The 144,179-nt window shown below is 44.1% G+C and overlaps 3 protein-coding genes, 1 long non-coding RNA gene and 1 pseudogene across 10 annotated transcripts in view; 2 read left to right on the top strand and 3 right to left on the bottom strand.

The window, feature by feature from the left end:
• The window catches only part of LOC106827032 (glutathione S-transferase A1), a 16,482-nt gene extending 11,388 nt beyond the window's left edge, over positions 1–5,094 (bottom strand). Inside the window, exon 1 of the mRNA XM_014834659.3 lies at positions 4,924–5,094. The gene's annotated coding sequence lies outside the window, so the exon portion shown is untranslated. The remainder of the gene's footprint in view (positions 1–4,923) is intronic.
• A 37,358-nt stretch (positions 5,095–42,452) lies between these two features.
• LOC123287744 (glutathione S-transferase A1-like) lies at positions 42,453–59,904 on the top strand. Of its 2 annotated transcripts, none has more exons than XM_070516824.1 (4): positions 42,453–42,547; positions 56,332–56,473; positions 58,724–58,855; positions 59,678–59,904. In XM_070516824.1, exons 1-4 carry the CDS (start codon positions 42,462–42,464, stop codon positions 59,798–59,800), a joined length of 483 nt encoding a protein of 160 aa, XP_070372925.1. In that variant the 5' UTR covers positions 42,453–42,461; the 3' UTR covers positions 59,801–59,904. The 2 variants fall into 2 exon arrangements, with proteins under 2 accessions (XP_070372925.1, XP_044631017.2); XM_044775082.2 differs by lacking the exon at positions 42,453–42,547 and adding an exon at positions 54,283–54,414.
• Positions 59,905–76,985: 17,081 nt separating this feature from the next.
• Positions 76,986–79,875, top strand: LOC139046050 (uncharacterized). 2 transcript variants are annotated; one of them, XR_011505610.1, is made up of 4 exons: positions 76,986–77,114; positions 77,744–77,942; positions 78,300–78,365; positions 78,815–79,875. It is a non-coding gene; the product is annotated as an uncharacterized lncRNA (long non-coding RNA). The 2 variants fall into 2 exon arrangements; XR_011505609.1 differs by having other exon boundaries at positions 78,300–79,874.
• A 2,157-nt stretch (positions 79,876–82,032) lies between these two features.
• LOC123288362 (glutathione S-transferase A1-like) lies at positions 82,033–97,977 on the bottom strand. Of its 5 annotated transcripts, none has more exons than XM_070514757.1 (8): positions 97,880–97,965; positions 93,614–93,864; positions 92,035–92,147; positions 88,761–88,812; positions 87,637–87,769; positions 85,584–85,725; positions 83,227–83,358; positions 82,033–82,407 (listed from the first exon to the last, which is right to left on the bottom strand). In XM_070514757.1, the coding sequence occupies exons 2-8, from the start codon at positions 93,750–93,752 to the stop codon at positions 82,285–82,287; spliced, it is 834 nt and encodes a 277-aa protein (XP_070370858.1). In that variant the 5' UTR covers positions 93,753–93,864; positions 97,880–97,965; the 3' UTR covers positions 82,033–82,284. The 5 variants fall into 5 exon arrangements, with proteins under 5 accessions (XP_070370858.1, XP_070370860.1, XP_070370859.1 ...); XM_070514759.1 differs by having other exon boundaries at positions 93,728–93,864; XM_070514758.1 differs by having other exon boundaries at positions 93,285–93,864; positions 97,880–97,922.
• Positions 97,978–139,490: 41,513 nt separating this feature from the next.
• Positions 139,491–144,179, bottom strand: part of LOC106824241 (glutathione S-transferase A2-like) — an 11,801-nt pseudogene continuing 7,112 nt past the window's right edge.

Genomic DNA, 144,179 nt, shown 5'->3' with positions numbered 1-144,179 from the left:
CCTTCCTGTTTTTGCTGAGGAAGACTGGCCCTGAGCTAACATCCACGCCCACCTTCCTCTACTTTATATATGGGACGCCTACCACAGCATGACTTGCCAGGAGGTGCCATGTCCACACCCGGGATGACAACCAGCTAACCCTGGGCCCGCGAAGCGGAACATGCGAACTCAACAGCTGCGCCACCGGGCTGGCCCCTGATTCCTTCCTTTTTATGCAATTCTACATTCTACCTCTACTTATAATCTCGGAAAAAGGATGTTACTGCATCAACCTTACGGTACATGGAGTGGAACTAACATTTGTTCACTGTCTGTCATACAATGGACGCTCACAAATTTATCTTCATTTAATCCTACAGAAATCAGCTGAGTGGACTCTGTTATTACTCTCATTTTACAGCTGGAGAGACAGAGGTTTCTAGAGTAACTTTCCCAATGTAGGTGGTGGAACTGGGATTCAAACCCACTTCTATGTGAAACCAAAGACTAGGACAGATTTTCCGTATTAGTGTTTTTCAAAATATGCATGCAAATCCTTCAGTAGATTGTGAAATCCACTAATTTTTAAAACGCGATAGGAGACAATGGAAACTATCCGAGTGCACCACATGCAGACGAGGTGAGGATCATTTCAGGAGTGTTAGCTCCAGTCATAAGTGTGTTGCACGCGTGGATGTGTGCACACTCATTTGGTCATTGTGATGGTATGAGAGACACTGGTTGTGTCCAGTCAGCAAACTCTGAAAGCCCTTGTTCCATCCCAGGCTGCGTGGGTAGTCGACACAGCAGGGGACCAGAGACTGACGCCCAGCAGCACCAACAGCAGACATGGCTGGTTCTCTCGTGGGTGTGAGCGGAAGCACACAGGACTCATTACAAGCAGGAGTCCCAAAGCCAGGACTTAGGGAGGAACAGTTGCATTTTCTCTCCAAATCCTAGGCTCTGTTTAGAAAACATTAGCATTCTTCTTGCAAAATTGTACTGTTCTGGAGTTTGGGACAAAAATATGCTTCTCTTTACCAGTGGATATTTCTCTGAGAAAGTGCGTGTGACTTGAACCTTAGATATCAAAATGTTTTCAGTATCCACATCTTTAATGAGGTCTCAATAGTCTAACCCTTAGGAAGTAAAAACTCGTTTGGAAACATACTTAATCAACTCATCTGTCTCGTAATTGGACATAGTGGAGTTTGTACTTTCCTATCATGGGAAGTGGAGGTGCTATGAGGAGCAGAATGAGCAGGAGACTAAAGCTGGCACTATGGTGGGAGGTGTGTTTGCTGTGGCCTGAGGTTCAGTGAGCCAAGTGGTTCACACCTCACACTCAGTTCCCTTCCCTGTGACTGAGGATCAAGTTATGAAGGAAAAGGAACACTTACCTTAGATAATATTTTATACTTCTCTTCCTTCAGGCAACTTTCCTCACCCCCCACTAGGAGGTTCCCAAAGGCCTGGTCAAGACTGAGGCAAAGCTCATCATATCCTAAAGCTTTGCTGGTCAACAGGAAATGAGGACTAGAGAGAGTCGATGAATTGCCAAAGGTCACACACATATGTTCCTGATTGACACTCGATGTCCAGCAAGTGTGTCTGCCCTCGACAACCACCCAGGAAATAGCTTCTAATGTCCCATATTAAAGATGAGGAAACTGGAGTTCACAGACACACAGCAGCTTCCCTGGGCTCAAACATTCGTCCTGGGATGTCAGGCCAAGTGATTTCAGGTTTCACTCCCCCGGGTGAGCCTGAGGCTCTCTCTAGGCGTCTCTCTGAGACTCCTGTTTGGTTTTCCCATTCGGAATCCATCACCAACTGAGGGTTGAGGGGAGGGAGAGAGGGAAACACGGAATTCGTGAGTTCCTCTCTGTCAGCTGCCTGATAAGAAGAAACATTGATAAAAGTGTGCCTTGCTTTACTTTGACTTCCTAAAACTCTACTGTGAGTAAGCTGAGGACTAGAATAACTACATTAACCTTAATAGGGGGGAGGGCTTATGTTCCTCAAATGCATGTGTGCATGATAATTCCAGGGGTAAACTAAAGGAGCCATGCTGGGGTGGTCCTGATTACAGCGCTTCTTAGCAGAGAGAAGGGAGACTGGAGCCAAAGCCCAGCTCCTTTCCTCACAAGGAACAGAGACCCTGGCAGGTTGTTTCATCTCTGCACCGCAATTTTCTCCTCATAAAATAGAGTTCTCTCAACTTTTGAGGGCTGTGGAGAAAGTTAAATGAGATAATGTACAGAAAAATTCATCATAGGGATCAGCAAATGCAACTTCCCTCCTGCTCCCAGGTCCTGGGAGATGAGTGAGTTGAACATACTAGGGAGTACATGTGTCATCCTTCTCTATCTATGTGTCAGTCTGTCTTCTTCTCTCTCTGTCGGTGTATCTATCTATCTCTTGATCCATAGAGCTCCAGTAGGAATAAGATTACTCATACTATATGTATGTGTATATATACATTTCTCCAGAGATCTTTCGAATGTCATTTAAAGGCTCTTTGTATTTAGCTCATGTGGAAAGATTAGTGACCTTCACTGATTACTTAACCTGGATTGCAGGAAGTTTTTGGCGAAGATTCAGGGCTCTGGCACGTCATGAAACATGGCCTTGCATAGCCCCAGAAGCGGCAGATATCTGGTTCTCCCCTGGACCCTGCACCCCACGTGCCTCTCTCCCCAGGGCCGCCCCGCTGCCTCTTGCTCCCTGATCCAGGCACTCTGGACTCTGTCCTGTGCCCAGGTCCCCTGCGCATGGGTTCCAGCCATTGGAATGGGGGACCCACTGCTTGTCTCTCCAGCTGTTCTCAGCACTCAGGCGGCTCTCCCTGTCTACACTTGATGAAATGATCATGTCTCTCCACGTCCTCTTGCTTACCTGGAAACGCACACATTCCACTGATCCTTCTCTGACACTTGTTCCTGGTTTACATGTGGATGTATTTCATTATTTAAAAAATTTCGTTCAAACTTCTTCAACCAACACTCTCTGAGCAGTTTCATGTGCTAAGAAACGAGGGCTGGTCGGGGACAATATTGAGCCTGATCTGGTCCCTGACCTAAAGGCGTTTAAGTCTAGTCAGTAAAGCAGGTTTGTGGCACAAAGGGCCCAGCAGGGACTTCACTTTGGGTGGTCCCAACTCAAGAATCACGAGTCTCACAGCCAAGCAAGTCAGAGCAAGGTGAGGAGGCTGCCAGGGGAGACAGCTGAGGGGCTGCTGCGTCTGCGCAGGGTGTTCCCTCCTCCCGGGCAACATCCAGTCCCAGCTCCCTCCTCTCTCCCCACAGGGCTGCCTTCCTCCCCTGCACAGGAGGCCCCGCCTCCCCCTGTCACACCTGCTCTCCAGAGCATCTGGCCTGGTGCTTTTCCTCATTGTCATTGCAGTACCTTCTCCCATAGGTCCTAGAGCTTTCCCCGTGGGTTCTGTTGTGTTCGAACTGCTCCAGGACTTTCACATCATCTCCCTGAAACTTCTGTCTCTCCTGTGTGAGAACTTTCTTTTTTCCGCCAATATTAATACTTAGAGCATGGTTGACTCTTACAGTCTGATGTGAATGACTTCTCCATTCAGGTGCTTTTGAAGAAGTCAGTCTGTGCCCTGTGATTATAGTTTTCCCATTGAGACTTCCTGAGCTGGGGAATTTGCGAGGTCATGTCATCCAGGGACTCTTAACTGGGGGTGATGTTGTCCCTCCCACCCCAGAGGATACTTAGCAACCTCTGGAAACATTTTTGGTTGTCAAAGCTGGGAGGGAGGGTTGCTACATCCATTGGATCGAGAGCAGAGATGCCTGTGATGTGGAGTGGGGCGATGCCTCGATGTGCACCTGAGAGCTTCTTATTCACCCTCAGTCCTTCTGCATTTTACCCAGCCCGTTTGTCACCCACCATGTCATCCTAACAGACACACTGTTGGATATTGAGTTGGAACTACCTCGTGGTGGATTGCTGTTGGCTCATATCTGTGTCATCTTCCCAGAATAAGGTTTTCGGAAAATACATTTCTGAACAATAGACTAATTCTTCTCTGTCCATGTGTACCTCTCATTTGACTTGGTGGCTGCCACGAGCACTAGGTTGGAACCTGACCCTCACACTGTGTTTTTCTACAAGCAACTGAACTGAAAAGCAAAAGGCAAGTTGTAAAACTTGTAAACAAACTATCTTTGTAGATATCTTAAAGGTGTGAAGTTTACAATTTGAGGAAATATATTTGTTAACACTATTCTCAAGTATATTCCTTAAACTAATTAAATGTACATTGGTATGATAAATATCTTTTAACAAAAAAAAATACGGCGATGGACAGTACAGCTCCCACAAGTTTCCCAGTGCAAAATGTCAACAGTGCCGAGATTGAGACACCCTGCTCCATCTATTTGCAGGGTTTGCCATGAGTTGGTTGAACCCCAGAGAGAGGCTGAGACTTGCCAGCAAGCCAATCCCAGCAGAGACTTAGTTAGAATCTAGTTCTGCTGACCGTCAGAACAACTTATTCCTTTTACAAAAAAATTCAAATACTGAATTGTCACAGCCTCCTTAGCGCTACACTATCACAGTTCACAACTGCTGTGTGTCGACTCATTCTGTAGAGAAAGTAACTTCAGCATAAACACCCACACTCTCTCTTGCATGGGCCATATTCTCAGATTGCCTAAAACGGTATCATTCTTTTCTCTCCTCCTATCACTATTTTTCTCATATCTAAATTCTGAAGCCCGATTTTCTACATTCTTCATTTTCACATTTCTATAAAGATGATCCAACTGCAATTGAATAAACAAACTTGAACTGACCCCTAAGCATGATGTGAGTCTAAAACAGATTTCTCTTGTGCTAAGGACGCATTTTAAAGTATTTTTGTGGTGACCTACATGTGAGGATGTGAGGCAGGGTATGAAGATCCATAAAATCAGCACTTACCTTCTTAAAGTCTGTCTCCTGCTTGGCTCAGCAACTAAATGCCAGCCCCTCATGAGTTGCCAGGCTGCTTTTATAATGGAATAACTCCTCCCTCTGAGACGGGTGTAGTGGAGGAAAAGCCACTCCTACAGAGTTCAGGAGCTAAGAGTTTGTGCTAGATTAGAAGAAAACTGCCAAGTCATCCTCTTATCACAAAACAATTGGTTAATGAGTTTCTTTTCAAGGTTGGGAAATTGAACAATAAAACAAAAAGTTTCAGCACATTTGGACTCTCTCTGCCTGTCAGTGGGACATGGCTTTTTGATGAAACTTACTGTGAGGTTTTCATGAATTGGATGCAAGGACGGAGGCAGATGAGAAACTCTGCTGTGAGCAGAGCAGGAGCTGATGTCAGGAAGGTGCAAGCGGAGTTCTGGAATATTTTTATATCGGGTCACAGACAAAACAGAGCACACCTGATGAAATGTGAATTTCAGACAAATAGTAAATAATTTTTTACTAGAAGTATGTCCTAAATATTGTATGGTGCCCATCCAATGTACCCATCCCCCTGCTTCAGCTAATGACAATTCGAATATAGATGTCAGATTCTGTGTTTGAATTACAGATAAAGGAATGTGTACAAAGTCATCGTTCTTGGCCCGAGGGCCTGGGTTGGGAGTGATTTCCAGCTTAGCCACCCCCAGGGCCAATGAGTAAGACTCTCCCCGAAACTGTGGGCTTTGGCACACTGAGTTCTCCTGGCCTGAGTGTGAGGGTCCCCACAGTGGCGGGTGGGGCAGGGAGCAGACACACCCAGGGCTCCTGCCTGAGGCTTCACTTCCCTCTAGTCTGTTCTCTGCTCACAGCCAGAGTGTTTCCTAAAGTGCAGATCTGAGTTTCACCCGCTTCTTGAACTCCTTCAGTGACTGCCATCTCCTGTAGGGCGGCCTCTTCACATCCTCCTCCCCCGGCCCTCCAGCCCCATCACACTCCTGGGCGAGGCGAGGCCTCCTGCCTTCCTGCCTGGGCACGTGTGCCAGCACTGCCTGGTCAGCTCCTTCTCCACTGGACACCCTCAGCTCCTGCCCTCAAGCTTCCCAGTGGGAGATGGGCTCTCCTCCAGGCCCCCACTGAGCCCCATGAACCTCTCAGAAACCTAAAGGCCACTGCCTCCCCCACTGCCCTGTGAGCTTCTGGTGTTGGGCAGGGCCCTGTGGGGTCCCCAGGGCTCCCTCACCTATGGTGAGAGCTCCACGCATAGCTCCATGCCCACCTTGGTGACCTAAGGGTGCAACTCTGGGCTTTGGGAGTTCCTCCCAATTCCCCCACACTCCCCCCTGCTTGACATCTGTGCCCATTCCCCCACGTCTTCCAAATATGTTTATTCCTGTCACCAAATGCAGTGTGTGGGCCTCCCTTGGGCCTGATCCTATCAAACCCACTGTACGGAAACCTTCATGAGATGTGGGGGAATTAGAACGCTGAACACTCAATGAAATGAAGGAATTATGAACCTTGAGTGTGACAGGAGAATACTTGGATTATGTTTAGGAGGAGTCCTTCCCAGATAACTTACTATGTTTCCCAAGGTCAAGGTGTCAGTGTGCTGTGCTTCCTCCAAAGGCTCTGGGGGAGGCGCCTTCCTGCCTCTCCCAGCTCTGGGGGCTGTCTGCGCTCCTTGATTCCTTGGCTCGTGGCCACATTACTTCAACCTCTGACTCCATCTTCTCCTCACCTCACCCTCTGTGTCTGCGTCTTCTCTTCTCTTGTAAGGATACGGGTCATTGGATTTGGGGCCCACCAGGAGATTCCAGATGATGTCATCTCAATTTTCTTAGCTCAATTACATCTGAAAAAGACCTTTTTTCCAAATACGGTCACACTCACAGGGTCCAGAAATGTGGACATGGACTTATCTTTTTAGGAGGCCAGTTTACCACTCACTACAGGGTAAGGATGAAAAAGATTGTTGGCCATTGCTGAAGCAGGGGATGGACATGTTGAGGTTTGTAGCACTATTCTCTCTAGTTTTGTGTGTACTAGAAATTTTGCATTCAATAATTTTTAAGAACTATATTACTTATTGTGCTCCTAATATGTGCACGGGCTGTGCCAGACTTTAGGGTCTTGACTGATAAAAAGATGAAGGCCCTACTCCCAGGAGCTCAGTGTCAATGGGGAAACTGATATTAAATGTGTAGTGTCAAAATAAGGGAAGAGAAGACAAAATAGAGGAAAGACAATCGCAGCTAAGTAGAGGTTTGTAATTAGAGCAAACAACATGTGCAAAGGCCCTGAGGCTAGGAAGGCTGATCTGAGTGTGGCAGAGACAAAAGTATACACATAGTGTTGCCAGATTTAGCAGATAAATTGAGGATTCCCAGTGAAATATGAATTTCAGATAAACAATAAATAATTTTTTAGTATAGCTATGTTCCATAAAAAGTTTAGGACATGCTTATACTAAAAATTATTTATTATTAGTGTGATATTCACGCTTAATTGGATGTCCTGTATTTTGTCTGTGACCCAATATGAAACAATTCTGGAGATCCGCTTGCCCCTTGCTGACGTCAGTTCCAGCTCTGCTCATGGCAGAGGTTTCTCATCTGCCTCCGTCCTTGTATCCAATTCATGAAAACCTCACGGTGAGTTTCTTGAAAAGGTCACAGCCCACTGACTGGCAGAGAGAGTCCAAATGTGCTGAAATCTTGTGCTTAATCATTTCCTTGCCAACCTTGAAAAGGAACGTATTAGCCAATTGTTTTGTGATAAAAGACAACTTGTCAGTTTTCTTCTAATCAAGCATGGAACCCTTGGCCCCTGAACTCTGTAGCAGCGGCCTTTCAAAGGTTCACACCTACAGGGTGGGGCTCCTGCAGCAGCTCTTGCAATTCCCTCAGGGCCAAGAAGGTCTAGAACTCTCTGATCATTTGTCACAGGACCATCCCCCATGCCCTGTGGATCCCTGTCTTTGCTTTCTCCTGCTTTTCTGCTCCACGACTGAGCTGTTTCATCTCAGGATCCCACAGCCCTCAGAGCAAGGACACCTAACACAGGTGAGAGAAAGGAGAGCAAACAGGCCTTGAAATCTCTTCTCTGATGGGTTGACAAGTGATGTCCTAGCAGTATTATAGATTCAGATGACAAGGTGGTGTTGAGTTAGTTGGAAGGCCAGATGAGCCTGTGGGGAGGGAGAGAAAGAACAAGGGCCAGCAGCAGTGTCTGCGGAAGACAGGCCCCCTGCACACACTATCCAATGGTGGGATTTGAAGAGCGTATGAAACACCCTCCATAGAAATTTCCCTAAGTACTGGCCTTAATGTCAGGAACTTGATAGATGTATTTTGGGAACTTCCCCACTGAAGATGCAAACAGCTGGTGGCCCTGTAGCAGCCTCTCCCAACTTCTTCTTCAAATATCCATGAAGAGAAATGAATGAAAAAACATAGGGACCTACCATATATCTGGATGGGAGATAGAAAGAAAAATGAAAGAATAGGTTAAAAAGTAAAGGGTAGATGGAGAAGAAAAACGATTACAAGGAAGCGAAAACAAAATGCTATTTCCTTGGAAATCTTCCCAGGGAATAATTTTTTGTTTCCTTTTATATCCTCAGTCGTTTCAACAGTTTTTCATAACAACAGTGTGATCGAGGAAATATTTCATTCTACCTTTTGTTTTCTTCTTTCAAAAGATGGGAGTTTGATGTTCCCGCAGGTGCCAATGGTGGAAATTGATGGGATGGAGCTGGTGCAGTGCAGAGCCATTCTCAACTACATCGCCGCCAAACACAACCTCTCTGGGAGAGACACCAAGGAGAGAGCCCTGTGCGGTATTTTTCCTGCTCTTTCATCAACAATTAATAGGAACAATTTAGGTCCTTCCTTGAGGGACCAAGACCATGTCGGGGGATCACGATCACCACCAGTGTGGCCTCGGTGGTGTCGACTGAGGTGCAGTCCAGCAGAGACCTCGGAGGATGAGGGACAGGAAACCTGCAGTGGACTCAAGCCAGTGAGATTATAGAAGAGGATGCGGCCCCTGGAGAGGGCACAGTGACAGAGGTCTGCAAACCCTGATGAATTCTTAGAAGGCAGGAGGATGGTGGAGTCATGACTCCAGGTGCTCAAGCCTTTAGGAGCTGCACACCAGCCCACAGCTGGAGACAGAGGACAAAGTGTCTGAGGCTCTGGACGATAAGGCTGGGAAAGGGAAGGACCCAAATGAGCTGATTCTTATCTTCCAGAATTTACTAGACTGGGGACTAGGAAACTTAGCCAGTTATACGGAGTGGCCATTTGACAAGGGTTAGCAGATGTGGAACTCAAGATGCTGCAGTTAGTGCTGGCCCGGTGGCTCAGTGGTTAAGTGCGAAAGTTTTGCTTCAGCGTCCCGGGGTTCGCTGGTTTGAATCCTGGGTGCAGACGTGGCACAAGTTGGCAAGCCATGCTGTGGTAGGTGTCCCACATATAAAATAGAGGAAGATGGGCACGGATGTTAGCTCAGTGCCAGTCTTCCTCACCAAAAAAAAGGAGGATTGGCAGATGTTAGCTCACGGCTAGTCTTCCACAAAAATAAAAAAAAAAAAAGATGCTAGGGTTACATCGAGCATTTTGATATAGGAAAGAAACAGCAGATTTATTCAATCCAAACACATCTGGGGCATCTCCTCCCTGTTGTGGTGGGACCACATGATTAAAATTAAAAAGTGCTATTGATATTGACCCTGATATCAGTTTCCCCACATTTAACCCAGCATACATGGGGTTAAAAGCAAAACACCCATTCCCTGCTTACTCTCTGGCTTCCTGGCTCCAGAATCCACTATCCCCCATGGAGACAGACACCGTCAAGGAAAAGCACCTGGACTATCTCCTCCCGCAAAGAGATACGGGCTGGTGGAAAAGCTGCTGACCAGCAACGTCAGGGGCTCCCTCCTCTCTGCAAGTAGTCTCAAGGCCAAAGACAGGCTGGTGGGAAAGCTCCGACCAGCAAGGCCATATGCTCCCCCTCCCCTACCTAAAGGCCCAAATAAAAACCCTTCCTTTTAGCTTTTCGAAGTTTGGGATTTCAGCGTTAGCTGCCCTCTCTCCTTGCTCAGCTCTGTGCAAAAATAAAATTCCTACTTTCTTCCACTACACCCAATGTGAGAGATTGGCTTGCTGTAGAACGGGTGAGGTGAGCGAACTCACTTCAGGTTCAGTAACACTATGGACCTGTTGGCACTTATGCAAAAAGTTAACCCTAGAGTTACCCTATGACTCAGCAATTCCACTGCTAGGCAGATACTCAAGAGAATCAAAAGTCCATCCACGCTATCACTTGAACAAATGTTCGTATCAGTGTTGGTTATAATCTTCAAAAAGTGGAAACAGTACAAATGTCCATCAGGTCAGGAACGGATGAACAAAGCGTGGTCTAACCATACAATGGAACATTATTTTTCCATGAAAGGAAATGAAGTCCTGATGCAGGCTACAACACAGAGGAACCTTGACAACATTATGTCACATAAAAGAAACCAGTCCAAACAGCACGTATTGCTTGATTTCATTTGCATGAAACATCCAGGAACTTCACGTCAATAGAGACAGAAAGTAGTTGAGTGGTTGCCTGGGGCTGGAGGGAGGGAAGAGCGTGGAATGCCTGTGAAAACACACAGCACCTCATTTGGAAGGGATGAAAATATCCTGGAATTAGAGTGTGGTGAGGGTTGGAATTCTGTGATTTTATTAAAAATCACAAAAACGTAGACTTGACAAGGTTGACATGATGGTAGGTGTATATGTGTCGCTAAAGTTTTATTTTTAAAAACATCATATAGGAAGCTCTGTTTGGAACATTAAAAAAATCACTTGGATTGTGCACTGGTTGAAACTGTATAAAGAATTGCACCATCAGGGGATATTTTAGGTGGAGTCTCAAGAAATGCAACCATGGCAAGTGTTGGGCAACAGCACACGGAGAGGGCTGTGAACCATGTTCTATGGGAATCATTAGAGGAACTGCTAACACTGGGCATTAAGTGGCCTGGGTGGTGTAACAGGATGAGCGGGAGAGGGACAGGACTCAGATGGCTGGGCCAGGGACTCTCTGTGGAGGTGACTTGGGTGGCAGATCTTTGGCCACGGGAACCACACTGTTTTCCATAGCGGCTGCACCAGTTTGCAGTCCCTCCAGCAGTGTATGAAGGTTCCCTTTTCTCCACACCCTCTCCAACATTGGTTGGTTTTTGTCTTGGTGATTATAGCCATGCTAACAGGGGTAAGGTGATATCTCATTGTAGTTTTCATTTGCATTTCCCTAATAAGGATGTAAAACATCCTTTCATGTGCCTGCTGACCATTTGTATATCTTCTTTGGAAAAATGTCTGTTCAGATCCTCTGCCCATTTTGTGATCGGGTTGTTTGTTTTTTTGTCATTGAGTTATATGAGTTGTTGATGTATTTTGGAGATTAACTCCTTGTCGGATATATTATTTGCAAATATTTTCTCCAGGTTGGTGGGTTGTCTCCTCATTTTGTTCCTGCTGTCCTTTGCCTTGCAGAAGCTCTTTAGTCTGATGTCGTACCATTAGTTTATTTTTTCTTTTCTTTCCCTTGACTGAGTAGACATAGCATTCAAAAAGATGCTGCGAAGACTGATGTCAGAGTGTACTGCGTGTATTTTCTTCTAGGAGTTTTATGGTTTCACGTCTTATCTTCAAGTCTTTAATCCATTAGTTCATTTTTGTGTATGGTGTAAGATAATGGTCTACTTTCATTCGTTGCATGTGGTTGTCCAATTTTCCCAACACCATTTATTGAAGAGACTGTCCTGTCTCCATTGGACATCCTTGGCTCCTTTGTCGAAGACTGGTTGTGCGTAGATGTGTGGTTTTATTTCTGGGCTTTCAATTCTGTTCCATTGATCTGAGTGTCTGTTTTTGCACCAGTAGCACTGTTTTGATTACTATAGCTTTGTAGGATATTTTGAAGTGTGGGATTGTGGTGCCTCTAGTTTTGTTCACTTTTTTTTAAAGATTTTATTTTTCCTTTTCCTCCCAAAAGCCCCCTGGTACATAGTTGTACATTTTTAGTTGTGGGTCCTTTTAGTTGTGGCAAGTGAGATGCCATCACAGCACGGCTTGATGAGCAGTGCCATGTCCATGCCCCGGATCCAAACTGTCAAAACCCTGGGCCACTGAAGCAGAGCATGCAAACTTAAGGACTCGGCCACGGGGCTGGCCCACAGATTTTTCTTTTTTCTCAGGATTGCTTTAGGTATTTGGGGTCCTTTGTTGTTCCATATGAATTTTAGGATTCTTTCTTCTGTTTTCTTGAAGAATTTCATTGGATTGCACTGACTCTGTAGATCGCTTTTAGTAATATGGACATTTAAAAAATCTTTATTCTTTTAATCCATGTGCATGGAATATCTTTCCATTTCCTTATGCCATCCTTGGTTTGTTTCCATAATGTCTTATAGTTTTCATTGCATAGGTCTTTCATCTCCTTGGTTAAATTTATTCCTAGATAGGTTATTCTTTTTGTTGCAATCGTAAATAGGATTGTATTCTTGAGACACCATGCACAGCTCCACGCCCACCTCAGTGACCTAAGGGGTCGAGTCTGGGCTTTGGGAATTCCTCAGAATTCCCCCACAGTCCCCCCGCCTGACATCCGTGTTCATTCACCCATGTCTTCAAAATATATTTCTTTTTATCACTCAAATACAATGTGTGCGACTTGCTTGGATCCTGATGCATAAAAACAAAAGAAGGAAATACTTCTACATGTAAATCAGAAAAACGGTGTCAGAGAAGGATGAGCAGAATGTGTGCATTCCCAGGCAAGCAAGAGGACGCTAGAGAGACATGATCGTTTCATCAAGTGTAGACAGGGAGACCTGCCCGAGTGCTGAGAACAGCTGGAGAGACAAGCAGTGGGTCCCCCATTCCAATGGCTGGAACCCATGCATAGGGGGCCTGGGCACAGGACAGAGTCCAGGTCAGGGAGCGAATGGCAGCGGGGCAGGCCTGGGGAGAAGGGTATGTGGGGTTCAGTGTTCTGGGGCAGAAACTGTGATTTGCCACATTTGGGGCTACGCAAGGCTGTGTTTAATGGTGTGCCAGAACCCCAAACATTTGCCAAAATCTTCCTGCAATGTAGGTTAAGCAATCAGTGAAGATCACTAATCTTTCCAAACGAGCTAAATAAAAAGAGCCTTTTTGTGACATTTGAGAAAAGTCTGGAGAGATATACTATATGTAATCTTATTACTACTGGACTTTAAGGGTCAAGAGATAGATAGACAGACAGATAGATAGGCAGATAGATAGATAGATAGATAGACAGACAGACTGACACACAGACAGATAGAGAAAGCAGACACATGTGCTCCCTGGTGTGTTCAGACTCACTCATCTCCCAGGACCCGGGAGCAAGAGGGAAGTTGCATTTGCTGATGCCTATGATGAATTTTTCTGTACATTATCTCATTTAACTCTCTCTACAGCCTTCACAAGCAGAGATAACTCTATTTTATGAAGAGAAAATTGCAGTGCAGAGATGAAACAACCTGCCGGGGTCTCTGTTCCTTGTGAGGAAAGGAGCTGGGCTTTGGCTCCAGTCTCCCTTCTCTCTGCGAAAAAACGCTGTAATCAGGACCCCTGCCCCCCCACCCACCCAGCATCGCTCCTTTAGTTTACCCCTGGAATTATCATGCACATATGCATTTGTGGAATATAAGCCTGCTTCCCTATTAAGGTAAAGTGTAGTGATGCTAGTCTTCAATTTACTCACAGTAGAGTTTTAGGATGTCAAAGTAAAGCAAGGCACAACTTTTATCAATGTTTATTCTTGTCAAGCCCCTAAAAGCAGCTGACAGAGAAGAACTCATGAATTGGATGTTTCCCTCTCTCCCTCCCCTTCAACTGTTGGTTGGCTGGTGGATTCCTAATGGGAAACACCAAACAGGAGTCTCAGAGAGAAGCCTGGAGAGAGCCTAAGTCTCACCCGGGGAAGTCAAACCTGAAATCACGTGACCTGACATCTGAGGATGAATGTTTGAGCCCAGGGAAGCTGCTGTGTGTCTGTGAACTCCAGTTTCCTCATCTTTAAAATAGGACATTAGAAGCTATTTCCTGGGTTGTTGTTGAGGGTAGACACACTTGCTGGACACTGAGTGTCAATCAGGAACACACGTGTGTTAATTGGGCACATCATGGAATCTCTCCAGTCCTCATTTTCTGTTGACCAGCTAGGCTTTAGGATATGCTGACCTTTGCCCCAGTCTTGACCAGGCCTTTGGAAACCTCCTAGTGGGAGGTGAGGAAAGTTGCCTTAAGGAAGAGAATTATGATAAAATATTATGTAAGATAAGATTCCTTTCCCTTTGTAACTTGATCCTCAGTCAAAGGGGAAGGGAGCTGAGTGTGAGGTGTGAGTCACTTGCTTCTGTGAACTCTAGGCCACAGCAAACACACCTCCCACCATAGTGCCAGCTTTAGTCTCCTGCTCATTCTGCTCCTTACAGCACCTCCATTTTCCGTGATAGGAAAGTAGAAACTCCACTATCTCCAATTACAAGAAAGACGAGTTGATCAAGTATGTTTCCAAAGGATTTTTTAGTTCCTAAAGGTTAGGCTATTGAGTCCGCCATTAATGATGTTGATGTTGAAAACATTTTGATATCTAAAATTCAAGTCACATGCACTTTTTCAGTGATACATCTGATGTGGGCTCAGTGAGTTGAGGAATCAAAAGAAAGATTTCTTGGCCTTTCAAGCTCTGGTAGTAGTGATCCTTTATTCAGAGAACAGCATGCGGAGAGGACCCATGGGCAGTGAAGAGCTGCAATGAGTTGAGGGGAGGGCTAAATTTATAAGGCATGGGTATGTGAGTTATTTCTTTATAGGACAAAGGAAACAGCATGTAAAAAAGTCATTAAAATGGGATCAGAGCAGGTGGGGTCTGGTTATCAGGTGGCCCTATAACTTTGGACACGAGTCAGGTCGAATCAGGTGAGGACGTCCTGTGCTTCCCAGAGGATGCTGTAGATTGTCTTGTAGGCCAGGGCGCCTTGGGCTTCTCTCCCTGGGCCAGCCTGGATCCACAGCACATCCACTGGGTAAAGAGAAGTATTTTTTTGTCCCAAACCCCACAACAATACAATTTTGCAAGAAGAATCTTAGTGTTTTCTAAACAGAGCCTGGGATTTGGAGAGAAAATGCAAGTGTTCCTCCCTAAGTCCTGGCTTTGGGACTCCTGCTTGTCATGAGTGCTGTGTGCTTCCGCTCACACCCACGAGAGAACCAGCCATTTCTGCTGTTGGAGCCACTGGGTGTCAGTCTCTGGTCCCCTGCTATGTGGAGTACCCACGCAGCCTGGGATGGAACAAGGGCTTTCAGAGTTTGCTGACTGGACACAACTAGTGTCTCTCTTACCATCACAATGACCAAATGAGTGTGCACACATCCACGCGTGCAACACACTTATGACTGAAGCTAACACTCCTGAAATGATCCTCACCTTGTCTCCGTATAGTGCACTTGGATACTGTCTACTGTCTTCAGTTTCGTTTTAAAAGTTGGTGGATTTCACAATCCACTGAAGGATTTTCATGCATATTTTGAAAAAACTAATAAAGAAAACGAGTCGTAGACTTTGGTTTCACATAGAAGTGGATTTGAATCTCAGGTCCACCACCTACATCGGGCAAGTTACTCTAGACACACTCTCCCCAGCTGTAAAATGCAAGTAATAGCAGCGTCCACCTCAGCTGATTTTTGTAGGATTCAATGAAGATAAATTTGTGAACATGCCCCTTGTATAACAGACAGTGAACAAATGTTAGTTCCACTCCATGTACTGTAAAGTTAATGCAGTAACATCCCTTTTTCGAGATTATAAGTAGAGGTAGAATGTAGAATTCCATAAAAAGGAAGGAATCAGCATTCTGTGCCTGTGGAAAGAATTAGGATCTTTGGAGCTACAGCTAAGCGAGTCTGAGCCCTAACTCCAGCTCTGGAACACATGTAGCCTTAACTCTGCTCCCTCTGCCTCCTCGCTGTCAGGGTAGTCCTCTGGTTCAAGGCCCTCACAGGCTCCCAGGGCCTGTGTCTGTGTGGGTTGCAGCCCTGCCCTCCCTTTCGTCCTGGGTAGATTTCCATGCTCCTCAGTACCTGGAGTGTGACTGTGGATGTGTCATTTAACCTCTGAGACACGGTCTCATGAATTGAAAAATGGAGATGATGACAAATATTTCATGGGGTTGTTAGGAGATTAAAGATATAATGCAGCCAAAGGGGTCAGCAGTCAGGATGATCAGGAGGAGATTTTCAATAAATATTTGTTCTCTAATCCTTGCCCCTCCCTGGACACCCACTCACGCATCCTTACCACAGACTCTCACCTGTTAGGCTGCCAAGACACCAGACTTCATCCAGTGGAGACTGCAGAGTGGTTTGGTGCAATTTCCTTTGCCTGGCTCCTGAGGGTGAGAATTTGGTCCAAGGAACATTCCAGGGACTCTCCCAACTCTGCCATGAAGGAGGCACATCTTCTTTCAGCGTTTTTGGTGCTAGTCGGCCATGTATCGTGAAGCGCAGTTTTGCTTCTGTGGTTTTCTTGATTCGTGCACCCATCATTTGTTCATTCATTCATCAACTCATTCAGGTGTAGAGAACCCAGGAGACTGCATCATGGCAGGGACCCAAGCTGCACTACTTCAACCCATGAGGCTGGACGGAGCCGATCCGGTGTCTCCTGGCTGCCACTGGACTAGAGGTCACTTCTGCGTTGGGCCCTCTTAAGTTCAATCTAAAATTGACTATCAAAGTCCTTCCTCCCATGAGCTAGGAGACTATTCTCTCTAAATGACCTGCGTAGGCTTTGGGCTCACATCGTCTCCTGTGTGTTTATGTTTTATTCTGATCTAATTTAAAGGAACAATATATACAAATTGAGATTTAAAAAGCAATTCTAAAGGAATGAACCAAATTCTCTCACTCACCATCTGCCTTCTCCTCTCTCTCCAGCTCAACATGGATGGATCTCAAAAAGATGATATTGAGTGTGGGAGGGAAATAGAGAATGACATACAAAAGGAACCATTTATATAAATGATTTCAAATGGCACACAAGTCGATGGTCGGTGAGCACACACATGAATCTGACAATATAAAGGCTGGACCGACTGGACAGAGCTTACTTAAGTGAAGGTGGGGCTGACGGTCCCACTGAATTGTAGCTTTATCTGTGAATGTCTTATTTTATATGAATATCCTACCTGTGGTTCTTTTAAAGACTAAGGGCAAATATGATGAAATAATAATAATTTCTCATTCCAGGTAGTGGAATCATGTTTATAATAGATTCTTTGCACTTTTTTCCACAGATTTCAAAATTTTAATTTAAAATTTTAAGTTATTCAGAACAAAGAGATTTTAGAAAAAAGTGATGAATTTTCCTAAATATTTTCTGCTTCATTAATTAATTTTAATTTAAATGGCTGTTTTTCTGGCAAGAGTTTCATAGGTTTCTTCACATTCTAGTATAGAGCATGTTATCTTCCCCCACAATTTCTTCAAACCTCTGCATCACCAGATTACGTAAAATGGAACATGTCACAAAATATTTAAAAAATAACTCACCTCTGAGCTGCATTCATAGGTGTCCAGGTGAAGAGAAGTGGAGCCTCTGTCCAGGCCAGGAGGGAGGCAGGGCATCCTGATGAGTCCCAGGTCCCCAGGGCTCCTTGCCATTGTCATGTTAAACCACAGTGCAGCTGCCCAGGTTTGAGGAAATCTCCCTGCTCTTTCATCTTTGGGTCTAAGAGAGCGTTTAGCAGTGACTAAAAAAGATTGAGTGTGTGGGTTACAGAGCAGGCTAACCGCTTTAAATTCACCATTAATGTGTATACAGATACAACTATTGATTTTTGAAAGGTCTTTATAAACCTCTATAACTAAAGGTTCAAGTGTGTTGAGAACAGAGTTTTAAAAAATTATTAAAGTGTAGGATAGTTGTATTTTTGGTAGTGAATGGTATGTTCGTACGTCAGTACCTATGAGACTGTTCTATACATTTAAAGGAAATTACCTGTTTCTTAATATTCTTGAGACAAATGTAATTAAGCAAATGCAATACTGGCTTAGAAGAATGAAATGAAAAAAGCTGTGTGATGAAATGAGTCCCTCCCACACTTCCTTCCTTCTTCCTTTCTTCGTTAATCATTATTTGCATCACTTGGATGAGCTCAGTATCAACAACCAGTGTCCACGGTATTTGGGCACTTATTTAAAAGAACTGACTAATTTACTCACAGCACAACATTTAATGAACAGGTGGTCAAAACTGCTGTTTGTTTGGGAATCATATAAAGAGTTTTCTCCAACTGTTCGCTAAGTAAGTGCTTGACGACTTTGAGACAGAAATAACATGAATGAATCCAGCATCTTGCATCTACTCCTGCTGCGGCCAAGAGCTACCCGGTCATTTCCATTCGGCCTCTTTCATTGAAGGAGTGAAGCCTGGGCTTCTCCACCATGCTTAGGATTCCTGACAGTCAACAGAGAGACTGATTACAACTCTTCTGCACAGAGAGAGAGAGAGAGAGGCAGGGAGAGAGAGAGAGAGGCAGGGAGAGAGAGAGAGAGGGAGGAAGAGAGAGAGAGAGCGTCCAAGCTTACAGACCAGCGCAAGGTTGATCATAAAGCTGTGGACTCTCAACTCCTGCCCAAATGAAAGTGATTTCTCGGTTCCAAGGCTGCGTGCCTTCTGTGTTCTTTCTCACAAATGGAGTTTATCCTCACAAATTGGTGTTCTACAAATTTAAATAAATAACTGATACATTTAAAAAATAGATAGAAAGGGGGTGAGAGTGAGGAAGCCAGACAGGTGAAAGGAATTTGAGAGTAAAACTCTGACCAGCTTTTCCTCCCGTGGCAGGTGGCAAGTTTTCATCATTCGAATCTTTTTCCTTCTGATCTGTGCAGATCCTGCGCCCTCCTCCTGCCAGGACAAGCCTAGACTGGAAGAAGCGGTGGGATTAGGGGAGGCTGAAACTTTTCACTTTTCAAATTAATCTTCATGGTTTAATCCAACATCCTGTGCCACCCAGAGACATAATTCAAGAGGATTTTCGATGACTCATTGGGATTTAAGGCAAAAGTGCAGAGTTAGGCAGAGTGGGTCCTTTCTCAGTTTCTTTCTCCTCTGAAAATGAAAATATTACTTTTAGAAACATACCCTATAATCATGTTGAAGAATTTAAAATAGTATAGAAACAAAAACCCATCTCCACCCCACCAATGGAGCTTCTGAGGTATGAGGTGTAGACTTGGTGGGTGACAGGCTTGGACAATCAGAGGCTGCTTGAGGGCTCTGCAGACAGGGCCCCTGGAAGCGAGGGGGGCTGTGGGGAGGGGTGGGGTGGCTTTAGGAGCAGAAGGAGAGAGCATCTTCAGGGTATGAGTGGAAGCTCATCTATTTTGCAGCATATCACCTGGCTCCCTTTCTGAGCGGGCATCTCATCATTATGTTGCATCATATCACCTGGCACTTCTCCACGCTGAGAGCTCAGCAAAATCAATGAAGAAAAAAGGATAGACTGAGAATATCACTATTGTGGACTCCAGAACAAAAACAAATTAGGCCAATGGTTTTCCAACCCTACATGGTGCCTATTGGAATCTGGTGAGGGGATTACAACATTTGCAGGGCACAATTGCATGTGTGCACACTCATGCAAACGCACACACACACTACTTGGGGCTCACGCAGAGATTCTGAGGTAATTGATTTGGAATAGGACTCTGGCATCAATGTGTTTTAAAATCTCTCCAGGTGATTCTAATGTGCAGCCAGCTTTGAGAACCACTGATCTGGACGATGAGGAGATCAATAGCTGCTAATGCTACTAACAGGGATCTATAATGGAAGGTCAGGCTGACACCCTAAATATCTAACATCATTCACAGGGGGGTAGCCCGACGTGAGGGTCCTCCTGTAGTAATGCAATAGAAAGTATGCCTATGAAGAATTCGTGCCAAAATATTTGCCCTGGAATCCAATCAAGCCTCTAGGTACCAACTTATGGGAAATACAGGGAGCAGGATCACTTCCGAGATGCAATTAGCAAAATCTGGAGTGTGGAATTTGACAGACTTGTTATTCCCAGACCAGCAATGTACAGATGCCCTGGGAAGTTGTCAGAAATGTGGCATCTTGGGCTTCACCCCAGCCCTCCCAGATCAGAATCTGTATTTTAAGGTCCCCAGGAAGAACTGTTTTCAGCTCAAGTGACTAAGACCTTTTGGAGAACTCTCTACTCTCATGTTTCCATAACCAGAAGGTTTAAAAATTGCAGGAAAATTGAAGAGGCAGGAGGAACCTACAGGTAAGAGAGATCGAGAGATCCTTTAAACAAATGAGATGTGTAGACCTTTTTTGAATTCTGATTCTAACATAGCAGTTACTGTAAAACTAGTGATACAATTGGGAGAATGTGAACCATGACTGAACACTTGATAGAAGGGAATGCCTGTTAACTTTTTGGTATGATGATAACTTTTAGAGACTCATGTCAAAGTGTTCATGGATGAAAAGATATGGTGTTGGGATTTGCTTCAGATGAACCCAGCGCTGAGGGGCAGAGGGTGGGGGTACAGCCCCAAGTGAGTGATCTTTGGTTGCTAATGGCTGCAGCTGGGTAACAGGTATATGGGGGTCATTACACTCCTCTTCTATTTTCATAAATGTATGAAATTTTCCATCATAAATCATTTTTAACAACTCAGCCAAAACTGATGTTATTCCTAATGGATTAAAGCTTTAAAGGCCCTGGGGAGTCTTCTGAATCATGAGATTTGGAATCTGTTGCATTCTAGCTTCAGGGATGAACATGTGGGATGAATGCTCAGCCCCGATGAGCCTCCTGAATTCCCAGTGAGTGGTCCCAAGCCCTGTGGACACTGTCTGGGTAGTGAGGCTGCCTGAACTGAGACTATAAACCTTCATGCTTCTGTGGACCTTACAGATGCAGTGCAATGAAGAAATTAAGCATTTTCGTCTAGGTTGGACCTTGCACAAATCACCTCTCTGAGCACCAGTTTCTTCATCTCTAAAATGTGGATGGTAACACCAAAGCTCATGGGTGTTGGAGAGTTCAAAACAAGAGAGAACAGGTAATGTGTTTAGCCCTCAGTGTGTGATGAGTGATGGTAAGTGGTCCATACCTGTGGGTGGAGGGAAGGGAAACAGACCCTGGAAGAGGGAGGAAACTAAAAAGAACAGGAAGCCTCTTTGTAGCAGTGAGATAGCTGGAGAGGCAGTGGTGGGGCAGGTAGGAGATTGGGAGGAAGTTCGCAGGAAAGACATGAGAGTTGTCTGGGCTCTCCTGGGATCCAAGGAACAGGCAAGGGAGAGGCTGCCAGGCCCAGAGTAGCAAGGAAGACATGGCTGAAGATGGCTCTGACGGAGGGTCTAGACACCATCTGAGGTCGGGGCCCATCTCTGTTGGGCGGGGCCAGGCGGAGCAGCCAAGCCATCTGATGGAGCACAGAACTGGGACCTGCTCTTCCCTGTTCAGAAGGAGTGCGTGGAGTTGTGCACAGCTATGCAGGACCAGAGTGTGAGCTTTTGAGAAGCCTCTCAGTGGGAGGGGCAAATCCATGGGAAATCTGTGAGATGAGGGTTGAGCCAGAGAAATACTGTAGGGCTAGAGTTGTTGCCAACCAATTGTCCCCCCATGCTGGATGGCCTGGAGAATACTGATTACATTTGAGAGGCCTGTCCCCCGACCTAGAGTGGAAGTCCTCAATGACCACGGTCTGTGGGGATTCCTAGAAGTGCCTGGCTCTCAGGAGGATCTCTGTGGTGGGATGGTGGGTCAGTGGTTGCATGGATACTTGGATGAATAGGTCAACAATCTAGTTAATAACCAGGACCGTTTGGATAATAGAGTTCGCTAAACATCCTGAGTCAAGGCTCTTCATAGGAGAAAAGAAGACATTAATAGAAGGTGCCATAGGAATGTGTCATTCACTCTTCGAACAGCTATGTGTTGTCTGCTACTACATACCAGGCACCATGCTACACACTAGAGGCACCATCGTGAGCAACACCGGACTGATCCCTGCTCTCATGAAGGTGATAGTCTAGTGGCCTGCTCAGTAACAGTCTGAGGTCACATAAGTGTATCATAAAAACAGGGACCAGGGGCTGGAACCCCACGGAACTCCACCTCTCCCTGTCTCTTCTCTGCTCCTCTCAGTTCATTCCCTTTCACACAGTGGCAAACGTGACCCTTGGCAGCTCCTGAGTTTTCCATATTAGAGCTACAGCAACTCAGAGAGAACTGCTTAAATCTCTTGACCCAAAATCCAGAAACACAGGACAAGGAGCTGATCAGCTCAGCTGGGGTCTGGAGCCTGCTGCTTAGGGACCCATCACCTGTGAGAAGGGGAAGTTTGGGATTATGGTGGAACTTGAAATTCCTGTGGGAGCCACGAGGACAGAGAGGGAAGGGACATCGTTGCAAGTCGTTTACTTCTCAGGGAGGTGTGGGCATGGGGGCCCTGCACAGAGACTGAGAGAAAGACAGATGGGGTGGATGGAGCTGGCACCCAGGGTCAGCTGAGGAAGAGGGCTATGAGGCATGAAGCCTTGTGGCTGCGGGAGGGCTGTGGTCAGGCAGGGACACTTGCTTCCAGGCAAGTGTGTTATGAAGGTCAACAGACACACAGGGTTTGAATCCCAGCCTTGGCCTTTATTTGCGAAGAAGTTACTTACCCTTTGAACTTCACTTTCTCCATATGAGAAACAGGAGTTATCTTACCCCATAGCGTTAATGTGAACAGTGATGTTCTCAAAGGGCTTAGCAAGTGACAGGCAGAGAGCGAGCATCCAGTAACAGGCAGTTATTGTTATGATTTAGGACAAATGCTTCCCTCCACAGGGATATTGATGTGCCAAAGTGATTACCTCTCCTTATGATTCTGCTAGCCCAGCTGATTGTGTTTTGTGAGCATTATAGAGGATAGATCAGCCTTGATGATGTTCTCAGTAAAGACCCCAAGCCAGAGTGAGGGCATGTGGCAGGGTGGGGCACTGAGGAAGACGTTTTACATTTTTGCCCAGTGAATGTCTTTGAGGTCGAGAGCCTTTTCTGGTAATTAATCTAAGCCTAGAATGATAATAAATGTTACCCAGTTCTTTTCTCCTAACAGCTATGATTTATTGAGCATTTCTTGTATAGATGACACTTTGACAAGTAGACACCTTGGGGCACCTGCTGTGCTCACAGAGAGGCCCCTTCTCCAAGAACTGCCCCACCTCCCCCACCTCCTGCCAACCAGGGTTGTGCCTCAGAACCCCACCCCCAGCCATGAGTGAACTGGTGAAGCCCACAGAGTCACCTGACTCAGATGAAACCCCGTCAGTCTCCATCCTTGGAATCTGCTATTGAGACTGAGGCAGCTCTGTGTGACTAGAGTGAAAATACACCCTCAGGGAGTGTGGACAGACATATTTTGTCACAGAGAGTGAGGAACAGAGGAGTCTAATTTGTAAACAGATCAGAACAAAGCCAGTGGAGATGGAGGGAAGTGCAGATTGAAAGACAGTGCCGAGGAATGTTCTTTCAGTATCTTGTTGGGTTGCATTGGGGAAACCCAGTGAATCAACTCTTCCCCTGATCTGGAAAGTGTGTTGATCGTCATGGTATCTGTCAGCGCCTACACATGAGAAACGAGCAGATCCCAGTCACTCATCAATCGAATCGCTGTGCTACCTTCTGCATGGTCGCCCTCCATGTCTAAGTACCTGCTCCCTAAATAGTTTTCTACAAAAGTGGGTGTGCACACCATCAGGCGGATTCCTCTGCCACCTCCCCACCTGTTATAGCCCCAGCATCTCCAAGCCCTGAGGCCACCTAACATATGAAAATTATAGTGTTTTTCAAATCATTCCTTCAATTACTGTTTCCCTCTTTCAAGAATTGGTATTCATGCCTCTTTATAAGAGACACAAAAACACCTCACTCCTTTATAACTTGTCATATGTTTGGGGTGCGATCTTGTTTGAGATACATAAAATTCGATACACGCTACCTCCATCCTATTCTCCATATTTCCTTGTATTTATCATCTCTCTCAGTGAATTCTGATTTTGTGAAAGGCAGAGAAACAAAGGTGGCGAGACTTTGGCATTGCAAAGCCTGAATTTCTAGTTTAAAAGAGAACAAAGTATATTCCATATTCTGATTATCTGTTGCTGCATTACAAATTACCCCAAAAGTTAGCAGCTTAAAACAATCATTTCATTTTGTTCACAATTTTGTTGTTTGGGAATTGGGAAGGGCTCAACTGAACCGTTCTTTTTATGGATCTTTCACCCAGTCTCAGTCAGATGTTGGCTCATCCAGAAGCTTGACTGGGATGAGTGTCCAGGATGGCTCCCCCGTGCAGCTGGCAGTTGATGCACCTGTTGGCTAAGAGCTCAATGGGATCTGGACTAAGCTAACCATGCCAGCCTCTCCATGTTGTTTGGGTTTCTCACAGCGTGGTGGTTAGATTCTGAGAGGAAGCATCTGGAGAGTGAGTGTTCCGCGAACAAAGCCGAAGCTTCAAGACTCCTTCTGATTCATCTTTAAAGTCACACAGTATTATTGTCACCATATTCTATAGGTTTCGAGTGAGTCACTGAGGCTGCCCCATATCCAAGGGGAGGGGTATCATGCCTCATCTCCTTTGGAGAAAGACCCAAGAAGTTGCCACCATCTTTAACGAAATGTGTGCCACAAACAAGTGCTTTAGAAGAATTGGGGAAGAGCCCAGTTACCCTGCTGAACTGAGGTGGAGGAAGAGAGTTGGAGGGGGTGGAAGAGAAGTTAGACACTGAAGCATCCACCAGAGGTAGCCCCTCTCTTTCGTCACGTCGACTCAAATGCTGGAGAAGATAGGGTAAGAAATGCCAGAATCTCAATATGGTTTGGGGTATCTGAGAACCTAAAAACCATTGTCTTGCTTCTGGCAAACCCAGAATGACTCAAAAGTACTACCTAGAAAGGTCTGAGTTGTGTCTAGACAGGGGGGCTTGAGGGAGCCTCAGAGTTGTCTGTGTCCCAGGAAGGCAAGAGAAGAGCCAGCCGTTTCCAATGCACAGTTCCAAATGCAGAAGACCTTGTGGCGTTAACGAAGGGTGCAGCAGTGATCTGCAATGTGACCACCCGGAGACTGGATGGGATTGAGGGTGTCTTGGCAGTCTGCTGTGTGGACAAATGTCTGGCAGGAACAAGATGGCCTCCCCCTGGTGCCTGGGGGCACTGAAGACTATGAAATTTAGACACAACCCAAGAGTAATAGGGGGTGTGTTTTGGGGAGGAGAGCAGAACTGTCTGAGATTTAGTTTGTGCCCCCGGTGGATTGGGGCTCAAAATAGAAATTAAGCTCAATTATACAAATACAAAGAAAGTCTTGCATGTTTGAATCTGTGTACAAATTCATCTCAATTGCCACAGATAAAATACAGTTCCCTTTTCAGAGTGGACATTGCTTAGAATCAATCTCAACAATCAGAAAATATTAATTGTGAAAAAAAAATATACTGTACAACAGATGCAGTTACATTACAGGGAGTGGCGGAAACACATCTTACTTTGTCTCCAGAAGTCTGTTCTTCACAATAACTTCTAAGGCTCTGAGAGACAGATGTCAAAGTTTTAGAATCCCAGAAAGATGGCCTGGATAGGATTTATTCTGAATCACAAGGCAGGCAATGTTTTAATATTTCCTAAAATCAAAACTGCATCCTGAATGTGAGTGTCTAAATTAGGTGCGTGGGTTAATATTTCAAGTCAAACAGTCTCGACCTTGTAATCTATTGGGAGCTTATCCTCTAAAATAGAGTGAAGCTAGATTGTAGGTGGGTCACCTCTGAAAAGGTGTCTCATCGTTCCACTGTAAGTTGAAGAACATATGGATATAGAAAGCACTAATCAAAATTAAGGTATCCTAATTTATTTTAAACTTGACTTCAATTAAATGATTAATCAAAAAGACCTGTAAGGAATTCAAATAAACTGAAAATCAAAATTTCAAACATGGAAAACAGGTTGCTAATTTATTCAGAAATGTACTCAAGATATTGTGTGTTCATATTTCTGTATTTAAAATAAAATATCCATCTATGTCATGTATAATGGTAAATCCCCAGTCCAGTATTCAAATACAACTGCATCAGTATGGTTAATTCACTTTTTTATTGAGTTCATAATAGTTTACATCATTGTGAAGTTTCAGTTGTACATTATTTCTTATCTGTCCCCTCATAAGTGCTCCCTTTCATACCTTATGCCTACTCTCTACCCCTCTTTCCCTCGTAGCCACTAAACTGTTTTCTTTGTCCATAGGTTTGTTTATCTTCCACATGAGTGAAATCATGTGGTATTTCTCTTTCTCAGTCTGGCTTATTTTGCTTAACATAATACCCTCCAGGTGCATCCATGTTGCTGCAAATGGGATGATTTTGTCTTTTTTTCTGGCTGACTAGTATTCCATTCTGTATATATACCACATCTTTTTTATCCAATCACGGGTCGATGGGGACTTTGATTGCTTCCATGTCTTGGCTATTGTGAGTAGTGCTGCAATGAACATAGGGGTGCATATGTTGCTTTGGATTGTTGTTTTCAAATTGTTTGGTAGATACCCAGTAGTGGGATAGCTGGGTCATATGGTAGGTCTATATTTAGTTTTTTGAGGACTCTCCATACTGTTTTCCATAGTGGTTGCACCAGTTTGCATTGCCACCAGCAGTGTATGAGGGTTTCCTTTTCTCCACATCCTCTCCAATTTGTTAATTTTAGTCTTAGTGATTATAGCCATCTTAACGGGTATAAGGTGGTATCTTAGTGTAGTTTTGATTTGCATTTCCCTGATGCTTAGTGATGTTGAACATCTTTTCATGTGCTTGTTGGCCATCTGTTAATATTCTTTGGGAAAATGTCTGTTCACATCCTCCTCCCACTTTTTGATCGGGCTGTTTGTTTTTGTGTTGTTCAGTTGCGTGAGTTCTTTATATATTATGGAGATTAACCTCTGTGGGATGTACAATTTGTAAATATTTTCTCCCAGTTGGTGGCTTGTCTTCTTGTTTTGATCTTAATCTCTTTTGCTTTGCAGAAGATCTTTAGTCTGATGAAGTCCCACTTGTTTATTTTTTCTTTTGTTTCCCTTGTCTCAGAGGACACGGTATTCAAAAATATCCTTCTAAGTTCAATGTCACAGGGTGTACTACCTGTATTTTCTTCTGGAAGTTTTATGGTTTCAGGACTTATCTTCAAGTCTTTGATCCATTTTGAGGTTATTTTTGTGTATTGCATGAGATAATTGTCTACTTTCATTCTTTTGCAAGTGGTTATCCTGATTTTCCAACACCATTTGTTAAAGACAGTATCTTTTCTCCATTGTATGTTCTCGGCACCTTTGTTAAAGATTAGCTATATGCAGATGTCTGGTTTTATTTCTGGGCTTTCAGTTCTGTTCCATTGGTCTGTGTGCCTCTTTTGCTACCAGTACCATGCTGTTTTGATTACTATGACCTTGTAGTACATTTTGAAGTCAGCGATTGTGATGCCTCCACCTTTGTTCTTTTTTCTCAAGATTCCTTTAGAAATTCGGGGTCATTGGTTGCCCCATATGAATTTTAGGATTCTTTTTTCTATTTCTGCAAAGAATGTCATTGAGATCGTGATTGGAATTGCATTGAATCTGTAGATTGCTCTGGGTAGTATGGACATTTTAACTAGGTTTATTCTTCCAATGCATGTGCATGGAATCTCTTTCCATCTCTTGATGTCATCATCTATTTCTTTCAATAATGTCTTATAGTTTTCATGGTATAAGTCTTTACCTCCTTGGTTAAGTGTATTCCTGGATAGTTTATTCTTTTTGTTGCGATTGTGAATGGTATTGTGTCCTTGAGTTCTTTTTCTGTTAGTTTGTTATTAGAGTATAGAAATGCTACTGATTTATGTAAATTGATTTTATACCCTGCAACTTTGCTGTAGTTGTTGATTACTTCTAAAAGTTTTCCAATGGATTCTTTGGGGTTTTCTATATATAGGATCATGTCATCTGCAAACAATGAGAGTTTCACTTCTTCCCTCCCTATTTGGATTCCTTTTATTCCTTTTACTTGTCTGATTGCTCTGGAGAGTACCTCCAGTACTGTATTAAATAAGAGTGATGATAGAGGGCATCCTTGTCTCATTCTTGTTTTCAGGGGGATGGCACTCAGTTTTTGCCCATTGAATATGATGTTGGCTGTGGGTTTGTCATATATGGCCTTTATTATGTTGAGGTAGTTCCCTTCTATCCCCACTTTGTTCAGAGTTTTTATCATAAATGGCTGTTGGATTTTGTCAAATGCTTTCTCTGTATCTATTGAGATGATCATGTGGTTTTTATTCCTCAGTTTATTGATGTGGTGTATCACGTTGATTGATTTGCGGATGTTGAACCATCCCTGTGTCCCTGGTATGAATCCCACTTGATCATGATGTATGATCCTTTTGATGAATTGCTGTATTTGGGTTGCCAAAATTTTGTTGAGAATTTTTGCACCTATGTTCATCAGAGATATTGGCCTGTAGTTTTCCTTTTTCATGCTGTCCTTGTCAGGTTTTGGGATCAGTGTGATATTGGCCTCATAGAATGTGTTAGGAAGTGTTCCATCCTCCCTAATTTTTTGGAATAGCTTGAAAAGGATAGGTATTAAATCCTCTCTGAAAGTTTGGTAGAATTCCCCAGGAGAGCCATCTGGTCCTGGGGTTCTCTTCTTTGGGATGCTTTTGATTGCTGTTTCAATCTCTTTCCTTGTGATTGGTCTGTTCAAATTGTCTGCTTCTTCTTGAGTGAGCTTTGGGAGATTGTAGGAGTCCAAGAATTTATCCATTTCCTCTAGGTTATCCATTTTGCTGGCATATAGTTTTCCATAGTATTCTCTTGTAATCCGTCGTATTTCTGCGGAGTCAGTTGTTATTACTCCTCTTTCATTTCTGATTTTGTTTATGTGAGCTTTCTCTCTTTTTTTCTTTGTAAGTCTGGCTAGGGGTTTGTCAATTTTATTTGTCTTCTCAAAGAACCAGCTCTTTTTTTCCGTGATCCTTTCTACTGCCTTTTATGTTTCAATAGCATTTATTTCTGCTCTGATTTTTATTATTTCTCTCCTTCTGCTGACTTTTGGGTTTGTTTGTTCTTCTTTCTCTAATTCAGTTAGGTGTAGTTTGAGATTGTCCATATATATCTTGTATAATGGTAAATCCCCAGGCCAGTATTCAAATATAACTGAATCAATATGGTGAATTCATTTTAAACCATTCAAGTTGTAATGTTGGCTTTCATTAAAGATAAAACTGTATTATGAACTTAGAAAAAATTAGAAACTTTTTAATGTCTGTAACTCAAATATTAAGCATATAGTAAACACATTCAAGAATAATTGCTGGATTTTTACAACTGAACTTGTCTGCTGAAGAGAGTACTGACTTCCTCAGACAAATGACACCAAACAGAACTCTGAGTAAAAAAGTAACCAAATATCATCTTCCACCACCTTTTTACAGCTCACTCTTTCCTTCCATAACTACTTTGAAATCTGTCTTTTACTTAAGTCAAGGAAATCATAAAAAGATGGTTCAGTGGACTCTAAGAACGTTGATGACTGCTTTCCCCACCTATTCACAGAAAAGGAGGGATTGGAAACAATTATTGTGCATTTATTTCATTCTGGTCTGAGCAACTTCAGCAGGCAGACAAACCTGCTCAGCAGGTAATTTCACAGATTTGGAGCATGCCTCACCAGTCAAGTAAAAAAAAACAAAGGAAAGAATCCATTGTCCAAAATGTGTAAGAATAAAAGGAATTAAGTAGACCAGTAATTGCGTGCCTTTCTTTTTTTTTTTTAATCCTCAGCCCAGCCTTCTGGAATTTTGTCTCCAATCATCTTAGCATCATGCCTCTGTTCTGCTTTGTCACCTGAATGGGGGTTTTAGTATTGTGGATTCGTGGCTAATTTAAGAGAAAGAATAAGGATTTTCCCTCTATGAAAATCCATCCAGTAACCTAGCACACAGTATATTTTCCTGTGTCCTTGGCTATTGATACATATTTTCTGTTTTATGGAAAATCTTTATCCTGCTTGTGACATAAAATGAGATTTGCTTTGCTCCCATAAAGGTGCTGTCCTGGCACACATCTGTCTCATTTGGAAAGTCTGTGCCTCAGTCTCCTTGGAGGAGGGTTGCTTGGTAACTGGGAACTAAATTGTTACTCGCAGTGGAAAATGATGCTTTGTAAGATAATCAGATGAGAGCTAGATAAGCAAACAAATGTATTTAAACTATATTAGAAAAAGAATTTAAGCAAAATCAATTCTTTCTTTAACAAATCCCAATGTTGTATATATATCTTACTGCAATGTTTTAAAACTGTCAGTCTTAAAACATGGAACTTCTCAATTAAGTGCAATTCAGCCCTTGGGCATTTAGTCCCTGTCTCTTCACATATGTGTGTGTGCAGGGAGCATATTTGTGAATGCACAAGTACAGTCTTGCACTGGAAGCTTCATTTCAAGAAGCTCAGCATAACAATATTAATTTACAAAACACAATATTGATATAGAACCTGAGGTGAGTTTGCTCATGCATTGTGCAGCAAGCCAATCTCGGACACTGGGTATACTGGAAGAAAGTAGGGATTTTATTATTGCACAGTGCTGAGCAAGGAGAAAGGGCAGGTAATGCTGAAATTCCAAATTCCTTGAGAAGATAAAAGGAAGGGTTTTTATTTAGGGTTTTAGGTAGAGGAGGGTGAGCACATGGCCTTGCTGGTCACAGCTTTCCCACCAGCCTGTATTTGGCCTTGAGACTACTTGCAGTTGGGAGGGGGCCCATGACCTTGCTGGTCAGCAGCTTTCCCACCATCCTGTATCTCCTTGTTGGGGGGAAATAACGAATCCAGGCATTTGTCCTTGGCTGAGTCTGTCTCTGTGGAGGACAGTGGATTCTGGAGCCAGGAAGCCAGGGAGGAAGCAGGCAGTGAATGCTTTGGTTTGAACCCCATATATGCTGGGTTTAATGTAGGGAAACTCATATCACGGCCGATATCAATTCCCTTCTATGTTCACTCCTCAATGTTGAGGTATTTGGGGTGGCGATCAATCTAGCTACTTCCTGTTGATTTGGGGCATAGGTTGTTTCATCTCATTGAACCAGTCTTTTAATAAGGCTTTGATGCAGGTAGGCTTCCAAAGGTAGGACTGTATCATGTAAGTAAGTAGCCAGGTTTTTAATAAGAAGTTTTTCTAGAGAAACAAAGTGAGAAAAACAAGGTTAACAGTTGGGGCACATTATAAACCAGTTTCTGAGCCCAGGAGGCAGTCAATCAAGCATTCTAGAAGTCAAGGGTGAAGCATCTTTTGCATTTTAAAATATCTCTCATGGTGTTATCAGGCACTTGGGTAGCTTTTTGAGAGGCTTACATAGCAGTAGATATGAATCTCTCTTAAGTTTATATTCAATCCTCCAGCTTCAGTTTGTAAGGCTTCAGGAAAATGGGCAGATTTAGTTTTAAATGATTCTGAAGGAAATGATGGAAAAAAACCTGAAAATGTTAGTTTGGAGGCTTGTAGCTAGATATTTCAGGAGACTAGAAGAATTCAGGGTCTAGTCCAGTTAACAGATGTAACAAAAATCTTAAAGACAATTGACAAAACCAAAATTTAACATCTGAAAATGTGCATTATAGTTTCTATTGAGACATAATTGTTCTCTTTCTAAAATCACCCTCAATTTTACTAGACATAACCAAATTAAGACTAAATGGTTTGCAAAATAAGTTTAGTTTTAATAAATTTGGCATAATTATTTACATAAGTACAGCGAGAATAGTAATTGATTACATAGGCTCTTTCAAATCTGCTTTGCTGGAACCTTATAAGGAATCTCAGGTTGAACTTTAAAGGCCTCTCAAGGCCAGGAAAGCCAAGCAAAGGACCTGTCATCAGATTTCGCCTGCAGTGCCTACAGATTTGGGTGAATTTTTCTCTTTACAAGGTTCCCAAAATATTGAGGTTCCTTGTACCTCCCAGAGGGAGTGACATTCTTTGCTCAACCTTACCAAGTCACTGAACCCATAAGCAAGGTACCAGGCCAATATTTCCAAGCGGCTTTATTTCAGAAAGTCGACTTTCACTCCTCAAAAGTTGCCAAGTCATATCCAAGTCTGTATGTTTCTCTCAAATATGACATTCCAATCAAAGCCTTGGCATTATAAGCAGTGTTTCCAATTGTGTCCTGTTACAAGAAGAGCAGATTCTTATTGAACTTATGCAAATAACCATATTGCCATGAGAATAAGAATACTTACTCATCAGGAGTTTTTACATTTTGGAGGGCTCAGATAGGGAGAAAAGGATAAATGTTTCACTTTTGTTTACAAATTGCTATAAATCATAGTTCCTTAAGAGAATAGAGAAAAAAATTTTCTTAAATCTGGAATAAAACCAAAACATCAAAAATCAGCAATATCTTAAGCAAAAAGCCATAAAAATTATAATCATCCCTATCAGTTTATTCTGTCCTGTTCATTGGTTCTCGTTCTTAATCTTCCATCAGCAGTTTGTGAGGTCATCAGTTTCTTTGTTCGGGTTCTGTCATTTCTACCCAGTTTAGTTTTACAATCTGAACGTTTATTAGAACCTGTACTCTAGAGTAAGTATGAGAGTCCTTTTCATGAATTTTTCTGAAGATGAAACATATTTGCAAAAACACCAGATTAAAACAACTGTCTGTAAATAACAAAACATTCAAAAATGGTAATTGACAAAGACACTCGACCATTCATGTGACGTATAATACTTTGAGATAATAACCAGAATTCTGGCTGGCAATCAGAAAAGATCAGAATTTTAGATAGATTTTGAGACATTTATACCGATAACACTTATCCACGCAATATCACTTAAGAAAGTTTATTATTTATTTGACAACACTTCCCATGTAATCTAAGATGCCAACTGAGCCTAATTAGTTTAGCATTTTTTCCTGCAGAAAGAGAGAAAATTTCTCTGAGAAGTTGCAGGGGCCCTCTGAAAATCCCCAGAGAAACTCTCCCTCCTCTTCTAGGTAAAAAGAATCTTTTATTCAGGACTTGAATATTTTTGTGTGTGGGGGGAGAGCTTATCAAAAATATTAAAAGCTTTAAAACCTTTCTTTAGATAGGAAACAAACCTCGTTGTGAAACCATGTTCAGTATCTATTCATAGTGACAACAGAAACAGGGGGAAACTGAATTAAAATAGTAAAAAAATCCTTTGTATAATCTTTTTATCATGAGCAGATTAAAAGTTTAGGGAAATTATCCTTTTAAGAAAGAGGAAACTAAGTTTTAATTTTGTACCAGTTGATTTTCACATTGAAACTTATTTATTTTGATCTTAGCCAACTCGACCATATATAAAACTCTTTAGGGCTTTACTTTCACAAACCTTTGGTTACTTATCTTTTACATTCAGAATTTGTCCCAGTACTTTAGGACAAATTTAACTTTCTTAACTCAAGAAACAAAAATATTTCCATTCTTTATACCTTTTTTTACTGAAAACATATATTTAACTCTCCTTGTACACAGACCTTTTAGAAATATGTTTTCTCATAGAAAATTCCTCAGCGCACATAAAACACGTTTATCAATAAACCTAAGCATTTTTCAGTTTCTTTGACACAAGAAATCAAAGGCAGACAAATATATGCTTAGTTGTTAACCTTTAGTATTTTATTTTATGTGGAAATGACCTAGATACCCAATAAACTGTTATTATTTAACTTAGTAAAGCTATAAAATTTAAGTTTTCAAAAAGATTTTGGAAGGTGTTTTTTAAGCATACAGACTCTAAAACATCATTATTATACTTAAAATTTTTACCCGGTTTTAACAATTATGTTTAAATTAGTCTTACAACCTTCCTGTGGCATTAAAGCAGTTAACTATCATCTTAAGTTGTTTTAAGTACATACATCATAATACATATAATTATTGTTAAAACGTTTTCCTGAAAACTTTTATCCTTTTACGATTATTTAGTTTACTTGTCTTTAGCAATTACATTTAGATCGTCTACAAAAACCTCATGAGACATTAAACAAAATTAGCTATTATACTGAGTTATTACTCTTGCTGACAAATTCTGTAACACAGATAACATGAGCTCATTAGACCAGCAAACCCAGGCTGTACGTCTGCATCATAGCCAATGCTGATAAGTCTGAGAACATGTCTATTTTAAATCAAACCAGCAAACTTAAACAGGCTTTCATTTATCAAAGATCATTTTATATCATGTTGAATAACTTCATCTTTTAGAAGTATTGCATATTAATCAAAGACTGCATTTTATTTTGAGAGATTTTGAATCCTCTCTTTTCCGAAACAGGTGTCCTAGAATGGCTGTTACAATTTTAAGTTATCTCAAAAGTTTACTTATTTTCACTTGTTCAACTTTACATCAGGAGTTTTGAGGGAGTTAAAATGAAGCTCATCTTGCTGGGAAGCTCAGCTAGAGAGTAGACAAAAGCGGTAGATTTGGGTTCAGCTGATGGCACGTTTAATTATGTAATTATTTTCTCTTAAAGAGGCAGCGAAGTATTTCTGATTTTATTTAGAAGCCTCAAAAGATTAAAACAGGCTTCCCATTGTTGTAGCTGGCTTTTTCCAATTACATACATCAGTGTGGGTGAACCGAAATTGGCCCATTTAAGTATATCAATTTTTACAAAACTTTATCTTAGTTTTATTAACGCTTATACTTTTAATTATAACTTACATTAGAATTTCATTAACAAGCTATAGCATTACAATATTATGTAGGGAAAGCATTCCCAGTTAGACATAACATTTATTCCCAAGGCAAATATCCAGGCAAAGTTGACATAACTTCTTCATATCATATTAGCTTAAACACTTTAATCTTTATAGTCTTATTAACCTCAGTGGCCTAACCTTTGCCCCAAACAATTGCTGGTCAGGTTTTTCACTCTGATTTCTGCCTCCTGACCTTTTAAATTTTCTTAAACTGAGGTGAATAGAACAGGTTTGTCTGATGTCCTTATTGTTGGGGAGCCAGTAGGGGGTCTCTTTAGCCCATCCAAACTTAGGCAGTGTTTTATTAAAACCTTTGTTTTAACTTTATTTATGTCTGTTCCATTTATCCCATGTATCTTTTTGATAACTAGCTAAATATTTCCATCCTGTTGGGAGGAGTCCTGTGACTCTTCCTTTTCTAATTTCTCTTTATTAACTTAATGTTTCATTAGCATCTGTAAGACGAGGAGAAAAAGAGGAGACCCCAAGTTTGATTAAGTTGTTAAGATTAGTAATTATATTTACCGTTTAATTTGGTCTTTTCATAGGTACCCATAAAACAGCTGTTTATCATGAGAGCCCTTTAAAATGTTTCCCAACTTAAGGATTCACTGTTTGGCCATTTTTTTTTCTCCAAGGTCTAAAGAATATTGTGGCAGTGTGGTGTTACAAAAGAAAATAATCCCTCTTCAGACATTGGCTTATAGCTATAGGTTGACCAGTCAGCCAAAGTTTTTCCCAAGGGGCTCTTAGGTGGAATAGATGGGGGACCTCCCATGTTAACACTTTTAAAAGGAAAGACAAACAAACAACAACAAATAGCAAACAAACGTGCTTTCCCAAAAGTCCTCGGCCACAAGTGGAAGCCAAAACATAGACCAAAACCAAAATCAAAACCAAAAACCAAAGTGCTTCCAGTCTCAGCTTAGTCTGTGTCCTACACTCAGGGAGTGGCCAACAAATGAAGATCTGCATCCAAACGAGCAAGGACAAGGGACCTTGGTGTGCACACTGGGGGACTTAACAAAATCTGGCCAGGATGTCACAACTTCACAACAAAGGGAGCCCAGAGGGCTGCCAGGTACCCATTATTTCCAGCTGGTCCTGTTGGGAAAGGTTAGCACAAGGACAAAAACAACAAATACCAGCTGCTTACAAGAGACATCTTCGTAAGTCCTGAACCTAGTGTCTCCCACCACTAAAGCAAACGCGCCGTGGGCCAATGACAGCTGGTTAGCAGCCAGTTGCTTGGGGCTGTCGCTGAGACAAGGGGCTCAGGCAGCTGCAGGACAGCTTCCAAGAGAGGCCTTTAGCCAGAGGCCGGTGTGCCACATGCGAGACATCCACTTGGGACATTGTCTCATCTGGATTACAAACTGATATCAAACACAAAGTGAGTTTGCTTACCCATTGTGCAGCAAGCCAATCTCTGACACTGGGTGTAGTGGAAGAAAGTAGGGATTTTATTACTGCACAGCACTGAGCAAGGAGAAAGGGCAGGTAACACTGAAATCCCAAACTCCGTGAAAAGCTAAAAGGAAGGGATTTTACTTGGGGTTTTAGGTAGGGGAGGGGGAGCACATGGCCCTGCTGGTTGGAGCTTTCCCACCAGCCTGTGTTTGGCCTTGAGACTACTTGCAGAGAGAAGGGGGCCCATGATCTTGCGGGTCAGCAGCTTTCCCACCAGCCTGTATCTCCTTGCAGAGAGAAGGTAACAAATCCAGGTGCTTGTCCTTGGCTGAGTCTGTCTCCATGGAGGACAGTGGATTCTGGAGCCAGGAAGCCAGGGAGTAAGCAGGGAAGCAGTGCTTTGGTTTGAACCCCATATATGATGGGTTTAATGTAGGGAAACTAATATCAGGGCCAGTATCAATTTTAGAGGCAATTATACCACCATTCCAGGGCTGCTTTTGGTTTTGAAACAATTTGGTGAGTTTAGATAGGAAGCTCCCTGAGTATATTTAAATAGTTCAGATAAAACGTTTTAATCCACACTCACCTCTGTAGGGGAGGAAGACATTTCCTCTACCCACTCTAGGTCCTCTGGTAAGGCTACAAATTAAATTCACATGAGACAGAATAACAGGAGAAAAGTAAATAAAGCTTTTTGACATGTATACATGGGACAGACTCAGGAAAATTGAATAACTCGCCAAAATGGTGGAGGTTCTCATCTTACATACCATCTTCAGCTACAAAGGAGGATGCTGGGGCTGGGGGGAGTCAGTTATGGGAGAATCCCAGCAATGCACAGTAAACAAGAGTAAGTTTATCATGCAGATTGAAGTCCTTGCTTTCCACATTGATAAGAGTTTCTAGAGATAGGTCATCCCCCTTCTTCCTGGTACAGAGAGGGAGACAACTTTACAGATAGAGATTTCCTTTACAATGTCAATGTCTCTTGCAAAGGATTAATTCTGCTTCTCAGAGTTTCTCTCATGTCTGCAGTTTTTAAAAGTAACCATCCCAAAATAATCCTCATGCCAAAGAGAAATATCTTGGGGTGGCCCATTCCAGTCCCCTACGCTTCCTCAGTGGGTCACTTCTGGCAAATAGTGGTCTCAGTTAAAGTCATCCATGTTAAAGACAGGCCCCTGTCCTGTCTATGTTAGTACATTGTAATTCACTTATTTTATAAATTTTACAAATTAAGCCAAGATGCTTATCCATGAAACTCCAGAAAGGTGACTTAATTTAGTCTGGTAAATCCACACGCTGTGACTGGTTTTCCATTTTATCTTCATCCTTTTCTGGTGCAGAAGCAGATGAGTTTTTCTTCTTTAGTTCAAGTTATGTTTTCAAATAGCTATAGAGTGAAACTTCGCCTCCCAAATACTGTATCATCCAGGCAAAATCTTATGGGAGAGAGCTAGACATGGGACGCTCGTTTCATTTAGACTAAAATGCAAATTCCTGGACAGGACGTGAAGGAGCATTCCATCTGCCATCTGCCGCCCCCTTCACAGGCCACACTGCCATCCCCCACCCTCCAGCCAGGCCTCCTCAGGCTTGGGGTACACAAAGACCCTGAGCACTTTCCCACTTCAAGGCTTTGAAAATGTTGGTCTTTCATCTGGAGCCCTCTTGCCCATCTCCTTGCCCGCCTGGTTTCTTCTCACTTTTGTTTTTCTTTTTTAGGAAGATTAGCTCTGAGCTAACATCCGTGCCCATCTTCCTCTACTTTATATGTTGGACTCCATCCACAGCACAGCTTGACAAATGGCAAGTATGTAGGTCAACACCCAGGATCCTAACCTGTAAACCATGGGCTGCCGAAGCGGAATGTGAGAACTTAACCGCTGCACTTCCGGGCTGGCCCCTCTTCTCAGTTTTTACATCTCATCTTATATGTCACGTTCCCAGAGTGGCCCTCTCTCGCCATCTAAAGGGGAGCTCTTGTTGGATAAAGGGTCCAGAATTTCAGCTGTAAGATAAACAAGGTCTGAGGATCTAATGTATAACACAGTGATTCTAGTTGACGACACTGTTGTGCAATTGAAACGAGCCAAGAGGGTAGAACTGAAATGTTCTCACCAAAATAAATAAGTAAATAAATATGTGGGTGATGGATGTGTTAATTAACTCATTGGGAGCCATCCTTTCACACTGTAAATGTATATCAAACATTGTATTGTACACTTTAAATAGCTTACAATTTTATTTGTCAATTATACCTCAATAAACCAGGAAAAATAAAAATATAAAGTGGAGCCATCCCCTCCCCTCCCCATCTACTCTGTTAGAGTCCCTGTTTACATTTCTTCACATCCCTGTCACAGGTTATCACTGTAAGATTTGTTTATTTTCTTCTTTGTGGTCTTTGTCCTCCAACTATAATGTAAATTCCTAGAGGTCAAAAGCCTTTGTTCATCTTGTTCAGGATGATATTTCTGCAGCTAGGGCTAAACTTCATATATTAGGGCACGAATTGTAGTTCCTGAATCACTGAATAGAGAGGAAAGGCTCTGGCCTGCGAATCAGTGGACCTGGGATGTCAGCTGTGTGGAGCTCTGTGAGCATGGAGCGCTGTGTGACCCTAGGCTAATTCCAACCTCTGTGCACTCCAGTGACTCATCCACAATGGAGAGGAAGATTCCATGTATTGAGGTTAAGACGGCTGCCAAGTTTCGAGGCTTGATTTCTTCCTTCCTCGTTGTCTCACAACAGTACTGGCAAAACCGGTATTTAGGGCAACCTCGGAAAAAATATGGCTAGGTCTTGAGGTAGAATCAAGGGGTCAGAATGGTATAATAACAGAATTTAATCAGCTTCAGGGCATCCCCAGCTGAGGTGTGTGTGGCCCAGCCTCCACCTACAATGCCTCACAGCCACCGTCCTGCTGTGTAGGAGGCGTTCTCCAAGACTGCTGACTGCCACCACACTCTTCCATGTCTTCCCCAGTGCTCCTCAGCTCCTTCCCTTGAGCTTCCCAGGGGGAGCTGGGCTCTCCTCTCTGCTCCCATTGAGCCTTGTGAACCTCTCAGAGACCTGAAGGCCACTGCCTCCCCCACCGTCCTGTGAGCTACCCGTGTTGGGCAGGGCCCTGAAGGGTTCCCAGGGCTCCCTCACCAATGGTGAGAGCTTCCTGCCCACCTCTGTGACCTAAGGGTGCGAGTCTGGGCTTTGGGAGTTCCTCACAATTCCCCCACACTTCCCCCTGCCTAACATCTGGGCCCATTCCCCCACATCTTCAAAATATGTTATTCCTCTCACCGAATGCAGTGTGTAGGCCTCCCTTGGGCCTGATCCTATCAAACCCACTGTACGGAAACCTTCATGACATGTGGGGGAATTAGAATGCTGAACACTTAATGAAATGAAGGAATTATGAACCTTGAGTGTGATAGGAGCATAGTCAGATTATGTTTAGAAGGAGTCCTTCCCTTTTAGAGACAACATACTAAGTTTCCCAAGGTCAAGGTGTCAGTGGGCTGCACTTCCTCCAAAGGCTCCGGGGGAGGCACCTTCCTGCCTCTCTCAGCTCTGGGGACTTTCTGCGTTCTTTGCTTCCTCGACTCATGGACACATTACTTCAGCCTTTGACTCCATCTTCGCCTCACCTCACCCTCTTGTCTGGGTCTTCTCTTCTCTTATAAGGATATGGGTTATGGGATTTGGGGCACACCAGGAGATTCCAGAATGATCTCATCTCAACTTTCTTAACTCAATTACATCTGCAAAGACCCTTTTTCCAAATAAGGTCACATTCACAGGGTCCAGGTATGTGGACGTGGACCTATCTTTTTAGGAGGCCACCTTACCACTCACTACAGGGTAAGGATGAAAAAGATTGTTGGCCATTGCTGAAGCAGGTGACAAATAAAAATGGCAAGTAATAGGAGATACTGGAGTATATGAGGAAGCCATTTTGAGTAAATCTAATTTGGCCTGAACTTGTCTTTCCAAAAGGGTCTGACCATGGCTCTTGAGCATGCATTGTATATCTGCTTTAGATATTCTCTATGGCAAGAACAAAGGCCCTTGAGATAAAGGTGCAACTTCCCTCCCCCTCCCAATGTTGGCATTTCCTTAAGGATTAAGCATCTTTCCTCAGGCTAGGAACTGATGGCTGCGCTCACCTGTGACCACTCAGCTCAAGACAACAGACTTGGCTCCTGCTGCGCGCACTGAGATAGCAGACCTACTACCTGCTGTGTCCATCAAGCGCTGTGCCAACAGGGCAAACTTGTGACTATTGTGGGAGGGACATTTCAATCATATCTGAAACATCCTCTCTGGGGGTATATAACCACTCTGTACATCTCACTTCTTTGGTGCCCTTTCTTCCTTCGGGAAGAAAGGCCCTGGGCCATGGTCCTCACATTTTAGCTCAGAATAAATTCACCCAAATTTTCATTTATAGAGTGGTTATGGATTATTTTCGTCGACACAGGGGATGGATATATTGGGGTTTGTAGCACTACTCTCTAGTTTTGCGTGTACTACAAATTTTCCATTTGATAATTTTTAAAAACTATATTATTTATTGTGCTCCTAATAGGTACAGAGGCTGTGCCAGACTTTGGGGTCTTGACTGATAAAAAGATGAAGACACTACTCCCAGGAGCTCACTGTCTATGAGAAAACTGATATAAAATGTGTAGTGTCAAAATAAGGGAAGAGAAGACAAAATAGAGGAAAGACAATCACAGCTCTGTAGAGGATTGTAATTAGAGCAAACAACATGTGCAAAGGCCCAGAGGCTAGGAAGGCTGATCTGAGTGTGGCAGAGACAAAAGTATACACACAGTATTGCCAGATTTAGCAGATAAATTGAGGATTCCCAGAAAAATATGAATCTCAGATAAACAATAAATAATTTTTTAGTATGAGTATGTTCCATACAAAGTTTAGGGCATACTTATACTAAAGATTGTTTATTATTAGCGTGAAATTCACATTTAATTGAGTGTCCTGTATTTTATCTGTGACCCAATATGAAGCAATTCTGGAGATCCACTTGCCCCTTACTGACGTCAGCCCCAGCTCTGCTCATGGTAGAGGTTTCTCATCTGCCTCTATCCTTGCATCCAATTCATGAAAACCTCACAGTAAGTTTCTTGAAAAGGTCACAGCCCACTGACTGGCAGAGAGAGTCCAAATGTGCTGAAATCTTTTGCTTAATGGTTTCCTTGCCAACCTTGAAAAGGAACATATTAACCAATTGTTTTCTGATAAAGGAGGACTTGTCAGTTTTCTTCTAATAGACCACGGCACCCTTGGCCCCTGAACTCTGCAGAAGCAGCTTCTCAAATGTCGGGGGTGGGGCTCCTGGAGCAGCTCTTGCAATTCCCTCAGGACCAGGAAGGTCTAGAACTCTCTGATCATTTGTCACAGGACCATCCCCCATGCCCTGTGGATCCCTGTCTTTGCTTTCGTCTGCTTTTCTGCTCCACGACTGAGCTGTTTCATCTCAGGATCCCACAGCCCTCAGAGCAAGGACACCGAACACAGGCGAGAGAAAGGAGGACAAACAGGCCTAGCGTTGCTTTGAATTCTTTTCTCTGACGGGCTGACAAGGTGATGTCCTAGCAGTGTTATAGGTCAGATGACAAGATGGCGTTGAGTTAGTTGGAAGGCCAGATGAGCCTGTGGGGAGGGAGAGAAAGAACAAGGGCCAGCAGCAGTGGCTGGGAAGACAGGCCCCCCGCACACACTATCCAATGGTGGGATTTGAAGAGCATACGAAACAGCCTCCATAGAAATCTCCCTAACCACTGGCCTTAATGTCAGGAACTCGATAGCCTTATTTTTGGAACTTCCCAACTGAAAATGCAAATGGCTGGTGCCCTGTAGCAGCCTCTCCCAACTTCTTCCTCAAATATCCTCTAAGAGAAATCAATGAAAAAACACAGGGACCTACCATATATCTGGATGGGAGATAGAAAGAGAAATGAAATAATAGGTTAAAAAGTAAAGGGTAGATCAACGAGAAAAAGGATTACAAGGAAGAGAAAACAAAATGCTATTTCCTTGGAAATGTTCCCAGGGAATAATTTTTTGTTTCCTTTTATATCTTCAGTCGTTTCAACAGTTTTTCATGCCAACAGTGTGATCCATAAAACATTTCGCTTTACTTTTCCTTTTCTTCTTTCAAGAGATGGCGGTTTGATGTTCCAGCAGGTGCCAATGGTGGAAATTGATGGGATGGAGCTGGTGCAGAGCAGACCCATCCTCAACTACATCGCCGCCAAACACAACCTCTGTGGGGGAGACACCAAGGAGAGAGCCCTGTGCGGTGTTTTTCCCGCTCTTTCATCAACAATTAATAGGAACAATTTAGGCCCTTCTTTGAGGGACCAAGACAGGGTCAGGAGGATCATGACCACCAGCAGTGTAGCCTTGGTGGTGTAGACTGAGTTCCAGTACAGCAGAGACCTCAGAGGATGAGGGACAGGAAACCCGCAGTGGACTCAAGCCAGCGGGATGATAGAAGAGGATGCGGCCCACGGAGAGGGCACGGTGACAGAAGTCTGCAAACCCTGATGAACTAAGAAGCCAGGAGGATGGTGGAGTCATGACTCCAGGTGCTCAGGACTTTAGGAGTTGGACACCAGCCCACACCTAGAGACAGAGTACAGTGTCTGAGGGTCTTCCGATAAGGCTGGGGAAGGGAAGGACCCAAAGGAGCTGATTCTTATCTTCCAGAATTTACTAGAATGGTGACTAGGAAACCTATCAGCTAGTTATACGGACTGGCCATTTGACAAGGGTTAGCAGATGTGGAACTCAAGATGCTGGGGTTACACTGAGCATTTTGATATAGGACGGAAGCAGCAGATTTACTCAGTCCAACCCTATCTGGGGCATGTCCTCCCTGTTGTGATGGGACCACATGATTAAAATTAAAACGTGCTATGGACCTGTTGGCACTTATGAGAAAAGTTAAACCTATTGTTACCCTATGACTCAGCAATTCCACTACTAGGCAGATACCCAAGAGAATTGAAAATCCATCCACACTAACATTTGAACAAATGTTCATATCAGTGTTGGTTATAATCTTTAAAAAGTAGAAACAGTACAAACATCCATCAGGTGAGGAACGGATGAACAAAGCGTGGTCTATCCATACAGCGGAACATTATTTTTCTATGAAAGGACATGAAGTCCTGATGCAGGCTACAACACAGAGGAACCTTGACAACATTATGTCACATAGAAGAAACCAGTCCAAACAGCACGTATTGCTTGATTTCATTTGTATGAAACATCCAGGACCTTCACATCCATAGAGACAGAAAGTAGTTGAGTGGTTGCCTGGGGCTGGAGGGAGGGAAGAGCGCGGAATGCCTGTGAAAGCATGCAGCAGCTCATTTGGAAGGGACAGAAATATCTGGGTATTAGAATGTGGTAAGGGTCGGAATTCTGCGACTTTATAAAAAATCACAAAATTGTGCACTTGAAAAGGGTGACATTATGGTAGGTGAATATAAGTCACTAAAGGTTTTATTTTTAAAATCCTGGTATAGGAAGCTCGGCAACATTAAAAAAAAATCACTTGGATTGTGCACTGGTTGAAACTGTATAAAGAATTGCACCATCAGGAGATATTTTAGGTGGAGTCTCAAGAAATGCAAACATGGTCAGTGTTGGGCAGCAGCACACGGAGAGGGCTGTGAACCACGTTCTATGAGAATCATTGGAAGAACTGCTAACACTGGGCATTATGTGGCCTGGGTGGTGTAACAAGATGAGCGGGAGAGGGACATGGTTGAGATAGCTGGGCCAGGGACTCTCTGTGGAGGTGACTTAGGTGGCAGGTCTTGGGCGTGTGAATCACACTGAGTTTGTGCAGAGAACAAACCCAGCAGAGCTGGCAAACCCTAGCTAGGGTCTCAGTGGTTACTTGCAATGATTTCACCAATGTCTCTCATGCCTGTGACTCAGGGCAGGTCACCCATGCTCTCGGTCCTTATGTTTGGTCATGTGGATAACAAAAATTTTAACATATATCTACCTGCAAAGCTTGTTCTAGAATGAAATGTGAAAATCAGGGAGAACTCATAGGTGAATGACTGGTCTATAAAAATGCTCCCAATGGAGGTGAATTCCTTTGCCACCTCCTGATGCTCCATTCTTTTGCTTTTAAAAAAAATTTTATTGAGGTCATAATTGTTTATAGCATTGGGAAATTTCAGGTGTACATTACTCCTTATCAGTCACCATACAGATGTGCCCCTTTAGCCCTTTTGCTTACCCCCCAACCCCTTCCCAACTGGTAACCACTAATTTGTTCTCTCTACCCATGTATTTGTTTACCTTCCACATTTGAGTGAAATCACGTGATGTTTGTCTTTCTCAGACAGGCTTATTTTGCTTAACATCATACCCTCATGTCCATCCATGTTGTTGCAAATGGGATGGTTTTGTCTTTTTTTATGGCTTAGAAGTATTCCACTTTATATGTATTTATACACATACACACCACATCTTCTTTATCCAATCATCAGTGGGTGGGCACTTGGTTTGCTTCCACCTATTAGCTATTATGAATAGTTCTGCAACGAACCTAGGGGTGCATAAGTCTCTTTGATTGTTGATTTCAAGTTCTTTGGATAAATATCCAGTAGTGGGATAGCTGGGTCCTATGGTATTTCTGTTTTTAATTTTTTGATAAATCTCCATACTGTTTTCCATAGTGGCTACATCAGTTTGCATTCCCTCCAGCAGTGTATGACGGTTCGCTTTTCTCCACATCCTCTCCAACATTGGTTGTTTTTTTGTCTTGGTGATTATAGCCATGCTAACAGGTGTAAGGTGATATCTTATAGTACTTTTGATTTTCATTTCCCTAATAATTAATGATGTTGAACATCTTTTCATGTGCCTGTTGGCCATCTGTATATCTTCTTTGCAAAAATGTCTGTTCAAATTCTCTGGCCATTTTTTGATTGCGTCTTTTGCTTTTTTGTTGTTGAGTTGTATGAGTTCTTGATACAGTTGGGAGATTAACTCCTTGTCAGATAGATGATTTGCAAATATTTTCTCCCAGTTAGTGGGTTGTCTCTTCATTTTGTTCCTGCTGTCCTCAGCCTTGCAGAAGCTCTTTAGTCTGATGTAGTCCAATTTGTTTATTTTTTCCTTTGTTTCCCTTGCCTGAGTGGACATGGTTTTCAAAAAGATGCTGCTGAGACTGATGTCAGAGTGTACTGCCTACATTTTCTTTTAGGACTTTTATGGTTTCACGTCTTAGCTTCAAGTCTTTAGTCTATTTTGAGTTAATTTTTCTGTATGGTGTAAGATAATGGTCTACTTTCATACTTTTGCATGTGGCTGTCCAGTTTTCCCAACACCATTTATTGAAAAGACTTTCCTATCTCCATTGGACGTCCTTGGCTCCTTTGTTGAAGACTGGTTATGCATAGATGTGTGGTTTTATTTCTGGGCTTTCAATTCTGTTCCATTGATCTGTGTGTCTGTTTTTGTATCAGTACCATGCTCTTTTGGTTACCATAGCTTTGTAGTATATTTTGAAGTCAGAGATTGTGATGCCTCCAGTTTTGTTCTTTTTTCTCAGGATTGCTGTAGGTATTTGGGGTCCTTTGTTGTTCCATATGAATTTTAGGATTCCTTGTTCTATTTTCATGAAGAATGTCATTGGGATTCTGATTGAGATTGCATTGAATCTGTAGATTTCTTCAGGTTCCATGAACATTTTAACTATCTTTATTCTTCTAATCCATGTGCATGGAATATCTTTCCATTTCTTTATGGCATCCTTGGTTTGTTTCAATAATGTCTTATAGTTTTCATTGTACAGGTCTTTCACCTCCTTGGTTAACTTTATTCCTAGATAGTTTATTCTTTTTGTTGTAATTATCACTGGGATTGTATTCTTGAGACACCAAGAACAATTCCATGCCCACTTCGATGACTTAGTGTTTGAGTCTGGGCTTGCGAATTCCCCAAAATCCCCCCCAAACTTCCACCTGCCTGACATCTGTGTTCATTCACCCATGTCTTCAAAATATATTTCTGGTTATCACTCAAATGCAATATGCGGACCTTGCTTGGATCCTGATGCAATATAACAAAAGAAGGAAATACGTCTACATGTAAACCAGAAGAACGGTGTCAGAGAAGGATCAGCAGAATGTGTGTGTTTCCAGGTAAGCAAGAGGATGCTGGAGAGACGTGATCATTTCATCAAGTGTAGACAGGGAGAACTGCCCGAGTGCTGAGAACAGCTGGAGGGACAAGCAGTGGGTCCCCCATTCCAATGGCTGGAACCCGTGCACAGGGGACCTGGGCACAGGACAGAGTCCAGAGTGCCCGGATCTGGAGGTAGTGGCTGCAGGGTGGGCCTGAGGAGAGAGGCACGTGGGGTACAGGGTCCAGGGGCAGAACGAGGGATCTGCTGCATTCGGGGCTACACAGGGTTGTGGTTAATGACGTGCCAGAGACCCGAATCTTCGCCAAAAACATCCTACAATACGGGTTAAGTAATCAGTGAGGATCACTAATATTCTGCACGAGCTAAATACAAAGAGCCTTTAAATGATATTTGAGAAAAAGTCTGGAGAGACATAGATATACTATATCTTATTCCTATTGGATCTCTATGGGTCAAGAGATAGATAGAAAGACCGATAGACATAGACACACAGACAGAGAGACATATAGATAGATAAACACATACATACATACATACGTACATACATACATACATACATAGACAGACAGAGAGAGAGAGATAAATAGATAGACAGACAGATTAATACACAGACAAAGAATGCAAACACGTGTCCTATCTGGTGTTTTCAAACTCACTCATCTCCCAGGAACTGGGAGCAGGAGGGAAGTTGCATTTGCTGATGCCTATGATGAATTTTTCTGCACATTATCTCATTTAAATTTCTCTACAGCCCTCAAAAGTTGAGATCACTCTAATTAAAGAAGAGATAATTACAGTGCAGAGATGAAACAACCTGCCGGGGTCACTGTTCCTCTTGAGGCAAGGATCTGGGCTTTGGCTCCAGTCTCCCTTCTCTCTGCTAAGAAATGCTGTAATCAGAACCCCCCCTGCCCCCCGCCCCCCCCCCCCCCACCCGCCAGCATCGCTGCTTTGGTTTACTCCTGGAATTATCATGCACATATGCATTTGAAGAACGTAAGCCCTCTCCCCTATTAAGGTTAAATGTAGTTATGCTGGTCCTCAGCGTAGTCACAGTAGAATTTTAGGAAGCAAAGTAAAGGAAGGCACACATTTATCCATGTTTCTTCTTATCAGGCCCCTAAAATCAGCTGACAGAGAGGAACTCACGAATTCTGTTTCCCTCTCTTCCTCCCCTCAACCATTAGTTGGTGGTGGATTCCGACTGGGAAACACCAAACAGAAGTCTCAGAGAGAAGCCTAGAGAGAGCGTCAGTCTCACCTGGGGCATGAAACGTGAAATCACATGGCCTGAAATCCGAGGACAAATGTTTGAGCCCAGGGAAGCTGCTGTGTGTCCGTGAACTCCAGTTTTCTCATCTTTAAAGTAGGACATTGGAAGCTAAGGCCTGGGTTGTTGTCGAGGGTAGACACACTTGCTGGACAGTGAGTGAGAATCAGGAACATATGTGTGTGAATTGGGCACATCGTGGAATCTCTCTAGTTCTCATTTGCTGTTGACCAGGCAAAGTTTTATGATATGATGACCTTTGCCCCAGTCTTGACGGGGGTCGGCCGGGGGGTGCCTCTGGAAACCTCCTAATGGGAGGTGGGGAAAGTTGACTTAAGGAAGAGAATTATGAGAAAATATTATCTAAGGTAAGAGTTCCCTTCCCTTTGTAACTTGATCCTCAGTCACAGGGAAGGGAACTGAGTGTGAGTCACTTGGCTCAGTGAACCTTAGGCCACAGCAAACACACCTCCCACCATAGTGCCAGCTTTAGTCTCCTGTTCATTCTGCTCCTCATAGCACCTCCATTTCCCATGATAGGAAACCACTAACTCTAATATCTCCAATTGCAAGACAGATGAGTTGATTAAGTATGTTTCCAAAGGAGTTTTTACTTCCTAAAGGTTAGACTATTGAGACCTCATTAAAGGTGTGGATATTGAAAACATTTTGATACCAAATTCAAGTCACACACACTTACTCAGAGATAACTTCACTGGGTAAAGAGAAGCATATTTTTGTCCCAAACTCCACAACAATACAATTTTGCAAGAAAACTCTTAATGTTTTCTAAACAGAGCCTGGGATTTTGAGAGAAAATGCAACTGTGCCTCCCTAAGTCCTGGCTTTGAGACTCCCGCTTGTAACAAGTCCTCTGTGCTTCCGCTCACACCCACGAGAGAACCAGCCATGTCCCCTGTTGGAGCCACTGAGTGTCAGTCTCGGGTCCCCTGTTGTGTCGACTACCCACGCAGCCTGGGATGGAACAAGGGCTTTCAGAGTTTGCTGACTGGACACAACTAGTGTCTCTCTTACCATCACAGTGACCAAACGAGCGTGCACACATCCACGCGTGCAACACACTTATGACTGAAGCTAACACTCCTGAAATGATGCTCCCCTTGTCTCCATATGGTGCACTTGGACAGTGTCTATTGTCTTCTATCTCATTTTAAATATTAGTTGATTTCACAGTCCTCTAAAGGATTTTCATGCATATTTTGAAAACCACTACTACAGAAAACGAGTCCTAGACTTTGATTTCAGATAGAAGTGGGTTTGAATCCCAAGACCACCACCTACATTGGGCAAGTGACTCTAGAATCCTCCGTCTCCCGAGCTGTAAAATGAGAGTAATAGCAGAGTCCACCTCAGCTGATTTCTGTAGGATTAAATGAAGATCTAATTGTGAACATCCATTGTATGTCACACAGTGACCAAATGGTAGTTCCACTCCATGTACCATAAAGTTAACGTAGTAACATCCCTTTTTTGAGATTATAAGTAGAGGTAGAATGTAGAATTCCATAGGAAGGAAGGAACCAGCATCCTGTGTCTGTGCAAAGGATTAGGATCTCTGGAGCTACAGCTAAGCGAGTCTGAGCCCTAATTCTAGCTCTGGAATGAATGTGGCCTTAACTCTGCTCTCTCTGCCTCCTCGCTGTCAGGGAAGTCCTCTGGTTCAAGGCCCTCACAGGTTCCCAGGGCCTGCCTCTGTGTGGGTTCCAGCCCTGCCCTCCCTTTAGTCCTGGGCTGGATTTCCATGTCCATCACCTGCTGGAGTGTGACTGTGGATGTGTCATTTATCCTCTAAGCCATGGTCTCATTGCCTAAAAATGGGGATAATGACAACTATTTCATGGGGTTGTTAGGAGATTAAAGATATAATGTTTCCATGATCTGGACCCATGGTGTAGTAGTTAAGTTTGATGCACTCTGCTTCAGGGGTCCCAGTTCGCAGGTTGGATTCTGGGTGCAGACCTGCAACACTCCTCAGCCATGCTGTGGTGGGCACCCACATACAAAATAGAGGAAGATTGGCACAGATATAAGCTCAGGGTAAATCTTCTCTGGCAAAAGAAAAAAAAAAAGATATATCCAAAGGGGTTAGCGTTTGGTCAGGATTGTTAAGAGGAGATGTTCAATAAATATTAGTTCTCTAATCCTTCTCCCTCCCCCTAAAACACGCTCACATATTTACTACAGACTCACCTATTAGGCTGCTAAGCCCACCAGATTTTACCCAGTGGACACTGGAGAATGGTTTGATGCAGTTTCTTGGGCTCAGCTCCTGAGGGTGAGAAGTTGGGCCAAGGAAGGCATTCCAGGGACTCTCCAAGTCCGCCAGGAAGGAGGCAGACCCTTCCTCAGCATTGTTGGTGCTGCTAACCACGGATCTTAAAGTGCAGTTTTGTTTCTGTTGTTTCATTTATTCATTCCTTCATTGATTCAGGTGGAGAGAGCCCAGGAGACTGCATCACGGCAGCGAAGCCCATGCTTCACTATTTCAGTGGACGAGGCCGGATGGAGCCAATCCGGTGGCTCCTGGCTGCCGCTGGAGTTGAGGTCGGTTCTGAGTTTGGTCGTCTTCAGTTGGATCCAGAAGTGACTATCGAAGTCCTTGCTCCCATGAGCTAGGAGACTATTCTCTCTAAACCATCTGTCAAGAGTTATGCATTGAGAAAAAATACAACGATTAAGAGATGAACAGATTTGACCTAACATAAAATTACAATTTCTTCTCATCAAAGAGCATAAACAATTAAAGTAAAGTTAAGAAGTTAACCAAAATGTGTGGAATTTATTTGGATTTGGATTTAAACAAAGTGTAAAATATTATTTATGACATTTATTCAATAATTAGAAACATGAACATGATCAAATACCAGATAATATTAAAGAATTATCTTTGATGCTTTAGGTGTGATAATGTACTGTGCTTATTGTTTAAGTAGTTCTTATGTTTAAAAGGTGCACATTGAAGTGTTTAAAAATGAAATATATGACATTTCTGATTTTTCAAATTACTACGAGAGAGAGAGTCATGGGCATACATATGACAGGAGTCTGGCTTGACTTGGTTATTATGGTACTGGATGAAGGGTACACGGAGCAGCAATATAGTTTCCTGTTTATTTTCATGCATGCTAGAAATTTCCTTAATAAAATCAGAAAAATTAAATAGAACAAAAGCTAAGATAGAGCCAGAAACATAGGAAGAGTGAATGGTCAGTAACCGCCTGTGAAACATGTAACTGACTCACTCAGCAGTGCCAGGTGCAGATACTCAGATGAACAAGACAGATGCAGGCTCTGTCCTCATGAAGCTTATGTTCTACTGAGGTTGTACACAAGTAAGGAGGTAATTAAAAGGAAGGAAGAGCATCTAGGAGGACACCCAAGCATTTACAGGGCCAAAATGCCATAGTCCCAGTGGAAAGCTGGTAGGTTTTCCTGGGACTCTGTTGAGCGCTACCCTCTGGAGGTGTCACAGAGAAAAACATTTCTCAGCCCAGATCAGACGGACCAGCAACTCTGGGAGGGTTTTCCAGGCAGGAGTCATGGACGAGCTCGGGAGGTCTTGTCCCCATGGGAGCAGAAGAGGTGGGTTCCAGGTGAAGTGGCATCCTGTGACAGGAACCTCTACTGTGCTGTCTCCAGGGTCAGCTGTGGGGTTCAGGGATGTGTTCAGAGCCCCTGGGCAGGGTGAGTTCAGCACAGGAGGGGGAAGTAGGGGAGATGCTGAGCGCATGCCAGGCTTCCTCTTCTCCATCAGCTTCACTGAAGAGAGGGGTGCAGCAGGACTTACCAGAGGCTCTTTGTCAGGCCTTCTGGGTTTTCTGTGCCCAAAGGCTGGTCCTCACCATCCCATCCATCTCCATTAGCCTCACAAACACCATCTCACCAGCCAACCCATCCCACCTCGGCCGCCCTCCCTTGATGACCAGCCACCATCCCTTATGTTTGTCTAGAACTGGGTGCTTTAGGAGTTGCTGCACCCCCACCTCACTATCTCTAGAGTCTGACCCTGTGGAGCCATGTGGATCTACAATAAACGCTTCCACTGGACAAGTTAGAATTCCCCAGATTCCCAAGCTTTTCACCATCAAGAACCCTTTAAACCGTAGCAGCCACTGCAAACAGCACTACTAGTTATACTTGGTGTGTGTGGCCTGGGTCCTGTAATCTGTATTTTAACACAACATACTCCGTTTAAGAAAATGTCCTCCCTGTGTTTGATAGAGGAGGAAACTGAGGCCTGGAGATGCTAAGTGCCTGTGCCCCGATCACACAGCTACCGTGAGGCAGACGCATGACTGGAACCAAATCGCATCAATGCTGAGATCTGTTTTCTTGACATTGGTCTCTTTAGACTTTTGGTTTGATCGATTCTGCCCATTAAGTAAACTGCATGATCATATACTGACTGATTTTCATATTTGTGTTGAAACCCCAGAAGCACTCAGAGCTTCTGGTCAGATGACGGCCTTGCTGCCGACTGCCCTCCAACCAGAGAGACTTGTCTCAGGAGAAGGAGAATCTACACCAAGGTCAAAGTCCTGAATGTAGGTCAAGGACGGAGCAGAGGTTCAGCAATGTTAGGTAGCTTTAAATTAAAAAAAAAAAAAAAAAGCAGGGGGAATGGTCAGATGAAATAGCAACCAATTTTAAAAATCCTGACAACTTGTGTTTATGGAGCACCTCATGTATACATGGTACTGTTTAAATGCCTTAGCATACCTTACTGATTTAATCTTCACACCAACCTATAACCTAGGTGCCGTAACTATGCTCATTATACAGATGAGGATACTGAGACATGAGCAGATTTGGTGATGTGTCCAACATCAAGAGGTAGCACGTGTAAGAAATGATGTTCAAATCCAGGCAGTCATATCAGAAACCAAAGTTTCTCGATTAAAAATCAATATTTTTAAACTAGTTTGGCAACTCATTTTCCTTTCTTAAATTGGGATTCTAATCAAGGGTGTCCCACTTTTCCAGGAGAGGACATTCTGAATCTTAGAGTTAAAGCTGTGCAGCAACCAGGACTCATTTTATACGAAGTGGGCCCTCATGGGATAGAGTGATGTCAATGATAGCAGAAGTCAGCATCTGAGATGGTCGTGGCCCCCTGGTGTACCCTGTGCTGGGGGACACACAATGTCCTGTCCTGACCTCACCTAGAGAGACAGGCTTTCCTGAGATACTAAACCCCAAAACTAGAGGAACTTCCCAGTCCCCTCCCTCCGTGACATCCCCCTCCCCAATGACCAGGATCATCCACAGAGGTGGAAACAGGGTGGAGGTGAATTGAAACCTCAAGAATGAGCTGTTACCTGCTGTCCCCCACGCTCTTTCCTGGAAGGCTCTACCTAAATTTCCGGTTGCCCTGATCCTACTCCCCTGTGTACTCTGACAAGCTCAGAAATCTCCCTTCTCCTTATTATGTGCTGGACAGGGGTCATTCAAGTTTAAAACTTTTATAATGCTGTGGAATGAAAGAACATCAACTCACTTACTGTTTCTGCTTTCCAGTTTGAAGAGACATTTATAGACACACCAGAGGACTTTGAAAAGCTAAGAAATGTAAGACCAAGCATCTAAGTTCCTCTGATGACAGGATCTAGTCGAAGTCATGTGTTGAGGATGTAACCCCAGGCAATGCCTATGTGTGTGTACCCTGGGAGTTGGGGGCCAAGGAGAGGGAAAGAAGTGGTTCAGATGTATGGGATGGGGCTCCGTGGGCAGCTTTGGTAACTCCCTCAGGACCAGGAAGGGCTGAAACTCTCTGAGTATTTGCTACAGGACCATCCCCGGTGTCCCGTGGATCCCTCTCTTTGCTTTCTCCTGCTTTTCTGCACCACGACTGAGCTGTATCAGCTCAGGATCCCACAGCCTCCCAGAAAGGACATCAAACACATGCAATAGAGTGAAAGAGGAGAAACAGGCCCAGCAGTTGCCTAGAATTCTCTCCCTGATGGGTTGGCCAAAGTGAAGTCCTAGCTCTATTATAGCACAGATCACAAGATGGTGTTGTGAGAGTTGGAACGCCAGGTAAGTGAGTGAGGAGGGAGAGAAAGAGGGAGGCCAGCTGGACTGGGTGGAGAAAACAGGGCCCCCCACCACACACTATCCAATGGTGGAATTTGAAGCGCATACAAATCACCCTCCGTAGAAATCTCCCTTGCTATGGCCTAATGCCAGCAGCGCCATAGACTTGTTCTCGGAACTTCCCAACTGAAAAGGCAAATGGCTGGTGGTCCTGTTGCAGCTTCTCCCAACTTCTTCCTCAAATATCCATGATGAGAAATCGAGCACAGGAAATACAGGGACCTACTGAGTATCTGGATGGGGAATAAAAACGTAAATGTAATAACAGGTTAAAAAGTGAAGGGAGGCTTGATAAGCAAAAGAAGGACTGTGGGAAGCTCACAACAACTGCTCTTCTATTAAAGCGTTATCCAGTAATTTTAGTTTCATTTTATATCTCTAGTCATTTCAACAAACAGTTTTTCATCCTCAAAGAATAAGATCCATAAAACATTTCACTCTACTTTTCCTTTTCTTCCTTCAAAAGATGGGAGTTTGATGTTCCAGCAGGTGCCAATGGTGGAAATTGATGGGATGGAGCTGGTGCAGAGCAGAGCCATCCTCAACTACATCGCCGCCAAACACAACCTCTCTGGGAGAGACACCAAGGAGAGAGCCCTGTGCGGTATTTTCCCTGCTCTTTCACCTACAATTAATAGGAACACGTTAGGTCCTTCCCTGAGGAGGCAGGACCATGTTAGGGGGATCATGACCACCAGCAGTGTGGTCTCGGTGGTGTAGACTGAGTTCCAGTCCAGCAGAGACCTCGGAGGATGAGGGACAGGAAACCTGCAGTGGACTCAAGCCAGCGGGATTATAGAAGAGGATGCGGCCCACAGAGAGGGCACCATGACAGAGGTCTGCAAACCCTGTTGAACTAAGAAGCAAGGAGGATGGTGGAGTCATGACTCCATGTGTTCAGACCTTTAAGACCTGGACACCAGCCCACAGTCAGAGATGAGGGACAAAGTGTCTGAGGGTCTAGAGGATAAGGCTGGGGAACGAAGGACCTAAAGTAGCTGATTCTCAAATTCCAGAATTTACTAGAATGATGACCAGGAACCTAAGTTATAACCCAGTTATATGCATGGGCCATTTGACAAGGATTAGAAATGTTGAGCCCAAGATGCTAGGGTTACATTGAGCATTTTGATACAGGGATGAAGCAGCAGATTTATTCAATACAACCTTATCTGGACAGTCTCTTCCCTGTTGTGATGGGACCACATGATAAAAATTAAAACCGTGTAAGGAACTGTGGTAGTTACTCAAAAGTTAAACATAGAGTTACCATATAACTCAGGTATTCCACCACTAGGTGTGTACTCCAGAGAATCGAAAATCCATACACACTAACACTTGTAGAAAATGTTCATCACGGTGTAGTTCATAATCTTCAAAAGTGGAAACAGACCGTTGTCCATTAAGTGATGAACAGATGAACAAAGAGTGGTCTATCCACACAATGGAGTATTCTTTTTCCATGAAAAGAAATGAAGTCCTGAGGCAGGCTACAACACGGATGAACCTTGACAACATTATGACACATAAAAGAATCCAGACACAAAGAGCACATATTCCATGATTTCCTTTGCATGAAACATCCAGGACATTCATATCCACAGAAACAGAAAATGGTTTAGTAATTGCCTAGGGCTGGAGGCAGGGAAGAGTGTTGAATGCCTGTGAAAGCACAGCAGCTCCTCAGGAGAGGTGGAAATAGTCTGAAGTTAGAGTGTGCTGGTGGTACACAATTCTTAGACTGTACTAAAATTCACAAAATTGTACAGTTGAAAAGGATGACATTATGGTAGGTGAATTATATGTCAATAAAGCTTTGATTTTTAAAAACCACTCGCAGGAAGCTTCATTTGGAACACACAAAGCAAATCACCTGGCTTATGCTCTGGTGGGAACTGAATGAAGAACTGCACCATTTCAGGGGATACTTTAGGTTTGTTCTTGAGAAATGCAAACATGGTCAGCACTAGGCAGCAGTACCTGGAGAGGGCTGTGAACCATGTTCTATGGAAATCATTGGAAGAGCTGCCAACATCGGGCACTATGTGGGCCTGGGTGGTGTAACAGGATGAGAGGCAGAGGGACATGGCTGACACAGCAATGCCAGGGACTCCCTGTGGAGGTGACTTAGGTGGCAGGTCTTTGGCTGTGTGAATCACACTGAGTTTGTGCACAGAAAAAAATGAGCAGAGCTGGCAAACCCTAGCTGGGGTCTCAGTGGTCACTTGCAGTGATTCCACCAATGTCTCTCATGCTTGTGACTCAGGGCAGGTCACCAATGCTCCTTGTCCTCACGTTTAGTCATGCAGATAACAAAAATTTTAACATATATCTGCCTCGAAAGGTTGTTCTAAAATTAAATGTGAAAATTCAGAAAAAATCATGGGTGGATGACTGGCCTATGTATATGCAAGTGGATTCCTCTGCCACCTCCTGGTGCCCCATTCCTTTATATTTTTAAACTATAAAACCAAAGGCAGAATAGAGTTGACACTTTGGCCATTTTTGTCTTTCAGGATTGATATGTACATAGAAGGTGTGGCAAATTTGAATGAAATGATCCTGCTTTTACCCATAAGCCCACCTGCTGAAAAAGATGCTAAGATTACCCTGATCAAAGACAGAACAACAAATCGTTATTTGCCTGCGTTTGAAAAAGTGAGTTGCCTGTTCAGCATCCTGGGGGCACTGAGATTAGAGGAGAAAGAAGAGAACCGGGCATTCCTGGGACAAGGACCCTCACTCCCAGTCAACCTTCCTGAATCCTAGTTAATGGAGCATCCTGACTCTCAAGGCATTTTATAACAATCCACTGTGAAGAAGAATCGTAGCAGTTCTAGCCAAGTTATAATTGCCAGCAAAACTTCAATTTACTCGGATCCAATCTAGAATTCTCTCTTCAGTGGAATTTCGAGGTCTTAGAGCTTGGGCTGTGGAAGGCTCTGAAAGCCACACTAGAGATTGGCACAGATCTTGCAGAACACCGTAGAGGGGCTTAGCTCCAAGAGGAACACGATGAAAGCAATACATCAGAACAAATTCTGTGGCCAGCTCCCATGGTCTAGCATTTAAGTTCAGGGCACTCCACAGGGGCCTGGGTTGGGTTCTCAGGTGTGGACCTACACCACTCTGTTAGCGCCATGCTGTGCTGGTGGCCCACATACTAAAAAATAGAGGAAGATTGGCATGGATGTTAACTCAGGGAGAATATACCTCAGCAAAAAGAGAAAATATTCTGGTATCAAGTGTAGGGAGACATGAGACCAGCTGCCCATCAGGAGAATGTGGTAGAATTTCAGGGAATGGACGAGATGTGTCGAAACAGAGATGGGGGTCATAGATAAAGAAGAAGAGAGAGATGAAAGGATGTTAAGGGGAAAGAATCTACAAATTTGGGAGCATGGTTATTATATTTTTGAGGAAAGTCATGCAAGCTAAGGAAATAAAGTTCCATCATTAGACATAGTACCTGTGCTAGTGGATATTTCTCTTTGAAGGTCAAGGAGGACATTTCAAGACCACAACGACCTGAAATCATGCTAAATAGAAATCAGGAACCAAAACTTGATTGTAAGAGATACAGGAGCCTTACATGTAAATAAAAGGATTGATCTCGACATCCCCATCATTATAGAGCATGAAATCATTCTTTCATTCATTCAACAAGTGTGCACTCAGTGCTAGTGTGTCAGCTCCTGTTCACGGAGGGAACAGTGTAGCACTAACCACGAAGTCCACTCTCCTGGCCCTTGTGGTGCTGAGAGTTCAGCACGTTCACAGGGTGGCAAGCTCCTCAGTCACTGCAGTTTGAGGACATCTGTCCTCTGAGATCAAAGAGCCCTGTGGTGACATAACTGAAAGATGCTCATTACAATATGGCATTTGATGCTTCATTATATTATTTGTTTTTATCCATGCTTCTATGAGCCTACATATTCTGGAAGGGTCTTTGCCAAATTCTTATGATCTTTAGTTGGTGGTGCCATGTGTGTTTTTTCCATTTTTTGTCTGTGATTTCCATATCTCTGCATATTTTTGATAAATATCACATATATACTGCAATATGTTATTATGAATAATTCAAAGATACATAACAGTTGAAATACAGGTACAACGAACCCATATTATCCATCACCTATATTCAAAAAATTAACCTTTTTTTACGATGTTTGCTTAATCATATCTGTCCCCATCATCCTCTCCTCCAATCAAGTGCATTATTTTTTGCTGCATTTTAAAGCAGGTGCAGACATCAGTGCAGTCACGGCTAGATAGTTCAGCAGGCACATTAGAACATATTCCACCAATGTTGTTGACAGACACTGATTGGGTAGGAGTCAGAGCCAGTGTTGTAAGGGGACGGTGAGTTCAAGGTGACCCGGGGTTATTTCAGGTCCCAGAGAGACAGACCAGGAAATGAGGGGAGCAGACGGGAGGAGAAAGGCAGACTGAAATAGTCTGCTGAGGACTCAGGAAGGCTGACGTGAAGGTGGAAACTTTGCCAAGGGAGAGAGGAGAAAGAAAAAAGCAGAGACAGAGAGAGACAGAGATGAAGAGCCATGTCCTGAAGTTTGAGGTCTGCACACTGTAGGGTGTGAGACTGAAAGAAACAGGGCACAGTGGTGCTAAGCCCTTGACCCAGTGGAAGATGCTAGTGGTGAGCCCCAGTGATGTGGGAAGGGGAAAAGGAAATGGTAACCTGGGCTTCAACTGAGGAGTGAGGGAAGAAGAGCAGAGCCCCACGCCTCCCTCTGTGTCTGTGATTCAGGGCCGGTGGAGAAGGTCTGGAGCTCCACATCCGCCCAGTGGGCAGCAGAGGAGGGAGAGCGGGCTGGACAGAGCTGGGAGGAGCAGGGGGCCCAGCCTGCCTGTGCCTGTGTTCATGATGCGATTCCTCCAATTTGCCAGGTGTTGAAGAGCCACGGACAAGACTACCTGGTTGGCAACAGGCTGAGCAGGGCTGACATTCAGCTGGTGGAACTTATCTATTACATCGAAGAGATTGACCCCAGCCTTCTGACCAACTTCCCTCTGCTGAAGGTGATCTCTTTCACAGCCCTCAGGACGGAAGGCCCACACCTCCCCTCTTGGAATCTAATATTTAGCCTCTTGGGTCCCCATTATTGTCCAGGCCTCTGCTGCCCTCCAGTCTCCAAAATTATGTTCTAGGCCCTGGTCTGAGGCATGAGAAGAATCTCCTTATGCTGAAGCAATCTGTGTGGACGCTGCCCCAAGAGGATGATTTGTCTTTTACAATGAGAGGGACCCAGCATCAGCACCTCTCTCCCAGGCCTCCGTTCCATTCCGGATTCTGTCCTCTTTCCTCTGTGATTCCCTTGACCCAGGAGTGTCCTTCTCCTTCCACACCCGAGTCTGTGAGCAGCTCTCCTCCCCTCGGCTCCTGCTCCTCCTTCCACACATTGTGTTTCTCTCTGCACAGTCTCCCCTGTCTCCCCGTGTCTCTCCCTCAGTGGGCAAATTGGTTTTGACGGGCCTCATGGTTTACCTTTTATATTTCCTGTCTTCAGGTCCTGCCCCCTTTCCTATATCTTTGCTTTTCCTCACTGGAGACTTTATCTGTGCTGATGTTGCACAGACACATTACTCTTCCTTGTGTTGCAAAGAGCCATGAATCCACAGGATGGGTGTGTAGGGAAGAAGACAGGGAAGAAAATGCACTTGAGCTGGATTTTCTTCTCTTATCCTCATGGCTCATGGGGTGTCTGTTCCCAGCCTCATGCTGGTGCCGATGGAGGAGACTCAGGTGGTCCTCGTCTAGGAGGGTCTCAGATTCCCTGGCTTGTGCTAATGACGGGCTTGGTCTTTGGCTCCACTCTGAGGCTGTGCTCTTGTGCCTTGCAGGCCCTGAAAGCCAGAATCAGCAACCTGCCCACCGTGAAGAAGTTTCTGCAGCCTGGAAGCCCGAGGAAGCCTCCAGTGGATGAGAAAATTTTAGAAAAAGCAAGAAAGATTCTCAAGTTTTGATAAAGCAGGCCTGGCCCCCAGCACAGGCAGGACGGATCTTCTGAAGTTTTCCAGCAGTGACGTGCTTGACCCACATGTAGACCCTAACTATTGTCAGACTAATAAACTAATCCATCGTTCAAATGCTAATTGAACAAAAACCCACTATGCAGTTTTACTTGCAAAGCAATCCATTTGTTTTGATCAAATATGAAATTATTATTTCCTCCTAGGATGTCTCCTGGACTTAAAGATAAATATAAGGAGAAAAAGTTTCATGGACTCTTGGATCTAATCAAAAAATTGTCATATAACAGCCATGATATACCTGGTCAAAAACAGTGAAGCTGAAATTTTCATCTGCATTCTCAGTTCCACCAAAATCGTCTTTTCCTTTAGTACTTGCTGTCTTTCTGACCCACAAGCTAAAAACTTTTTTCTCTCTTTTTATTTTTGGAAAACTACTTTTCTGCAGGTAATCAACCTTTTTTCCTGTTCACTTATGGAACTAATATTTCTTTACATGTAATATGTGATATACAGTGTCCCAGGAGCCGTAGAAATGATGACAAGCCAAACAGATAGAGTCTCTGTCCTCATGGAGTTCGCTCTAGTGAGAGAAAGAAAAAAAAACATCATTCCAATCTAAAATTACGTGTACCTTGTCCATCAATTTCCTAGGGTTGCTGTAACAAATGACCACAAATTTAGTGGCTTAAAACACTGGAAATTGATTTTCTTGCCGTTCTGGGGGCTCTTGGTGCGAACTCAAGGTTGAGCAAGGCCACGCTATCTCTGAAGCCTCAGGGAAGGATCCATCCCTGCCTCTTCCTGGGTCTTCATCCTTGCTGGCAAGCCTTGGCATTTCTTGGCTTGTAGATGCATAAGTGCAATTTCTGCCTCCATTGTCACATGGTGTGCCTCCTGTGCGTGTGTCTCTACCCAAAGTTCCATCTTCCTATAAAGATACCGGTAATTGGGTTTGGGCCCACCCTGGTACAGTATGACCTCATCTTACCTTGACGACATCTGGAAAGACCCTATTTGCAAATAAAGTCACAGTCATTGGTACCCAGGTTCAGTACTTCAGCATTTCTTCTTCTTAGGAGAGGCAAGTTAACCTACAGCACCATGTGAGGGGATGAGATAGTGCTAGGTACAACCCTAACCAGGATGCCTTTGCTGGAATCTGTGGGTCAGTCACGGTTTCTCAAGGAGGGGAGTCAGGGCTGCCGTGAGCCCTGACGGAGAGACAAGTTGCAGGTACGGAAGTGGGCAGAACCTTGATGGGGCAGCAGGGATGGAATCCAGGGAGGAGGTCAGCAGGGTGAATGGCCTAGGGAGAGAGACTGAACGCGGTGTGTTTGAGGAAGGAGGAGTGACTGGGTCTGAGTGGAGCATTGGCCATAAGGTGGGGATGAGCACCGAGGAGGTGAGGTCAGAAAACAGGGCCCAGAGTGCTCAGGACTTTGAAGACCATGGCAAGGAATTTGGATTCTGTCCCAAGGAAAATAGGAACCCACTGATGTGTAGCCATACCCCTGCTTTACCAGCCCGATATACAACAGGATAAAGTCACATCTCTTAAATATTCATTTTAAGTCACTCAAGCATCCATCTCAGAGCAGCAAGAAGATTCTCCTCCCAGGAGTCTGCTTCACGTGTTAAATCCAACAACCAGGGGCTTACTCCATTCAAGGGATCACATAGCCCTGAGACTGACGGAAAATCCCCGTCCTCTGCTGCCATCCCTGGTCTTTGCTGCCCTTTCTGCCACCTGGAGCTCCTGTGTCCCATCGACCTTCTGACCTGGGCAGATTCAGTGGAAACCCTGGCCACCATTAGTCTACTTGCGCAGCAGCATCCTCATGCACTGCAGCAGCAGAGGGATGGAAGAGGAGGGCTCCCTCCCTCCTGTCACTCAGGCCTGCGATCTAAATGGCAGCCGGAGATATCTATTCATTTCTCCCTGGCGTGTCACTGTGCAGGAGCACCTGGGAGAGAGTCATTTCTAGCTCCAGCCACATACTGAGCCCATAATTGGGGCTCCACCAGGAAATCCAGAATCTATGAGACTGAGCCCAGGATCCTCATCCTGACTGCCCATTTTCAGAGCTTGAACATCCCCACAGCTGGGTGGGGTGGGGCAGACAGAGACGTGGGACACATGGTTTGTGTCCTTTATGTCTATGCAGTGTTGGGTCAACTCAGCCCAACCAAGGTGTGCCGAGCTGTCCTCCCAGGATATTCCCAGTTCCCTGTACGAGTTTACCTGCTCTCTCTCCAGTTCTAGACTCCTCAAGGGATGGATGAGGAGGGCACACCATTTTTATACATCCCTCCAACAATGTACTCTCATATCCCTGCTCTGGAACGGAAGTTCTTAACCTCATCCCAGTTTATAACATATATTCATAATCCCCTTTTATTATTCTGAAGTGAGCTTTGTAAGATTTCCCTCATTGTGCCTCGTGCTGTGAATATAAGAAGAGGATGATTTCACCTGAACTCAGAAAGTGTGGTGAGGAGAGTGTAAGGAAATGCCTGTGTGCAAAGCTGGGGATAAGGTTAAGGCACCCAGAACATGGGGAAGCACCCTGGGGCGAGGCACCATGGGAGGCCTCTAGCTCCCAACTCTCAATGGGACAAGGGCAGGGAGCAGTAGAGGGACCGGGGAATGCGCTGAGAGTCGTAGGTACAGAAAAAGGGTCACCCCAACAGAGCTGATGGCCTTTATACAAGAAGGTACCCACGGCCAACCCAAACAGCCCAGAACACACGGACAGTTTATAAAAATCACAAATGACTGGAAACTGTCACAATGACTTGTGACTGGTTTGCATTACAACTTTATCCCTTTTTCTGCTACACATAGTTTAGTTGCACAGGAAAGGCAAATGTATTTTCAATTTTTATCTATGTAGTGATTTATGTATTAATTTATATTTGCCGTACCAGACGTTAAATACTTTGAATATTGCTCCTGGGTAATCTGTGACATAACCACGTAAATATCTTGTGACAAAATTATTTCCATTTGGTATTGAATCCTTACACCATCCACCATTTTCATGGAGAGATTCATATATGTATCTAAAACTGAATTGAAAGTAGATATTAATTCCTCCGAACTTGGGGAAATGGGGTCACGATTTGAGCCATTACTTGTCAATTATCCAAAATCTTCTTGAAGAGCAGATACTTATTAGAAACATTCTGCAAGCCAGAGCTGCTTGGATGAAGAAGCCAGGAGTCAGCACAACTTTAATCGGTGCTGAATTTGATTCATCTTGCCTCCAACATCTTTCAGCTTATGCAGTTTCTGAAGGTCAGGCATCTAGGAGCAACTGAGCTGGGTGGTTCTGGGTCAGGATCTCTCAGAGGGTTGCAGTCGAGCCATCAAGAGGGGCTGCAGTCATTTCCAAGCTTAACTGGTCATGGGGTCCACCTCCAGGATGGCTCACTCACTTGGCTGTTGGCAGAGGCCTCAGTTCCACTCTGGCTGTTGGCAATAGGTCTCAGTGCCTTGTCACATCTGCTTCATCACAGGGCTGCTAGAGTGTCCTCATGACAGAGCAGCGAACCTCCCCAGAGCAAGTGATCCAAGAGAGCGAGACAGAAGCAGCATTGGAAGGCATACTTCTGATGATAGTAATAGCCTAAGGACATCACGTCAGACGAGAGAGCAGTTGGAGAAGAGAAGGAAAGTGGAGAGGGAGCCAGACACGGAAGCCGAGGAGGAGGCCTCAGGAAAGTCGGGAGAGACGGGAAAGTGCAGCATCAGGAAGGAGAGGAGCATGAGGACAGAAGAGTGATCCTTGAATTTGGTAGCACGGAAGCTGCTGCTGCCCTTGGTGACAGCATTTGCGGTGGAGCGGTGCGTCAGAGCCAGACTAAAGGGGGCTGAGGAGAAACGGGAGGTGAAAAGCAGAGAGAGCAGCCTCTCACAGCCCTCTTGAAAGTATGGCTTCAAAACACTGCAGATGACTAGGACAGTAGACTTCATCTGAGCTCTAGAAAAGGAAGGAAATGTTAAGTAGGATGGGCTTCATTTGCAATAAAGACCTTCCCAGGGAGGTCCCGCTGCTCCAGAAAGGGCGCCATCTCGTGCTCAGCCAGGGCATAACTTCTACCCAGACTAACTCCCTGGAGTAGATTGGGCCTCTTCAGTTCAGAGCAAAGCGTTGCTGGAACAGGGAAAGTACTTTTTCTTATAAACCTTAAATCCACATTGGGGTAAATTGCCAAATGAACAACTAAACACTGTTGAGTGACAGGCTGAGGGGGAAAGTTCTACACACTTCCCCTTAACCCTGTCCAGATTATTCCTCGTCTTCTTTCCTACACTCTGATCTCTTCACCTCCATCCATCAGTCCCTCTCTTCAGCTTCTTTATTCATTGTCCATTTCTGTGACATAGACGGAGGGATGCATCCACAAGCCAAGGAATGCCGTCAGCCAGCTGAAGCCAGGAGAGAGCCGTGGAACAGACGCGCCCTCGGAGATTCCAGAGTGAACCAACCTCTTCTATCCTTGTTTCAGACCAATGGCCCCCAGAACTGAGCGAGAATAAATTTCTGTAGTTTAAGGCACCCGGGTTGTGGTCATTTGTTACAGCGGCCCTGGGAAATGCGTACAGGCACTTTGCAATCAACAGGAATGAATACATTCAACAACGTCGATGAATCTCAAAATAACTATGGTGAGCGGAAGGAACCAGATAAAAAAGAGCACTTCATGTATGTATGGTTGTATTTACATGAACTTCTAGAATACGCAAACTAGTTCATAGTGACAAGAAGCAGATCAGTGGATGGGAGGGGCAGAAGGAAGGGTTTCCAACAGGACCAGAGGACACGGCACGTTCACCATATTGACAGTGGTGGGGCTTTCACAGGTATATACATATGTCAAAACACATCCAGTTGTATTAACTTATGTGCAATTTCTTATATGTCAGTTATACCCCAAATACAGCAATAAAACTAATAGAGGTGAATAAACTCCACAACTTCATCTTCTAGATAGTCTTTTGGCACAGTTCCTCTGCCCGCCATGCTGTCTTGCCTGCCTCTCTCTTCTCTGCCATGTCTCCTAAGAATTACAAACAGACTTAGGTCTCTCCTGTCCTAACCCCCTTAGTCACCTTCATCCTCACCCTTCAAAAACCCAACAAACCCTCCAAACAAATCCAGTCTTTCTTTATCCCCGGCCGGTTTTCACTCTCGCTATTTCCTGCCTTCTTTCCTGTCACTTCCAAAACTCAGTAGTCCACACTCAGGCTCCTGGTCCTCTCTCTAATGTCCTGAACTTTTGTTTCTGAGCCAATTAATGATTTGCTGTATTCGTCCTGTTAGTTCAAAGGTCTTTGCTCAGTTCCATCTTCTTCGACCTCTTACTGCAAATCCAAGCCCAGCCTCCCTTTCCATCAGCAACTTTCTGCCAGAGCTCCCCTTCCACCAGACTCTCTGCTCGTGCTGTGCAGTGGCTCCCTTTTTTCAGTTTGGTGATTGATATGCTTTTCTTGCCAGCATGTGGTCACACTCATCCCACCCATCCCGCTTCATTTCAAAAGGTGAGAATTTTCATAAAATAAATAACAAACTGTCAATGACAGCCCTCCCTCCTCCAGAGCCCAGGCCTGTGAAAGATGCTCTAAAAAGCTTCCAGAGGGGCTGGCCCCGTGGCCGAGTGGTTAGGTTCACACGCTCCGCTGCAGGCGGCCCAGTGTTTCGTCGGTTCGAATCCTGGGCGCGGACATGGCACTGCTCATCAGACCACGCTGAGGCAGCGTCCCACATGCCACAACTAGAAGGACCCACAACGAAATATACAACTATGTACCGGGGGGCTTTGGGGAGAAAAAGGAGAAAAATAAAATCTTTAAAAAAAAAAAAAAAAAAGCTTCCAGAGTATGACACTGGGCAGTGAAGGCAGCGTTTGGCAGGGCACATGGCTGAGCCTCCAGAGTGGCGTGATCACTCTCCCCCTCTCTGGCCTCCCCTCCTTCTTACACTGAACTGCTCTCCCCACCGCCCTCTCAGGCTAGCAGTGTCTTCTCCGTCATGAAGCCTTCACTGTGAACTCAACAGACACTGGGCCTTCCACAAGGGGTCCTTCTAGAAATGATGCTTCTTTCTGTTCTGTTCCCGTGTCCTCAGGTCATAGTTTCCTCGCCCTAACCCTGGGGAGGATGTGGAAGAGGGTGGTGGTGGTCAGCAGTCTTGGAGAGCGTCTCCTACACGGCAGGACGGTGGCTGCTGGGCATTGTGGGTGGAGGCTGGGCCCCCGCACCTGAGTTGGGGATGCACTGAAGCTGATTAAATTCTGTTATTATACCCTCCTGACCCCTTGATTCTGCCTCAAGACCTAGCCTTATTTTTTCTGAGGTTGCCCTAAATACTGGTTGTTCAAGTACTATTGTGAGAAAACAAGGAAGGAAGAATCAAGCCTCGAAACTTGGCAGCCATCTTAACCTCAATACATGGAATCTTCCTCTCCACTGTAGATGAGTCACTGGGGTCCACAGAGGTTGGGATTTGTCTGGGGTCACACAGCGCTCAATGGTAAAGTCAGCCTACATCCCAGGTCCACTGATTCGTAGGCCAGAGCCTTTCCTCTTTATTCACTGATTCAGGAACTACAATTCGTGTCCTAATATATGAAGTTTAGCCCTAGCTGTGGAGATATCATCCTGAAGAAGATGAACAAACGCCTTTGACCTCAAGGAATTTACATTTTAGTTGGAAGAGAAAGACCACAAAGAAAAAAATAAACAAATCTCACAATGATAACCTATGACAGGGATGTGAAGAAACGTAAACAAGGACTATAACTGAGTAGATGGGGGAGGGGAGGAGAGGGCTCTACTTTATATTTTTATTTTTTTCTGGTTTATTGTGGTATAATTGACAAATAAAATTGTAAGTTCTTTAAAGTGTACAAGACAATGTTTGATATACATTTACATTGTGAAAAGATGGCTCCCAATGAGTTAATTAACACATCCATCACCCACGTATTTATTTACTTATTTATTTTGGTGAGAACATTTCACTTCTACTCTCTTGGCTCACTTCAATTGCACAACACAATGTCATCAACTAGAGTCACCATGTTATACGTTAGGTCTTCAGACCTTGTTTATCTTACAGATGAAATTCTGGACCCTTTATCTAACAAGAGCTCCCATTTAGATGGTGAGAGAAGGCCACTCTGGGAACACGACATATAAAATGAGAGGTAAAAAGTGAAAAGAGTGGCCAGCCCGGGGGTGCAGCGGTTAAGTTCTCACATTCTGCTTGGGCAGCCCATGGTTCAGAGGTTCAGATCCTGGGTGTTGACCTACATACTCGCCATTTGTCAAGCCGTGCTGTGGACGGAGTCCCACATATAAAGTAGAGGAAGATGGACATGGATGTTAGCTCAGGGCCAGTCTTCCTGAGCAAAAGGAGGAGAGTGGCAGCAGATGTTAACTTAGGGCTAATCTTCCTAAAAAAAAAAAAAAAAAAGAAGAAGAAACTAGGCAGGCAAGGAGATAGGCAAGAGGGCTCCAGATGAAGGACCCAGCATTTTCAAAGGCTTGAAGTGGGAAAGTGCTCAGGGTCTTTGTGTACCCCAAGCCTGAGGAGGCCTGGCTGGAGGATGGGAGATGGCAGTGTGGCCTGTGAAGGGGGCGGCAGATGGCAGATGGAATGTTCCTTCATGTCCTGTCCAGGAATTTGCATTTTAGTCTAAATGAAACGAGCATCCCACGTCTGGCTATCTCCCGTAAGATTTTGCCTGGATGATACAGTATTTGGGAGGTGAAGTTTCACTCTATTGCTATTTGAAAACATAACTTGAACTAAAGAAGAAAAACTCATCTGCTTCTGCACCAGAAAAGGATGAAGATAAAATGGAAAACCAGTCACAGCGTGTGGATTTACCAGACTAAATTAAATCACCTTTCTGGAGTTTTGTGGATAAGCTTGTTGGTGTAATTTGCAAAATTTGTAAAATAGGTGAATTACAATGTACTGGCATAGACAGGACAGGGGTCTGTCTTTAACACGGATGACTTTTACTGAGACCACTATTTGCCAGAAGTGACCCACTGAGGAAGCGTGGGAGACTGGAATAGGCCACCCCAAGATATTTCTCTTTGGCATAAGGATTATTTTGGGCTGGTTACTTTTAAAAACTGCAGACATGAGAGCAATTCTGAAAAGTAGAAGTTACCCTTTGTAAGAGATATTTACGTTTTTAAGGGAAATCTCCATCTGTAAATGTGTCTCCCTCTCTGTACCAGGACGAAGGGGGATGACCTTATCTCTAGAAACTCTTATCAATGTGGAAAGCAAGGACTTCAATCTGCATAATAATCTCACTCTTATTTACTGAGCATTGCTGGGAATCTCCCACAACTGACTCCCCCCAGCCCCAGCATCCTCCTTTGTAGCTGAAGATGGTATTTAAGATGAGAACCTTCACCATTTTGGCAAGTTATTCAATTTTCCTGAGTCTGTCTCATGTATACGTGTTATAAAGCTTTATTTAATTTTCTCCTGTTATTCTGTCTCATGTGAATTTAATTTGTAGCCCGACCAGAGAACCTAGATTGGGTAGAGGAAATGTCTTCCTCCCCTACAGAGATGAGTGTGGATTAAAACGTTTTATCTGAACTATTTAAATATACTCAGGGAGCTTCCTATCTAAACTCACCAAATTGTTTCAAAACCAAAAGCAGCTCTGTAAGGGTGGCATAATTGCCTCTAAAATTGATACTGGCCCCATGAAATAGTTGTCATTATCCCCATTTGTCAGTTATATGAGACAGAGGCTCAGCAGTTAAACAACATGCACACAGTCACACTCCTGGTAGTGAGGGACATGGAAATCCAGCCCAGGACTAAAGGGAGGGTGGGGCTGGAACCCACACAGATGCAGGTCCTGGGAGCCTGTGAGGGCCTTGAACCAGAGGACTTTCCTGACAGTGAGCAGGCAGAGGGAGCAGAGTTAAGGCTATGTTTGTTCCAGAGCTGGAATTAGGGCTCAGACTTGCTGAACTGAAGCTCAAATAATCCTTTGCACAGATGCAGGATGCTGATTCCTTCCTTTTTATGGAATTGTACATTCTACCTCTTCTTATAATCTCGAAAAAGGGATGTTACTGCATTAACTTTATGGTACATGGAGTGGAACTAACATTTGTTCACTGTCTGTCATACAACGGCCGTGCTCACACATTTATATTCATTTAATCCTATGGAAATCAGCTGGAAGCTGGCCCCATGGCCGAGTGGTTGAGTTTGCGCACTCAGTTTCGGTGGCCCAGGGTTTCTCCAGTTGGGATCCTGGGCGCGGACATGGTACCACTCAACAAGCCATCCTGAGGCAGTGTCCCACATGCCATTACTAGAAGGACCCACAACTAAAATATACAACTAGGTACTGGGGGGCTTTGGGGAGAAAAAAGGGAAAAACAAAATCTTAAAAAGAAAATCAGATGTTGTGGAGTCCACTATTACTCTTACTTTACAGCTGGAGATCCTGAGTTTCTAGAGTAACTTGCCCAATGTAGGTGGTGGACCTGGGATTCAAACCCACTTCTATTTGAAATCAAAGTCTAGGACTCGTTTTCTGTATTAGTGTTTATCAAAATATGCAAGACAGGGGCTGGCCTGGTGGTGCAGAGCTTAAGCGCCCACGTTCTGCTTTGGCGGCCTGGGTTCCACAGGTTCGGATCCCGGGTGCAGACATGACACCTCTTGGCAAGCCATGCTGTGGTAGGCATCTCACATATAAAGTAGAGGAAGATGGGCACTGATGCTAGTTTAGGGCCAGTCTTTCTCAGCAAAAAGAGGAGGGTTGGCGGATGTTAGCTCAGGGTTGATCTTCCTAAAAAAAAATGCGTGACAAAATTTCAGTGGATTGTGAAATCCATCAACTTTTAAAATGAAATAGAAGACAATAGAAACCATCCAAGTGCACCATATGCAGACGAGGTGAGGATCATTTCAGGAGTGTTAGCTTCAGTCATAAGTGTGTTGCACGCGTGGATGTGTGCACACTCATTTGGTCATTGTGATGGTAAGAGAGACACTGGTTGTGTCCAGTCAGCAAACTCTGAAAGCCCTTGTTCCATCCCAGGTTGCATGGGTAGTTGACACAGCAGGGGACCAGAGACTGACACCCAGCGGGTCCAACAGTGGACATGGCTGGTTCTCTCGTGCGTGTCAGCGGAAGCACGCAGGAGTCAGTAGAAGTGTGAGTCCCAAAGCCAGGACTTAGGGAGGAACAGTTGCATTTTCTCTCGAAATCCCAGGCTCTGTTTAGAAAACATTAAGATTCTCCTTGCAAAATTGTACTGTTGCGGAGTTGGGACAAAAATATACTTCTCTTTCCCCAGTGGATGTGGTGTGGATCAAGGCTGCCCCAGGGAGAGAAGCCCAAGGCGTCCTGGCTTAAATGCCGATCTACGTCATCCTCCAGGAAGCACAGGCCGTCCTCACCTGATTCGACCTGACTCCAGTCCAAAGCTATAGGACCACCTGATAACCAGAGCCCATCTGCAGTGATCCTATTTTAATGACTGTTTTACATGATGTTTCCTTTGTCCTGCAAAGAAATAACTCATGTACCCATGCTTTACAAATTTAGCCCTCCCCTCAACTCATTGCAGCTCTTCATTGCCCATCGGTCCTCTCTCCGTGCTATTCTCTGAACAAAGGAGCACTGCTACTGGACCTTGAGAGGTCAAGAAATCTTTCTTTTGGGGCTCGTCCCTTCGCCGAGTGGTTAAGTTTGCACGCTCCTCTTCGGTGGCCCAGGGTTTCTCTGGTTTGGATCCAGGGTGCCGACATAGCACTGCTCTTCAGGCCACATTGAGCTGGCGTCCCACATGCCACAGTTAGAAGGACCCACAATTAGAATATACAGCTACATGCTGGGGGGATTTGGGGAGAAAAAGCAGGAAAAAAAAGAAATCTTTCTTATGATTCGTCAGCTTACCAAGCCTGCATCAGATGTACCTCTGAAAAAGTGTGTGTGACTTGAATTTTAGATTCAAAATGTTTTTAATATCCACATCTTTAATGAGGGACTCAATAGTGTAACATTTAGGAACAATTATTTATTCATTCATTACATTCAGAGAAACGTAAAAAACCCTTTGGAAACGTACTTAATCAACTCATCTGTCCTGTAATTGGAGATAGTGGAGCTTGTACTTTCTTATCATGGGAAGTGGAGGTGCTATGAGGAGCAGAATGAACAGGAGACTAAAGCTGGCACTATGGTGGGAGGTGTGTTTATTGGGGCCTAAGGTTGAAAGAGCCAAGTGACTCACACCTCACACTCAGCTCCCTGCCCTGTGACTGAGGATCAAGTTACAAAGGGAAGGAATCTTATCTTAGATAATATTTTACCATAATTCTCTTCCTTAAGGCAACTTTCCTCACCTCCAAAGTCCTGGTCAAGACCTGGGCAAAATCATCGTCATAAAACTTTGCCTGGTCAACAGAAAATGAGAACTAGAGAGATTCCACAATGTTCCCAATTCACACACCCATGTTCCTGATTCACACTCAATGTCCAGCAAGTGTGTCTCCCCTCAACAACCCCACTTGTTCATCTCCTATTTGAATTCGTTTTATTCCTTTCTCTTGCCTAATTGCTCCGGCTAAAACCTCCAGTACTATGTTGAATAAGAGTGGTGATAGTGGCCACACTTGTCTTGTTCCTATTCTCAGAGTTTTTCCCCATGGAGTATGATGTTGTCTGTGGGTTTGTCATATATGGCCTTTATTATGTTGAGGTAATTTGCTTCTAACCCCATTTTGTCAAGAGTTTCTATCATAAATGGCTGTTGGATCTTGTCAAATATTTTCTCTGTGTCTATTGAGATGATCATGTGGTTTTATTCCTCATTTTGTTAACGTGTTGTATCACATGGATTGATTTGCAGATGTTGAACCATCCCTGTGTCCCTGGTATAAATCCCACTTGGTCATGATCTATGATCTATTTGATGTATTGCTATATTTGAGTTGCCAATATTTTGGTGAGGATTTTTGCATTGATATTCATCAGCCATATTGGCCTGTAGTCTTCCTTTTTTGTGTTGTCTTTGTTAGGCTTTAGTATCAGAGTGATGTTGGCCTCATGGAATGTGTTAGGAAGGGTTCCATCTTCCCCAATTTTTTGGAATAGCCTCGGAAGGATAGTTATTAAATGGTCTTTGAAAGTTTGATAGAATTTTCCTGCAGAGCTGTCTGGTCCTGGGCTTTTATTTTTTATTTTTGGGATGTTTTTGATTACTGTTTCTATCTCTTTACTTGTGATTGATCTATTCAGATTCTCTATTTCTTCTTGATTCAGCTTTGGGACGTTGTAAGAGTCTAAGAACTTATCCATTTCTTCTAGATTTTCCATTTGGTTGGCATATAGCTTTTCATAGTATACTCTTATAATCTTTTGTATTGCTGTGGTATCTGTTGTAATTTCTCCTCTTTCATTTCTAATTTTATTTAGCTGAGCTTTCTCTCTTTTTTTCTTTGTAACTCTGGCTAGGTGTTTGTCAACTTTGTTTATCATCCCAAAGAACCAGGTCTTTGTTTCATTGATCCTTTCTACTGCTTTTTTGTTTCAGTTGCATTTATTTCTGCTCTGATTTTTATTATTTCCCTCCCTCTGTTGACTTTGGGCTTTGTTTGTTGTCCTTTTCTAACTCAGTTAGATGTAGTTTGAGATTAGCCATACATGTCATGTATAATGGTAAATCCCCAGGCCAGTATTCAAATATAACTGAATCAATATGGTCAATTAACTTTAAACCATCCAAGTTGTAATTTTGGCTTTCATTAAAGCTAAAACTTTATTATGAACTTTGGAAAAATTAGAAACATTTTTAATGTCTGTGACTCAAGTATTATGTACATAGTAAACACATTCAAGAATAATTGCTGGATTTTATCAAATGAACTTGTCTGCTGAAGACAGCATACTGACTTCCTCAGACAAATGACACCAAACAGAACTCTGAGTAACAAAAGTAATCGAATATCATCTTCCACCAGCTTTTTCCAGCTCTCTCTTTCCTTCCATAACTACTTTCAATCTATCTTTTACTTAATTCAAGGGAAATCATAAAAAGATGGCTCAATGACTCTAAGAACATTGATGACAGCTCTCCCCACCTATTTGCAGAAAAGGAGGGATTAGAGGTAGTTATTGTGCCTTTATTTCATTCTGGCCAGAGGACCTTCAGCAGGCAAACAAACCTGCTCAGCAGGGAATTTCACAGCTTTGGAGCCTGCCTCACCCCTGCAGTAAAAAAACACACAAAGGGAATAATCTGTTGTTTAAAATGTGTAAGAATAAAGGAATTAAATAGACCAGTGACTGCATGTCTTTTTTTTTTTAATCCTCAGCCCAGCATTCTGGAGTTTTATCTCCAATCATCTTAGCATCATGCCTCTGTTCTGCTTTGTCTCCTGAATGTGGGCATTAGTAATGAGGATTCTTCAGTAATTTAGGAGAAAGAATAAGGATTTCCCCTCTCCGAAAGTCCATCCAGTATCCTAGCACACAGTATATTTCCTGTGTCCTTGGGTATTGATACATATTTTCTGTTTTATGGAAAATATTTATCCTGCTTGTGACATAAAATGAGGTTTGCTTGCTCCCATAAAGGTGCTGTCCCGGCACACGTCTGTCTGATTTGGAAAGTCTGTGCCTCAGTCTCCTTGCAGGAGGGTCACTTGGTAACTGGGAGCTAAATTGTTACTCACAGTGGAAAATGAGGCTTTGTAAGACAATCAGATGAGAGCTAGGAAAGCAAACAAATGTATTTAAACTATATTAGAAAAGGAATTTAAGCAGAATCAATTCTTCCCTTAAGAAATCCCAATGTCACATATATATCTTCCTCCAATGTTTTAAAATTGGCAAACAATCTTAAAACATGAAACTTCTCAATTAAGTGCAATTCAGCCGTTGGGCATTTAGTGCCTATCTCTTCACATAGGTGTGTATGTAGGGAGCATATGTGTGAATGCACAAGTATATTCTTGAACCGGAAGCTTCATTTCAAGAAGCTCAGCATAAAAATATTAATTTACAAAATGCAATATTAGAGGCAAGTATTGCCACCATTACAGAGCTGCTTTTGGTTTTGAAATAATTTGGTGATTAGGTAGGAAGCTCCCTGAGCATATTTAAATAGTTCTGATAAAACGTTTTAATCCTCACGCACTTCTGTAGAGGAGGAAGACATTTCCTCTACCCACTCTAGGTCCTTCTGGCCAGGCTACAAATCAAATTCGCATAAGACAAAATAACAAGAGGAAATCAAACAAAGCTTTATAATATGTATACATGGGAGACAGTCAGGAAAACTGAGCAACTGGCCAAAATGGTGGAGGTTCTCATCTTAAATACCACCTTCAGCTAAAAAGGAGGATGATAGGGGTGGGAGGAAAGCTATGGGAGATTAACAGAAAAGCACAGTAAAGGAGACAAAGGTTATTATGTAGGTTTAAGTCCTTTCCTTCCACATTGATAAGCATTTCTAGAGATGACTTCTTCCTGGTACAGAGAGGGAGACATCTTTACAGATGGAGATTTCCCTTAAACATGTAAATGTCTCTTAAAAAGGTTAACTTCTACTTTTCAGAGTTTCTCTCGTCTGCAGTTTTTAAAAGTAACCAGCCCAAAATAATCCTTATGCCACAGAGACATATGTTGGGGTGGCCAATTCCAGTCCCCCACACCTCCTCAGTGGGTCACTCCTGGCAAATAGTGGTCTTAGTTAAAGTCAGGCCCCTGTCCTGTCTATGTCAGTACATTGTAATTCACCTCTTTTATAAATTTTACAAATTATACCTACATGCTTATCCAGGAAACTCCAGAAAGGTGATTTAATTTAGTCTGGTAAATCTGCACGCTATGACTGGTTTTCTGTTTTATCTTCATCCTTTTCTGGTGCAGGAGCAGATGAGTTTTTCTTCTTTAGTTCACGTTATGTTTTCAAATACCTATAGAGTGAAACTTCACCTCCCAAATACTGTATCATCTGGGCAAAATCTTATGGAAGAGAGCCAGATGTTGGATGCTCGTTTCATTTAGAATAAAATGCAAATTCCTTGACAGGACATGAAGGAGTATCCATCTGTCATCCCCTTTGCAGGCAATACCACTATCCCTTACTCTCCAGGCAGGCCTCCTCTGTCTTGGGGTACACAAAGACCCTGAATGCATTCCCACTTCAACGCTTCGAAAATGCTGTGTCCTTCATCTGGAACCCTCTTGCCCACCTCCCTGCCTGCCTGCCTCGTTTCCTCTCCTTCACTTTTTTTAGGAAGATTAGCCCTGAGCTAATATCCATGTCCATCTTCCTCTCCTTCATATGTGGGATGCCTGCCAAAGCATGGCTTGACAAGTGGTGCCTGGGTCGGCACGGGGGATCTGAACCAGTGAACCCCGGGAGACTGAATCGCAATGTGCTAACTTAACCACTGCTTCACCAGGCTGGCCCCTCTTCTCACTTTTTACACCTCATCTTATATGTCGCCTCCCCAGAGTTGCCTTCCCTCACCATCTAAATGGGAGCTGTTGTTGGAAAAAGGGCTGGACTTTCAGCTATAAGATAAACAAGGTCTGAGGATCTAATGTATAACATAGTGACTCTAGCTGACGACACTGAGTTGTGTAATTGAAACGAGCCAAGAGAGTAGAACTGAAATGTTCTCATCAAAATAAATAAATAAATACATGAGGTGATGGATGTGTTAATTAACTCACTGGGGGCCATCCTTTCACAATGTAGATGTGTATCAAACATTGTGTTGTACATTTTAACTAGCTTACAATTTTATTTCTCAATTTTACCTCAGTAAACCAGGAAAAAATAAAGTAGAGCCCTCCGATCCCCTCCCCCATCTACTCTGTTAGAGTCCCTGTTTACGTTTCTTCACGTCCTTATCACAGACTATGATTGTGAGATTTCTTTATTTTCTTCTTTCTGGTCTTTGTGCTCCGACTAAAATGTAAATTCCTAGTGGTCAAAGGCCTTTGTTCCTCTTGTTCAGGCTGCTATCTCTGCATCTAGGGCTAAACTTCATATATTAGGACACGAATTGTAGTTCCTGAATCAGTGAATAAAGAGGAAAGGCTCTGGCTTGCGATTCAGGAGACCTGGCCTCTAGGCTGACGTTACCAGTGAGCGCTGTGTGACCCTAGACAAATCCCAACCTCTGTGGACCCCTGTGACTCATCTACAGTGGAGAGGAAGATTCCATGTATTGAGGTTAAGATGGCTGCCAAGTTTCGAGGCTTGATTCTTCCTTCCTTGTTTTCTCACAACAGTACTAGAACAACCAGTATTTAGGGCAACCTCGGAAAAAATAAGGCTAGGTCTTGAGGTAGAATCACAGGGTCAGGATGGTATAATAACAGAATTGAATCAGCTTCAGTGCATCCCCAACTCAGGTGCGGGGGCCCAGCCTCCACCTACAATGCCCAGCAGCCACCGTCCCGCTGTGTAGGAGACGCTCTCCAAGACTGCTGACCACCACCACCCTCTTCCACATCCTCCCCAGGGTTAGGGCAAGGAAACTGTGACCTGAGGACACGGGAACAGAACAGAAAAAAGCATCATTTCTAGAAGGACCCCTTGTGGAAGGCCCAGTGTTTGTTGAGTTCACAGTGAAGGCTTCATGATGGAGAAGACACTGCTAGCCTGAGAGGGCGGTGGGGGGAACAGCTCAGTGTAAGAAGGAGGGGAGGCCAGAGAGGGGGAGAGCGATCACGCCACTCTGGAGGCTCAGCCATGTGCCCTGCCAAACGCTGCCTTCACCGCCCAGAGTGAGACTCTGGAAGCTTTTCAGAGCATTCTTCACAGGCCTGGGCTCTGGAGGAGGGAGGGATGTCATTGACAGTTTGTTATTCACTTTGTGTACATTCTCACCTTTTGAAATGAAGCGGGATGGGTGGGCTGAGTGTGACCACATGCTGGCAAGAAAGGCATATTAATCACCAAACTGAAAAAAGGGAGCCACTGCACAGCACGAGCAGGGAGTTTGGTGGTGGGGAGCTCTGGCAGAAAGTTGCTGATGGAAAAGGAGGCTGGGCTTGGATTTGCAGTAAGAGCTCAGAGAAGATGGAACTGAGCAAAGACCTTTGAACTAACAGCACCAATACAGCAAATGATTAACTGGTTAAGAAACAAAAGTTCAGGACTTGGGAGAGAGGACCGGGAGCCTGAGTGTGGACTACCGAGTTTTGGAAGTGGCAGGAAAGACGAAAAGAAATAGCGAGAGAGAAAACCAGCCGGGGATAAAGAAAGACTGTTTGGGTTTGTTTGGAGGGTTTGTTGGGTTTTTTGAAGGGTGAGAATGAAGGTGACTAAGGGGGTTAGGACAGGAGAGGCCTAAGTCTGTTTGTAACTATTAGGAGACATAGCAGAGGAGAGAGAGGCAGACAAGACCGCATGGCGGGCAGAGGAACTGTGCCAAAAGATTATCTAGAAGATGAAGTTGTGGAGTTTATTCACTCTATTAGTTTTATTACTGAACTTGGGATTAACAGACATATAAGACAGTGCACACAATTTAATACAACTGGATGCATTTTGACATATGTATATGCCTGTGACAGACCCACCACTATCAATATAGTGAACATGCCATGCCCTCAAGCCCTGTTGGAATGCCTTCCTCCTGCCCCTCCCATCTCACAAATCGGCTTCTTCTCACTATGAACTAGTTTGCATTTTCTAGAATTTCATATAAATACAACCATACAAGAAGTGCTCTTGTTTGTCTGGTTTCTTCTGCTCAGCATGATTATTTTGAGGATTCATCGATGTTGTTGATTGTAGTCATTCCTGTTTATTGCAAAGTGGTTGTATGAGTTTCCCGTGGCTGCTGTAACAAATGATCACAACCCACTTGGCTTAAACCACAGGAATTTATTCTCTTACAGTTCTGGAGGCCAGAGTTCTGAAACCAAGGACAGAAAAGGTTGGTTCACTCGAGAGGCTCCGAGTGAGCATCTGTTCCATGCCTCTCTCCCAGCTTCTCCCAGCTACCAGCACCCCTTGGCTTCTGGATGCCTCCCTCCATCTATGTCACTGAAATGGACAATGGAGAAGGAAGCTGCAAAGAGGGACTGATGGATGGAGGTAAAGAGATGAGAGTGTAAGACGAAGACTTGGAATAAACTGGAAGGGGTTAAGGGGAAGTGTGGGGAACTTTCTGCCTCAGCCTGTCACTCAACAGTGTTTAGTTGTTCCTTTGGCAATTTACTCTAAAGTGGATTTAAAATTTACAAGAAAAAGTACTTTACTTTCCCTGTTCCAGTAACGTTTTGCTCTGACCTGAAGAGGCCCAACCTATTCCAGGGAGTTAGTCTGGGCAGAAGTTATGCCCTGGCTGAGCACGAGATGGCACCCTTTCTGGAGCAGCGGGACCTCCCTGGGAAAGTCTTTATTGCAAATGAAACTGATCAGAACCGACTTAACCTTTCCCTCCTTTTCTAGAGCTCAGATGAAGTCTACTGTCTCACTCATCTGCAGTGTTTTGGAGCAAAACTTTTCAAGAGGGCTGTGAGTGTCTGCTCTCTCTGCTTCTCACCTCCCGTTTCTCCTCAGCCCCCTCTAGTCTGGCTCTGCCCCACTGCTCCACTGCAACTGCTGTCACCAAGGGCAGCAGCAGCTCTGTGTTACCAAATTCAAGGATCACTCTTGTGTCCTCATGCTCCTCTCCTTCCTGATGCTGCACTTTCCCGTCTCTCCCGACTTTCCTGAGGCCTCCTCCTCAGCTTCCTTGTCTGGCTCCCTCTCCACTTTCCTTCTCTTCTCCAACTGCTTTCTTGTCCTACGTGATCTCCTCAGTGTGACACTATCATCAGAGGTCTGCCTTCCAATGCTGCTTCTGTCTCGCTCTCTTGGATCACCTGCTCTGGGGAGGGTCGCTGCTCTGTCATGAGGACACTCTAGCAGCCCTGTGATGAAGCAGATGTGACAAGGCACTGAGACCTATTCCCAACAACCAGAGCAGAACTGAGGCCTCTGCCAACAGCCAAGTGGTGAGCCGTCCTGGAGGTGGACCCCATGACCAGTCGAGCTTTGAGATGACTGCATCCCGTGCTGATGGCTCGACTGCAACCGTCTGAGAGATCCTGACCCAGAACCACCCAGTTCAGTTGCTCCTAGACGCCTGGCCCTCAGAAACTGCATAAGCTGAAAGATGTTGGAGGCAAGATGAATCAAATTCAGCACCGATTAAAGTTGTGCTGACTCCTGGCTGCTTCGTCCAAGCAGCTCTGGTTGGCAGAATGTTTCTAATAAGTATCTGCTCTTCAAGAGCATTTTGGATAATTGACAACTAATGGCTCAAATCGTGACCCAATTCCCGCAGTTTGGAGGGATTAATATCTACTTTCAATTCAGTTTTAGATACATATATGAATCTGTCCATGAAAATGGTGGATGGTGTAAGGATTCAATACCAAATGAAAATAATTTTGTCACAAGATATTTATGTGATTATGTCACAGATTACCCAGGAGCAATATTCAAAGTATATAACCTCTGGTATGGCAAACATAAATTAATACATAAGTCACTACATAGATAAAAATTAAAAACATATTTGCATTTGTTTTGTAACTAAACTATGTGTAGCATAAAAAGGGATAAAGCTCAATGCGAACCAGTCACAAGGCATTATGACAATTTCCATTCATCAGTGATTTTTATAAACTGTGCTTGTCTTCTGGGCTGTTTGGGTTGGCCGTGGGTACCTTCTTGTATGAAGGCCATCAGCTCTGTTGGGGTGGCCCTTTCCTGCACCTACGACTCTCAGCGCATTCCCCGGTCCCTCTACTGCTCCCTGCCCTTGTCCCATTGAGAGTTGGGAGCTAGAGGCCTCCCATGGTGCCTCGCCCCAGGGTGCTTCCCCATGTTCTGGGTGCCTTAACCCTATCCCCAGCTTTGCACACAGGCGTTTCCTTACACTCTCCTCACTACGCTTTCTGAGTTCAGGTGAAATCATCCTCTTCTTGTATTCACAGCCCGAGGCACAATGAGGGAAATCTTACAAGACTCACTTCAGAATACAAATGGGGATTATGAATATATGTTATAAACTGGGATGAGGTTAAGAACTTCCGTTCCAGAGCAGGGATATGAGAGTACATTGTTGGAGGGATGTATAAAAATGGTGTGCCCTCCTCATCCATCCCTTGAGGAGTCTAGAACTGGAGAGAGAGCAGGTAAACTCGTACAGGGAACTGGGAACGTCCTGGGAGGACAGCTCGGCACACCTTGGTTGGGCTGATTTGACCCAACACTGCATAGACATAAAGGACACAAACCATGTGTCCCATGTCTCTGTCTGCTCCACCACACTCAGCTGTGGGGAAGTTCACGCTATGAAAATGGGCAGTCAGGACTAGGACCCTGGGCCCTGTCTCATAGATTCTGGATTTCCTGGCGGGTCCAAATTATGGGCTCAGTATGTGGCTGGAGCTAGAAATGACTCTCTCCCAGGTGTTCCTGCACAGAGACATTCCACGGGGAAATTAGTCTATATCTCAGGCTGCAGTTTAGATCGCAGGCCTGAGTGACAGGAGGGAGGGAGCCCTCCTCTTCCATCCCTCTGCTGCTGCAGTGCATGAGGATGCTGCTGCGCAAGTGGGCTAATGGTGGCCAGGGTTTCCACCAAATCTGCCCAGGTCAGCGGGTCGATGGGACACAGGAACTACGGGTGGCAGAAAGCGCAGCGAAGACCAGGGTTGGCAGCAGAGGATGGGGATTTTCCATCAGTCTCAGGGCTATGTGTCCCCTTGAATGGAGTAAGCCCCTGGTTGTTGGATTTAACACGGGAAAGACACTCCTGGGAGGAGAATGTTCTTGGTGTTCTGAGATAGAAAATCGAGTGACTTAAAATGAATATTTAAGAGATGTGATTTTATCCTATTGTATATTAGGCTGGTAAAGCAGGTGTGTGGCTACACTTCCATGGTTTTATTTTCCTTAGGACAGAATCCAAACTCCTTGTGATGGTCTTCACAGTTCTGAGCACTCTGGGCCCTGTTCTCTGACCTCACCTCCTTGGTGCTCCTCCCGGCCTTATGGCTTAATGCTCCACTCAGACCCAGTGACTCCTCTTTCCTCAAATACACCGCAGTTCAGTCTCTCTCCCTAGGCCATTCACCCTGCTGACCTCCTCCCTGGATTCCATCCCTGCTGCCCCAACAAGGTTCCACCCACTTCCCTACCTGCAACTTGTCTCTCCTTCAGGTCTCACGGCAACCCTGACTCCCCTCCTTGAGAAACTGTGACTGACCCACAGATTCCAGCAAAGGCATTCTGGTTAGGGTTCTGCCTAGCACTATCTCATCCCTTCACATGGTGCTGTAGATTATCTTGCATCTCCTAAGAAGAAGATATGCTGAAGTCCTGACCCTGGGTACCGATGACTGTGATTTTATTTGCAAATAGGGTCTTTGCAGATGTCATCAAGGTAAGATGAGGTCATACTGTACTAGGGTGGCCCAAACTCAGTTACCAGTATCTTTATTAGAAGAAGGAACTTTGGGTAGAGACACACGCACAGGAGGCACACCATGTGACAATGGAGGCAGAAATTGCACTTATGCATCTACAAGCCAAGAAATGCCAAGGCTTGCCAGCAAGGATGAGGACCCAGGAAGAGGCAAAGATGGATCCTTCCCTGAGGCTTCAGAGAGAGCGTGGCCCTGCTCAACCTTGGGTTCGCACCAAGAGCCCCCAGAACGGCAAGAAAATCAATTTCCAGTGTTTTAAGCCACTAAATTTATGGTCATTTGTTACAGCAACCCTAGGAAATTGATGGACAAGGTACACATGATTTTGGATTAGAATGACATATTTTTTTCTTTCTCTCACTAGAGTGAACCCCATGAGGACAGAGACTCTATCTGTTGGGCCTGTCATTGTTTCTCTGGCTCCTGGGACACTGTATATCACATATTACATGTAAAGAAATATTAGTCCCATAAGTGAACAGGAAAAAAGGTTGATTACCTGAAGAAAAGTGGTTTTCCAAAAATAAAAAGAGAGAAAAAAGCTTGCACATTGTGGGTCAGAAAGACAGCAAGTACAAAAGGAAAAGACAATTTTTGTGGAACTGCCATTGCAGATGAAAATTTCGGCTTCACTGTTTTTGACCAGGTATATCATGGCTGTTATGTGACAATTTTTTGAGTAGATCCAAGAATCCATGAAACTTTTTCTGCTTATGTTTATTTTTAAGTCCAGGAGACATCCTAGGAGGAAATAATAATTTCATATTTGATCAAAACAAATGGATTGCCTTGCAAGTAAATCTGCATAGTGGATTTTTGGTAAATTAGCATTTAAACAACGGATTAGTTTATTAGTCTGACAATAGTTAGGGTCTACATGTGGGTCAAGCACGTGACTGTTGGAAAACTTCAGAAGATCCGTCCTGCCTGTGCTGGGGGCCAGGCCTGCTTTATCAAACCTTGAGAATCTTTCTTGCTTTTTCTAAAATTTTCTCATCCACTGGAGGCTTCCTCGGGCTTCCAGGCTGCAGAAACTTCTTCACGGTGGGCAGGTTGCTGATTCTGGCTTTCAGGGCCTGCAAGGCACAAGAGCACAGCCTCAGAGTGGGGCCAAAGACCAAGCCCGTCATTAGCACAAGCCAGGGAATCTGAGACCCTCCTAGACGAGGACCACCTGAGTCTCCTCCATCGGCACCAGCATGAGGCTGGGAACAGACACCCCATGAGCCATGAGGATAAGAGAAGAAAATCCAGCTCAATAGCATTTTCTTCCCTGTCTTCTTCCCTACACACCCATCCTGTGGATTCATGGCTCTTTGCAACACAAGAAAGAGTAATGTGTCTGTCTGATATCAGCACAGATAAAGTCTCCAGTGAGGAAAAGCAAAGATATAGGAAAGGGGGCAGGACCCGAGGACATGAAATATAAAAGGTAAACCATGAGGCTGGTCAAAACCAATTTGCCCACCAACAGAGAGACGAGGAGAGAGGGGAGACTGTGCGGAGAGAAACACAATGCGTGAAAGGAGGAGCAGGAGCTGAGGAAAAGAGAGTTGTTCACAGACTCGGGTGTGGAAGGAGAAGGACACTCCAGGGTCAAGGGAACCACAGAGAAAAGAGGACAGAATCCGGAATGGAACCGAGGCCTGGGAGAGAGGAGCTGATGCTGGGTCCCTCTCACTTTAAAGACAAATTATCGTTTTGGGGCAGAATCCACTCAGATTTCTTCAGCATAAGGAGAGTCTTTTCATGCCTCAGACCATGGCCTAGAACTGAATTGTGGAGACCAGAGGGGAGCAAAGGACTGGATATTAATGGGGACCCTAGAGCCCAAATCTTAGATTCCGAGATGGGAGGTGTGGGCCTTCCGTCCTCAGGGCTGTGAAAGAGATCACCTTCAGCAGAGGGAAGTTGGCCAGAAGGTTGGGGTCAAGCTCTTCAACAAGGTAAAGAAGTTCCACCAGGTGGATGTCAGCCCTGCTCAGCCTGTTGCCAACCAGGTAGTCTTGTCCGTGGCTCTTTAACACCTGGCGAATTGGAGGAATCGCATCATGAACACAGGCACAGGCAGGCTGGGCCCCCTGCTCCTCCCAGCTCTCTCCAGCCCGCTCTCCCTCCTCTGCTGCCCACTGGGCGGATGTGGAGCTTCAGTCCTTCTCCACCAGCCCTGAATCACTGACACAGAGGGAGGAGTGGGCTCTGCTCTTCTTCCCTCACTCCTCAGTTGAAGCCCAGGTTGCCACTTCCTTTTCCCCTTCCTACATCTCTGGGGCTCCCCACTAGCATCTTCCACTGGGTCAAGAACTTAGCACCTCTGTGCCATTTTTCCTTCAGTCTCACACCCAACACTGTGCAGCCCTCAAACTTCAGGACACGGCTCTTCATCTGTCTCTCTCTGTCTCTCTGCTTTTTTCTTTCTCCTTTGTTCCTTGGGCAACAGCCTTCCTGAGTCCTCAGCAGACTATTTCAGTCTACGTTTCTCCTCTCGTCTGCTCTCCTCATTTCCTGGTCTATCTCTCTGGGACCTGAAATAACCCTGGGTCACCTTGAACTCACCATCCCCTTACAACAATGGCTCTGACTCCTACCCGACCTGTGTCTGTCAACAACATTGGTGGAATATGTTCTAATTTGCCTGCTGAACTATCTAGCCGTGACTGCACTGATGTCTGCACCTGCTTTAAAATGCATCAAAAAATAACGTACTTGATTGGAGGAGAGGAGGATGGGGACAGATATGATTACGCAAACATCATAAAAAAGGTTAATTTTTTGAATACAGGTGATGGGTAATATGAGTTCATTGTACCTGTATTTCAACTTCGATATATCTTTGAATTATTCATAATAAAATATTGCAGGAAATATGTGATATTTATCAAAGATATGCAGAGATACGGAAATCACAGACAAAAAAGGGAAAAAACACACATGGCACCACCAACTAAAGATCATAAGAATTTGGCAAAGACCCTTCCAGAATATGTATGCTCATAGAAGTATGGACAAAAACAAATAATATAATGAAGCATCAAATGCCATATAGTAATGTGCATCTTCCAGTTACGTCATCACAGGGCTCTTTGATCTCAGACAACAGATGTCCTCAAACTGCAGTGACTGAGGAGCTTGCCACCCTGTGAACATGCTGAACTCTCAGCACCACAAGGGCCAGGAGAGCGGACTTCGTGATTAGTACTACACTCTTCCCTCCGTGAACAGGAGCTGACACACTAGCACTGAGTGCACACTTGTTGAATGAATGAAAGAATGATTTCATGCTCTATAATGATAGGGAGGTCGAGATCAATCCGTTATTTACATGTAAGGCTCCTGTATCTCTCACAATCAAGTTTTGGTTCCTGATTTCTATTTAGCATGATTTCAGGTTGTTGTGGTCTTGAAATGTCCTCCTTGACCTTCAAAGAGAAACATCCACTAGCACAGGTACTATGCTAATGATGGAACTTTATTTCCTTAGCTTGCATGACTTTCCTCAAAAATATAATAGCCGTGCTCCCAAATTTGTAGATTATTTTCCCTTAACACCATTTCATCTCTCTCTTCTTTATTCATGACCCCCATCTCTGTTTTGACACATCTCGTCCATTCCCAGAAATTCTACCACAATCTCCTGATGGGCAGCTGGTCTCATGTCTCCCTACACTTGATACCAGAATATTTTCTCTTTTTGCTGAGGTAGATTCTCCCTGAGTTAACATCCATGCCAATCTTCCTCTATTTTTTAGTATGTGGGCCACTAGCACAGCATGGCGCTAACAGAGTGGTGTAGGTCCACACCTGAGAACCCAACCCAGGCCCCTGTGGAGTGCCCTGAACTGAAATGCTAGGCCATGGGAGCTGGCCACAGAACATGTTCTGAGGTATTGCTTTCATTGTGTTTCTCTTGGACCTACGGTTGTCCATGGTGTTCTGCAAGATCTGTTTCAATCTCTAGTGTGGCTCTCAGAGCCTTCCACAGCCCAAGCTCTATGACCCCGAAATTCCACTGAAGAGAGAATTCCAGATTGGGTCCTAGTAAATTGAAATTTTGCTGGCAATTATAACTTGGCTAGAACTGCTACGATTCTTCTTCACAGTGGATTGTTATAAAATGCCTTGAGAGTCAGGATGCTCCATTAACTAGGATTCAGGAAGGCTGATGGGTGTGAAGGTCATTGTCCCAGGAATGCTCAGTTCTCTTCTTTCTCCTCTGATCTCAGTGCCCCAGGATGCTGAACAGCCAACTCACTTTTTCAAACGCAGGCAAATAACGATTTGTTGTGCTCTCTTTGATCAGGGTAATCTTAGCATCTTTTTCATCGGGTGGGGTTACGGGTAAAAGCCGGAACTTGGCATTCAAATCTGCCACACCTTCTATGTACATATCAATCCTGTAAGACAAAAATGATCAAAGTGTCAAATCTCTTCTGCCTTTGGTTTTATAGTTTAAAAATATAAAGGAATGGGGCACCAGGAGGTGGCAGAGGAATCCACCTATATTTTTATAGGGCAGTCATCCACCCATGATTTTTTCTGAATTTTCACATTTCATTTTAGAACAACATTTCGAAGTAGATATATGTTAAAATTTTTGTTATGCGCATGACTAAACATAAGGACCAGGAGCATTGGTGACCTGTCCCAAGTCACAAGCATGAGAGACATTGGTGGAATCACTGCAAGTGACCACTGAGACCCTAGCTAGGGTTTGCCAGCTCTGCTCGGTTTGCTCTGTGCACAAACTCAGTTTAATTCACACGGCCAAAGAGGTGCCACCTAAGTCACCTCCACAGAGAGTCCCTGGCCCAGCCATCCAGAGAGTCATGTCCCTCTGCCTCTCAACCTGTTACACCACCCAGGACCACATAGCGCCCGATGTTAGCAGCTCCTCCAATGATTTCCATAGAACATGGTTCACAGCCCTCTCCAGGTACTGCTGCCTAGTGCTGACCATGTTTGCATTTCTCAAGAACAAACCTAAAGTATCCCCTGAAATGGTGCAATTCTTCATTCAGTTCCCACCAGAGCATAAGCCAGGTAATTTGCTTTGTGTGTTCCAAACGAAGCTTCCTGCGAGAGGTTTTTAAAAATAAAAGCTTTGTTGACACATAATTCACCTACCTTAATGTCATCCTATGCGAGTGCACAATTTTGTCATTTTTAGAAAAGTCAAAGAATTCTGTACCATCACCACACTCTAAGTCCAGACTATTTTCACCTCTCCTGAAGGAGCTGCTGTGCTTTCACAGGCATTCAACACTCTTCCCTCCCTCTAGCCCTAGGCAACCACTCAACTGCTTTCTGTTTCTGTCGACGTGAATGTTCTGGATGTTTCATGCAAAGGAAATCATGGAATATGTGCTGTTTGTGTCTGGTTCCTCTTATGTGACATAATCTTGTCAAGGTTCATCCGTGTTGTACCCTGCATCAGGACATCATTCCTTTCCATGGAAAAATAGTACTCCATTGTGTGGACAGACCACTCTTTGCTCATCTGTTCATCACTTAATGGGCAATGGTCTGTTTCCACTTTTGAAGATTATGAACAACACCATTATGAATATTTTCTACAGGTCTTAGTGTGTATGGATTTTCGATTCTCTGGGGTACATACCAAGTAGTGGAATTGCTGAGTCATATGGTAACTCTATGTTTAACTTTTGAGTAACTGCCACAGTTCCTTACACGGTTTTAATTTTTATCATGTGGTCCCATCACAACAGGGAAGAGACTGCCCAGATAAGCTTGTATTGAATAAATCTGCTGCTTCATCCCTGTATCAAAATGCTCAATGTAACCCTATTATCTTGGGCTCAATGTTTCTAATCCTTGTCAAATGGGACATGCATACAACTGGGTTATAACTTAGGTTCCTGGTCATCATTCTGGTAAATTCTGGAAGATGAGAAGCAGCTCCTTTGGGTCCTTCGTTCCCCAGCCTTATCAACTAGACCCTCAGACACTTTGCCCCTCATCTCTGACTGTGGGCTGGTGTCCAGTTCTTAAAGGCTTGATCACCTGGAGTCATGACTCCACCATCCTTCTGGCTTCTCAGTTCATCATGGTTTGCAGACTTCTGTCACTGTGCCCTCTCCGTGGGCCGCATCCTCTTCTATAATCCCGCTGGCTTGAGTCCACTGCAGGTTTCCTGTCCCTCATCCTCTGAGTACTGAACCTCAGTCTATACCAATGAGGCCAAACTGCTGGTGGTCATGATCCCCCTGACAAGGTATTGGTGCCCCAGGGAAGGACCTAAATTGTTCCTATTAATTCTTGACAAAACAGCAGGAAAAATACCGTACAGGGCTCTCTCCTTGATGTCTTTCCCATAGAGGTTGTGTTTGGCGGCGATGTAGTTGAGAATGGCTCTGCTCTGCACCAGCTTCATCCCATCAATTTCCACCATTGGCACTTGCTGGAAAATCAAACTGCCATCTTTCAAAAGAAGAAAAGGAAAAGTAGAGTGAGATGTTTTATGGATCTCATTTTTTGAGGATGAAAAACTGTTCATTGAAATGGCTAGAGATATAAAATGAAACTGAAATTACTGGGTAACACTTTAATAGAACAGCAGTTGTTGTGAGCTTCCCACAGCCTTTCTTTTGCTTATCAAGCCTCCCTTCACTTTTTAACCAGTTATTACATTTACGTTTTTATTCTCCATCCAGATACTTGGTAGGTCCCTGTATTTCTTGTGCTCGATTTCTCTTCATAGATATTTGAGGAAGAAGTTGGGAGAAGCTGCAACAGGACCACCAGCCATTTGCCATTTCAGGTGGGATGTTCTGAGAACAAGCCTATGGTGCTGCTGGCATTAGGCCATAGCAAGGGAGATTTCTACGGAGGGTGATTTGTATGCTCTTCAAATTCCACCATTTGACAGTGTGTGGTGGGGGCCCTGTTTTCCCCACCTAGTCCTGCGGGCCTCCCTCTTTCTCTCCACCTCACTGACTTACCTGGCGTTCCAAAACTCTCTCAGCACCATCTTGTGATCTGTGTCTATAATACGGTTAGGACTTCACTTTCTCCAACCTGTCAGAGAGAGAATTCCAGGCAACTGTTGGGCCTGTTTCTCCTCTTTCCCTCTATTGCATGTGTTTGATGTTCTTTCTGGGAGGCTGTGGGATCCTGAGCTGATACAGCTCCGTCATGGTGCAGAAAAGCAGGAGAAAGCAAAGAGAGGGATCCATGGGACACTGGGGATGGTCCTGTAGCAAATACTCAGAGAGTTTCAGCCCTTCCTGGTCCTTTGGGAGTTACCAAAGCTGCCCACGGAGCCCACCCCACACATTTGAGCCACTTCTCTCCCTCTCCTTGGTCCCCGACTCCCAGCATACACGCACATAAGCATTGCCTGGGGTTAAATCCTCAACACATGATTTTGACTAGATCCTCTCATCAGAGGAATTTAGAAACTTGGACTTACCATTTTTCAGCTTTTCAAAGTCCTCTGGGGTGTCTATAAATTCCTCTTCAAACTGGAAAGCAGAAAGAGTAAGTGAGTTCCTGTTCTTTCATTCCACAGCATTATAGAAGTTTTAAACTTGAATGGCCCCTGTCTGGACATAATAAGGAGAAGGGAGATTTCTGAGCTTGGCAGGGCACACAGGGCAGTGTGATCAGGGAGACTGGAAATTTAGATTAGAGCCATCAAGGAAAAAGCACGGGTGGCAGCAGGTAATGGCTCATTCTTGAGGTTTCAATTCACCTCCACCCTGTTTCCACCTCTGTGGATGATCCTGGTCATTGGGGAGGGGGATGTCACGGAAGGAGGGGACTGGGAAGTTCCTCTAGTTATGGGGTTTCAGTATCTCAGGATAGCCTGTCTCTCCAGGAGAGATCAGGACAGGACGTTGTGTGTCCACCAGTATAGGGTATGCCAGGTGGGCTATGGCAATCTCAGATGCTGCCACCAGTGGCTTCCGCTGTCATTAACATCATTCCATCCCATGAGGCCCTGCTTACTATAAAATGAGTCCTGGTTACTGCACAGCTTTAACTCTAAGATTCAGAATTTCCTCTCCTGGAAAATTGGGACACCCTAGGTTAGATGTCCAACTGAAGAAAGGAAAAGGAGTTATCAAGGTAGTCAAAAAAATTGTTTTTTAATCAAGAAAACTTGGCTTCTGATATGACTGCCTGGATTTGAGCATCATTTCTTACACGTGCTGCCTCTTGATGTTGGACACATCACCAAATCTGCTCATGTCTCAGTATCCTCATCTGTATAATGAGCATAGTTACAGCACCTAGGTTATAGGTTGGTGTGAAGATTAAATCAGTAAGGTATGCTAAGGCATTTAAACAGTACCATGTATACATGAGGTGCTCCATAAACACAAGTTGTCAGGATTTTTAAAATTGGTTGCTATTTCATCTGACCATTCCCCCTGCTTTTTTTTTTTTTTTTAATTTAAAGCTACCTAACATTGCTGAACCTCTGCTCCATCCTTGACCTACACTCAGGACTTTGACCTTGGTGTAGATTCTCCTTCTCCTGAGACAAGTCTCTCTGGTTGGAGGGCAGTCAGCAGCAAGGCCGTCATCTGACCAGAAGCTCTGAGTGCTTGTGGGGTTTCAACACAAATATGAAAATCAGTAACTATATGATCACGCGGTTTACTTAATCGGCAGAATCGATCAAACCTAAAGTCAAAAGAGACCGATGTCAAGAAAATGGGTCTCAGTGCTGATAAGATTTGGTTCCAGTCTTGCGTCTGCCTCACGGTAGCTGTGTGATCGGGGCACAGTCACTTAGCATCTCCAGGCCTCAGTTTCCTCCTCTATCAAATGCAGGGAGAACATTTTCTTAAGCAGAACATGTTGGGTTAAAATACAGATTACAGGACCCGGGCCACACACACCAAGTATAACTAGTAGTGCTGTTTGCAGTGGCTGCTACGGTTTAAAGGGTTCTTGATGGTGAAAAGCTTGAGAATCTGGGGAATTCTAACTTCTCCAGTAGAAGTGTTTATTGTGGATCCACACGGCTCCACAGGGTCAGACTCTAGAGATAGTGAGGTGTGGGCGCAGCAACTCCTAAAGCACCCAGTTCCAGACAAACATAAGGAATGGTGGCTGGTCATCAAGGGAGGGCGGCCAAGGTGGGATGGGTTGGCTGGTGAGATGGTGTTTATGAGGCTAATGGAGACGGATGGGATGGTGAGGACCAGCCTTTGGGCACAGAGAACCCAGAAGCCCTGACCAAGAGCCTCTGGTAAGTCCTGCCCCACCCCCTCTTCAGTCAAGCTGTTGCAGAAGAGGAAGCCTGGGATGCACTCAGCATCTCCCCTGCTTCCCCATCCTGTGCTGAACTCATCCTGCCCAGGGGCTCTCAGCACATCCCTGAACCCCGAGGTTGACCCTGGAGTACAGTGAAAATTGATTTATAGAGAGAAAACGGCCTGGGAGGGCAGAATTTGGATGTTTCATGTGCTCATTCTTCATGAAATTGACAGAGGTCCAGGCTAAAGTCCCATGCATCCATGAAGCCACCTAGAAAATGTAATCCCACAGCTTCAGTAAACATGTCATTATCAGGCAGAAGGGAGGACACTAGAAGTTCCTGTCACAGGACGCCACCTCACCTGGAACCCTCCTTTTTTGTTCCCACCTGAGGGATGAGATCTCCTGAGTCTGTCCATGACTCCTCCCCAGGAAAACCCTCCCTGAGTTGCTGGTGCCTGGATCTGGACTGAGAAGTGTGTTTCTCAGTGACACCTCTAGAGGGCAGCACTCAATAGAGTCCAGGATACCTACCAGCTTTCGAGTGGCATTATGACATTTTGACACTGTAAATGATTGGGTGTCCTCGTAGATGCTCCCTCCTTTCCTTTTAATCACCTCCTTATTATCGTGCAACCTCACTGGAATGTAAGCTGCCTGAGGACAGAGCCCGTGTCTGTCTTGTTCATCTGTGTATCCCCAGGACCTAGCACAGGACCTGGCGCTTAAAGGTGCTTGACAAACTCACTGCTGAGTGAATGTACTGCATCTTTCACAGGTGGTTTCTCACAATCCTCTCCTCCCCACATTTGTGGTTATGTCTGAACTTTAACCATACTATATTCTGATATTATATATTTTTGTTTTTATTATGGAAATTTCTCAAATGTGCCAAAATAAATATAAAAGTACCAAGATCCTCCTTGTACCCTTCACCCAGCTTCGATAATTATCAACTCAAGCCAGTCTCGTGTCATCTATGTGCCCACCACACTCCGTCTCTTGTAATAATTTGAAACAAATCAGAAATATCATATATTTCATCTTTAAATACTTCAATGTGTATCACTAAAACATAAGAATTACTTCGAAATAACCACAGTACAGTATCACACCTAAAACTTTAACAATAACTCTCTAATTTTGTGTAACATGCAATCATATGCATGTTTTTAATTTTTGCATAAATGGCATAAATGATATTTTACACTTTGTTTAAATCCAAATCCAAATAAGGTCCACACATTGTGATTAGTTTCTTAACTTTTTTTTGATTGTTATGCTCTTTGGTGGCAAGAAATTTTAACAATGTATTAGGTCAAACCTTATTGTATTAGGTTCACGTCTTAGAATTTTTGTTTTAATGCAAAACCCTTGACAGGTCACTGAGTAAGAATAGTCTCCTAGCTCATGTGAGAAAGGACTTTGATAGTCAATCTTAGATGCAGCTTAAGATGACTGAACTCAGAACCGACCTCGACTCCGGCGGCAGCCAGGAGCCACCGGATCGACTCCATCAGGCCTCGTGCATTGAAGTAGTGCAGCCTGGGCTTCCCCGCCATGATGCAGTCTCCTGGGTTCTCTACACCTGAATGGATGAATGAATGAATGAATGAATGAAACTATAGAAGCAAAAATGAACTTTAAGATATATGGTTAACAGCACCAACAAGGTTGAAGAAGGGTCTGCCTCCTTCCTGGCAGAGTTGGAAGAGTCCCTGGAATGTCTTCTGTGGCCCAAATTCTCACTCTCAGGAGTGGAGCCCAGGAAATTGCCCCAAACCACTCTGCAGTCTCCATCGGGTGAAGACTGGTGTCTTGGCAGCCTAACGTGAGAGTCTGTGGTAAGGACGCATGCTTGGGAGTCCAGGGAGGAGGTTGGATTAGAGAACTAATATTTATTGAAAACCTCCATCTGATGATCCTGACCGAGTGCTGAGCCCTTTGGCTACATTATATCTTTAGCCTCCCAGCAGCCTCACGAAATAGTTGTCATTATCCCCATTTGTCAGTTAATGAGACCAAGGCTCAGCCATTGAATGACGTTCCCACAGTCATACTCCAGGTGGTGATGGACGTGGAAATCCAGCCCAGGACTAAAGGGAGGGCAGGGCTGGAACCCACACAGACGCAGGCCCTGGGAGCCTGTGAGGGCCTTGAACCAGAGGACTTCCCTGATGGCGAGGAGGCAGAGGGAGCAGAGTTAAGGCTACATTTGTTCCAGAGCTGGAGTTAGGGCTCAGAGTCGGTTAGCTGTAGCTCCAAAGATGCTAATCCTTTCCACAGACGCAGGATGCTGATTCCTTGTTTTTTTTTTTCTGTTTTTTTTTTGAGGAAGATTAGCCCTGAGCTAACATCTGCTGCCAATCCTTCCTCTTTTTGCTGAGGAAGCCTGGTCCTGAGCTAACTTCTGTGGCCTTCTTCCTGTACTTTATCTGTGGGATGCCTACCACAGCATGGCCTGCCAAGCGGTGCCATGTCCACACCCGGGATCTGAACCAACCAACCCTGGGCCTTCGAAGTGGAATGTGCGAACTCAACCGCTGCGCCACGGGGCTGGCCCTTGATGCCTTCCTTTTTATAGAATTCTACATTCTACCTCTTCTTATAATCTCGAAAAAGGGATGTTACTGCATTAACTTTACAGTACATGGAGTGGAACTAACATTTGTTCACTGTCTGTCATACAATGGATGCTCACAAATAGATCTTCATTTAATCTTACAGAAATCAGCTGAGGTGGACTCTGTTATTACTCCCATTTTACAGCTGGGCAGATGGAGTTTTCTAGAGTAACTTGCCCAAAGTAGCTTGTATAAGTGGGATGCAAACCCACTTGTATGTGAAACCAAAGAGCAGGACTGATTATCTGTATTAGTATTTTTCAAAATGTGCATGACCGTCCTTCAGTGGATTGTGAAATCCACCAACTTTTGAAACAAAATAGAAGACAAAAGACACTATCCAAGTGCACCATTTACAGACAAGGTGAGCATCATTTCAGAAGTGTTAGATCTCATCATAAGTGTGCTGTACGCGTGGATGTGTGCACACTCATCTGATGGTAAGAGAGACGCTGGTTGTGTCCAGTCAGCAAACTCTGAAAGCCCTTGGCCCTTGTTCCATCCCAGGCGTGGTAGTCGACAGAGCAGGGAAGCAGAGACAGACACTCAGCGGCTCCAACAGCGGACATGGCTGGTTCTCTCGTGGGTGTGAGCGGTAACACACAGGACTTGTTATAAGCGCGAGTCCCAAAGCCAGGTCTTAGGGAGGAACAGTTGCATTTTCTCTCCAAATCCCAGGCTCTGTTTAGAAAACATTAATATTCTCCTCGCAAAATTGTATTGTTGTGGAGTTTGGGACAAAAAAATACTTCTCTTTACTCAATGGGTGTATCTCTGAGTAAGTGTGTGTGCCTCGAATTTTAGAAATCAAAATGTTTCCAATATCCACATCTCTAATGAGATCTCAAAAGTAAAAAGTCGTTTGGAAACATACTTAATCAACCCGTCCGTCTCGAAATTGGAGATAGTGGAGTTTGTACTTTCCTATCATGGGAAGTGGAGGTGCTATGAGGAGCAGAATGAACAGGAGACTAAAGCTGGCACTATGGTGGGAGGTGTGTTTGCTGTGGCCTAAGGTTCACAGAGCCAAGTGACTCACACCTCACACTCAGCTCCCTTCCCTGTGACTGAGGATCAAGTTATGAAGGGAAAGGAACTCTTACTTTAGGCAATATTTTATCATAATTCTCTTCCTTAAGACAACTTTCCTCACCTCCCACTAGGAGGTTCCCAAAGGCCTGGTCAAGACTAGGGCAAAGGTCATCATGTCACAAACCTTTGCCTGGTCAACAGAAAATGAGAACTAGAGAGATTCTATGATGTGCCCAATTCACACACATATATTACTGATTCATACTCACTGTCCAGCAAGTGTGTCTACCCTCGATAACAACCCAGGAAATAGCTTCTAATGTCCTATTTTAAAGATGAGGAAACCGGAATTCACACACACAGCACCTTCCCTGGGCTCAAACATTCCTCCTCGGATGTCAGGCCACGTGATTTCAGGTTTCACTCTCCCAGGTGAGACTGAGGCTCTCTCTAGGCTTCTCTCTGAGACTCCTGTTTGGTTTTTCCCATTCAGAATCCATCACCAACTGGTGGTTGAGGGGAGGGAGAGAGGGAACCATGGGATTCGTGAGTTCCTCTCTGTCAGCTGATTTTAGGGGCCTGATAGGAAGAAACGTTGATAAAAGTGTGCCTTGCTTTACTTTGACTTCCTAAAACTCTACTGTGAGTAAGCCGAGGGCTAGAATAACTACATTAACCTTAATAGGGGAGAGGGCTTATGTTCCTCAAATGCATATATGCATGATAATTCCAGGGGTAAACTAAAGGAGCCATGCTGGGGTGGTCCTGATTACCAGCATTTCTTAACAGAGAGAAGGGAGACTGGAGCCAAAGCCCAGCTCCTTTCCTCTCGAGGAACAGAGACCCCGGCAGGTTGTTTCATTTCTGCACTGCAATTATCTCTTCATAAATTAGAGTTTTCTCAACTTTTGAGGGCTGTAGAGAAAGTTAAATGAGATAATGTACAGAAAAATTCATCATAGGCATCAGCAAATGCAACTTCCCTCCTGCTCCCAGGTCCTGGGAGATGAGTGAGTTGAACACACCAGGAAACACGTGTCATCCTTCTCTATTTCTCAGTCAGTCTGTCTTCCTCTCTCGCTGTCGGTGTATCTATCTATCTCTTGATCCATAGAGCTCCAGTAGGAATAAGATTAGTCATACTATATATATGTGTATATATACATATCTCCAGAGTTCTTTCAAACGTCACTTAAAGGCTCTTTGTATTTAACTCGTATGGAAGGATTAGTGATCTTCACAGATCACTTAACCTGAAGTGCAGGAAGTTTTTGGCAAAGGTTCTGGGCTCTGGCATGTCATGAACCACAGGCTTGCATAGCCCCAAATGCAGCAGATCCCTGGTTCTGCCCCTGGACCCTGCACCCCATGTGCCTCTCTCACCAGACCGACCCCGCTGCCTCTCACTCCCTGATCCAGGCACTCTGGACTCTGTCCTGTGCCCAGGTCCCCTGTGCATGGGTTCCAGCCATTGGAATGGGGGACCCACTGCTTGTCTCTCCAGCTGTTCTTAGCACTCGGGCAGGTCTCCCTGTCTACACTTGATGAAATGATCATGTCGCTCCAGCATCCTCCTGCTTACCTGGAAACAGTCACATTCCACAGATCTTTCTCTGACACTTATTTCTGGTTTACATGTATATGTATCTCCTTATTTAAAAAGTTTCCTTCAAACTTCCTCAACCAACACTCCCTGAGCAGTTTCGTGTGCTGAGAAATGAGGGCTGGTGGGGGACAAGATCGAGCCTGATGAGGTCCCTGACCAAAAGGGGTTTAAGTCTAGTCAGTAAAACTGATGTGTGGACAACTGACAGAGCACAAAGGGCCCAGCAGGGACTTCACTTTGGGTGGTTCCCAACAACAATCACAAGTCTCTTAGCCAAGCAAGTCAGAGCAAGGTGAGGAGGCTGCCAGGGGAGACAGCTGAGGGGCTGCTGCGTCTGCGCAGGGCGCTCCCTCCTCCCGGGCAGCATCCAGTCCCAGCTCCCTCCTCTCTCCCCACGGGGCTGCCTTCCTCCCCTGCACAGGAGGCCCCGCCTCCCCCTGTCACACTTGCTCTCCAGAGAACCTTGCCTGGTCCTTTCCTCCTTGCCATTGCAGTACCTTCTCCCATAGTCCTAGAGCTTTCCCCGTGGGTTCTGTCGTGTTCCGACTGCTCCAGGACTTTCACATCATCTCCCTGAAACTCTCCATCTCTCCTGTGTGAGAATGTTCTTTTTTCCCCCAATATTAATACTTAGAGCATGGTTGACTCTTACATTCTGATGTGAATGACTTCTCCATTCCGGTACTTTTGAAGAACTCAGTCTGTGCCCCTGTGATTATAGATTTCCCACGGAGACTTCCTGAGTTGGGGAATTTGCAAGGTCATGTCATTTAGGGACTCTTAACTCGGGGTGATTTTGTCTCTCCCACCCCAGAGGATACTTAGCAACCTCTGGAAACATTTTTGGTTGTCATAGCCCGGGGGGGTGGTGGTGGTGCTACATCCATTGGGTAGAGAGCAGAGGTGCCTCTGATGTGGAGTGGGGCGATGCCTCCATGTGCATGCACCTGAGAGCTTCTTATTCACCCTCAGTCCTTCTGCATGCTACCCAGCTCGTTTGTCACCCACCATGTCATCCAAACAGACATACTGAGTGGATATTTAGTTGGAATTACCTTGTGGTGGATTGCCGTTGGCTCATATCTGTGTTATCTTCCCAGAATAAGGTTTTCGGAAAATATATTTCTGAACAATAGACTAATTCTTCTCTGTCCATGTGTACCTCTCATTTGACTTGGCAGCTGCCACCAGCACTAGGTTGGAACCTGACCCTGACACTGTGTTTTTCTACAAGCAACTGAACTGAAAAGCAAGAGGCAGACTAGACGATTGATTTCTTGTAAAACTTGTAAACAAACTATCTTTGTAGATATCTTAAAGGTGTGAAGTTTGCAATTTGAGGAAATATATTTGTTAACACTATTCTCAAGTATATTCCTTAAACTAATTAAATGTACATTGGTATGATAAATATTTTTTAACAAAAAAAAATACGGCGATGGACAGGACAGCTCCCACAAGTTTCCCAGTGCAAAATGTCAACAGTGCCGAGACTGAGACACCCTGCTCCATCTATTTGCAGGGTTTGCCACGAGTTGGTTGAACCCCAGAGAGAGGCTGAGACTTGCCAGCAAGCTAATCCCAGCACAGACTTAGTTAGAACCTAGTTCTGCTGACCCTCAGAACAATTTATTCCTACTACAAAAAATTTAAATACTGAATTGTCACAGCCTCCTTAGCGCTACGCTATCACAGTTCACAACTGCTGTGTGTCGACTCTTCTGTAGAGAAAGTAACTTCAGCATAAACACCCACACTCTCTCTTGCATGGGCCATATTCTCAGATTGCCTAAAACGGTATCATTCTTTTCTCTCCTCCTATCACTATTTTTCTCATATCTAAATTCTGAAGCCCGATTTTCTACATTCTTCATTTTCACATTTCTATAAAGATGATCCAACTGCAATTGAATAAACAAACTCGAACTGACCGCTAAGCATGATGTGAGTCTAAAACAGATCTTTCTTGTGCTAAGGACACATTTTAAAGTATTTTTCTGGTGACCTACATGTGAGGATGTGAGACAGGGTATGAAGATCCATCAAATCAGCACTCACCTTCTTAAAGTCTGTCTCCTGCTTGGCTCAGCAACTCAATACCAGCCCCTCCCGAGTTGTCAAGCTGCTTTTATAATGGAATAACTCCTCCCTCTGAGATGGGTGTAGTGGAGGAAAAGCCACTCCTACACAGTTCAGGGGCTAAGAGTTCCTGCTAGATTAGAAAACTGCCAAGTCATCCTCTTATCACAAAACAATTGGTTAATAAGCTCCTTTGCAAGATTGGCAACTGAATGATAAAACAAAAAGTTTCAGCACATTTGGACACTCTCTGCCTGTCAGTGGGGCATGGCTTCTTGATGAAACTTTCTGTGAGGTTTTCATGAATTGGATGCAAGGACGGAGGCAGATGAGAAACTCTGCCTTGAGCAGAGCAGGAGCTGACATCAGCAAGGGGCAAGCGGAGTTCTGGAATATTTTTATATTGGGTCACAGACAAAACACAGCACACCCGATGAAATGTGAATTTCAGACAAATAGTAAATAACTTTTTACTAGAAGTATGTCCTAAATATTGTATGGTGCCCATCCAATGTACCCATCCCCCTGCTTCAGCTAATGACGATTCGAATATAGATGTCAGATTCTGTGTTTGAATTACAGATAAAGGAATGTGTACAAAGTCATCGTTCTGGGCCCGAGGGCCTGGGATGGGAGTGATTTCCAGCTTAGCCACCCCCAGGGCCAATGAGTAAGACTCTCCCTGAAACTGTGGGCTTTGGCACACTGAGTTCTCCTGGCTTGAGTGTGAGGGTCCCCACAGTGGGGGGTGGCGGAGGGAGCAGACACACCCAGGGCTCCTGCCTGAGGCTTCACTTCCCTCTAGTCTGTTCTCTGCTCACAGCCAGAGTGTTTCCTAAAGTGCAGATCTGAGTCTCACCCCCTTCTTGAACTCCTTCAGTGACTCCCATCTCCTGTAGGGCGGCCTCTTCACATCCTCCTCCCACCACCCTCCAGCCCCATCACACTCCTGGGCTAGGCAGGGCCTCCTGCCTTCCTGCCTGGGCACGTGTGCCAGCCCTGCCTGGCCAGCTCCTTCCCCACTGGACACCCTCAGCTCCTGCCCTCAAGCTTCCCAGTGGGAGATGGGCTCTCCTCCAGGCCCCCACTGAGCCCCATGAACCTCTCAGGAACCTAAAGGCCACTGCCTCCCCCACTGCCCTGTGAGCTTCTGGTGTTGGGCAGGGCCCTGTGGGGTCCCCAGGGCTCCCTCACCTATGGTGAGAGCTCCACGCATAGCTCCATGCCCACCTTGGTGACCTAAGGGTGCAACTCTGGGCTTTGGGAGTTCCTCCCAATTCCCCCACACTCCCCCCTGCTTGACATCTGTGCCCATTCCCCCACGTCTTCCAAATATGTTTATTCCTGTCACCAAATGCAGTGTGTGGGCCTCCCTTGGGCCTGATCCTATCAAACCCACTGTACGGAAACCTTCATGAGATGTGGGGGAATTAGAATGCTGAACACTCAATGAAATGAAGAAATTATGAACCTTGAGCGTGACAGGAGAATACTCGGATTATGTTTAGGAGGAGTCCTTCCCAGATAACTTACTATGTTTCCCAAGGTCAAGGTGTCAGTGGGCTGTGCTTCCTCCAAAGGCTCCGGGGGAGGCGCCTTCCTGCCTCTCCCAGCTCTGGGGGCTTTCTGCGCTCCTTGCTTCCTTGGCTCATGGCCACATTACTTCAACCTCCGACTCCATCTTCGCCTCACCTCACCCTCTGTGTCTGCGTCTTCTCTTCTCTTGTAAGGATACGGGTCATTGGATTTGGGACCCACCAGGAGATTCCAGATGATGTCATCTCAATTTTCTTAGCTCAATTACATCTGAAAAAGACCTTTTTTCCAAATACGGTCACACTCACAGGGTCCAGAAATGTGGACATGGACCTATCTTTTTAGGAGGCCAGTTTACCACTCACTACAGGGTAAGGATGAAAAAGATTGTTGGCCATTGCTGAAGCAGGGGATGGACATGTTGAGGTTTGTAGCACTATTCTCTCCAGTTTTGTGTGTGCTAGAAATTTTGCATTCAATAATTTTTAAAAACTATATTACTTATTGTGCTCCTAATATGTGCACGGGCTGTGCCAGACTTTAGGGTCTTGACTGATAAAAAGATGAAGGCCCTACTCCCAGGAGCTCAGTGTCTATGGGGAAACTGATATTAAATGTGTAGTGTCAAAATAAGGGAAGAGAAGACAAAATAGAGGAAAGACAATCACAGCTCTGTAGAGGGTTGTAATTAGAGCAAACAACATGTGCAAAGGCCCTGAGGCTAGGAAGGCTGATCTGAGTGTGGCAGAGACAAAAGTATACACATAGTGTTGCCAGATTTAGCAGATAAATTGAGGATTCCCAGTGAAATATGAATTTCAGATAAACAATAAATAATTTTTTAGTGTAAGTATGTTCCATAAAAAGTTTAGGACATGCTTATACTAAAAATTATTTATTATTAGTGAGAAATTCACATTTAATTGGATGTCCTGTATTTTATCTGTGACCCAATATGAAACAATTCTGGAGATCCGCTTGCCCCTTGCTGACGTCAGTTCCAGCTCTGCTCATGGCAGAGGTTTCTCATCTACCTCTGTCCTTGTATCCAATTCATGAAAACCTCAAGGTAAGTTTCTTGAAAAGGTCACAGCCCACTGACTGGCAGAGAGAGTCCAAATGTGCTGAAATCTTGTGCTTAATCATTTCCTTGCCAACCTTGAAAAGGAATGTATTAGCCAATTGTTTTGTGATAAAAGACAACTTGTCAGTTTTCTTCTAATCAAGCATGGAACCCTTGGCCCCTGAACTCTGTAGCAGAGGCCTTTCAAAGGTTCACACCTACAGGGTGGGGCTCCTGCAGCAGCTCTTGCAATTCCCTCAGGGCCAAGAAGGTCTAGAACTCTCTGATCATTTGTCACAGGACCATCCCCCATGCCCTGTGGATCCCTGTCTTTGCTTTCGTCTGCTTTTCTGCTCCACGACTGAGCTGTTTCATCTCAGGATCCCACAGCCCTCAGAGCAAGGACACCGAACACAGGTGAGAGAAAGGAGAGCAAACAGGCCTAGCGTTGCCTTGAAATCTCTTCTCTGATGGGTTGACAAGGTGATGTCCTAGCAGTATTATGGATTCAGATGACAAGATGGCGTTGAGTTAGTTGGAAGGCCAGATGAGCCTCTGGGGAGGGAGAGAAATAACAAGGGCCAGCAGCAGTGTCTGTGGAAGACAGGCCCCCTGCACACTCTATCCAATGGTGGGATTTGAAGAGCGTACGAAACACCCTCCATAGAAATCTCCCTAAGTACTGGCCGTAATGTCAGGAACTTGATAGATGTACTTTGGGAACTTCCCCACTGAAGATGCAAACAGCTGGTGGCCCTGTAGCAGCCTCTCCCAACTTCTTCTTCAAATATCCATGAAAAGAAATCAATGAAAAAACACAGGGAACTACCATATATCTGGATGGGAGATAGAAAGAGAAATGAAAGAATAGGTTAAAAAGTAAAGGGTAGATGGAGAAGAAAAACGATTACAAGGAAGCGAAAACAAAATGCTATTTCCTTGGAAATCTTCCCAGGGAATACTTTTTTGTTTCCTTTTATATCCTCAGTCGTTTCAACAGTTTTTCATAACAACAGTGTGATCGAGGAAATATTTTATTCTACCTTTTGTTTTCTTCTTTCAAAAGATGGGAGTTTGGGGGAAGATCCAAGATGGTGCCGTGAGTAGTCCTCTTTGTCTCTCCCCCTTCGAGTCTACAATTATTTGAACACTTATCGCTTGGTGAAGGATATCCAGACAGCATCTCAGGACGTCTGAGACACCCACGCGACTATACATCGGAAGGTGGACGTACTTTCCTCCGGGAGGATGTGGAAATAGGTGAAAACTCTCCAACCCCCACGAGCAGCCTAGTACCCGCAAGCGGCTTTCTTCCAACGGACGCCCCCAGAGGATCTACACACATCTAGGGCAGGAGCGAGCACACAACAGAGGAGCGACAGTGGAAACAGGTGACCAGAACCCTACCTAAACCCCCCGCAATTACTCCTAAACGCAGAGGGAAACTTTGGAGTTGCACACCTGAGCCCGCGGGGAGAGTCTCTCCCCGCCATTGGCGGGGAGACCCCGCCTGGTGCTCGCAGCGCCCGGAGGGTCCCAGAGAGAGTCGCGGAGGGTGAGGAGGTCTCCCAGCTGCCGTTGCCTGCCCCGTGGGACTAGGGATTGCCGGAGATCTCGGAGAGGACCGGGGCTGGGGGAGGTTTCAAAGGCCGGCTCTGCGACCCGGAGGGGAAGCGCCGGAGTTCCGCCCGGGCAGCAGACAAAACGCTCTGTCTGCCATTAGCAGAGGGGCCACGCCCAGCATTCAGGGCTCCCGGGAGAGGCCCGGAGAGAATCTCAGAGGGCGGGGGGACCCCCAGCTGCTGTTGCCCGCCCCGTGGGACTAGGGATTGCCGGAGATCTCGGAGAGGACCGGGACTGGGGGAACTTTCAAAGGCCAGCTCTGCGACCCGGACGGGAAGCGCCGGAGTGCCGCCCGGGCAGCAGACAAAACTCTCTGTCTGCCATTAGCAGAGGGGCCACACTGAGCATTCACGGCTCCGGGAGAGGCCCGGAGAGAATCTCAGAGGGGGGGGGGGCGACCCCCAGCTGCCGTTGCCCGCCCCGTGGGACTAGGGATTGCCGGAGATCTCGGAGAGGACTGGGGCTGGGGGGAGTTCCAGAGACCCAGCTTCATAGCCTAGGGGGAAACCCTACAGGCTCACAGCAGCCTTAGGGAAAGCCTCTGCACAGCACCAGTAGAAGGCACCCAGCCGGCAGCCACAAGGCTGGAAGACCCAAGGGCAAAAGCAGCATAGCTAGGTGTACTAACCACAGACTGTAGAAGATGCCAATAGCTCTCCTGCGACCCATAGAGGACAAGTGAGATTTGGGGGGTGCCGACAGCAACGGAGCGACAAATATAAGTGATCCCACCCCTGGCCGCTGGAAAAGCCCATAACACCGTTGCAGACCCCAAGGAGAGAGCACATCTAGGTGGGCTGCAACAGTAGGCACCTGCAGCCTGAAACCCCCCTGTGACGGCCCCCATGGCAGAGGAGGGAATCCAAAGGGCCACTGTGGCTACGAAGGGGGGCCCAGGCCCAGTTAGCAACTACGGACAGGGTTCCTGGTTGGTGCAGTATAAACAGCTGCTCACCCACCGCAGCAGCTGAAACAAGTGAAAGGAGCAACTAAACTCTATCTCCATGTGGAGGCACAAATCAACAACATCAAGCAATATGAAAAAATACATTAAATCTCCAGAACAGAAAGAAAGTAACAAATACACAGAAAACAATCCCAAAGAAAATGAGATATATAACCTAAATGATGATGACTTCAAAACAGCCATCATTAAGATTCTCAATGAGTTAAGAGAGAATTCTGACTGACAACTCAACGAGTTCAGGAGCTATGTCACAAAAGAGTTTGATATGATAAAGAAGAACCAAACAGAAATATTGGAAATGAAGAACACAATAGAGGAGATTAAGAAAAATCTAGATGCTCTGAACAGTAGGGCCGATAATATGGAGGAAAGAATTAGCAATTTGGAAGATGGCAATATAGAATTGCTGCAGGCAGAGGAGGAGAGAGAAGCAAGACTTAAAAGAAATGAAGAAACTCTCCGAGAATTATCAGACACAATTAGGAGATGCAACGTAAGGATTATAGGTATACCAGAGGGAGAAGAGAAGGAGAAAGGGGCAGAAAACCTATTCAAAGAAATAATGGCTGAGAACTTCCCAAATCTGGTGAGGGAGATGGATCTTCAGGTGACAGAAGCCAATAGATCTCCAAACTTTATCAATGCAAGAAGACCAACTCCACGGCATATAGTAGTGAAGCTAGCAAAAGTCAACGACAAGGAGAAAATACTAAGGACAGCCAGGCAAAAGAAACTAACCTACAAAGGAACCCCCATCAGGCTATCAGCAGATTTCTCAGCAGAAACTTTACAGGCTAGAAGAGAGTGGAATGATATATTCAAAAATCTGAAGGACAAAAATCTACAGCTGAGAATTCTCTACCCAGCAAAAGTATCCTTCAAATACGATGGAGAAATAAAAACTTTCCCAGATAAACAAAAATTAAGGGAGTTCATTGCCACAAAACCTCCTCTTCAGGAAATCCTCAGGAAAACCCTCATTCCTGAAAAATCCAAAAAAGGAAAGGGGCTACAAAACCAAGAGCAGAGGAGATAAGTAGAAGGACAACAACAGAGTGTAGCAGCTCTACATCAGAACAGACTAAACCATGGGACGAGAAACAAAGGAAACTGAAGAAAACCGGAAAACAAGACACAAAATGGTAGTGGTAGGCCCCCACATCTCAATAATCACTCTAAATGTAAATGGATTGAACTCCCCTATCAAAAGACACAGAGTGGCAGGATGGATCAAAGAACAAGATCCAACAATATGCTGCCTCCAGGAAACACACCTCAGCCCCAAAGACAAACACAGACTCAGAGTGAAGGGATGGAGAACAATACTCCAAGCTAATAATGAACAAAAGAAAGCAGGTGTCGCTATACTAATATCAGACAAGGTAGACTTCAAAGCAAAACAGATAAAGAAAGATAAAGAGGGACAGTATGTAATGATAAAAGGGACTCTCCACCAAGAAGACATAACACTTATAAATATATACGCACCCAACACAGGAGCACCAAAATTTGTAAAGCAACTCTTAATAGAACTAAAAGAAGACATCAACAACAATACAATAATAGTAGGGGACCTCAACACACCATTAACACCAATGGACAGAACATCCAGACAGAAAATCAACAAGGAAATTATAGAATTAAATGAAAAATTAGACCAGATGGACTTAATAGATATATATAGAACACTTCATCCAAACACAGCAGGTTACACATTCTTCTCAAGTGCACATGGAACATTCTCAAGGATTGACCATATTTTGGGAACCAAAGCAAACATCAATAAATACAAGAGAGTTGAAATAATATCAAGCATCTTTTCTGATCATAATGCTATTAAACTAGAAATCAACTACAAGAAAAAAGCAGAGAAAGGTGCAAAAATGTGGAGACTAAACAACACGCTTCTCAACAAACAATGGATCATTGAAGCAATTAAAGAAGAAATCAAATATTATCTGGAGACAAATGAAAATGAGAACACGACATACCAAATCATTTGGGATGCAGCAAAAGCAGTCCTAAGAGGGAAATTCATCGCAATACAGGCTCACCTCACTAAACAAGAAAAAGCTCACATAAGCAACCTCAAATGACACCTAACAGAACTAGAAAAAGAAGAACAAACAAAGCCCAGAGTCAGTAGAAGGAGGGAAATAATAAAAATAAGAGCAGAAATAAACGATATTGAAACAAAAAAGACAATAAAAAGGATCAATGAAACAAAGAGTTGGTTCTTCGAAAGAATTAACAAAATTGACAAACCCCTAGCCAGACTTACCAAGAAAAGAAGAGAGAAATCGCAAATTAATAAAATCAGGAATGACAGAGGAGAAATCACAACAGATACCAATGAAATACAAGAGATCATAAGAGAATACTATGAAAAACTATATGCCAACAAATTGAACAACCTGGAAGAAATGGACAAATTCCTAGACTCCTACAATCTCCCCAAACTGAATCAGGAAGAAATGGAGAATCTGAATAGGCCAATCACAAGTAAGGAAATAGAAATGGTAATCAAAAACCTCCCCAAAAACAAGAGTCCAGGACCAGACGGCTTCTCTGGAGAATTCTACCAAACATTCAAAGAAGACTTAATACCTATTCTCCTCAAACTGTTCCAGAAAATTGAGAAAGATGGAGAACTCCCTAACACATTCTATGAAGCCAACATCACTCTGATCCCCAAACCTGACAAGGACAACACAAAGAAGGAGAACTACAGGCCGATATCACTGATGAACATAGATGCAAAAATCCTCAACAAAATTTTGGCAAACCGATTACAGCAATACATCAAAAAGATTATACACCATGATCAAGTGGGATTTATACCAGGGACACAGGGATGGTTCAACATCCGCAAGTCAATCAACGTGATACACTACATCAACAAAATGAGAAACAAAAACCACATGATCATCTCAATAGATGCAGAGAAAGCATTCGACAAGATCCAACATCCATTTATGATAAAAACCCTCAGTAAAATGGGTATAGAAGGAAAATACCTCAACATAATAAAGGCCATATATGATAGACCCACAGCCAACATCATACTCAATGGACAAAAACTGAAAGCCATCCCTCTGAGGACAGGAACAAGACAAGGGTGCCCACTTTCACCACTCCTATTCAACATAGTACTGGAGGTACTGGCCAGAGCAATTCGGCAGGAAAAAGAAATAAAAGGAATCCAAATAGGTAACGAAGAAGTAAAACTCTCATTGTTTGCAGACGACATGATCTTATATATAGAAAACCCCAAAGAATCCACAGAAAAACTATTAGAAATAATCAACAACTACAGCAAAGTAGCAGGGTATAAAATTAACGTGCATAAATCAGTAGCATTTCTATACACTAACAATGAACTAACAGAAAAAGAACTCAAGAACTCTATCCCATTCACAATCGCAATGAAAAGAATAAAATACCTTGGGATAAACTTAACCAAGGAAGTGAAGGATCTATACAATGAAAACTACAAGACTTTCTTGAAAGAAATTGGCGATGACATAAAGAGATGGAAAGACATTCCTTGCACATGGATTGGAAGAATAAACATAGTTAAAATGTCCATACTACCTAAAGCAATATACAGATTCAATGCTATCCCAATCAGAATCCCAAGAACATTCTTCACAGAAATTGAACAAACAATCCTAAAATTCATATGGGGCAACAAAAGACCGCGAATTGCTAAAGCAATCCTGAGCAAGAAAAACAAAGCCGGCGGAATCACAATCCCCGATTTCAAAACATACTACAAAGCTACAGTGATCAAAACAGCATGGTACTGGTACAAAAACAGGTCCACAGATCAATGGAACAGAATTGAAAGCCCAGAGATAAAACCACACATCTATGGACAGCTAATCTTCGACAAAGGAGCAGAGGGCCTACAATGGAGAAAAGAAAGTCTCTTCAACAGATGGTGCTGGGAAAACTGGACAGCCACATGCAAAAGATTGAAAATTGACCATTCTTTTTCACCACACACCAAAGTAAACTCAAAATGGATCAAAGACCTAAAGATTAGGCCTGAGACAATAAGTCTTTTGGAAGAGAATATAGGCAGTACACTCTTTGACATCAGTTTCAAAAGAATCTTTTCAGACACTGTAACTCCTCAGTTGAGGGAAACAATAGAAAGAATAAACAAATGGGACTTCATCAGACTAAAGAGCTTCTTCAAGGCAAGGGAAAACAGGATTGAAACAAAAAAACAGCCCACTAACTGGGAAAAAATATTTACAAGCCACTTATCCGACAAAGGGTTAATCTCCATAATATACAAAGAACTCACACTGCTTAACAACAAAAAAACAAACAACCCGATCAAAAAATGGGCAGAGGACATGAACAGACAGTTCTCAAAAGAAGATATGAATATGGCCAATAGACACATGAAAAGATGTTCATCATCGCTAATCATCAGGGAAATGCAAATCAAAACTACACTAAGATATCACCTTACACCCGTTAGATTGGCAAAAACATCCAAAACCAAGAGTGACAAATGTTGGAGAGGTTGTGGAGAAAAAGGAACCCTCATACACTGTTGGTGGGAATGCAAACTGGTACAGCCACTATGGAAAACAATATGGAGATTTCTCAAAAAGTTAAGAATAGAAATACCCTATGACCCAGCCATCCCATTACTGGGTATCTATCCTAAGAACCTGATATCAGAAATATCAAGAGTCCGTTGCACCCCTATGTTCATCGCAGCATTATTTACAATAGCCAAGACGTGGAACCAGCCTACATGCCCAGAAACTGATGATTGGATAAAGAAGATGTGGTATATATACACAATGGAATACTACTCAGCCATAAAAAAAGACAAAATTGGCCCATTCACAACAACGTGGATGGGCCTCGAGGGTATTATGTTAAGTGAAATAAGCCAGTCAGAGAAAGATGAACTCTATATGACTCCACTCATAGGTGGAAATTAGTATACTGATAAGGAGATCTGATCGGTGGTTACCAGGGGAAAGGGGGGGGGCAGGGCACAGAGGGGGAAGTGGTGTACCCACAACATGACTAACAAAAATGTACAACTGAAATCTCACAAGGTTGTAATCTATCATAACATTAATTAAAAAAAAAAAAAAAAAAAGATGGGAGTTTGATGTTCCCGCAGGTGCCAGTGGTGTAAATTGATGGGATGGAGCTGGTGCAGAGCAGACCCATCCTCAACTACATCGCCGCCAAACACAACCTCTATGGGAGAGACACCAAGGAGAGAGCCCTGTGCGGTATTTTTCCCGCTCTTTCATCAACAACTGATAGGAACAATTTAGGGCCTTCCCTGAGGGACCAAGACCGTGTCGGGGGATCACGATCACCACCAGTGTGGCCTCGGTGGTGTCGACTGAGGTGCAGTCCAGCAGAGACCTCGGAGGATGAGGGACAGGAAACCTGCAGTGGACTCAAGCCAGTGGGATTATAGAAGAGGATGCGGCCCCTGGAGAGGGCACAGTGACAGAGGTCTGCAAACCCTGATGAATTCTTAGAAGGCAGGAGGATGGTGGAGTCATGACTCCAGGTGCTCAAGCCTTTAGGAGCTGCACACCAGCCCACAGCTGGAGACAGAGGACAAAGTGTCTGAGGCTCTGGACGATAAGGCTGGGAAAGGGAAGGACCCAAATGAGCTGATTCTTATCTTCCAGAATTTACTAGACTGGGGACTAGGAAACTTAGCCAGTTATACGGAGTGGCCATTTGACAAGGGTTAGCAGATGTGGAACTCAAGATGCTGCAGTTAGTGCTGGCCCAGTTGCTCAGTGGTTAAGTGCGCATGTTTTGCTTCAGCGTCCCGGGGTTCGCTGGTTTGAATCCTGGGTGCAGACGTGGCACAAGTTGGCAAGCCATGCTGTGGTAGGTGTCCCACATATAAAATAGAGGAAGATGGGCACGGATGTTAGCTCAGTGCCAGTCTTCCTCACCAAAAAAAAGGAGGATTGGCAGATGTTAGCTCACGGCTAGTCTTCCACAAAAATTAAAAAAAAAAAAAGATGCTAAGGTTACATCCAGCATTTTGATACAGGACAGAAACAGCAGATTTATTCAATCCAAACACATCTGGGGCATCTCCTCCCTGTTGTGATGGGACCACATGATTAAAATTAAAACGTGCTGTTGATATTGACCCTGATATCAGTTTCCCCACATTAACCCCAGCATACATGGGGTGAAAAGCAAAACACCCAGTCCCTGCTTGCTCTCTGGCTTCCTGGCTACAGAATCCACTATCCTCCATGGAGACAGATAATGTCAAGGACAATCACCTGGACTATCTCCTTCTGCAAAGAGATACAGGCTGGTGGGAAAGCTGCTGACCAGGAAGGTCATGAGCTCCCTCCTGTCTGCAAGTAGTCTCAAGGCCAATGACAGGCTGGCGGGAAAGCTCCGACCAGCAAGGCCATATGCTCCCCCTCCCCTACCTAAAGGCCCAAATAAAAACCCTTCCTTTTAGCTTTTCGGGGAGTTCGGGATTTCAGTGTTAGCTGCCCTCTCCTTGCTCAGCTCTGTGCAAAAATAAAATTCCTACTTTCTTCCACCACACCCGGTGTCAGAGATTGGCTTGCTGCGCAACAGGTGAGTGAACTCACTTCAGGTTCCGTAACACTATGGACCTGTTGGCACTTATGCAAAAAGTTAACCCTATGGGGCTGGCTCCGTGGCCGAGTGGTTAAGTTCGCGCGCTCCGCTGCAGGCAGCCCAGTGTTTCGTTGGTTCGAATCCTGGGCGCGGACATGACACTGCTCATCAAACCATGCTGAGGCGGCGTCCCACATACCACAACTAGAAGGACCCACAACCAAGAATATACAACTATGTACCGGGGGGGCTTTGGGGAGAAAAAGGAAAAAATAAAATCTTTAAAAAAAAAAAAAAGTTAACCCTAGAGTTACCCTATGACTCAGCAATTCCACTGCTAGGCAGATACTCAAGAGAATCAAAAATCCATCCACACTATCACTTGAACAAATGTTTGTATCAGTGTTGGTTATAATCTTCAAAAAGTGGAAACAGTACAAACGTCCATCAGGTCAGGAATGGATGAACAAAGCGTGGTCTATCCATACAATGGAACATTATTTTTCCATGAAAGGACATGAAGTCCTGATGCAGGCTACAACACAGAGGAACCTTGACAACATTATGTCACATAAAAGAAACCAGTCCAAACAGCACGTATTGCTTGATTTCATTTGCATGAAACATCCAGGAACTTCACGTCCATAGAGACAGATAGTAGTTGAGTGGTTGCCTGGGGCTGGAGGGAGGGAAGAGCTTGGAATGCCTGTGAAAGCAAGCAGCACCTCATTTGAAAGGAATGAAAATATCCTGGAATTAGAGTGTGGTGAGGGTTGGAATTCTGTGATTTTATTAAAAATCACAAAAACGTACACTTGAAAAGGTTGACATGATGGTAGGTGTATATGTGTCACTAAAGTTTTATTTTTAAAAACATCATATAGGAAGCTCTGTATGGAACATTAAAAAAATCTCCTGGATTGTGCACTGGTTGAAACTGTATGAAGAATTGCACCATCAGGGGATATTTTAGATGGAGTCTCAAGAAATGCAAACATGGCAAGTGTTGGGCAACAGCACACGGAGAGGCCTGTGAGCCACGTTCTATGGGAATCATTGGAGGAACGGCTAACACTGGGCATTAAGTGGTCTGGGTGGTGTAACAGGACGAGAGGGAGAGGGACATGGCTGAGACAGCAATGCCAGGGGCTCCCTGTGGAGGTGACTTAGGTGGCACCTCTTTGGCCGTGTGAATCACACTGAGTTTGTGCAGAGAACAAACCGAGCAGAGCTGGTAAACCCTAGCTAGGGTCTCAGTGGTCACTTGCAGTGATTTCACCAATGTCTCTCATGCTTGTGACTTGGGGCAGGTCACCGATGCGCTCAGTCCTTGTATTTGGTCGTGTATATAATAAAGATACATTGATCTCAAGAGCTTGTTCTAGAATGAAATGTGAAAATTAGGTAAAAATCATAGGTGAATGACTGGTGTATAAAAATGCACCCAATGGAGGTGAATTCCTTTGCCATCTCCTGATGCTCCATTCTTTTGCTTTTAAAAAAAATTTAATTGAGGTCATAAGTGTTTATAGCATCGTGAAATTTCAGGTGTACATTACTCCTTATCAGTCACCATATAGATGTGCCCCTTTAGCCCTTTTGCTTAGCCCCCAACCCCCTTCCCAACTGGTAACCACTAATTTGTTCTCTCTACCCATGTATTTGTTTACCTTCCACATTTGAGTGAAATCACATGATGTTTGTCTTTCTCAGACAGGCTTATTTTGCTTAACATCATACCCTCAGTGTCCATCCATGTTGTTGCAAATGGGATGATTTTGTCTTTTTTTATGGCTTAGAAGTATTCCACTGTATATGTATTTATACACATACACACCACATCTTCTTCATCCAATCATCAGTGGATGGGCACTTGGTTTGCTTCCACCTGTCAGCTATTATGAATAGTTGTGCAATGAACCTAGGGGTGCATAAGTCTCTTTGATTGTTGATTTCAAGTTCTTTGGATAAATATCCAGTAGTGGGATAGCTGGGTCCTATGGTATTTCTGTTTTTAATTTTTTGATAAATCTCCATACTGTTTTCCATAGTGGCTACATCAGTTTGCATTCCCTCCAGCAGTGTATGACGGTTCGCTTTTCTCCACATCCTCTCCAACATTGGTTGTTTTTTTGTCTTGGTGATTATAGCCATGCTAACAGGTGTAAGGTGATATCTTATAGTACTTTTGATTTTCATTTCCCTAATAATTAATGATGTTGAACATCTTTTCATGTGCCTGTTGGCCATCTGTATATCTTCTTTGCAAAAATGTCTATTCAGATTCTCTGGCCATTTTTTGATTGCGTCTTTTGCTTTTTTGTTGTTGAGTTGTATGAGTTCTTGATACAGTTGGGAGATTAACTCCTTGTCAGATAGATGATTTGCAAATATTTTCTCCCAGTTAGTGGGTTGTCTCTTCATTTTGTTCCTGCTGTCCTCTGCCTTGCAGAAGCTCTTTAGTCTGATGTAGTCCAATTTGTTTATTTTTTCCTTTGTTTCCCTTGCCTGAGTGGACATGGTATTCAAAAAGATGCTGCTGAGACTGATGTCAGAGTGTACTGCCTACATTTTCTTTTGGGACTTTTATGGTTTCACGTCTTAGCTTCAAGTCTTTAGTCTATTTTGAGTTAATTTTTCTGTACAGTGTAAGATAATGGTCTACTTTCATTCTTTTGCATGTGGCTGTCCAGTTTTCCCAACACCATTTATTGAAGAGACTTTCCTTTCTCCATTGCACGTCCTTGGCTCCTTTGTTGAAGACTAGTTGTGCGTAGATGTGTGGTTTTATTTCTGGGCTTTCAATTCTGTTCCATTGATCTGTGTGTCTGTTTTTGTATCAGTACCATGCTCTTTTCGTTACCATAGCTTTGTAGTATATTTTGAAGTCAGAGATTGTGATGCCTCCAGTTTTCTTCTTTTTTCTCAGGATTGCCGTAGGTATTTGGGGTCCTTTGTTGTTCCATATGAATTTTAGGATTCCTTGTTCTATTTTCATGAAGAATGTCATTGGGATTCTGATTGAGATTGCATTGAATCTGTAGATTTCTTCAGGTAACATGGACATTTTAACTATCTTTATTCTTCTAATCCATGTGCATGGAATATCTTTCCATTTCTTTATGGCATCCTTGGTTTGTTTCAATAATGTCTTATAGTTTTCATTGTACAGGTCTTTCACCTCCTTGGTTAACTTTATTCCTAGATAGTTTACTCCTTTTGTTGTAATTGTAACTGGGATTGTATTCTTGAGACACCAAGAACAACTCCATGCCCACTTCAATGACTTACGTGTTTGAGTCTGAGCTTGGGAATTCCTCATAATTCCCCCCACACTTCCACCTGCCTGACATCTGTGTTCATTCACCCATGTCTTCAAAATATATTTCTGGTTATCACTCAAATGCAATATGCGGACCTTGCTTGGATCCTGATGCAATATAACAAAAGAAGGAAATACGTCTACATGTAAACCAGAAGAACGGTGTCAGAGAAGGATCAGCAGAATGTGTGCGTTTCCAGGTAAGCAAGAGGATGCTGGAGAGACGTGATCATTTCATCAAGTGTAGACAGGGAGACTCGCCCAAGTGCTGAGAACAGCTGGAGGGACAAGCAGTGGGTCCCCCATTCCAATGGCTGGAACCCGTGCACAGGGGACCTGGGCACAGGACAGAGTCCAGAGTGCCCGGATCTGGAGGTAGTGGCTGCAGGGTGGGCCTGAGGAGAGAGGCACGTGGGGTACAGGGTCCAGGGGCAGAACGAGGGATCTGCTGCATTCGGGGCTACACAGGGTTGTGGTTAATGACGTGCCAGAGACCCGAATCTTCGCCAAAAACATCCTACAATACGGGTTAAGTAATCAGTGAGGATCACTAATATTCTGCACGAGCTAAATACAAAGAGCCTTTAAATGATATTTGAGAAAAAGTCTGGATTAGATATAGATATACTATATCTAATCTTATTCCTATTGGATCTCTAGGGTCAAGAGATAGAGAGAAAGACTGACAGACATAGACACACAGACAGATGGAGAGATATATAGATAGATAAATAGATACATACGTACATACATACATACATAGACAGACAGAGAGAGATCGATAGATAAATAGACAGACAGATTGATACACAGACAGAGAAAGCAAACACATGTCCTATCTGGTGTTTTCAGACTCACTCATCTCTCAGGACCTGGGAGCAGGAGGGAAGTTGCATTTGCTGATCCCTAGATGAACTTTTCTCTACATTATCTCATTTAACTTTCTCTACAGCCCTCAAAAGTTGAGACGACTATTTTATGAAGAGATAATTGCAGTGCAGAGATGAAACACCCTACCGGGGTCACTGTTCCTTGTGAGGAAAGGAGCTGGGCTTTGGCTCCAGTCTCCCTTCTCTCTGCTAAGAAATGCTGTAATCAGGACCCCCCTGCCCAGCGTCACTTCTTTGGTTTACCCCTGGAATTGTCATGCGCATATGCATTTGAGGAACGTAAGCCCTCTCCCCTATTAAGGTTAAATGTAGTTATACTGGTCCTCAGCGTAGTCACAGTAGAGTTTTAGGAAGTCAAAGTAAAGGAAGGCACACATTTATCCATGTTTCTTCTTGTCAGGCCCCCAAAATCAGCTGACAGAGAGGAACTCACGAATTCTGTTTCCCTCTCTTCCTCCCCTCAACCATTAGTTGGTGGTGGATTCCGACTGGGAAATACAAAACAGGAGTCTGAGAGAGAAGCCTAGAGAGAGCCTCAGTCTCACCTGGGGTGTGAAATGTGAAATCACATGGCCTGAAATCCAAGGACAAATGTTTGAGCCCAGGGAAGCTGCTGTGTGTCTGTGAACTCCAGTTTTGTCATCTTTAAAATAGGACATTGGAAGCTAAGGCCTGGGTTGTTGTCGAGGGTAGACACAGGTGCTGGACAGTGAGTGTGAATCAGGAACATATGTGTGTGAATTGGGCACATCGTAGAATCTCTCTAGTTCTCATTTGCTGTTGACCAGGCAAAGTTTTATGATATGATGACCTTTGCCCCAGTCTTGATGGGGGGGGGTGGGAGGGGGGGGTAGGCGGGGGGGCGGGGGGGGCTCTGGAAACCTCCTAATGGGAGGTGGGGAAAGTTGCCTTAAGGAAGAGAATTATGAGAAAATATTATCTAAGGTAAGAGTTCCCTTCCCTTTGTAACTTGATCCTCAGTCACAGGGAAGGGAACTGAGTGTGAAGTGTGAGTCATTTGGCTCTGGGAAACTTAGGCCACAGCAAACACACCTCCCACCATAGTGCCAGCTTTAGTCTCCTGCTCCTCATAGCACCTCCATTTCCCATGATAGGAACCACTAACTCTAATATCTCCAATTACAAGACAGATGAGTTGATTATGTTTCCAAAGGAGTTTTTACTTCCTGAAGGTTAGACTATTGAGACGTCATTAAAGACGTGGATATTGAAAACATTTTGATACCAAATTCAAGTCACACACACTTGCTCAGAGATAACTTCACTGGGTAAAGAGAAGCATATTTTTGTCCCAAACTCCACAACAATACAATTTTGCAAGAAAACTCTTAATGTTTTCTAAACAGAGCCTGGGATTTTGAGAGAAAATGCAACTGTGCCTCCCTAAGTCCTGGCTTTGGGACTCCCGCTTGTAACGAGTCCTGTGTGCTTCTGCTCACACCCACGAGAGAACCAGCCATGTCTGCTGTTGGAGCCGCTGGGCGTCAGTCTCTGGTCCCCTGCTCTGTCGGCTACCCATGCAGCCTGGGATGGAACAAGGGCTTTCAGAGTTTGCTGACTGGATACAACCAGTGTCTCTCCTACCATCACAATGACCAAATGAGTGTGCACACATCCACGCGTGCAACACACTTATGACTGAAGCTAACACTCCTGAAATGATGCTCCCCTTGTCTCCATATGTTGCACTTGGACAGTGTCTATTGTCTTCTAACTCATTTTAAATATTAGTGGATTTCACAATCCTCTAAAGGATTTTCATGCATATTTTGAAAACCACTACTACAGAAAACGAGTCTTAGACGTTGGTTTCAGATAGAAGTGGGTTTGAATCCCAGGACCACCACCTACACTGGGCAAGTAACTCTAGAATCCTCCGTCTCCCGAGCTGTAAAATGAGAGTAATAACAGAGTCCACCTCAACTGATTTCTGTAGGATTAAATGAAGATTTATTTGTGAATATCCATTGTATGACACACAGTGACCAAATGTTAGTTCCACTCCATGTACCGTAAAGTTAATGCAGTAACATCCCTTTTTTGAGATTATAAGTAGAGGTAGAATGTAGAATTCCATAAGAAGGAAGGAATCAGCAGCCAGTGTCTGTGCAAAGGATTAGGATCTTTGGAGCTACAGCTAACCGACTCTGAGCCCTAATTCCAGCTCTGGAACAAATGTAGCCTTAACTCTGCTCCCTCTGCCTCCTTGCTGTCAGGGAAGCCGTCTGGTTCAAGGTCCTCACAGGCTCCCAGGGCCTGCGTCTGTGTGGGTTCCAGCCCTGCCCTCCCTTTAGTCCTGGGCTGGATTTCCACATTCCTCACCTGCTGGAGTGTGACTGTGGATGTGTCATTTAACCTCTAAGCCATGGTCTCCTTAACTGAAAAATGGAGATGATGACAACTATTTCATGGGGCTGTTATGAAGATTAAAGATATAACGCAGCCAAAGAGGTCAGCACTCGGTCAGGATTGTTAGGAGGAGGTTTTCAATAAATATTTGTTCTCTAATCCTTCCCCCTCCCCCAACACCCTCGCATGCGTCCTTACCACAGACTCTCACCTGTTAGGCTGCCAAGACACCAGACTTCACCCAGTGGAGACTGCACAGTGGTTTGCTGCAAGTTCCTTTGCCTGCCTCTTGAGGTTGAGAATTTGGTCCAAGGAATATTCCAGGGACTCTCCCAACTCTGCATGAAGGAGGCACATCTTCTTTCAGCGTTTTTGGTGCTAGTCGGCCATGTATCGTGAAGTGCAGTTTTGCTTCTGTGGTTTTATTGATTCATGCACCCATCATTTGTTCATTCATTCATTCATTCAGGCTAGAGAACCCCGCCGACTGCATCACGGCAGGGAAGACCAGGCTGCACTAGTTCAATGAAGGAGGGCTGATGGGGCCGATCTGGTGGCTCCTGGCTGCCTCTGGGCTAGATGTCGGTTCCGAGTCCAGTCCTCTTACATTGGATCTAAAATTGACTATCGAAATCCTTTCTCACATGAGTAAGGAGACTACTCTCTCTAAATGACCTGCGTAGGCTTTGGGTTCACATCGTCTCCTGTGTGTTTATATTTTATTCTGATCTAACTTAAAGCAACAATATATACAAATTGAGATTTAGAAAGCAATTCTAAAGGAACGAACCAAATTCTCTCTCTGTCTCATCATCTGCCTTCTCTTCTCTCTCCATCTCAATGTGGGTGGATCTCAAAAAGATGATATTGATTGTGGGAGGGAAATAGAGAATGACACACAAAAGGAACCATTTATATAAATTATTTCAAATGGCACACAAGTGAATGGTTGATGAGCACACACGTGAACCTGAAAATATAAAGGCTGGACCGACTGGACAGAGCTTATTAAGTGAAGGTGGGGGTGACAGTCCTACTGAATTGTAGCTTGATCTGTGAGTGTTTTATTTTGTATGAATATATTACCTGTGATTTTTTTAAAGACTAAAGGCAAATATGGTAAAATATTAATAGTTGCTCCTTCCAGGTAGTGGAATCATGTTTATTACATATTCTTTGCACTTTTTTCCACACATTTTCAAAATTTTAATTTCAAATTTTAAATTATTCAGAACAAAGTGATTTTAGAAAAAATGATGATGAATTTTCATACATATATTTTGCTTCATTAATTAATTTTAATATAAATGGCCTTTTTTGTGGCAAGAGTTTCACAGGTTTCTTCAGATTCTAGTACAAAACATTTTATCTTCCCCTACAATTTCTTCAAACCCCTGTATCACCGGATTATGTAAAATGGAATATTTCACAAAATATTTACAAAGTAACTCATGTCTGAGCTACATTCATAAGGCGTCCACGTTTCTCAAGAAGAAGTGCAGCGGAGCCTCTGTCCAGGCTGGGACGGAGGCAGGGTGTCCTGACCAGTCCCAGGTCCCCAGGGCTCCTCGCTGTTGTCACATGAAACTTCAGTGCAGCTGCCCCAGGTTTGAGGAAAGCTCCCTGCTCTGTCACCTTTGGGTCTAAGAGAGCGTTTAGCAGTGACTAAAAAAGATTGTGTGGGGGGGTTACAGAGGAGGCTAACTGCTTTAAATTCACCATTAATGTGTATGCAGACACAACTATTGATTTTTGAAAGGTCTTTATAAACCTCCATAACTAAATGTTCGAGTATGTTGAGAACAGAATTTTAAAAATTTCTTAAAGTGTAGGATGGTTGTATTTTGGGTAGCGAATGGTATGTTCTTACATCAGTACCTATGAGTCTGTTCTATACATTTAAAGGAAATTACCTGTTTCTTAATATTCTTCAGACAAATGTAATGAAATGAATGTAATACTTGGCTTAGAAGAATGAAATGAAAAGAAGCTGTGTGATGAAATGAGTCCCTCCCTCCCTTCCTCCCTCCCTTCCTTCCTTTCTTGCTCCCTTCCTCCCTCCCTTCCTTCTTCCTTTCTTCGTTAATCATTATTTGCATCACTTGGATGAGCTAAGTATCAACAACCAGTGACCACAGTATTTGGGCACTTATTTGAAAGAACTGACTAATTTACTCACAGAACAACATTTAAAGAACAGCTTGTCAAAACTGTTGTTTGTTTGGAAATCATATAAACAGTTTTCTCCAACTGCTCCCTAAGCAAGTGCTCGATGACTTTGAGATAGAAATAATATGAATGAATCCAGCATCTTACGTCTACTCCTGCTGCGGCCAAGAGCCACCAGGTCGTTTCCATTCGGCCTCTTCCATTGAAGGAGTGAAACCTGGGCTTCTCCACCACACTTAGGACTCCTGACAGTTAACAGAGAGACTGATTACAAGTCTTCTGCACAGAGAGACACACAGAGAGAGAGAGAGAGAGAGAGAGAGGGAGAGAGGGAGAGGAAGAGAGAGAGTGAGAGAGAGGGAGAGAGAGAGCATCCAAGCTTAGGTTGACCAGACCAGCATGAGGTTGACCAGAAAGCTGTGGGCTCTCAACTCCTGCCCAAATAAAAGCGATTCCTTGGTTCCAAGGCTGCGTGCATCTGTGTTCTTTCTCACAAATGGAGTTTATCTTCACACCTTGGTGTTCTACAAACTTAATTAAATAACTGACATATTTAAAAAATGGATAGAAAGGGGGTGAGAGTGAGGAAGCCAGACAGGTAGAAGGAATTTGAGTGTAAAACTCTGACCAGCTTTTCCTCCCGTGGCAGGTGGCAAGTTTTCATCATTCGAATCTTTTTCCTTCTGATCTGTGCAGATCCTGCGCCCTCCTCCTGCCAGGACAAGCCTAGACTGGAGGAAGCGGTGGGATTAGGGGAGGCTGAAACTTTTCACTTTCCAAATTACTCTCCATGGTTTAATCTGGCATCCTCTGCCACCCAGAGACATCATTCAAGAGGATTCTTGATGGCTCATTGGGATTTAAAGCGAAAGTACAGAGTTAGGCAGGGTGGATTGTTTCTTACTCTCTTTCTTCTCTGAAAATGAAAATGTCTTTTTTAGAAACACACCCTATGATCATTTTGAAGAAGCTAAAATAGTATAGAAATGAAAAGTGCATCTCCACCCCTCAATGGAGCTTATAGAGTCTGAGGCATAGACTTGGTGGGTGACAGGCTTGGACAATTGGAGGCACCTTGAGTGCCGGAGATGGGGCGCCTGAAAGTGAGGGGGGCGTGGGGGGGGGGGTGGGGTGGCTTTAGGAGCAGAAGGAGTGAGCGTCCTCAGGGTATAAGCAGGAGCTTTTTTTTTCTTTGCTTTTTCTCCCCAACTTCCCCCAGTACATAGTTGTATATTTTTTTAGTTGTGGGTCCTTCTAGTTGTGGCATGTGGGACACCACCCCAGGGTGGCCTAATGAGCGGTGCCACGTCCGTGCCCAGGATCTGAACCGGGGAAACCACGGGCTGCTGAACTGGAGTGTGCAAACTTAACCACTCGGCCACAGGCTGGCCTCCCTTTTTTTTTTTTCCTGGCTCCCTTTCTAAGCGAGTATATCATCATGATTTTGCAGCATATCACCTCGAACTTCTTCACACTGAGAGCTCAGCAAAATCGATGAATAAAAAAGGATAGACTGAGATATCACTATTTTAGACACCAGAATAAAAAAACCATTATCTAGGCCAACGGTTTTCCAACCATATATGGTGCCTATTAGAATCTAGTGAAGGGCTTAAAATATTTGCAGGGCACAGTTGCATGAGTGCATGCTCATACAAACACACACACACATACACACAGACACACACACACACACACACTACTTGGGCCTCACGCAGAGATTCTGGTGTAATTGATTTGGAATAGGACTCTGGCATCAATGTGTTTTAAAATCTCTCCAGGTGATTCTAATGTGCAGCCAGCTTTGAGAACCACTGATCTGGACGATGAGGAGATCAATAGCTGTTAAAGCTACTAACAGGGATCTATAATGGAAGGTCAGGCTGACACCCTAAACATCTAACATCACTCACAGTGGGACAGCCAGACGTGAGGGTCCTTCTGTTGTGATGCAATAAAAGGGTGCATATGGAGAATTCATGCTGAAATATTTGCCCTGGAATCCAATCAAGCCTCTAGGTACCAACTTATGGAAAATACAGGAATCAGGATCACTTCTGAGATGCAATTAACAACATAGCAAAATTTGGAGTGTGGAATTTGACAGACTTGCTATTCCCAGACCAGCAATGTATGGATCCCCGGGAAAGTTGTCAGAAATGTGGCATGTCGAGCTCCACCCTAGACCTCCCAGATCAGAATCTGTATTTTGAGGTTCCCAGGAAGAACTGTTCTCAGCTCAAGTGACTAAGACCTTTCAGAGAACTCTCTACTCTCATGTTTCCATATCCAGAAGGTTTAAAAATTGCATGAAAATTGAAGAGGCAGGGGGAACCTACGGGTAAGAGAGATTAAGAGATTCTTTAAACAATCGAGTTGTGTAGGCCTTTTTTGAATTCTGATTCTAACATAAATAATATTATTTATTGTATTTATATTTAATTTGTTATATTTAATGTGTTATAAATAACACAAATAATAACAACAATTACTTTAAAACTAGTTATACGATTGGGAGAATTTGAACCAGCACTGAACATTTGATAGAAGGGAATTGCTGTTGATTTTTTGGGTATGATAATGATATGGAATTTTTCCAAAAAGAATCCTTATCTTGTAGAGACTCATGTCAAAGTATTCATGGATGAAATGATATGGTGTTGGGATTTGCTTCAGATGAACCCAGTGCTGAGGTGGAGTGGGTGGGGGTACAGCCCCAAGTGAGTGATCTTTGGTTGCTAATGGCTGCAGCTGGGTAATGGGTATATGGGGGTCATTACACTCTTCTTCTGTTTTCATAAATGTATGAAATTTTCCATCATAAAAACGCTTTTAATCGCTCAGCAAAAACTGATCTTATTCATAATGGATTAAAGCTTTAAGATCCTGGGAAGCTTTTGAATCGTGAGATTTGGAACCTGTTTCATTCCAGCTTCAGGGATGAACGTGTGGGATGAATGCTCAGCCCCAACGAGCCTCCTGAATTCCCAGTGAGTGGTCCCAAGCCCTGTGGACACTGTCCGGGTAGTGACACTGCCCGAACTGAATCTGTAAACCTTCATGCTTCTGCGGACCTTACAGAGGCAGTGCAATGAAAAAATTAGTTTTTCTTGGATAGGTTGGACCTTGCACAAATCACCTTTCTGAGCCTCACTTTCTTCATCTGTAAGATGGGGATGATAACACCAAATCTCATGGGTGTGGGAGAGTTTCAAATGAGAGAAAGTATGTAATGTGTTTAGCTGTCAGTGGATGATGAGTGATGGTAAGTGGTCCATATCTGTGGGAGGAGGGAAGGGAAACAGACCCTGGAGGAGGGAAGAAACTAAAAAGAACAGGAAGCCTCATTGTAGCAGTGAGATAGCTGCAGAGACAGTGGTGGGGCAGGTAGGAGATTGGGAGGAAGTTCACAGGAAAGAGATGAGAGTTGTCTGGGTTCTCCTGGGATCCAAAGAACAGCCAAAGGAGAGGCTGCCAAGCCCAGAGTATCGAGGAAGACATGGCTGAAGATGGCTCTGACGGAGGGTCTAGACACCATCTGAGGTCGGGGCCCATCTCTGTTGGGCGGGGCCAGGCGGAGCAGCCAAGCCATCTGATGGAGCACAGAGCTGGGACCTGCTCTTCCCTGTGTAGAAGGAGTGCGTGGAGTTGTGCACAGCTATGCAGGACCAGAGTGTGAGCTTTTGAGAAGCCTCTCAGTGGGAGGGACAAATCCATGGGAAAACTGTGAGATGAGGGTTGAGCCAGAGAAATACTGTAGGGCTAGAGTTGTTGCCAACCAATTGTCCCCCCATGCTGGATGGCCTGGAGAATACTGATTACATTTGAGAGGCCTGTCCCCCGACCTAGAGTGGAAGTCCTCAATGACCACGGTCTGTGGGGATTCCTAGAAGTGCCTGGCTCTCAGGAGGATCTCTGTGGTGGGATGGTGGGTCAGTGGTTGCGTGGATACTTGGATGAATAGGTCAACAATCTAGTTAATAACCAGGACTGTTTGGATAATAGAGTTCGCTAAACATCCTGAGTCAAGGCTCTTCATAGGAGAAAAGAAGACATTAATAGAAGGTGCCATAGGAATGTGTCATTCACTCTTCCAACAGCTATTTGTTGTCTGCTACTACATACCAGGCACCATGCTACACACTAGAGGCACAATCCTGAGCAAGGCCGGACTGATCCCCGCTCTCATGAAGGTGATAGTCTAGTGGCCTGCTCGGTAACAGTGTGAGGTCACATAAGTGTATCATAAAAACAGGGACCAGCGGCTGGAACCCCATCTCTCCCTATCTCTTCTCTGCTCCACTGGGTTCATTTCCTATCACACAGTGGCAAACGTGACCCTTGGCAGCTCCTCAGTTTTCCATTTTAGAACTACAGCAACTCAGAGAGGGCTGCTTAAATCTTTAGACCCAAAATCCAGAAACACAGGACAAGATGCTGATCAGCTCAGCTGGGGTCTGGAGCCTGCTGCTTAGGGACCCATCACCTGTGAGAAGGGGAAGTTTGGGATTATGTGGAACATGAAATTCCTGTGGGAACCACTATAACATAGAGGGAAGGGGCATAGTTCCAAGTCGTTTATTTCTCAGGGAGGGATGGGCATGGGGGCCCTCCACAGAGACTGAGAGAAAGACAGATGGGGTGGACCAAGGTGGTCCCTTGGGTCAGCTGAGGAAGAGGGCTGTGAGGCACGAAGCCTTGTGGCTGCAGGAGGGCTGTGGTCAGGCAGCGACACTTGCTTCCAGGCAAGTGTGTTATGAAGGTCAACAGACACACAGGGTTTGAATCCCAGCCTTGGCCTTTATTTGCTAAGAAGTTAGTTATCCTTCGAACTTCACTTTCTCCATGTGGGAAATAGGAATGATCTCACCCCATAGTGTTAATGTGAACAGTGATGTTCTCAAAGGGCTTAGCAAGCGACAGGCAGAGAGTGAGCATCCAGTAACTGGCAGTTACTGTTATGATTTAGGACAAAGACTTCCCTCCACAGGGATATTGATGTGCCAAAGTGATTACCTCTCTTTATGATGCTGCTGGCCCAGTAGATTGTGTTTTTTGCGCATTAAAGAGGATGGATCAGCCTTGATGATGTTCTCAGTAAAGACCCCAACTCAGAGTGAAGGCATGCGGCAGTGTGGGGCACTGAGGAAGACATTTTACATTTTTGCCCAGCGGATGTCTTTGAGGTCGAGGAACTTTTCTGGTAATTAATGTAAACCAAGAAGGATAACAAATGTTACCCGGTTCTTTTCTTCTAACAGCTATGATTTATTGAGCATTTCTTGTATAGATGACACTTTAACAAGTAGACTCCTTGGGGCACCTGCTGTGCTCACAGAGAGGCCCCTTCTCCAAGAACTGCCCCACCTCCCCCACCTCCTGCCAACCAGGGTTGTGCCTCAGAACCCCAGCCCCAGCCATGAGTGAACTGGTGAAGCCCACAGAGTCACCTGACTCAGATGAAACCCCGTCAGTCTCCACCCTAGGAATTTGCTATTGAGACTGAGGCAGCTCTGTGTGACTAGAGTGAAAATACACCTCAGGGACTGTGGACAGTCAGATTTTGTCACAGAGAGTGAGGAACAGAGGAGGGTAATTGGTAAAGAGATCAGAACAAAGCCAGTGGAGATGGAGGGAAGTGCAGAGAGTGAAAGAGAGTGCCGAGGAATGTTCTTTCAGTATCTTGTTGGCTTGCATTGGGGAAACCTGACGAATCACCCTTTCCTCTGATCTGGAAAGTGTGTTGTTCGTCATGGTATCTGCTGGCACCTCCATGTGAGAAATGAGCAGATCCCCTTCACTCATCAACTGAATCGCTGAGTTACCTTCTGCAGGGTCTCCCTTTATGTCTAAGTACCTGTTCCCTAAACAGTTGTCCACAAAAGTGGGTGTGCACACCATCGGGCCGATTCCTCTGCCCCCTCCCCACCTGTTATAGGCCCAGCGTCTCCAAGCCCTGAGCTAACATATGAAAATTGTATTGTTTTTCAAATCATTCCTTCAATTACTGTTTCCCTCTTTCAAGAATTGATATCCATCCCTCCTTGTAAGAGACACAAAAACACCTCACTCCTTTATAACTTGTCATATGGTTGGGGTGGGATAATGTTTTGAAATATGTAAAATTCCGTACACAGTATCTGCATCCTATTCTCCATATTTCCTTGTATTTGTCACCTTTTCAGTGTATTATGATTTTGTGAAAGGCAGAAAAACAAAGGTGCAGTGACTTTGGCATTGCAAAAGCCTGGATTTCAAGTTTAAAAGAGAATAAAGTATACGCCATATTCTGATTATCTGTTGATGCATTACTAATTACCCCAAAACTTAGCAGCTTAAAACAATCATTTCACGTTGCCCACTATTTCGTGTTGGGGAATTGGGAAGGGCTCAGCTGAACTGTTCTTTATATGGCTCTTTCATCCAGTCTCAGTCAGATGTTGGCTCATCCAGAAGCTTGACTGGGATGAGTGTCCAGGATGGCTCCTCCGTGCAGCTGGCAGTTGATGCAGCTGTTGGCTAAGAGCTCAGCTGGACTCTGAACTAAGGTACCTACTCATGCCTTCTCCATGTTGTTTGGGCTTCTCACAGCATGGTGGCTGGATTCTGAGAGGAAGCATCTGGAGAGTGAGTGTTCTGAGAACAGAGCAGAAGCTTCAAGACTGCTTTTGATTCAGCTTTAAAAGTCTCACAGTATTATTGTCACCATATTCTATAGATTTTGAGTGAGTCACTGAGGCTGCCCCATATCCAAGGGGAGGGGTATTATGCCTCATCTCCTTTGGAGAAAGACCCAAGAAGTTGCCACCATCTTTAACCCAATGCGTACCACAAACAAGTGCTTTAGAAGAACTGGGGAAGAGCCCAACTGCCCTCCTGAACTGAGGTGGAGGAAGAGAGTTGGAGAGGATGGAAGAGAAGTTAGACACTGAAGTATCCATGAGAGGTAGCCACTCTCTTTTGTCACATCGGCCCAAATGCTGGAGGAGGCAGGGTAAGAAATGCCAGAATCCCCACATGGTTTGGAGTATCTGAGAACCTAAGAAACTTTTGCCTCACTTCTGGCAATCTAAGAATGACTCAAAAGCATTGCCTAGAAAGGTCTGAGTTGTGTCTAGACAGGTGGGCTTGAGGGAGCCTCAGAGTTGTCCATGGCCCAGGAAGGTAAGAGAAGAGCCAGCCGTTTCCAATGCACAGTTCCAAACGCAGAAGACCTTGTGGCGTTAACAAAGGGCACAGCAGTGATCTCCACCGTGACCACCCGGAGACTGGATGAGATTGAGGGTGTCTTGGGAGTCTGCTGTGTGGACCGATGTCTGGTAAGAACAGGATGGCCCTCCTCCTGGTGCCTGGGGATGCTGAAGCCTATGGAACTTGGACACAATCCTAGAGAAATAGGGGGTGTGTGTTCAGGAGGAGATCAGAACTGTCTGAGATTTAGTTTGTGCCCCTGGTGGATTGGGCTCTAAAGAGAAATTAAGCTCAGTTATAGAAATACAAAGTCTTGCACACTTGGATCTGTGTACAAATTCATCCCAATTGCCACAGATAACATACAGTTCCCTTTTCAGAGTGGACATTGCTTAGAATCAATCTCAACAATCAGAAAATATTAATTGTCAAAAGAAAATGAACTGTACAACAGCTGCATTTACATTACAGGGAGTAGCGGAAACGCATCTTGTTTTGTTTTCAGAGGTCTGTTCTTCACAATAACCTCTAAAGCTCTGAGAGACAGATGTCAAAGTTTTAGAATCCCAGAAAGGTGGCCTGGATAGGATTCATCCTGAATTGCAAGACTGCAAATGTTTGAATATTTCTTAAAAGACAAACTGCATCCTGAATGTGAGTGTCTAAATTAGGTGCGTGGGTTAATATTTCAAGTCCGAAAGCCTTGACTTTGTAATCTATTGAGTGCTTATCCCCTAAAAGAGAGTGAAGCTAGTTTGTAGGTGGGTCACCTCTGAAAAGGTGTCTCATCGTTCCACTACAATTTGAAGAACATATGTTTATAGAAAAGTACAAATCAAAGTTAAGGTACCGTAGTTTGTATTAAACTTTACCTCAATTAAATAATTAACCAAAAAGACCTGCAAGGGATTCAAATAAACTCAAAAGTAAGATTTCAAACATGGAAAAGAGGTTGCTAATTTATTCAGAAATGTACTCTGGATATTGTGTTCATATCTCTGTATTTAAAATAAAATATCCATATATGTCATGTATAATGGTAAATCCCCAGTCCAGTATTTAAATATGAATGAATCAATATGGTTAATTCATTTTTTTATTGAGTTCATAATAGTTTACATCACTGTGAAGTTTCAGTTGTACATTATTTCTTGTCCGTCCCTCGTAAGTGCTCTCTTTCACCCCCTGTGCCCACTCCCCACCCGCCTTCTCCTGGTAACCACTGGACTGTTTTCCTTGTCCACATGTTTGTTTATATTCCACATATGAGTGAAGTCATACGGTATTTCTCTTTCTCAGTCTGGCTTATTTCACTTAACATAATACCTTCTAGGTCCATCCATGTTGTTGCAAATGGGACAATTTTGTCTTTTCTCGTGGCTGAGTAGTATTCCATTGTATATATTTACCACATCTTCTTTATCCAATCATCGGTCGATGGGCATTTGGATTGCTTCCATGTCTTGGCTATTGCGAATAACGCTGCAATGAACCTAGGGCTACACAGGTCAGTTTGGATTGTTGATTTCAAATTGTTTGGGTAGATACCCAGTAGTGGCATAGCTGGGTCATACGGTATTTCTATATTTAGTTTTTCAGGAATCTCAATCCTGTTTCCCACAGTGGCTGCACAAGTTTGCATTCCCACCAGCAGTGTATGAGGGTTCTCTTTTCTCCACACCCTCTCCAACATTTGTTCATTTTAGTCTTAGTGATTATAGCCATTTTAACAAGAGTAAGGTGGTATCTTAGTGTAGTTTTGATTTGCAATTCCCTGATTTTTAGTGATGGTGAACATCTTTTCATGTGCTTATTGGCCATCGGTTTACCTTCTGTGGAAAAATGTTCATATCCTCCTCCCATTTTTTGATCCGGCTGTTTGTTTTTATGTTATTCAGTTTGTGAGTTCTTTATACATTATAGAGATTAACCCCTTGTCAGACATATGATTTGAAAATTTTTTCTCCCAGTTGGTGGGTTGTCTTTTTGTTTTGATCATAGTCTCTTTTACCTTGCAGAAGCTCTTTAGTCTGATGAAGTCCCACTTGTTTGTTTTTTCTTTTGTTTCACTTGTCTGAGAGGACATGGTATTCGAAAACATCCTTTTAAGTTCAATGTCACACGGTGTACTATGCGTATTTTCCTCTGCAAGTTTTATGGTTTCAGGACTTATCTTCAAGTCTTTGATCCATTTTGAGTTTATTTTTGTGTATGGTGTGAGATAATGGTCTACTTTCATTCTTTTGCAAGTGGTTGTCCAGATTTCCCAACTGCATTTAAGAGATGGTCTTTTCTCCATTGTACGTTCTTGGCACCTTTGTTGAAGATTGGCTGTAGATGTATGGATTTATTTCTGAGCTTTCAGTTCTGTTCTATTGGTCTGTGTGTCTCTCTTTGTACCAGTACCATACTGTTTTGATTACTATAGCTTTGTAGTACATTTTGAAGTCAGGGATTGTGATGCTTCCACCTTTGTTCTTTTTTCTCAAGATTGCTTTAGCAATTCGGGGTCTTTGGTTGCCACATATGAATTTTAGGAATCTTTGTTCTATTTCCATGAAGAATGTCACTGGGATTCTGATTGGAATTGCATTGAATCTGTAGATTGCTTTGGGTAGTATGCGCATGTTAACTATGTTTGTTCTTCCGATCCACATGTGTGGAATCTTTTTCCATCTCTTGATGTCATCAGCTAGTTCTTTCAATAGCGTCTTATAGTTTTCATGGTGTAAGTCCTTTACCTCCTTGGTGAAGTGTCTTCCCAGATAGTTTATTCTTTTTGTTGGGATTGTAAATGCAATTGTATTCTTGAGTTCTCTTTCTGTAAGTTTGTTATTGGAGTACAGAAACGCAATGGATTTTTGTAAGTTGATTTTGTATCCCGCAACTTTACTGTAGTTTTTGACTATTTCTAATAATTTTCCAATGGATTCTTTAGGGTTTTCTATACATAAGATCACGTTGTCTGAAAACAGTGAGTGTTTCACTTGTTTGTTTCCTATTTGGATTCCTTTTATTCCTTTCTCTTGCCTACTTGCTGTCACCAAAACCTCCAGTACTATGTTGAATAAGAGTGGTGATAGTGGGCACCCTTGTCTTGTTCCTATTCTCAGAAGGATGACGTTCAATTTTCCTCCATTGAGTATGATGTTGGCTGTGGGTTTGTCATATATGGCCTTTATTATGTTGAGGTAATTTCCTTCTACCCCCGTTTTTTAAAGAGTTTCTATCATAAATGGCTGTTGGATCTTGTCAAATGTTTTCTCTGAGTCTATTGAGATGATCGTGTGGTTTTATTCCTCATTTTGTTAATGTGTTGTATCACATGGATTGATTTGCAGATGTTGAACCATCCCTGTGTCCCTGGTATAAATCCCACTTGGTCATGATGTATGATCTTCTTGATGTATTGCTATATTTGAGTTGCCAATATTTTGCTGAGGGTTTTTGCATTGATGTTCAGCAGCAGTATTGGCCTGTAGTTTTCCTTTTTTGTGTGGTTCTTGTCAGGCTTTGGTATCAAAGTGATGCTGTCCTTGTAGAATGTGTTAGGCAGCATTCCATCTTCCCCAATTTTTTGGAATAGCCTCGGAAGGATAGGTATTAAATGCTCTTTGAAAGTTTGGTAGAATTCTCCTGGGAAGCCATCTGGTCCTGGGCTTTAATTTTGGGGGATGTTTTTGATTGCTGTTTCAATCTCATTTCTTGTGATTGGTCTATTCAGATTATCTGTTTCTTCTTGATTCGGCTTTGGGAGGTTGTAAGAGTCTAAGAATTTATCTGTTTCTTCTAGATTGTCACTTTTGTTGGCATATAGCTTTTCGCAATATTCTCTTATAATTGTTTGTATTTCTGTGGTATCTGTTGTAATTTCTCCTCTTTCATTTCTAATTTTATTTATCTGAGCTTTCTCTCTTTTTTTCTTTGTAACTCTGGCTAGGGCTTTGTCAATTTTGTTTATCTTCACAAAGAAGCAGGTCTTTGTTTCATTGATCCTTTCTATTGCCTTCCTTGTTTCAATCACATTTATTTCTGCTCTGATTTTTTTTATTATTTCTCTCCCTCTGTTGACTTTGGGCTTTGTTTGTTCTTCTTTTTCTAATTCAGTTAGATGTAGTTTGAGATTGTCCATATATGTCATGTATAATAGTAAATCCCCAATCCAGTATTCAAACATAATTGAATCAATATAGTTAATTCACTTTAAACCATTCACGTTGTAATTTTGGCTTTCATTAAAGTTAAAACTTTGTTTTGAACTTAGAAAAAATTAGAAATATTTTTAATGTCTGTGACTCAAGTATTAAACACATAATAAACACATTCAAGAATAATTGCTGTATTTTTACAACTGAACTTGTCTGCTGAAGAGAGAGTACCGACTTCCTCAGACTAATGACACCAAACAGAACTCTGAGTAACAAAAGTAACCGAATATCATCTCCCACCAACTTTTTACAGCTTGCTCTTTCCTTCTGTATCTATCTTTTACTTGAGTCAAGGGAAATCATAAAAAGATGACTCAATGGACTCTAAGAACGTTGATGACAGCTCTCCCCACCTAGTTGCAGACGAGGACGCACTGGAAGCAATTAGTGTGCATCTATTTCATTCTGGCCAGAAGAACTTGAGCAGGTGACAAACGTGCTCAGCAGATAATTTCACAGCTTTGGAGACTGCCTCACCTGTCAAGTAAAAAGAATTAAAGGAAATGATCCATTGTTTAGGGTTTGTGAGAATAAAAGGAATTAAATAGACCAGTAACTGCATGTCTTTTTATTGTTTTTAATCCTCAGCCCAGCCTTCTGGAAATTTACTTCCAATCATCTTAGCATCATGTCTCCATTCTGCTTTGTCCTCTGAAAGTGGGTCTTAGGAATGTGGATTCTTGGGTAATTTAAGAGAAAGAATAAGGATTTTTCCTCTATGAAAGTCCATCCAGTAACCTAGCACACAGTATATTTTCCTGTGTCCTTGGCTATTCATATATGTTTTCTGGGTTATGGAAAATCTTTATGCTGCTTGTGACATAAAACGAGGTTTGCCTGCTCCCATAAAGGTGCTGTCCCGGCACACGTCTGTCTGATTTGGAAAGTCTGTGCCTCAGTCTCCTTGCAGGAGGGTCACTTGGTAATTGGGAGCTAAATTGTTACTCACAGTGGAAAATGAGGCTTTGTAAGACAATCAGATGAGAGCTAGGAAAGCAAACAAATGCATTTAAACTATATTAGAAAAGGAATTTAAGCAGAATCAATTCTTTCCTTAAGAAATCCCAATGTCAAATATATATCTTACTCCAATGTTTTAAAATTGTCAAACAATCTTAAAACATGGAACTTCTCAATTAAGTGCAATTCAGCCCTCGGGCATTTAGTCCCTGTCTCTTCACATACGTGTGTGTGCCGGGAGCATATGTGTGAGTGCACAAGTACATTCTGGTACTGGAAGCTTCGTTTCAAGAAGCTTAGCATAAAAATATTAACTTATAAAACACAATATTAGAGGAAATTATGCCACCATTACAGAGCTGCTTTTGAAATAATTTGGTGACTTTAGGTAGGAAGCTCCCTGAGAATATTTAAATAATTCTGATAAAACCTTTTAATCCACACTCACCTATGTAGAGGTGGAAGACATTTCCTCTACCCACTCTAGGTCCTTGTGGCCAGGCTATGAATTAAACTCAAATGAGACAGAATAACAGGAGAAAATTAAACAAAGCTGCATTCCATGTACACATGGGAGACACACAGGAAAACTGAGTAACATGCCAAAATGGCAAAGGTTCTCATGTTAAATACCATCTTCAGCTACAAAGGAGGATGCTGGGGCTGGGGGGAGTCAGTTACGGGAGATTACCAGAAAGGCACAGTAAACGAGAAAAAGCTTATTATGCAGATTGAAGTCCTTGCTTTCCACATTGATAAGAGTTTCTAGAGATAAGCTCATCCCCCTTCTTCCTGGTACAGAGAGGGAGACACCTTTACAGATTGAGATTTCCCTTGAAAATGTAAATGTCTCTTCCAAAGGGTAACTTCTACTTTTCAAAATTTCTCTCATGTCTGCAGTTTTTAAGGTAACCAGCCCCAAATAATCCTCCTGCCAAAGAGACATATCTTGGGGTGGCCCATTCCAGTCCCCCACGCCTCCTCAGTGGGTCACTTCTGGCAAATAGTGGTCTCAGTTAAAGTCATCGTGTTAAAGACAGGCCCCTGTCCTGTCTATGTCAGGACATTGTAATTCACCTCTGTTATAAATTTTGCAAATTTCTCCAACATGCTTATCCATGAAACTCCAGAAAGGTGATTTAATTTAGTCTGGTAAATCCACACGCTGTGACTGGTTTTCCGTTTTATCTTCATCCTTTGCTGGTGCAGAAGCAGATGAGCTTTTCTTCTTTAGTTCAAGTTATGTTTTCAAATAGATATACAGTGAAACTTCACCTCCCAAATACTGTATCATCCGGGCAATATCTTGTGGGAGAGAGCCAGACATGGGACGCTCATTTCATTTATACTAAGATGCAAATTCCTTGACAGGGCATGAAGGAGTGTCCATCTGCCACTCCTTTTGCAGGCCATACCATTCCCCCCTACTCTCCAGCCAGGCCTCCTCTGACTTGGGGTACATAAAGACCCTGAGTGCATTCCTACTTAAAGGCTTCGAAAATGCTGGGTCCTTTGTCTGGAACCCTCTTGCCCATCTCCTTGCCCACCTGGTTTCTTCCCACTTTCTTTTTTTAGGAAGCTGGCATCTGCTGCCAATCCTTCTCTTTTTGATGAGGAAGACTGGCCCTGAGCTAACATGCGGGCCCATCTTCCTCTACTTTATATGTGGGATGCCTGCCACAGCATGGCTTGACAAGTGGTGCATGGGTCCACACCCGGGACCTGAACCGGCGAACCCTGGGGGGCTGAAGTGCAATGTGTGAACTTCACCGCTGCACCACCAGGCTGGCCCCTCTTCTCACTTTTTATATCTCATCTTATATGTCGCCTCTCCAGAGTCGCCTTCCCTCACCATCCAAATGGGAGCTGTTGTTGGAAAAAGGGCCTGACTTTCAGCTATAAGATAAACAAGGTCTGAGGATCTAACGTATAACACAGTGACTCTGGTTGACAAAACTGACTTATGTAATTGAAACCAGCCAAGAGAGTAGAACTGAAATGTCCTCATCAAAATAAATAAATAAATACATGAGGTGATGGATGTGTTAATTAACTCGCTGGAGGCCATCCTTTCACAATGTAAATGTATATCAAACATTGTGTTGTACGCTTTAAATAACTTACAATTTTATTTCTCAATTATACCTCAATAAACCAGGAAAAAATTAAAACATAAAGTAGAGCCCTCCTGCCCTCCCCCATCTACTCTGTTAGAGTCCCTGTTTACGTTTCTTCACGTCCCTATCACAGGCTATGATTGTGAGATTTGTTTATTTTCTTCTTTCTGGTCTTTGTGCTCCGACTAAAATGTAAATTTCTAGCGGTCAAAGGCCTTTGTGCCTCTTGTTCAGGATGCTATCTCTGCATCTAGGGCTAAACTTCATATATTAGAACTCAAAAAGTAGTTCCTGAATCAACGAATAAATAGGAAAGGCTCTGGCCTGCGATTCAGGAGACCTGGCCTCTAGGCTGACGTTACCAGTGAGCGCTGTGTGACCCTAGACAAATCCCAACCTCTGTGGACCCCAGTGCCTCATCTACAGTGGAGAGGAAGATTCCATGTATTGAGGTTAAGATGGCTGCCAAGTTTCGAGGCTTGACTCTTTCTTCCTTGTTTTCTCAAACAGTACTAGAACAACCAGTATTTAGGGCATCCTCAGAAAAAATAAGGCTAGGTCTTGAGGTAGAATCACAGGGTCAGGATGGTATAATAACAGAATTGAATCAGCTTCAGTGCATCCCCAACTCAGGTGCGGGGGCCCAGCCTCCACCTACAATGCCCAGCAGCCACCGTCCCGCTGTGTAGGAGACGCTCTCCAAGACTGCTGACCACCACCACCCTCTTCCACATCCTCCCCAGGGTTAGGGCAAGGAAACTATGACCTGAGGACACGGGAACAGAACAGAAAAAAGCATCATTTCTAGAAAGACCCCTTGTGGAAGGCCCAGTGTTTGTTGAGTCCACAGTGAAGGCTTCATGACGGAGAAGACACTGCTAGCCTGAGAGGGTGGGGGGAACAGTTCAGTGTAAGAAGGAGGGGAGGCCAGAGAGGGGGAGAGCGATCACGCCATTCTGGAGGCTCAGCCATGTGCCCTGCCAAGCGGTGCATTCACCGCCCAGTGTGAGACTCTGGAAGCTTTTCAGAGCATTCTTCACAGGCCTGGGCTCTGAAGGAGGGAGGGCTGTCATTGACAGTTTGTTATTTACTTTGTGAATATTCTCACCTTTTGAAATGAAGCGGGATGGGTGGGCTGAGTGTGACCCCATGCTGGCAAGAAAAGTATATCAATCATCAAACTGAGAAAAGGGAGCCACCGGACAGCACGAGCAGGGAGTTTGGTGGAGGTGGGGAGCTCTGGCAGAAAGTTGCTGATGGAAAAGGAGGCTGGGCTTGGATTTGCAGTAAGAGGTCAGAGAAGATGGAACTGAGCAAAGACCTTTGAACTAATAGGATGAACATGGCAAGTCATTAACTGGTTAAGAAACAAAAGTTCAGGACTTTGGAGAGAAGAATAGGAGCCTCAGTGTGGACTACTGAGTTTTGGAAGTGACAGGAAAGAGGGAAGGAAATAGCGAGAGAGAAAACCAGCCGGGGATAAAGAAAGACTGTTTGGGTTTGTTTGGAGGCTTTGTTGGGTTTTTTGAAGGGTGAGGATGAAGGTGACTAAGGGGGTTAGGACAGGAGAGACCTAAGTCTGTTTGTAATTATTAGGAGACATAGCAGAGGAGAGAGAGGCAGACAAGACAGCATGGCGGGCAGAGGAACTGTGCCAAAAGACTATCTAGAAGATGAAGTTGTGGAGTTTATTCACTCTATTAGTTTTATTACTGTACTTGGGGTATAATAGACATGTAACAAAGTGCAGACAATTTAATACAACTGGATGCATTTTGACATATGTATACACCAGTGGAAGCCCCACCACAATCAATATAGTGAACGTGCTGTGTCCTCAAGCCCTGTTGGAAGGCCTTCCTTCTGCCCCTCCCATCCCACCGATCTGCTTCTTGTTTCTATGACTTAGTTTGCATTTTCTAGAATTTCATATGAATACAACCATACACGAAGTGCTCTTTTTTGTCTGGCTTCTTCCACTCAGCATAATTATTTTGAGATTCATCGATGTTGTTGAATGTACTCATTCCTGTTTATTGCAAAGTGGTTGTATGAGTTTCCCGTGGCCACTGTAACAAATGACCACAACCCGGGTAGCCTAAACCACAGAAATTTATTTTCACACAGTTCTGGAGGCCAAAGGTCTCAAATCAAGGGCAGATAAGGTTGGTTCACTCTGGAGCCTCCAAGGGAGCATCTGTTCCATGCCTCTCTCCTGGCTTCTCCCAGCTACCAGCACCCCTTGGCTCGTGGCTACATCCCTCCATCTATGTCACAGAAATGGGCAATAAATAAAGAAGCCGAAAAGAGAGACTGACAGATGGAGGTAAAGAGATGAGAGTGTAAGAAGAAGACTTGGAATAAACTGTAAGGCATTAAGGGGAATTGTGGAGAACTTTCCGCCTCAGCCTGTCACTCTGTAGTTTTCAGTTGTTCGTTTGGCAATTTACTCCAAGGTGGATTTAAGGTTACAAGAAAAAGTATTTTCCCTGTCTCGGCATGCTTTGCTCTGAACTGAAGAGGCCCAACCTGCTCCAGGGAGTTAGATTGAGAAGCAGTTATGCCCTGGCTGAGCACAAGATGGCGCCCTTTCTGGAGCAGCGGGACCTCCCTGGGAAGGTCTTCTTTATTGCAAATGAAACTGAGCACAACCTGCTTAACATTTCCTTCCTTTTCTAGAGCTCAGATGAAGTCTACTGTCTCACTCATCTGCAGTGTTTTGAAGCCATACTTGTCAAGAGGACCGTGAGTAGCTGGACACTCTGCTTCTCACCTCCCGTTTCTCCTCAGGCCCCTCTAGTCAAGCTCTGTCCCACCGCTCCACCGCAACTGCTGTCACCAAGGGCAGCAGCAGCAGTTACCAAATTCAAGGATCACTCTTCTGTCCTCATGCTCCTCTCCTTCCTGATGCTGCACTTTCCCGTCTCTCCCGACTTTCCTGACGCCTCCTCCCCTGCTTCCTTGTCTGGCTCCCTCTCCACTTTCCTTCTCCTCTCCAACTGCTTTCTTGTCCTACGTGATCTCCTCAGTGTGACACTATCATCAGAAGTGTGCCTTCCAATGCTGCTTCTGTCTCGCTCTCTTGGATCACTTGCTCTGGGGAGGTTCGCTGCTCTGTCATGAGGACACTCAAGCAGCCCTGAGCTGAAGCAGATGTGACAAGGCACTGAGACCTATTGCCAACAGCCAGAGTGGAACTGAGGCCTCTGCCAACAGCCAAGTGAGTGAGCCGTCCTGGAGGTGGACCCTATGCCAAGTCAAGCTTTGAGATGACTGCAACCCCTGCTGATGGCTCGACTGCAACCCTCTGACAGATCCTGACCCAGAACCACCCAGCTCAGTTGCTCCTAGATGCCTGACCCTCAGAAACTGCATAAGCTGAAAGATGTTGGAGGCAAGATGAATCAAATTCAGCACCGATTAAAGTTGTGCTGACTCCTGGCTGCTTCGTCCAAGCAGCTCTGGTTGGCAGAATGTTTCTAATACATATCTGCTCTTCAAGAGCATTTTTGATAACTGACAAGTAATGGCTCAAATCATTACCAAATTCCCCCAGTTCAGAGGAATTAATATCTACTTTCAATTCAGTTTTATATACATGTATAAATCTCCCCACGAAAATGATGGATGGTGTAAGGATTCAATATAAATGGAAATAATTTTGTCACAAAATATTTATGTGGTTATGTCACAGATTACCCAGGAGCAATATTAAAAGTATTTAACATCTGGTACAGCAAATATAAATTAATACATAAATAAGTATATATCTCAAAAATTAAAATACATTTGGTTTGTTTTGTAACTAAACTATGTGTAGCATAAAAAGGGATAAAGCTGTAATGCAAACCGGTCACAAGTGATTGTGACAATTTCCAGTCATTTGTTATTTTTATAAACTGTCCGTGTGTTCTGGCTGTTTGAGTTGGCCGTGGGTACCTTCTTGTATGAAGGCCATCAGCTCTGTTGGGGTGGCCCTTTCCTGCACCTATGACTCTCAGTGCATTCCCCAGTCCCTCTACTGCTTTCTGCCCTTGTCCTGTTGAGAGCTGGGAGCTAGAGGGCTCCCACGGTGGCTCGCCCCAGGGTGCTTCCCCATGTTCTGGGTGCCTTAACCCTATCCCCAGCTTTGCACACAGGCATTTCCTTACACTCTCCTCACCACACTTTCTGAGTAATGGTGATACCTTCTTCTTGTATTCACAGCAGCAGCCACAATGAGGGAAATCTTACAAGACTCACTTCAGAATAATAAAAGGGGATTATGAATATTTGTTATAAACTGCGATGAGGTTAAGAACTTCCGTTCCAGAGCAGGGATATGAGAGTATATTGTTGGAGGGACGTATAAAAATGGTGTGCCCTCCTCATCCATCCCTTGAGGAGTCTAGAACTGGAGAGAGAGCAGGTAAACTCGTACAGGGAACTGGGAATGTCCTGGGAGGACAGCTCGGCACACCTTGGTTGGGCTGAGTTGAACCAACACTGCATGGACATAAAGAACACAAACCATGTGTCCCACGTCTCCGTCTGCCCCACCCCACCCAGCTGTGGGGATGTTCATGCTATGAAAATGGGCAGTCAGGATGAGGATCCTGGGCTCAGTCTCATAGATTCTGGATTTCCTGGTGGAGCCCCAATTATGGGCTCAGTATGTGGCTGGAGCTAGAAATGACTCTCTCCCAGGTGCTCCTGCACAGTGACATGCCAGGGAGAAATGAATAGATATCTCCGGCTGCAGTTTAGATCGCAGGCCTGAGTGACAGGAGGGAGGGAGCCCTCCTCTTCCATCCCTCTGCTGATACAGGGCATGAGGATGCTGCTGCGCAAGTGGGCTAATGGTGGCCAGGGTTTCCACGGAATCTGCCCAGGTCAGAAGGTCGATGGGACACAGGAGCTCCAGGTGGCAGAAAGGGCAGCGAAGACCAGAGATAGCAGCAGAGGACGGGGGATTTTCCATCAGTCTCAGGGCTAAGTGATCCCTTGAATGGAGTAAGCCTCTGGTTGTTGGATTTAACATGTGAAGGAGACTCCTGGGAGGAGAATCTTCTTGCTCCTCTCAGATGGATGCTTGAGTGACTTAAAATGAATATTTAAGAGATGTGATTTTACCCTGTTGTATATCGGGCTGGTAAAGCAGGTGTATGGCTACACTTCAGTGGCTTCCTATTTTCCTTAGGACAGAATCCACACTCCTTGCTATGGTCTTCAATGTCCTGAGGACTCTGGGCCCTGTTCTCTGACCTCACTGCCTCGGTGCTCGGCCCTACCTTATGGCTTAATGCTCCACTCAGACCCACTGACTCCTCTTTCCTCAAACACACCACGTTCAGTCTCTCTCTGTAGGCCATTCACCCTGCTGACCTCCTGCCTGGATTCCATCCCTGCTGCCCCATCAAGGTTCCACCCACTTCCCTACCTGCCAGTTGTGTTCCTTCAGGGCTCACAGCAGCCCTGACTCCCCTCCTTGAGAAACTGTGACTGAACCACAAATTCCAGCAAAAGCATCCTGGTTAGGGTTATACCTAGCACTATCTCATCCCCTCGCATGGTGCTGTAGGTTAACTTGCCTCTCCTAAAAAAGAAGATATGCTGAAGTGCTGACCCTTGGTACCAATGACTGTGACTTTATTTGCAAATAGGGTCTTTGCAGATGTCATCAAGGTAAGATGAGGTCATACTGTACCAGGGTGGGTCCAAACCCAATTACTGGTATCTTTATAAGAAGAAGGAACTTTGGGTAGAGACACACACACGGGAAGCACGCCATGTGACAATGGAGGCAGAGATTGGACTTATGCATCTACAAGCCAAGAAATGCCAAGGCTTGCCAGCAAGGATGAGGACCCAGGAAGAGGTAAGGATGGATCCTTCCCTGAGGCTTCAGAGAGAGCGTGGCCCTGCTCAACCTTGAGTTCACACCAAGAGCCCCCAGAAAGGCAAGAAAATCAATTTCCAGTGTTTTAAGCCACTAAATTTGTGGTCATTTGTTACAGCAACCCTAGGAAATTGATGGACAAGGCACACATGATTTTGGATTAGAATGACGTATTTTTTTCTTTCTTTCACTAGAGTGAACCACATGAGGACAGAGACTCTATCTGTTTGGCTTGTCATCATTTCTCCGGCTCCTGGGACACTGTATATCACATATTAGATGTAAAGAAATATTAGTTCCATAATTGAACACAAAAAAAAGGTTGATTATGTGACGAAAAGTGGTTTTCTGAAAATAAAAAGAGAGAAAAAAGTTTTTAGGTTGTGGGTCATAAAAACAGCAAGTACTAAAGGAAAAGACAAGTTTTGTGGAACTGAGAATGCAGATGAGAATTTCTGCTTCCCTGTTTTTGACGAGGTATATCATGGCTGTTATATGACAATTTTTTGATTAGATCCAAGAGTCCATGAAACTTTTTCTCATTATATTTACTTTTAAGCCCAGGAAACATCCTAGCAGGAAATAATAATTTCATATTTGATCAAAACCAATAGATTGCTTTGCAACTAAATCAACATAATGGATTTTTTTTTAATTAGCATTTAAACAATGGATTAGTTAATTAGTCTCACAATAGTCAGGATCTACATGTAGATCAAGAGTGCCACTGTTGGAAAACTTCAGAAGATCAGTCCTGCCTGTGCTGGGGGCCTGGGCTCTTTGTTTTACATGGAAAATCTTCATTCCTTTTTCATAACATTTCTTATCCATTGGAGGCTTCCTCTCACTGCCAGGCTGCAGAAACTTCTTCACGGTGGGCTGGTTACTGATTCTGGCTTTCAGGGCCTGCAATGCACAAGAGCACAACCTCAGAGTGGAGCCAAAGACCAAACTCGTCAGCACAAGCCAGGAAACCAGAGACCCTCCTAGACGAGGACCACCTGAGTCTCCTCCATCGGCACCAGCATGAGGCTGGGAATAGACACCCCGTGAGCCATGAGGATAAGAGAAGAAAATCCAGCTCAAGTGCATTTTCTTCCCTGTCTTCTTCCCTACACACTCATCCTGTGGATTCATGAATCTTTGCAACACAAGGAAGAGTAACGTGTCTGTGCAACATCAGCACAGATAAAGTCTCCAGCAAGTAAAAGCAAAGATATGGGAAAAGTGGGCAGGACCTGAAGACAGGAGATATAAAAGGTAAACCATGAGGCCGGTCAAAACCAATTTGCCCATCGACAGAGACAGACATGGGGAGAGAGGGGAGACTGTGTGGAGAGAAACACAATGTGTGGAAGGAGGAGCAGGAGCCGAGGGGAGGACAGCTGCTGACAGATTCGGGTGTGGAAGGAGAAGGACACTCCTGGGTCGAGGGAATCACAGAGAAAAGAGGACAGAATCCGGAATGGAACGGAGGCCTGGGAGAAAGGTGCTGATGCTGGGTCCCTCTCATTGTAAAGACAAATTATTCTTTTGGGGCATAATCCACTCAAGTTTCCTCAGCCTAAGGAGATTCTTCTCATACCTCAGACCAGGGCCTAGGAGCTAATTTGGAGACCAGAGGGCAGCAACGGTCTGGACAATAATGGGGGAACAAGAGGCCAAATCTTAGATTCCTTCCATCCTGAGGGCTGTGAAAGGGATCACCTTCAGCAGAGGAAAGTTGGTCAGAAGGTTGGGGTCAAGCTCTTCGACAAGGTAGAGAAGTTCAACCAGGTGAATGTCAGCCCTGCTCAGCCTGTTGCCAACCAGGTAGTCTTGTCTGTGGCTCTTTAACACCTGGCGAATTGGAGGAATCGCATCATGAACACAGGCACAGTCAGGCTGGGCCCCCTGCTCCTCCCAGCTCTCTCCAGCCCGCTCTCCCTCCTCTGCTGCCTCATTGGGCAGATGTGGAGCTTCACACCTTCTCCGCCGGCCCTGAATCACAGACACAGAGGGAGGAGTGGGCTCTGCTGTTCTTCCCTCACTCCTTAGTGAAGCCCAGGTTACCATTTCTTTTCCCCTTCCCATATCACTTGGGCTCCCTACTAGCATCTTCCACTGGGCCAAAGGCTTAGCACCTCTGTGCCATGTTTCTCACTGCCCCACACCCAACACTGTGCAGCCCTGAAACTTCAGGACATGGCTCTTCGTCTGTCTCTCTCTGTTTCTCTCTCTCTCCACACTTTTCTTTCTCCTCTCTCCCTTGGGCAAAGACTCCACCTTTATGACAGCCTTCCTCAGTCCTGAGCAGACTATTTCAGAGTCTACGTTTCTCTTCTCGTCTGCTCTCCTCATCTCCTGGTCTGTCTCTCTGGGACCTGAAATAACCCCGGGTCACCTTGAACTCACCCTCCCCTTACAACAATGGCTCTGACTCCTACCAAACCTGTGTCTGTCAATAACATTCGTGGAATATGTTCTAATTTGCCTGCTGAAGTGTCTAGGCATGACTGTGCTGATGTCTGTACTTGCTTTAAAATGCAGCAAAAAATAACATTCTTGATTGGAAGAGAGACGGTTGGGGACATATATGATTAAGCAAATATCATAATAATAGGTTAATTTTTGAATATGCACGATGGGTAATATGAGTTCATTGTACATGTATTTCAAGGTTTAATAAACTTTGAATTTTCCATAAATATATTGCAGGAAATATATGATGTTCATTAAAAATATTGCAGACATATGAAAATGACAGAGAAAAAACATGGCACCACCAACTAAAGATCATAACATTGTGGCAAATACCCTTTGAGGCAACGTATGTTTACAGAAGTATGGATACAAAATGAAGAATATATTGATGTATCAAATACCATATTGTAATGTGCAATGTAATTTATGTCATCACAGGGCTCTTTGATCTCAGAGGACAGATGTCCTCCAACTGCAGTGGCTGAGGAGCTTGTCACCATGTGAACGTGCTAAACTCTCAGCACCACAAGGGCCAGGAGAGCGGATTTTCTGATTACTATTAAATTCCTCACTCCTTGATCAGGATCTGACACAGTAGCAATGAATGCACATTTGCTGAACGAATGAAAGAATGATTTGATGCTTTATTTTTATGTAAGCCTCCTGTATCTCTTACGATCATTTTTTGGTTTCATATTTTTATTTAGCATGATACCAGATAGATTTGATCTTGAAATGTTCTGCTTTACCTTCAAAGAGAAACATTAGGGAAAGTAGGTGCTATGTGTCATGATGGAAATTTATTTCCTTAGTTTGCATGACTTTCCTCAAAAATCTAAGAGCCGTGTTCCCCCAAATTGTAGATTATTTTCCCTTCATATCATTTCATCTGTCGCTTCCTCTCCATCCCTGAGCCCCCATCTCTGCTTAAATACATATCATCCATTCAGGCATTCCCTGAAACTCTACAACATTCTCCTGATGGACAGCTAGTCCCATGTCACCCTTCATAATTTGCCTCAATAGTGTCTGGTATCTTGCTTTCATTGTGTTCCTCCTGGAGCAAAAGCCCCTGTCTGGTGTTCTGCAGGATCTGCTCGCGTCTCTAGGGGGGCTCCCAGAGCCTTACACAGCCCAAGCCTCATGACCATGAAATTCCAGTGAATACAAAATGCTAGATTGGGCCCTAGTAATGTAAAGTTTTGGTGAAAAATTATAACTTGGGTCAAACTGACACAATTCTTCCTCACATTGGATTTTATAAAATGCCTTGAGTGTCAGAATTCTCCATTAACTAGGATTCAAGAAGGCTGACTGGGAGTGAAGGTCCTCATCCCAGGAATGCCCAGTTCTCTTTTCCTTTCTCCTCTAATCTCAGCGCCCCCAACACACTAAACAGCCAACTCACTTTTTCAAATGTGGGGAAATAACGATTTGTTGTGCTCCCTTTGATCTGGGTAATCTTGGGACCTTACTCATCAGGTGGGATTGAGAGCAATATCACAAACACTTCATTCAAATCTGCCATACCTTCTACGTACATATCAATCCTGAAAGATAAAAGTGACCAAATTGTCAAAGGTCTCTTGCCTTAGGTTTTATAGTTGAAAAATGGAAAAGAATGGAGCATCAGGATGTGGCAAAGGAATTCACCTCCATTGGGTGCATTTTTATAGGCCATTTATTCCCCTATGAATTTTTCTTGATTTTCCCGTTTCATTCTGGAAGAAGCTCTTGAGGTAGATGTATGTCTAAATTTTGTTATCCACATGACCAGACATGAGGACAGAGCATCGGGGACTGCCCCACGTTGCCGGCGTGAGAGACGTTGGTGGAAACACTGCAAGTGACCTCTGAGACCCTAGCTACGGTTTGCCAGCTCTGCTGGGTTTGTTCTGTGCACAAACTCAGTGTGATTCACACGGCCAAAGACCTGCCACCTAAGTCACCTCCACAGGGAGTCCCTGGCACAGCTGTCTCAGCCATGTCTCTCTCTTTCTCATCCTGTTGCACCACCCAGGCTCACATAATGTCCAATATTAGCATCTTTTAATGATTTTCCATGAAATGAAAAATCATGTGGAACATGGTTCCACAGCCCTTTCCATGTACTCTTGTCCAACGCTGACCATGTTTGCATTTCTCAAGGCCAAACCTAAAGTATCCCCTGAAATTGGGTAATTCTTTATAAACTTCCCAACAGTGCATATGCCAGGTTTCTTGTGTGTGTTCCAGATCAGGTTTCCTATCACAGTTTTTTTTTTTTTTTAAAGCATAATAAATGATTTTATTTTCTATAAATGAGACTATTACAGCTTAGAAAATTTGTCACAGTATTCACCACAAATCAAACTAGTTTTCAGGAAGCACAAATTGGTAATAAAAATAGAATAACTTACTAAAACTGAAATAACACAAAGTTTAGAAGATTTTTTAATAAAAAATATCAGATTAGAGGTGAAACTCTCAGAACGATATCTTACTATTCAAAATTTTTTTTTTTTTTTATTAATGTTATGATGGATTACAAGCTTGTGAAATTTCAGTTGTACATTTTTGTTAGTCATGTTGTGGGTACACCACTTCCCCCTCCGTACCCTCCCCCCACCCCCCCTTTTCCCTGGTAACCACCGATCAGATCTCCTTCTCAATATACTAATTTCCACCTATGAGTGGAGTCATATAGAGTTCGTCTTTCTCTGACTGACTTATTTCGCTTAACATAATGCCCTCGAGGTCCATCCACATTGTTGTGAATGGGCCAATTTCGTCTTTTTTTATGGCTGAGTATTATTCCATTGTGTATATATACCACATCTTCTTTATCCAATCATCAGTTTCTGGGCATGTAGGCTGGTTCCACGTCTTGGCTATTGTAAATAATGCTGCGATGAACATAGGGGT

Source organism: Equus asinus, chromosome 8, assembly GCF_041296235.1.
Source record: "Equus asinus isolate D_3611 breed Donkey chromosome 8, EquAss-T2T_v2, whole genome shotgun sequence".
Classification (NCBI taxonomy): domain Eukaryota; kingdom Metazoa; phylum Chordata; class Mammalia; order Perissodactyla; family Equidae; genus Equus; species Equus asinus.
Note: the sequence above shows the minus strand (reverse complement) of the source record. Positions and strands in the feature narration are given on the sequence as shown.

Coding starts and splice junctions, on each gene's coding strand:
- LOC123287744 (XM_044775082.2), top strand. CDS start 54,293: ATGTTCCAGCAGGTGCCAATGGTGGAAATTGATGGGATGGAGCTGGTG. Junction 54,415..56,331: donor GACACCAAGGAGAGAGCCCT/GTGCGGTATTTT, acceptor TTTGTCTTTCAG/GATTGATATGTACATAGAAG. Junction 58,856..59,677: donor CCAACTTCCCTCTGCTGAAG/GTGATCTCTTTC, acceptor TGTGCCTTGCAG/GCCCTGAAAGCCAGAATCAG.
- LOC123288362 (XM_070514758.1), bottom strand. CDS start 93,456: ATGCACATTTTGAAAAATACTAATACAGATAATCAGTCCTGCTCTTTG. Junction 92,148..93,284: donor GTCCACCTCAGCTGATTTCT/GTAAGATTAAAT, acceptor TCATCCATTCAG/GTGTAGAGAACCCAGGAGAC. Junction 82,408..83,226: donor CCAACTTCCCTCTGCTGAAG/GTGATCTCTTTC, acceptor TGTGCCTTGCAG/GCCCTGAAAGCCAGAATCAG.